Source organism: Lichenostomus cassidix, chromosome 10, assembly GCF_008360975.1.
Source record: "Lichenostomus cassidix isolate B80296 chromosome 10, HeHo_3.0, whole genome shotgun sequence".
Lineage (NCBI taxonomy): Eukaryota > Metazoa > Chordata > Aves > Passeriformes > Meliphagidae > Lichenostomus > Lichenostomus cassidix.
The window spans coordinates 20,059,124-20,196,856 of NC_139491.1; the positions used below are offsets into that span (position 1 = coordinate 20,059,124).

The 137,733-nt window shown below is 50.7% G+C and overlaps 5 protein-coding genes, 1 long non-coding RNA gene and 4 other non-coding genes across 22 annotated transcripts; 4 read left to right on the forward strand and 6 right to left on the reverse strand.

The window, feature by feature from the left end:
- Positions 1 to 9,650: 9,650 nt before the first annotated feature.
- LOC146432955 (mucosa-associated lymphoid tissue lymphoma translocation protein 1-like) lies at positions 9,651 to 40,250 on the reverse strand. 3 transcript variants are annotated; one of them, XM_085071181.1, is made up of 15 exons: positions 36,828 to 40,250; positions 35,686 to 35,780; positions 35,157 to 35,275; positions 34,820 to 34,973; positions 34,170 to 34,348; positions 33,123 to 33,219; positions 31,475 to 31,501; positions 30,468 to 30,671; positions 25,949 to 26,126; positions 22,098 to 22,172; positions 20,560 to 20,687; positions 20,177 to 20,308; positions 19,896 to 20,047; positions 14,188 to 14,313; positions 9,651 to 11,887 (listed from the first exon to the last, which is right to left on the reverse strand). In XM_085071181.1, the coding sequence occupies exons 2-15, from the start codon at positions 35,693 to 35,695 to the stop codon at positions 11,525 to 11,527; spliced, it is 1,944 nt and encodes a 647-aa protein (XP_084927307.1). In that variant the 5' UTR covers positions 35,696 to 35,780; positions 36,828 to 40,250; the 3' UTR covers positions 9,651 to 11,524. The 3 variants fall into 3 exon arrangements, with proteins under 3 accessions (XP_084927307.1, XP_084927305.1, XP_084927306.1); XM_085071179.1 differs by lacking the exon at positions 36,828 to 40,250 and having other exon boundaries at positions 35,686 to 35,946; XM_085071180.1 differs by lacking the exons at positions 30,468 to 30,671; positions 36,828 to 40,250 and having other exon boundaries at positions 35,686 to 35,946.
- Positions 40,251 to 40,615: 365 nt separating this feature from the next.
- On the forward strand, positions 40,616 to 73,914 carry ALPK3 (alpha kinase 3). 5 transcript variants are annotated; one of them, XM_085071175.1, is made up of 14 exons: positions 40,616 to 40,807; positions 50,794 to 50,832; positions 53,981 to 54,102; positions 60,832 to 60,949; positions 62,191 to 63,211; positions 66,293 to 68,114; positions 68,994 to 69,141; positions 70,190 to 70,317; positions 70,600 to 70,635; positions 70,755 to 71,029; positions 71,363 to 71,451; positions 71,692 to 71,909; positions 72,106 to 72,154; positions 72,313 to 73,914. In XM_085071175.1, exons 4-14 carry the CDS (start codon positions 60,876 to 60,878, stop codon positions 72,632 to 72,634), a joined length of 4,182 nt encoding a protein of 1,393 aa, XP_084927301.1. In that variant the 5' UTR covers positions 40,616 to 40,807; positions 50,794 to 50,832; positions 53,981 to 54,102; positions 60,832 to 60,875; the 3' UTR covers positions 72,635 to 73,914. The 5 variants fall into 5 exon arrangements, with proteins under 5 accessions (XP_084927301.1, XP_084927302.1, XP_084927298.1 ...); XM_085071172.1 differs by lacking the exon at positions 40,616 to 40,807 and adding an exon at positions 40,814 to 41,005; XM_085071173.1 differs by lacking the exon at positions 40,616 to 40,807 and adding an exon at positions 41,200 to 49,183.
- Positions 73,915 to 74,177: 263 nt separating this feature from the next.
- Positions 74,178 to 84,670, reverse strand: LOC146432957 (sodium/nucleoside cotransporter 1-like). Of its 5 annotated transcripts, none has more exons than XM_085071183.1 (19): positions 84,542 to 84,670; positions 83,209 to 83,331; positions 82,489 to 82,618; positions 82,315 to 82,409; positions 81,871 to 81,962; positions 81,289 to 81,478; positions 80,789 to 80,930; positions 79,934 to 80,047; positions 79,492 to 79,569; positions 79,079 to 79,159; positions 78,658 to 78,738; positions 78,394 to 78,519; positions 77,076 to 77,206; positions 76,699 to 76,867; positions 76,306 to 76,503; positions 75,751 to 75,832; positions 75,162 to 75,260; positions 74,595 to 74,732; positions 74,178 to 74,501 (listed from the first exon to the last, which is right to left on the reverse strand). In XM_085071183.1, exons 3-19 carry the CDS (start codon positions 82,555 to 82,557, stop codon positions 74,287 to 74,289), a joined length of 2,100 nt encoding a protein of 699 aa, XP_084927309.1. In that variant the 5' UTR covers positions 82,558 to 82,618; positions 83,209 to 83,331; positions 84,542 to 84,670; the 3' UTR covers positions 74,178 to 74,286. The 5 variants fall into 5 exon arrangements, with proteins under 5 accessions (XP_084927309.1, XP_084927308.1, XP_084927313.1 ...); XM_085071182.1 differs by lacking the exon at positions 84,542 to 84,670 and adding an exon at positions 84,182 to 84,381; XM_085071187.1 differs by lacking the exon at positions 84,542 to 84,670 and adding an exon at positions 84,182 to 84,374 and having other exon boundaries at positions 74,595 to 74,706.
- Positions 84,671 to 85,135: 465 nt separating this feature from the next.
- TRNAH-GUG (transfer RNA histidin (anticodon GUG)) lies at positions 85,136 to 85,207 on the forward strand. Its single transcript has one exon. It is a non-coding gene; the product is annotated as a tRNA-His (tRNA).
- A 661-nt stretch (positions 85,208 to 85,868) lies between these two features.
- TRNAH-GUG (transfer RNA histidin (anticodon GUG)) lies at positions 85,869 to 85,940 on the reverse strand. The gene has a single exon. It is a non-coding gene; the product is annotated as a tRNA-His (tRNA).
- A 7,234-nt stretch (positions 85,941 to 93,174) lies between these two features.
- Positions 93,175 to 97,064, reverse strand: LOC146432960 (uncharacterized). The gene is made up of 2 exons (XR_014854380.1): positions 95,009 to 97,064; positions 93,175 to 94,464 (listed from the first exon to the last, which is right to left on the reverse strand). It is a non-coding gene; the product is annotated as an uncharacterized LOC146432960 (long non-coding RNA).
- A 60-nt stretch (positions 97,065 to 97,124) lies between these two features.
- Positions 97,125 to 115,041, forward strand: SHF (Src homology 2 domain containing F). Of its 3 annotated transcripts, XM_085071193.1 has the most exons (7): positions 97,131 to 97,721; positions 104,705 to 104,834; positions 105,788 to 105,997; positions 107,488 to 107,625; positions 110,450 to 110,621; positions 110,907 to 111,026; positions 114,125 to 115,041. In XM_085071193.1, the coding sequence occupies exons 1-7, from the start codon at positions 97,248 to 97,250 to the stop codon at positions 114,309 to 114,311; spliced, it is 1,431 nt and encodes a 476-aa protein (XP_084927319.1). In that variant the 5' UTR covers positions 97,131 to 97,247; the 3' UTR covers positions 114,312 to 115,041. The 3 variants fall into 3 exon arrangements, with proteins under 3 accessions (XP_084927320.1, XP_084927321.1, XP_084927319.1); XM_085071194.1 differs by lacking the exon at positions 110,907 to 111,026 and having other exon boundaries at positions 97,125 to 97,721; XM_085071195.1 differs by lacking the exon at positions 107,488 to 107,625 and having other exon boundaries at positions 97,129 to 97,721.
- Positions 115,042 to 122,105: 7,064 nt separating this feature from the next.
- Positions 122,106 to 132,162, forward strand: LOC146432962 (mitotic-spindle organizing protein 2B-like). The gene is made up of 3 exons (XM_085071196.1): positions 122,106 to 122,299; positions 122,391 to 122,533; positions 131,888 to 132,162. The coding sequence occupies exons 1-3, from the start codon at positions 122,160 to 122,162 to the stop codon at positions 132,046 to 132,048; spliced, it is 444 nt and encodes a 147-aa protein (XP_084927322.1). The 5' UTR covers positions 122,106 to 122,159; the 3' UTR covers positions 132,049 to 132,162.
- Positions 132,163 to 134,672: 2,510 nt separating this feature from the next.
- Positions 134,673 to 134,746, reverse strand: TRNAI-AAU (transfer RNA isoleucine (anticodon AAU)). Its single transcript has one exon. It is a non-coding gene; the product is annotated as a tRNA-Ile (tRNA).
- A 73-nt stretch (positions 134,747 to 134,819) lies between these two features.
- On the reverse strand, positions 134,820 to 134,891 carry TRNAM-CAU (transfer RNA methionine (anticodon CAU)). The gene has a single exon. It is a non-coding gene; the product is annotated as a tRNA-Met (tRNA).
- Positions 134,892 to 137,733: the final 2,842 nt, after the last annotated feature.

Here is a 137,733-nt window from a genome sequence, read left to right on the forward strand (position 1 = left end):
CAGAGCTTGGAGAGGCATTTAGGAGAACATATGAACATGTTTCCAGATGTCAAACAAGTATTAAGGGCAACATAACCCCAAAACAAGGGGCTAATGTACAGAAACCAATTCCAGTACTAGAGTAAGGATAAAAACAGCTCAGAAATGAAGGCTTCTGATGCATAGTCCCCCTGACCCTGCCACTTCCACCCTGGCCCTTACATACCTGAGCACCCTTCTTCATGCTTCTGGTTAATGAAACAACCTCAGGCACTTTCCCAGGTGCTCAGAGGAGCTTTGATCCTCCTCAGGGCATAGTGAAAAGGTCACGGAGGGGCTGTGAGGCATCTGAGCAATTTAATCTGCAGCTGGGTTCGAATGGGGCGGGTCTAGCCCCAGGCATGGTGGCACATGTCCAGGCTTTATCCCACAGCTTGCACTGAGGAGATGGATTTTAAAGTGTTCCCAACCTGGGGCAGAGGTTTTTCTTCATAACTAGGGACAGGAGGATAGCTAGGAACTAATGGATTTTTCTTCTTGCTCTCCAAACCTTCAAGTTCCTAGAAATCCCACAACTGAGGCAAAAAAATCCTCCATGTTTGACCTCCATCCCACCATACTAATGTTATATTAATGTCATACGAATGGCATACTAATGGATTTGCATCAGGAGCTGGGCTCCATCTGCGTGGTGCCCCAATGCGTGTCCCCTGAGCAAATCAGGGTGTGCTCCAGGGCACTCTGCTGCTCTCACTCCCTGGGTAATCCTTCCACCCACATCTCAGTCAAGAGAAAGACCAGCATCCTGGAAAAACTGCTAAATTTTCAATTTGGTTTGGATTTTGTTAGCATAAATGTCTTGCCTTCAACTTTGTGTTTTGTATTATTTCATACATGAGGGCAGAGCCCCCCATATCTACTGCAAGGGGATAAATGTAGACAAGTCGGTGCAGCTTCAGACTCCTACATGTCCTGTACCTCCCGCATCACCTCTGTCTCTACCCATTTCTCCTGCACTTCCTCTCCCTCCTGCATCTCCTCTCCCTCCTGCAACTTCTCTCCCTCCTGTGTTGCCTCTTGTTCCCAACTTGCCTTTGACACTTGTATCACCTTTAGTTCTGCATCCTCTGCCCAATGGGGCAGCCCATACTGGTACCACACAGGACACAGTTCCATGGCCCTGTGAAAGCCTTACTGGAGGAAAAGGCTGGAATTAATCAGCAGGAATTACTCCCCTGGAGAGGTCACAGCCGTCAACCATGTGTTGCAGTGCTGCAGCTCCTGAGAAGCAGCATTAGATGCAGTATCAATTTCCTAAAAGTTAGAAACTCATGGAATGGTTTGGGTTGGAAGGACCTTAAAGCTCATCTTGCTCCACCCCCTGTCATGGGCAAGGACTCCTTCCACTAGACCAGATTGCTCCAAGCCCCATCAGGGCATAGGGTCTCATAAGATGTGCAGGGTGCTGAATACTTTTTGTTCAAACAAGCTTTGAGAGAAAGAGGAAGAAAGGAAACTATAAAGGATGTGATAGATGGGCTTTTCATGGAAAACAAAAGAAAACAATTGTAAGATCTGTTAAGAAGAAAATTCTTTTTGTGCCTTAAAAACATGAGGGACTGTGCTGAGAAAGCAGTGTAATAGCACAGTCAAAAGTCATCTGAAAATGAAGTTTTCCACTGTGGACTTCTTTGACCCCATTACTGTGGACATTAGATCATTTTCATGTCCTTTTTTTATCCTGTTAGACATCCATGGGGCCCTCAATTAAGCTGGGCTGTCACTCACGACACTGAGCAATGGGCTGTGGTGGCTCTGATGTATCAGTGAAAGATGTTTAACTATAGGACAAACAAATGTCTCTGGCCTTCAAGAAACTACTTTCCAAAGGTTGAACTCATGCCAGCACAGCAGAGAAATGTGCTCAGCACTCTCATTGCAGCCTACCGGGAAACAACAGTGTTTCCTGTGAGGGAAAATATTGGAGAGGAGCCAGGAATGAATAAACTGCCTTATTGCATTGTGTATCATAAAACTTCTTCCTGTGAAAGGGCTAAGAAGGGCTTGTTAAAGCATTGATGAAGTCAAAGAATAAAATTATAACCTCCAGGTAGGTAGGAAACAGGTAATAAAGGAATTGACCTGTTTGGGAGGTAGCATGTGTCATCTTCTCCTGGAGCATCTTGCCATGTCATAGAGTGTCCAGCGAAGAAATCTCTCCTAATATCCAACCTGAACCTCCCGTGGTGGAACTTGAGGCCATTTCCTCTGCTTCTACTGGTGTATGTGCATCACACAAGGACTTCAGGAAGAGCTTCTATTCTTCTGCCCATGACAAAGGGATGGTGTGTCTCTGGGACAGTCTTTTTGATCCAGCCATTGAAGTGGCCTGAAGGAAGCCACTGGAGTTTGCTGATGTGCTGGGGGTTTGTGACATGTTTCTGAATGCCCTACGAGAGGAGTTGCAATGGGCTGACTGGGCTGATGCCAAGTGATGGCAATGGATGAGCATTAAATAGAGACTTCATCTCATGGAGTGAAAGGCATACATGAGCCAAGGAACTCCAGAGGCTGACAGACACAGCATGGAGACCACTTAGAAGGATTGCTCTTATGCTTTCAATAAATCTTCTGCCCAAAATCCTTCCATTTTTCCTCCCAGACTGGTTGTAATTTTCAGCATGTTTTTTGGTGTTTGCCACTGCATCCTTGGCAGGACTGTCCCAAATTAGTGCAAAGACTGAACCCTCCAGGTGAGATCTCACTTTTGATGCAAAGTGATTAACTTTGACATTACCATTTCACAAGCAGCAGATGCTTCATTCAAGTGCTTCAGCCATAAAGAGCTGAAGAAATGTGTATCCAAAATTAAGGCCCTGGCACAGGTTGCCCCATCCCTGGAAGCATCCAAGGCCAGGTTGGACAGGGCTTGGAGCAACCTGGTCTAGTGGAAAGTGCCCCTGTCCATGGCAGGGGGTGGAATAAGATGAGCTTTAAGGTCCCTTCCAACTCAAACCAATTGTAATTCACCAAAATTCAAGCCCAGGCTGGGGCTTCTCTCTGCCCACAGTGGACCTGGAGCTAGGTCCATGGCTACAGCTGTGGGTCATTTTGCTGCTTCTTGAGAGTTTGTCTATGACAGTGGGGCCACGGTGACTCCATGGCTTGCAGGAGAGGAAGACTGGGGTCAGGTAGTGTCGGGAGGAGCTCAGCAGTGATGCCAATGTGATGTTTTGTGCAGGTGGGCACCCATGAGGCTGCAGAAGCTCTCAGCAGGCCCAGGAGGGACTCCGGGGGCTCTGTTATGCCAGCAGTGCACTGAGTAAGACTATCCCCAAACTGGAAATGGTGTGTTAGTGATTAAATTGCAGGTTTTCCCTAATTAATACAGATGTCAGAGAGACTTTTTTAAAAGGATGTGAGAAACTCAACAGCAGTGGGACTTCAGAGAACAGCACAGAGAGTGAAGGTATGGGTTTAGCAGTGCCAGTGGTGTGAGGATGTAACTGGGAAGGGCTGCAGAGAGAGTGATTAAATCCCATTAGATTAGCTGAAACTTGTGGGAGGAAAGACAAGGTCCCCTGCTGAATCTCCACTGCTTGTCCCAGACCACCTTTGACTGTGAGCTCTCCAGAGAAAAAGTATTACTCAAATGGCACTTGTATATGAAAAGCAAATATCCTCTGAAGTCTTTTCACTCTGTGCCCTTCACATGTTCCCAAAGTGACCAGCCAAACCAACGTGGCAGAGAGCATGCCAAGCTCAGCCACATACACAAATCCTTTCCTGCAGACATGGCCAGGATCACTGCCCATCCTGGTATGACCAATGTATGCTGTGTGCACTTAACACAGTGAAATCCCCCAGTCTGGGAGGATTCAAATGATCTCACTGAAACTGAGTGAGAAATCCAAACCTGCTTATGAATTTGCATAGGCAACTTGCATGAAAAAGCCCAATCAGCAAGAGAACAGTCCTCCCAGAGCAGCTGCTCTGCACTGTCTCTGACCTCTCAGGCATGACCCTCCAGAGACGCCTGCAAAATAACCTCAAAAAAAGAGAATTATAACTTTCAGTAATGGGATGGGTCATTTGTATCTCCACCAAACACAAGGGATACACCACCTTCTCTGCCCCTGCTCTTGGCTAAATACTTTTTTATTCCACAGGCAGTGACAACCACCTTCTCTTTCCCCAGTAGCTGTGAAAGATGTAATCCTGCTGTCCCAGCTAATCTGACCTCTGCTCTTCAGGAACCATTTCTTCTTCATCTCCAATAACTCAATCTATTAACACAATCAAACTATGCTTAGAAGGATTTTTCCTTGTGAGAGTGATGAGACCCTGATTCAGATTGCCCAGAGAAGCTGTGCCTGCCCCATCCCTGGAAGTGTTCAAGGCCCAGTGAGATGAGATGTAGGTGGAGTTCCCTGTTGAGAACCAATTCTTTGCTGATGTTTCTGGTGTTAGAAATGATGACAGGCTGCCTTGGTATTATGTTGGTGCTCTGCTTTGCTCTGGAAAGCAGGGAGGTTATCAGGCTGCCAAAAGCTCCCTGACATTTGAGCTGTTTGGAACAAAAGGTTTAGCAAAAATCAAAACCTGGAGAAAAGACCAGTAACAACAAAAAACTTGGAGGAAATAATGGGTTTTGGAGCTCCTTCCCAGAGGACACAGTGAGTGGAACATTACTTCTGTAGCCTTCTCTGTGTCATGAACAGTGTTTCTTACGCAGCTCGTCACTCCTGCACAGTGCAGCAAAGGTCCTTCTGTACCGAAGGCTGCAAATGGGGGCTGTGCCACACACTGAGCTCCTCCCATGTGCAGCCAAGCACAGGCTCACAGGCAGGGACCTCAAGGGAAGGACATCAGCAGTGCCCCAGGGGTGCACTGCTGCACAGACACAGCACAGGACCTATGGGTACGACTCCTGACCCTCACACTGCAAAATACTCAAGGGCATCAAAATATGCACATCAAACCCTTGCCAGACTCCCAGACCACTCCACCACCCCAGCTCACCTCCAGACCTCTAAAACCACAGGCACATCTACATCCCCAAGGAAGTCCCAAAAAAGCAGTCCAAGGACTCCCCAGAGGATCACCTGAAAAGATGCAGAGGCCTAAAATATCTGAAGGTAAAAGCAGTCATTAAAAAGACATAAACAAAGGGCATCATGATTGTTTTACCACATCCCCAGACTTGAGAGGAGGCTGAAATAACCTTTACATAATACCATTAGCATTTTCCAGCGAAAACAATGGCATTTTAGGAGGCTGAATAATGTCTTTTCTTATCATCCAGAAAGGTTAGAGGTATTTATCTGATTTAATATTTTATAATTGATATGAAGTGACACAGAAGAATAAGGCAGGCAGGAGGTGGCTGCAGTGACACAGCAGAAGCCACCCTCTGCTTGTCCAGCAATGCCCAGCAGCCTGGGCATGAACCAGGTCTGGGAGCAACATTCCTTGACCATCAGCTCTACAGATAAGAGGACTTTGCATTGTGGCCTGCTGTGGTGAGGACCCCAAATGTTAAGGCCAGCTCCCCCACACTTGGAACGCTGCCACCTGACCCTATTTCAGTGTCCCATTTGCAGGAGCTGGTGCTCTATCATTGCATTCCCAGGGGATAAAACATCTTACAGAATCATAGGATCATGGAATTATTAAGTTTGGAGAAGCCCTCTATGATCATTGAGTCCAACTACCAGGACCACCACTAACCCATGCCCTCAAGTGCCACGTCCACATGTTTTTTTGTACACTTCCAGGGATGGTGACTCTACCACTGCCCTGGGCAACCTGTGCCAATGCCTGACCACCCCTTCTGTGAAGAATTTTTCTCCAATATCCAATCTAAACTTCCCCTGGTACAACTTGAGGCAGTTTCCTCTCATTTTGTCCCTGGCCCTGGTTGGGAACACAGTCCTGGCCAAACTGCTGCATCCTTCATACAGGGAAGGGGTGAGACATCCCTTCTGTGGAAAAGGGAGGGAGGGAGGGAGGGAGACGGAGAGAAGAGGGAGGATATAGGGTTTGAATCTGAGAAATAGGCCCCAATTCCCAGTAGGACCCAAGGCAGTCGGCACTCACGTCATCAGGCATAAATGCTCTCCACAACGGTGACTGTGAACCTGGAGAAGCAGCAGGTCAAGACCAGCACCCCTCTCTGGGACCCCAAACTGCCCCATCTCATGTGCCCTGCAGGCAGGTGGGGACCAGGGACCTGTGGGTATCCCATTGCTTCAACCATGCAGTCCTTGGGTAAGTATTGCCTAGTTTTCATCTCTGGTAAGGAATGGAAATGAGGTTATTCTTTGCTGAAACATTCTGGAAAGTCATAGCTGAAATCTCTCACTTGTCTCTTCCATCTGTTTATTTTACTACTTAATAACACATCTTGTCTCGTCAACTATTCCTGACACTGTGGCAAGAAAATCCAACTCTGTGAAGACAGATTTATCAAAGAGACATTAGCTTTTCCTTACTGGGTGACACCACATCCGTTCTTCTCCTGTGTGTGAAGTCTGGTCTGTAATTTCAAAGCACGTCTTCTATCTCTTTGAGGGGGTGATATGACCAATATATTTGAAATTGTTGCTTGTTATGCAAAAGGTTATCCAAACTGTGAAGATAAGAAGCAACTTCAAGCGTTTCAAGAAGCTCATTTGTTTGATGATGTTTTTCTCTTCACTGCCACATGATGTCACAGACCTAATTTCAAGTGATTAGTAGCAATGGCAAAACAGTAATTGAAATAATCTGTGATAGAGGAGAGAACTCTGGGACAACATGAAAAGTCTGTGCTATCAATAATTTCTCACCATTAATAACTAAGTCCTGGTCTGCAAGACTTCACCATGACACCAGACCTGCTCCTGCTTCTGCTTTCCAAAGAGGTACCCCAGGTCTCTGCAGAGGTGTCCAAATGCAGGTCAGCAGTGTGAATCACCTTTTGAGTCATCTTGAGTTTATTATGTTGGCAGTGGATGGCTTCACTCACCCCTTTTGTTTCAAACTATGTTCCTGGTTTCATTCCTGAGCCATCCACCTGATGTGAAAGTCTGGAAGAACTGAGTCTGAACCACATGACATTTTCAAATGAACTGTTTTACCATTTTTTCCTTATTTTCTAGCCCTGCCATAAGTTTTTTTGTTTCGTAAGTTTTGGAACCAGCCAAGCTGAACCAATGTCCTTGTTTGCTTTTTGGACAGGGAGCAGGGATATCTCACTGGAGCAGACTCTTGAAACTCCCAGTTTGGTGTTCAGAATCACTCAGAACACGTTCACTCTTCTGGTAGTGAACCAGAATATTCTGCTACAATATTCTGGTAGCACAACCACAGCCTTGGCTGGGAGGAACAAAATCCCACCTCCTGTTGGAAGCAGGACTGTCACCAGCACTGACTGAGAGCAGAGCAGGGCCACAGGTGTCTCCATGTGTGAAACATGATGGATAAAGGCTGCCTGTGACACACTGGCTATGAGAGCAGCACCTGGATTTAATGGTTCCCCCTCACTAGTACTGAGCCTGTGTCTCCCATTACTGTCTTGTGCATGGTCCTGTTGTGCTCAGAGGAAGCTGACTTCCAGTACCTGGTGCTCCAGAAGTGATCCTCAGGTAATGAAAGCAACCCTCAGCATTTCACAAAAAAAGGTGATTCCTGTATCATAACAGTTCAAGAGATCATCCTCTTCACTCCTTGTCCAAATGAAAGGCATTAACTTCCATAGAACATGATAAACCTGCCCTTTGAGGAGCTCCTCCTCTCCATGTGAAGTAACAGCTGCTGAATGCCTTTGGGATCTCTCCTGCCTTTATGAGAAGCTACTTCCAAAAACTAGGAGAAGAGGACCAAAACTATATTGTTGAATCTTGGAGTTTCCCTGTGTGTTCCTCCATATGTTTTATTACACTGCAAGCATATCCCATCGATGGCACCATGCACTCTGCCCTGTAATGTGGAGTAGGAAATGATCTGGCAGGTTCTGTATATCACAGAAAACCTCTTAACAAGTGGAAACTAAGGAGAAACTACCAGCTTCTAACGAATAGATTAAGATTTACTCCTGTGAGGGAAAAGGATTTGTTTCAAAAAGATGGAAAGAGTTAAGTGAGCTGTAAAGTGAAACGACTCAACATTGCCCCATACTGGTTTTTTTCCCCCCCAGAAATGACTCCAGCAATGAAGAGCTGCTGCTTTGTGTTTCTTTCCCTCTTTGGTTGAGGCTGGAGAGTGGCTGATGTGAGACAAATACACCTTTCCCTTCCTTTGATCACAAAAAGCCAACTGAGAACAAACCTTCAGGAACCTGCTGCCAACAGAAGGGTGCCAGGCTGGGGTGGATCTGCCAGTGCACACATAAAACATCTCTTGACTGTGCCCAGGCCCAGGATTTTCCAGTAACAGACTGAAATGGCATCTTCCAGATTCCCTGATTTCTCTGATTTTCACTGCCTTGTTTTCTCAGTCCTTTTGGGTACACTTGCCTTGTTTTGTCAGGAACTGACAAACGTCAGCAAATGAGCTGAGAACTACATCCCAAATAAATTCTGTAGTAAAAGAACATATCCTTTCAACAGGCTGTTGTCCAAGGTCCTTCCCTTCAACACATCTGCCCTAGCAGAGAGGAAATGAAGGGCATCTATCTAAAAATAAAATTATTGAATATTTAGGTGCTGCTATTTTCATCATGTATTAATTTAAAGCTTCAGCTCACTTGGTGTTTTTTAAAGAAAGTAAGACTTGGGTGAAGGAAAGCACCTGTATTACCTACAAAAGTGGTTTTAAGTGCTGTTTGTAGCCTCTGGGCACAGACTGGCCCAGAAACAGAGGAAGTGGAGCGTAATGGCTGTGGAAAGTAAGGGGGCAGAGAGGGAATGTAAACTGAAGCTAACATCTTGGTCTTGCTTTGCCTGCTGCTGCCTGGGTGCTCCTCCCTTCCCACCCTTCCAGCTGGTACAGGGGGTTGTGGAGCCCAGGGTCTATGGCTGCAGATTGGAAAGGATGTGGCCAAGAGACACATGGTAATCTTGGGATGCCTTGTTTGTCCCAGATGCTAGGAGATGGAAATGTAGATTTCCAGGAAAATTTACTGCCACTGAACAGTTTAACCATCATGAGGGAGTTTGGACTTCACATGTAAAGGGGATGAAGGATCCACAGTTCCACCCCCTCTTACAATGACTCCAGTTGGGGCCCGGGACACAAAGTCCACCTTTGCAATTCAGCAAGTTCCCAGACATGACAAACAATCAATCTCAGGGAATGAACCACCATGGGAATGTGGTAGTTCTCTGGCACTTGGCTGCAGGGTCTCCTTGGAGGAGCAGGAGAGCTGATGACAGGGACAAATGCTGTGGTTGGCACCAGGACAGAAGACCCCTTAAGCCACCCCAGAGGCACACTTACAAAGCAGATGGACAAATCACAAGGAATACTTTTTTTCATCTACACATTTCACCTGGCATAATTTCATCCTATCTAGTAATTTGAACCACTTTCTAAATCCAAACTTCAGTATTTTTAGTTACCAAAAAAATATAAAACAATGCTCACACAGAAGAACCTAGAAGCTCAAGTTGGGAGCGTGAAACCCCAGTAGATCAGTATTAAGTTACAGCCTGGCAATTAGAGGGAAATAAACACAGTTAACTCAGAACCATGTTCTGTGCATTTTTGTGCATTAAAAACACCAGTAGTGTTTTATTCAGAAAAAATAAACAGCCTCGCTTTGAGTGAGTTAAACATTCACATTAGATGACATTTGGCATGATAATGTCAGCTAGGAACAAGCCTTGCCCCAACAGTCCAGGAGGGTGTGAATAATCCTGATGGAGGCAATGAGACCCCCCCAGCTCCTCCCAAATGCCTGCAGAGCCATTCCCACTGATGTGTCCCCAGTGGCTGCTGGTGATAAGTTGATCTTTGGTTCTCCCTGAAATTAGTTTATTATTTTCTGGTTTAGCTTCTCCAACAGCCCATCTTATTTAAACCACATCCTCTGAATTATTCTTTTTTTTTGACTTTACATTTTTTTCTAGGGGACTTCCTAGTCTGCAGCCAGATGGGGCCCATCTTCTTTCTCGTGGCTCTACTCACTGTGAGAAGAATAAAAGCCTCCTCTGTTCTCTTCGGACAGGTTTCCAGCACTTGTAGAATGGCTTATCTGGAAGTAACATTTCGTATTTTTCTGTGCTGCAACTGACACCACAGCCAGGGATGTGTCTTCACTGCTGAAGGAGAGCAAAACAGAAAATTCTGCCTCCAACCTTGTTTTGCTCAGGCATTCTCCCCCCCTGCTACCTTTGACCTCCGAAGAAGTTTTGCCCGCCAAGCTTTCTTTCACAGGACCGCAGCAGCCAGAAGAGATCTTCAGTGGTCTCTGGTCCAGCCCTTGGCCAGCTTGGATCAGGTCATCGGCACCTTCCACAGTCCAGAGTGAACTGTCCTCTAAGGATGGAGACCCCACACTTCACTGGGATCACAGGCCCTTGCGGAACCATTGGATCACCCTCTCAGGCCCTTACTGAGCAATCACTTATATCAAACATGTATTAGGGAAGCAGTCAAGGAGGGGCCTGTACCCACCCAGGCTGTACTTTGAGCCCTGCTCACCTGTGGCTCTCCCTGGATGGCTCCCTGGAGTGCTTGAGGTTGCCCACAGCATAAACAGGTACACAGAAAAAATAATTTGCACTAATAATAACTGTTTTTGAGGTTATCCTTTCTCAATCCCAGTACTTTCCATCTCTCCAGTAAGACATTCTGCACCTGAGAGGAACTCAGAACTGCAGAGGGCTGAACACCCTTTAATGCCCCTGTACCACACTGGAAGGGGCAGGTGTCAGTGCACCTGCCTGGAGGCTACTCCTGTAAGAACACCAGCGTCTGCTGTAAACACACACCGGACAGAACATCTGACCTTCCTTTTCCTGGCAAGTGACTGTCTCGCCCCAGTTATAAATACATTCTTCAGAAATACATAACTGCATAACTTAACACCTGCTTTGACAGAGGCATGGAAAGGAAACCATGCTGGGACCCCAGGGAAAGCCTACACTGTTTCACCTGGTCCCCTTGGTCCAGCCCTATGTCCCTTGCACAGGTTGGTGAGATCCAGCAGCCATGGCTGGGATTTGAGCCAGAGGAGTCTGTAGTGTTTGTGGGCTTCTCTTCACATTTAATGCAGCAACATTTGTTTTCAAACAGGCAGAAAACATCACCTGGTGCCCTTGCCTTGCAGCAACGCTGGTTTTGCCTAGCAATGTTATGACTGGTGGGTGGCCCTGTCCTCTGCCAGACACCACGACGACTCCCCGCTGATCCCGACGCTCCCACGGGACAGGGAATATTCCCAGCAGGAATTGAGGCCCTGCACACCCCAGGGTGCAGATAGGAGAAACCTTTCCAAAAAAGAAGCCTTGGCCTCATTCAGACGGGGTGACACTGAGGCTGGGAAGCAGCTGGTGGATTCTGACAGATTTAGCACTCAAACCGAGACCTCAATTAAAAAAGCAGTTCCCAAGGCTGAGGTTCAGGGCCCATCCTGTCCTGGGTCAGCCCGAAGCAGCGCCAAGCAGAGCTCGCTTAGGTCACTCTCATCGTTCTCCTCAGGCTCGCTGCCAAAGTTGGAGGGGCTGCTGCTGGGCAAGCTGTGGCCAGAGCCTGTGCTCAGGGACCCCTGGCCTTTCGGGTCCAAGCTCAGTGCCGACGCATCCTGCAGGCACAGGCTGCCTGTGAGGGCAGGACCTCGCTGGGAGTCTGGCTGGGAGTCGTTCCTCTGGCTGAAAAACTGCCCCAGCAGGGATTTCTGAAGGGTCATTTGCAGGCTTTCGCAAGTCCTCTGTTTTGTGCTCAGCTGGGTATAATACAAATCCAACTGCAGGATCACATCTTTCTGGAAGGGGAGAGCAAACAATGCAAAGTGAATGGGAGAGTAAGATAGGAAGCAGAGCTTTTCTGCTGCTGCTGACAGAAATGAGCCTTGGCTGGCTGTTGTGCAGGCTCACAGCCCCATGCTGTGGCGTGATGAAGCAATGCTACTGCCAGGGAAAATGAGCTGTACATACTCATACAGCTCACGACACTTGCAGGCCTCAGCCATGGATTTTTGGATTTCAGGACTTCTGAAATCAGGACACCTCTCCTGGGATCTCATCAGCTCCATCAGGGCACTATAACTGTGAGCATCACCCCTGGGATGTGGGCACAGGGGAGCAGGAGGGGCTGCACCATAGCCAAGACCAATGCACATGGGAGAGGAAAGCATGAACCACTTCCAATCCTGGAAGTGTTCAGGGCCAGATTGGATGGAGCTTGGAGCAACCTGGTCTAGTGAGAGGTGTCCCTGTCCATGGCAGGGGGTGGAATGAGATGAGCTTTGAGGTTCCTTCCAGCCCAAGCTATTCTGGGATTCTATGAACTAAAACACACCTAACACTGTAAAAGCCAACAGCTTTAAGGAGCAGTGCTCCACAGGGATCTGTTCACAGCTCAGCACTATTTTAGAATTTTATAAGAGATGGAGAAATAACAGAATAACCACATTCATGGCAGTCAAAGCCCTGAAAGCAAACCTCCAGCACAGCACTATGCCTGAAACGCCTGTACAGAGAAGGAAGATGTATAATGGAACAAGAAGATTTTGGCAGGCAATACCTGGTCCAGGTCTCCTGTCTGCATTTAAAACTAACGCTGAACAACTGCAAAAGGTTCAGAAAACAGCTTCAGAAACAACCAAAAACTGAAAACATTGCCATATGCTGAAGCACATCACATACTCAGCAAGCAGAACTTGCTGTAGGCAGATCCAGGCAGCAGCTTGAGAACAGCACTCAGTGTAAGACCCACTGGCTGTGCATTAGGTGAGGAAAAAATCCAAATAGAGACAAGGTGTACTGTGGCTAGCACAGCTCTTTCCCATGAGAATTCTTTTTGTATTTTATAAATAAAGATAAAGTTTGGATGTTATTAAAAACAGTGTCCCAAGATCTGGACGGTGCAGGCCTGGCCAATCAGGCCTAGGGGGAGGTTTCTGACTGACCAATCTGGGTGACCTTTGAAAACTCTATATATATGATGAAATCAAAACAATAAAGGTCTTTCCTTCTTGCCACTGAGAACTGAGTTCTTTACTCTGCTAGCTGCTCAACAGCGACAGTGCACACTGCTGTTTGAGGAGAGACAAACCATAGGACCAGCAATTCTACCTCTCTCATGGTCTTTAAATAGTTTGAGCGTGTTTTGAAGTGTGCCAAAGAGGCACAGCTTGGATCAGGCTTGGCAGTGTTACTCTGACAACAGGAGATCCTAGCCAGCCTATGAGCTCATCTCAGGCAAGCGCACAGCTTGGTGAGACATCCTCCACCTCAGGTAAGTGGGCAGGTCTGGCCTCCCCGTGACTGATGGGGCAAAGAGCATCTTCCATGGCCAGGTAGCACAGAAAAACAGAACAATCCATGACCAGTGATGCCTCTCTCTGCTCCCAGCACAGGCTGCTATGGGTCAGCTTTAAAATGAAGGCCAGGCAGGGGAGACAACACAAAAGCAAAGAGCATCCACACACAGGCTCTTCAGCCTGACTGTAAATCAGATTTTGCAGAGGTGGAAAAGGTGAGGTCAAAGGACAGTGCTCTCCTATTGAGCCAGGCTGGGAGAGCTGGGGGTGTCCAGCCTGAAGAAGAGAAGGATCCAAGGTGACCTTAGAGCCCTTTCCAGTGCCTAAAGGGGCTCCAAGAGAGCTGGAGAGGGACTTGGGACAAGGGGCTGGAGGGACAGGACAAGGGGGAATGGCTTCCCATTGCCAGAGGGCAGGGTTAGAAGAGACACGGGGAAGGAATTCTTCCCTGTGGGGATGCTGAGGCCCTGGCAGAAGTTGCCCAGAGCCGCTGTGGCTGCCCCATCCCTGAAGTGTCCAAAACCAGGATGGATGGGTCTTGGAGCAACCTGGGATAGAGGAAGGTGTCCCTGCCCATGTCAGGGGGTGGAACAAGATGAGCTTTGACATCCCTCCAAATCCAAACCAGTCTGTGATTCTGTAAAAGAGGGCAGCTTTTATGCCTCTAACATCGATCTGGATGTGACACAGACATGGACATGTCGTCAGAGGGGCATATCCAGCTCCAGCCATGGGAATGGGACACCAGTTCCATCAGAGTGCAGGAGAACTGTGGAAATTTTCACCTGGCTACTCCCTACCTGAATTTTCTGCAGTGCACAGAGCTGGAAGACACAGTCCAGCTCCTCCCGCTTATACATGGAGGCAAGCAGAGTCTCCACATGGTCCAGACAGCTCTCCCTCTGGATGGCCATGTCATCCGTCTCCTGCAGGGGTCAGGAAAACAAGAGGAAATGCAAGGAAATTTCAGTATCAGCATGAAGCAGTGAGGCACAACTGCCCATCAAACGTGCTCAGGGCTTTGATTGTTATGTTGCCTGGTGGAAATGCTGTGTATCCTAATGGAAGTACTAGAGAGAGCAAGCAACAGGAATGCAGAGATTTTACACACTTGCCTTGTGCATATCAATGAGAAGACCCTGAGAACATCTTACTGTGAAAAACGGGGTACAGTGGAATTTTCTGCAGTGCAGGAAGCAGCAACAGCTGGTATCACAACTACTGGTAGTGCCAGCAGTGTGTCATGGAGGGAGCAAGTTTTCCAAGGGCACAGCTGGAGGAAGCTCTGAGTTGTGCTGAGCGCTGAATTAGCCCCCCACCATCTACAGAACTGCCAGTTCTTGACAAGGTTCTCAAATTTAGCCTAAACAGCCCCATGTCTATGAGATCCTCTTCAGTACCAATCGTATCTTGGAACCACTAATTGCCCGGAAAGAGATAAGGGAATAAAGGCCTTATGAAATCATAGATCATAGAATATCCTGAGTTGGAAGGGACCCACAAGGGTCATTCAGTTCAACTCCTGGCCCTGTACAGACACCCCAACAACCCTACCCTGTGCCTGAGAGCATTGTCCAAATGCTCCTGAAGCTCAGGCAGCCTTGGGAAATTGACCATGTCCTTGTCACTTTGGATTTGAGCCCTCCAGGATGGGTGACAGACCAGAGTCCACCAGCTCCTTCCAGAAAGTACTTCCCTCTGCTAGCTCGCTCTGTCAACTGTCCCAGTGCAATCCTTAGCAGAACTTGCACTGGGCATGCCGATGAAGGATGCTGTTAGGATATTTGGGGAGGTAGAAGTTGGAGAAGCCCTGGGAGCTCTTCCTGAACTTCTCTGAACTGGCCTTTGCCTGCAAGCAGCAAAGTGATTTGGTTTTGGCCAGGAGAGTATCGGAACGTTGGATCCCAAATGCTGTCTGGGATCTGCAAGCATCAGGATCACCCATGCACACAAGGCTGGTGGAACAGGAGTAGCACCATCGCTGATCCAGTAGGTCACTGGAGGCTGTGAAAACATAATTTCTCTCTGTGCAGAAGAAGGCCAAATTCATGTCCACACTTGGCAGCTCATTACTGGAAAGACAAACTGGAGGGAGCTTGGGGAAGTTCAGGCCAATGAATGGAGACTAAACCTGGAGATCAAAGAGGCACAGAGCAGAAAGGAGGGTGTAGCCCTACTGTGTTCAGCCAACTCCATCCTCCGGCACATGGTCCGACCTAAAGAGTCACCTCCAGCCGTGGGGTCCAACGGCAGAAGGACATGGAGCTGCTGGAGTGAGTCCAGAGGAGGCCACAGAGGTGCTCTGGAGCCAGGCTGGGAGAGCTGGGGGTGTTCACCTGGAGCAGAGAAGGCTACAGGGATACATCAGACCTCCTTCCAGTGCCTAATGGGGTTCCAAAAGCTGGAGAGGGACTTTGGAAAAGAGCTTGGACTGATAGGACAAGAGGGGAACAGCTACTCACTGCCAGAGGGCAGGGTTAGGTTAGAGTTAGGGAGAATATAATCTCCACTCTGGATTTTCCTTCTTGCAATTCAAATCATGATTTACTTCCATGTTGGAAACAACTTTTTATAGATTTGAAGGCCCCATAAAATCAAAATTTTTGCTTTTCTTGCTGAAATGACAATTGCCTTGCTCCTTCCTTTCATTACTTTGTCTCTGCTTTAGTTGGCACACTTTTTTTCCATGAAGCACAGACCCAAAACTGGACCCAGTGTTCCAGCAATAGCCAAGAGAACCAGACAGGATCTCACACAAATCTCAGAGCTCTTGTTTGCAACCTTGCCATGGTTTTGTACCCTGTTTTTGTTGCCCCTGCTGTTTTGGGCTCTGACCAGAACTAGCTCCCCACTCATGGCCCATCCCATGCTTACACTAGTTTTTATTCTTGCTCACGGGCAGGAACTTGCATCAGCTGAATAACATCCTTAGCCTAAAATTGGACCTTCAGTTTATACAAATCCTTCTAAAATCTAACCCTGCCTTGTAGCACCTTACAGAGACACTTGGTGTTATGGGATCTGTGTATTTAATAAGCACATCAGTGAAAATCTAAACCAATCCCACAGCCCTGATTTTCAAAAAAACCCAAACATATTCAATCACCCTCTGAGAAGGAACGTTTTCTCTTTTAAATGGAATTTCCTGTGTATCACTGTGTGCCCATGCCCTCCAGTCCTGGCACTGGGCACCACTGGGAAGAACCTGGCTCTGTCCTCTTTGCACCCTCCCTGCACATATTTGTAGACATTGATGAGTTCTTCCCGAGTGTGCTCTTCCACAGGATGAACAGCCCCAGCTCTCTCAGCTTTTCATCACAGGAGAGGTGCTTCAACCACTTTATCATCTCCATGGCCCTTTGCCAGACTCTCTCCAGTATGTCCATATCTCTCTGTGCTGAGAAGCCCAGAACCAGACATGGAAGGAGGATAAACAATATCCACTGCCCATGCCTTGTCCTCTGAGCTCGTCACTTTGATGCAGAAGGCATCAGGTTATCAGGCATGGAGGCCCTTTGCAATCTATCGTAACTGCTCCCAGTAACCTCCTTGTCCTTGTTGTGTTTGGGGGTTATTGGCTGTGTGTGGCAAGCACAGACTCTTTCCCATGGGAATTTTCTGTTCTTCTTCCTATGTTCTATAAACAAAGATAAAGTTTAGATGTAATTGAAACGGTCTCTGGAAACACAGGCGGTTCAAGCCAGGCCAATAGGCCTAGGGGGAGGTTTTGAACTGACCCAATCCGGATGATCTGTGAAAGTCTATATAAGTTGGAATTAATTAATAAAATTAGAATTTTGCCACATTTGAGAGCCTGATTCCTTCACTCTGCTAGCGGTTCAACAGCGACAGCTCTGTCACTTTCTCAGATATCACAGTGAGGTTGACCCTCCTGGAAACCCCCAAATCTTCATTCTTGCCCTCCTGGAAGGCAGGAGTGACACTGGCTTTTTTCCAGGCCTCAGGAAGACCATGATGAGATGGAGAGTGTCCTCACAGTCTCACCTCCAGCTCCCTCAGCACTTGTGGGTGCACCCATCAGATCCCAGAGGTTTGTGACTGTCCAGTTGGTTTGGCACTCTCTGACCTGGTCCTGCTCCTCCTCCACCTGTCTCCCTCGCTCCAGACCTTCTCCTTAGTTTCAGGGTTCTGGGAGTCCTGAGATACTTGTAGGAGCGCCTCTTCTTGTCCCCAGATCCAGCTCCATGTGGGCTTTGGCCTTCTGAGCACTGTTCCAATGTGTCTGAACCACACCTCTATAGTCCTCCTACATTACCTGCCCCTGCTTCCACCTCTCACGTATCTTTTCATGCATGAGCTCAGTTAGGAGTCCCCTACATCCATGCAGGCCTCCTTTGCTTGATTCCCTGTTCATCAGGATCTTTGAAAATCCACCAGGGCTGGGTTCCACAGGAACACAGTTCTCCAGCCCAGTGACCTTCAAGACATTCACTTGGGCAAGGAGCAACCTGGTGTGTCTGCTTTAGCAGGAGGGTTGGACTGGATGATCTCCAGAGATCCCGTCCAACCCCAAACATTCCATGACTCCATGACATCGAGGCATCAATCAGAGCCCTAACACATGAGATTCAAAGCCCGTCAGCTGACAGCAACTCATTATCTGCAAGTATCTGCAGTCTGATAAATTCCCAGCCTCCAAAGCCTCCTGTTCCACAAACTAATTCCCTTCCACACTCTCCTTTTATCATTTCTGGCCGTATAGGAGAAAATGGAGAAAAGTATTTTCTAAATTGATTTTTTTAGACAATTCATAATTATTTATAAACCTTTCGCCACGGTGGGATGTGTTTTTTAATGAAGATGGTGCCCAGGAATTGGCAAGGCCAGGTTTTAGCTGGCCCAGAAATATGGATATTCTAAATAAATTGGGGGAAGGTTGACTAGCAAGACCCTTATGTCAAACAGCTCCAGATCAAGTGTCTGGAAAACAAGGAGATCCAACATAAATATTTTAAAAGTAAGGATATAAACAGTATAGAGAAAAAAAAATGGAAATGCCTTGGCTGTCAGCATCATTCCTTTCTATGTTTCAGCATCATTTCCTTCCATGTGCTAGAGCAGCTTCTCCCTCTAAAGACAGTGCTTGTCAGGTAAAAATGCAAGCCAGGCAAAACACAGGATGGGAGGGAATAGAGGACAACTAAAGGAAATGGATCAGTGCTAGGAAATTCCATCATAATTATTCCTAGCAAGCTTATTTAAGTCCCTTTGATAACCAGAATATGGCAAATGGTGGGAAAACTCCCATTTCCTCAACTCCCCATTTCTGAAGTGAAACGGCTCTCTGGGATCATTCTCCAGGGCTTACAATCTCACATTCAGCCTGGTGTTGTAGGCCTTCAGCCTCCAGCTCCTGCAGCTCAGCCATGCACACGGGGCTCAGAAGGCTGCCAGCCGCCCTCAGCATCCCCCAGAAGTGCTGGCAGGATCCTGGAGGGAGGCTGATGCCCCCCTGGGCACCTCAGGGGTCCCACGGGGGTGTGGTGGCCATTGTGATGTCTGAGGTGGGGCAGGTGACAGTTATGGGAGGATGTGCTGCTGCCTCCACAGAGAGCACTGGAGCTCAGCGTGATCCTGCTCCACCATGCAGTGGGACAGTAACAGGGATCTGGCTGTACTGGGGTCCCATTTTGTCTCTCTGATGCCTCTTGAGACGGCTCCAGAGGCAGGAGCAGGCAGCTGGATCCCCTGTTCTTCCCAGTCACTCATGCGGGGGGAAGCACACAAATACACCCTCACACACACAGACACGATTTTCATGCATGATTAGGGAGCTCACAAGAGGAAACAAAGCTGCAGCTTAGGAAAGGGCAGGATCAGGCTCCAGACCTCCTGGATATACCACACTGCATCAGTGACCCTAATATGCTGAGGACCAGTGTCCCTCCATGAGCAACAAGGGCCAAAAAATCCACCGCAAATCAGCTACGCTTTGGGAGAAGGACTACAGAAAACAAGGGAGATGGTTACAGAAAGGAGCAGCAAATTAAAACCATAGGGGTGTCATAGAGACCACCTGGAAAGTCCACACTGGGCACATGGCATGTGAGAAAAGGTGTGAGAAAGCGTGCAAGGAAGCTGGAACATCTCAACTGGGAAGGAATATATTGTTGCATTAAGATATATTAGCACAGCAGGCTAAGAAGGTATGAGTCAAAAAGCCACCTGCTTTCAAACACAGAAAACAGAATAGCTCTTGACCTCAATCAGATTAAATGCAATAATTTAATCAGGCAGGCCAGAAATCAATCTGAGGGATAACTGATTAAAGGTACCAAACTGCTGCCAAATCTTTTTTGTGATGCATGAGGAGCAAGGCAGGGAATCCCCTGAGAAGTGGAAGGAGCCTCAAAGAGGCGTATGCAGAGGAGGGGATCCTTTTTCACCTGAGATCAGCCTTTCCCAGCCCTCAGGACTCAGCCCAACCACTCTCCCACCTCTGCCCTGGGGAAAGCAGCCCAGGAAGGGGACTGGCCAGACGACTCACGACGGGCTGGCGGAGCAGGAGCTGGGGCTCAGTGACATGGATCGGGGGGGGCTGAGGCTTGGCACACACAAACATCAGGTTGGAGAAGAGGCGGAGGAAGCGGAGCTCCACTCGTGCCCCGCATGGGAAGGTCACTGTTCTGCTTGGTGGCTCTGGAAGGGAAATTCAAGCAGGATCAGCTCCTTGGAGGGTCCCAGCAGAACCTCCCTGCACAGCAGTGTCCCTGAGGGGCACGGGGATCCCCAGTTTCTTCCTCCCCACACCCTGCACGGATGGCTCACCTTTGCCATGTCCCCAGCACTCAGCAGCTGCTCCCAAGGGACAGATGGGGTCAGTCAGGGACCGGGCTTCTTTTAGAGTGTGCTTGATCTCCATCACCTGCTTCCCAAAGACTAGGGGATCCCGGCCAATGTCTGCAGGAAAGAGGTGAAAGTACAAAGATCACTCCAGGTTCCTTTATTGATCTCCCTTCCTTTCAGGCCCTACATAAATGTCTCCATGCTGTTGCCAGGATAACGAAAGCTCCCATGGGGCATGGCCTGTAATTTGGATTTTAGGGAGGAACAGTCGGCTGGCTGGGATGGGGTGATGTAGAGCCACTCGGTCTCTGCTCTCTTTTCTCACCCCCGGCAATGAAGTAAGTGGTTTCTAGCTCATCTCTCACCTTCTAACACATCCTCCAGCATGTGTGTAACCTTTTTCTCTTGCAGAATGTGTTTCTTCAGGTATTTCATGAAGATCCCAGAGCTGAACTCCCCATCCTGCAGTTCAAAGGCTTCTGCATCTTCGCTCCTGCAAGAGTAAAGACATTTCTTCAGAGTCCTCGCAGCTCTGCATTGGGCATGAAGTCCAAGGTGAGTCTGGGGTGGCCAACTCCATCCAGACTCTATTGGCTGGGTGTCAGAGACTGAAATAGTTCATGCCTCAAACACTGATATAAAGTTTTGCTCATTATAACAAAAAGTGTATAAAGAAGCTACAATCAAAGAAGCCTCCCGGAAGATACCTGACTGGGACTTTGGACTAAGTCAAACTGCTGAGATTAGATAAAGGGAAACGCTATTGTTCAATCATCTCAAGCTGAGGGAAAGGAATGCATCCACAAAGGCCAAAGCCACCAGCTGCACTGAGAATCATCCCTGGCTGAGTTTGGGGTGGGGGCAGAGCACAGCTCACAGAAGCCAGGTTTACACAAACTGGCCCAGCTGTGGAATCCCCAACCCCACAAGCCACATCCACAGGACTTTCTCGTGAGGGGCAGCTGAGGGGGAGTCACATTCTATCAAAGACCCCCCCAGAGTGCTAGGCCTTGCACCACAGGAGTGCAGGTGATAAGCAGAGTCTGCTGCAAGAGACTGCTCCTCCCCTGGGGGGACATGCCTGGACATTGCCCCTGGCCTGAGTGTATATTAACCCATGGCATCCTGTGCTTCGGGGGGGGGACCATCACCACCAAGAAGACCAGCTGGAGAGGATCAATGCAACATTGTTGGGATCCACAGATGGTAATATTTTCTCTTTCCCTCTTTCTGTCCCCCCACCTCTTTTCCTACTTCTCTTTTTCTCTCTTTTCTTCCCTCTCTCTCTCATATTTTCTATCAAATAAAACCCATACTATTGACTGGCATATGGTCTCATTTGTACCTTAATTCGGGCAGAGGTATTTCCAAAAAACCTTAATAATTAGATCATAACATTTGGTCTGAGTGAACTTCTCAAGGAATAACACAAAATGCTTGGCTTTGGCCCTGGAGAGAGTGAGCAGGCCAAGGGATGGGAAAAAGCAGTGAAACGGAATGGGATAGGACAGCACAGTCTCCTTTGTCAGTCCAGGCAGGTGACAAAGGTGAAAAGCCAGTGGAACTGTCACTGGACCAGTAAATAACACCCAGAATCTTCAGGAGGCTTTGGGTGGGTTGCTCATGGGACATGCACCTGAGGAATGAAGCTGAAGAACAGGTGACAGGAGCTGATGTCACCTTCACACACAACTTGTAACTGAAGCACAGGCTGATGGCAGCAGGAAGGACAGAAGTGCTTGAACAGCAAACCCAGCAGATGGAGGGTGAGAGCCAGAGAGAACATGAGAGAAGCCCTCTCCAGCCTCCAGAGCCACCATGCATGAAAGAAAGAATGAGAGGAGACAGGGCTGTGCCAGCGTCTGGTCCTGTGTGAGGGTGTGAGAATGTTGAAGTCACTTACGTGGCATAGCCATAGACAGTGTTTCCCCAGGGCTCCAGTGGCTGCACCTGGGACAAGGCACGCCCTGGATTATACCTGGAGAGGAGGCAAAGGCACAAGTCAGTGTCAAGGACATCTGTGAGCTGGAGGGGACAAAGCCCACACTCCTCATGTCCATCTCTAAGGGATGGCAGTAGGATCAACACTCACATCGGATACAATCAGAGAGACTAAAGGTGGGAGTCCCACCAAGAACCCAAACCACAGGAAGAGGAGTAGGTATGTCCAACTGTGACTTATCTGCACTGGTGAGCTGCTCCCTACATTGAGCTTGGAGCTGTGGTACAACCTGGAGCTGTGGGTGCACGTTGCCTCCTCCCTCCAGAGGCTGGATTTTAACAACTCCAGGCAGCACCACAGTGCAGAGAATACACAGGTTCACTGTGACCCAATGAATGACTGTTCCTCAAGAAGTCAGAGATGCACACCATGGTTACGGCTCTATTGCCTTTGCTGGGGGTCTGGGACACCCTATAGGGCCCTTCCAGACCACTTTTGCCTCAGGGAACCAAAGCAGGCTAGGGCTGATACACCCTCAGATCTCCCCAGGAGATGGGCTCAGGACACATACACGAGTCTCAAAGCCCAAAACTCGTCCTGGCACCTCAGTCTAGCACAGACACTGTTATTTCCAAAATCAGGTAGACCAATGGTGCCAGGATCTGATTTCCAACAAAAAAGTTATCTTGGTTGCATTGAATGGTCAAGCTTTGCCCATCTGACTGCAGCCAGACTGACAGCATGGGGACAGGCTGCCTCCAGTTCACACCAGTGACTCGGAGCTGTTGCCAGTCGCACGGGGACAAGAGCCAGGCACAGAGGCAGCATTAGTCCATGTAATTCAATTCCAGCACAGTTTCCTGGTGCTGGAGCTGGCATGGTAAGGAGAGCAGAAGGGACACAGGGATTGTCAGCAGCCAGCACATCCCCTACCACTGGTGGCACAGTCTGGAGACATTTAATGGCAGAATTCAACTGGCTTGTGTAAGTTGTCTTAAATATGTTCAGAGGAGGAAAGGTGAAAAAGGAGACATGTTTCTAAATCTGCATATTGAAATTTATCTGCTCCTCAGCTGCTCCTAATTTATTGCAGAAATCTTTGGTTCCAGGTCCAAGGATAAATCAGGGAATTCCTGGAAAAGGCAATCACATCCGCCCAAAATGAGCATATAAATGTATGAGGCTACACACAGGTTCTGTGTTCTGGTTCCTCGCCTACTAAAGCTGAGCATCTGCTCCCACTTGGCAAAGGGAGGATGTGTTTCTTGCCACCCTGGCATTTCTGATGCCAACACATGGGGTGAGGAGAAACTCTGGGTGAGCTCCCTCTAAGCAGACACAGCTTCATGCATGAGCTGCTGACAGACATGCAGCATCAGTGTGACCAGGAGGGTGTTGGGAAAGGAGGCCCTGGAAGCCTTGTGTTACATAGCAGTAAACACACAAAGGTGTGAAATCCAGATGCTTTCCTGAGCTGAAATGGTGACTTGAGAAAAAATGAGCTCAGGAGAAAGCTCCTACTCCTACAAGATCAGGGACAGCACCCACTGCATGAAGTGCTGTGCTTGCTGTGGGAAAGGGGAGGTGTAAACTTTGGGGAAGGAGGGAGAAAACCAGCTGCACAACTCTGCCTAGATATCACGGCAGGTCTTACACTGCATCCTCTTCCCAGAGCACCACTGAGACTCCATTGAGCAAAGGAACCACTGCCAACACCAAAGAAGGAGACAGCAGCTCAAAGGGAGACAGATACCAGCTCAAAAGTTTATAGGTTGTTAACATTTGCATTGGTGGTCCCTGTGCAGCCCTCACACTGCCTCCCCATCACATGCTGCCCTCAGATGGCACACAAGCAGCTCAGAACTGCACTAGTCCGGCTCCAGCAGAGTATCCATGAGAGCCAGGTGTTCCTGTTTGGCTGCAGGCCATCCCCTGCCTGTTATCATACTGGGGAGGGCAGCCAGCTGCTGCCAGGTGTGCCAGGGAAACAACACACTCTGCTCTCAGTGGCCAGCAAGAAGAGAGAAAGATGATGCTCCACTCTGGGGAGTTCAGGGCAGCATAATTTTGTTATTGTTTTACATTATGCTGTTGTTTTAAAATTTTTCTGTTGTTTAAAAATTTGCTGTAAGGGTTTTTAAGAAAAGCCTTTCCCTCTTTAATTTAGTAAAAAATGGGGAAATGTGATAATAGCTTCAGATCCCCCACACCCATTTTGTAATGAGTGTACCTGTCACCTATAGTCCTGCCTTCCCCACCCCAGGGTCCTGGCCACGCCCTCCAGTTTCCCTATTGGTTCCTGTACCCTAACTCCGCCCATGTACTGCCCCTGTGCCCAGAGGTCACTGGGCCAATGTGCTGTCTCCGCTCCTCTCTGTTTCCCTATAAAACCCCTGACCCTCCGCCATCTTGTTGTCTATGCACCATGTAGTCTATGCAGCACATGTCTATGCATGTGGCTGTCTATGCACCACATGTGTCTGCGCATGTGAGGCCTTCACCCTCGAGGCATCTCTGCCTCTGGGAGGTCGTCGGTCTCTGCTGCACCATGCGAATAAACACCTTCCATGGACACAACGCATAGACCCTCCTTGCCTCCTTTATCACTGCCGGTTGTGGAAGCAGACGAAACCAGGCTAGCCGTATAGCTCCCCAGCCGGTGCGAGCGCAGTGTCCAGCCCTGGGACAGAGGGTTTGGTGCACTGAAGCACTGAACTGGGCCAGGCAGAGATGCTTTTGGTAAGGTCTGCTTTAACATCCCTTAAACCGCAACAAAGGGACATCAAGCTCCTGCTCCAGAGTTGCAGGACAAGTCCCAAGACAGCCAGTTTTAAGCTGTTCAAAGCAAGCAGCCCCACCAGTGCAGCTAAAAGACACCAAAAATTTTCCAGGGGCTGGCAACTTTCTCAGCGTATCAAAAGCCCTGTTGTCTTTCCAGTTCTTAGCACAGGAACCACAGCACAAAGAGAGAGACATTCTTTCATTTGCTCTCCAGGTATTTTCTGACCTGTAAATCTGCCTCAGGAGCCTGAAATAAATGAACTAATAACAGCTTCTACTGCAACAGTCCACCCACCTCTGCTGAAATTGGACAAGTAGTAATTTTCTGCAGCAGGATAGAGGTCTTCAGGCCAAGGGAGGATGATGGGTTTTCCACAGAAAGTGGGAAAATGCTGATCTCTGACCTCAGCAGCAGCTGCTTCACAACACGACCACTTCAGAAGGATTTAAGGCCAGTAAAAAACAAATAGCAGGGCTGAAAATATTTTCCCTGACATGCTGCACTCTTCTCACTGAGATGTTAACAAGAACACAGCCAGGAGAAGAGAGGTGAGCTGAACACTCCCAGCCTGAGCATGTGGGAAACATGGACCAGGAAAGCACACAATCAGCAAGGCCAGCTCAGGTGGGTCAGGCTTGAAACACAAAAGACAGACCCTGTACTGAGTTTCAGCCAACAATTTACACCAGGCAGAGCCATCCCTCCACATGCTTGAGGCAATCTGCCTGTACTTGACAGGCTTCTTCACCTCAAAAACGCAAGGGAGGGTCTCCAGCCCCTTCTCTCCAGCAGATCTCAGACAAGGTCTGATGCTCTCTGCACTAATATGTTACTTACCCACCCCCCAGGACACCCTGCAAGACCTGACAGTGTGGCTGATTTCATTGCATAGATCAGTAACTTCTGACAGAGGCTCAGCAGCACCATGTGGCAATCACAGGGGCTGTCAAAACCCACAGGTGAAGATGGCCTCCCTCTGCCAGCCCTTAGAATGCCAAGCTCATGTGAGGAAGGGGGAAGAGCACCCTACCACTTTCTGCAGGTGTCCAGCAGGATGATGTTCAGGGCTGTCTGCTGCTGCTGCATCTTCTGGAGGATCCTTTGCACACTGATGCAGTTCTCAGGGGCATAAGGTTGTGGAGCATCAACAGGGACCATGTAGTTCCTCCCCAGATGTTCATATCCGTGCCCAGCATAGTAGAATATAGCTGGGAACAGGGAGAGGAGAGGATAAATCAGGATGCCAACCTGTAGGTCTGTAACAAGCTCCCCACAGCCAGGTCCCACCTCCTGTCCTGAAGAGATACTGGTGAAGGGCAGACCTAGACCAGTAGCACCAATGGAACTGGAGCTACTTTGAGCTCAACTTTTTCCCAATTTATTCCCTTCATTAGAGTTGAAAGCAGCCCCAAGAGGCTCTCCTGTACTTGTGGATTCCTGCACTGCTTGTCTCCTTAAGTCCCTGGCTTTACATGCTTCCGAACCTTCTGTGCTACAACACCCAGGCTCGGTACCTGCCATACTGAATTCTACCTTTGTACAATGTTTTGGTTAATCTTCAACTCTTTGAAGGATTAAGGCAACAGAAAAGGATTTTACCATGATGGAAAATATGTTAACAGCCATTTAAATGAGAAGCTCCTCAGCTTCCTAGTTTTGGAGAAGAGACTAACAATGGATTAGGTAATGGGAAATATGGTCAATTTCAAAGGTCGGCCTATATTCACACAAGTATAAGCTGGTGAAAAAATAGACATAGACAGAGAGAGGTGAGTTCTTCAGACATCCAGAACACAAGGATCACGTGCTTCAAAAACCTCAGACCAGGCACCAGCCCTGTTAGGCAGGGGAGGAGTCACACTCATGCAGATGCTGGTGGTAAGCCCAAGACCCAACAAGAACTTTGGGTTTTACTCTTAAGCACATGAAACTTAGTGATGGTTTCTGCCTTCCCAAGAGATGGCAACACAGGGCCATACAGTGGGAAGCCAGCACTGGGGAGCTTGGCATGGCCTAAGCTGGGGCTCCTCTCCAAGCCCTGTGTTCGGTGCAGGGCCAGCACAGGGATACCCACGCAGGCTGGAGCTTCCCAAAAGGAAGTTGCACAGTGGCTAGCTACCCCTCCCCAGCACCAATGACACTGTTTGGGGGATGCTGGTTGGTGAAAGCCAACTTGGGGAACTGAAATGGGTTAAAAATAGCTCTGTGAGGTGATGCAGAGAGTTGTGTTACCGCAACCAAGGGACAGTGAAGAGTGAGAGGTAAGAAATGGGAAAAAGTAGCTGAGCGGCAACAGCAGGAGAAATTCTTCACTCAGGTCACCGCCAAAGCCTACGCTTCAGTGAGTAACCTCTCCTCTATTTTCCCTCCACTGTTCCTGCCCCTGGACTTGGCAGGATATTCACTCTGGTCTGATTCTGCAGTATGGATGCAGTAACACAGGCAGGAGTCAAAGAGCTGAAAGCATGATCTCATCGTGTGGAGGATGGAAAACATGATCTCATAGTCAAAAGGCCTTGAGTCACCTTTGGTTTCTGTTCCCCAGGAACAAATGGAAAGTTTCTCAAATGGCCATTTTCACAGGTGCCCGAGATTTGGGTTCCTCTTCTTATGGATTGCCAGCCAGAGATGGCAGGCTCTGATTTGCAGAAGCTTTAAACTTTCGTAACTTGTGAATCAAAGCCACAAAACCCTCCCCTGAGACTAGAAAAGAGCATAAAACAGGAACTCTTCTAGAAAAATTAGATGCAAGTTGGGCCCCTTGAGCGACTGAGCATTGGTGACTTTCGTCCCTACCTGCCTGTACATGCAAGGCAAGTGATGACATCTGTTACCAGGCAGCATCACTGAAGCTTGGAAAAAACCAAAATACTACAGGAAAGACCACAAAGAATTATTTAATCCTTAAGTCTTCTAACTTTCGAGGTCTTGTTGAGTACCTGAATGTACCACCAAGTGCTCCCCATGCTATAGAAACCACAAAGACTCATGTTCAAATCAAAAAAGGTGAGTTTCATATCACCTCAGCAACTTCTCCAACCTCTCCCAGACTTAATCTCTCCTCCTGAACAGGAATGTCAACTATTTGCCCAGAGAAGGTAAGGGCTGTTTTAATCTGAGTTCTTCCCACATCATATGAGTCGGAACTGCTCATCACAGACAAACTTCCGAGTACCAAATTAAAAAGGGGAAGCTCCAGGCACTGCTTATAATGCAGGAAATGTCAGCATGAAGCTTAATCAAGGCATGACTCCATATTCCTAGTACTCCACTTCATAACTGCTCTTGTTGCATTTCCCATGTAATTTTTTTTACTTGGGACTTTTTGGGATGCTCAAAATAACATCCATAGGGATTCCTCATTTGCCTGAGGGTGGAATAATTAGATCTCTTAGGGGATGTTTGGGGCCTTCGAAAATCCTCTGCAGCTTTTCTAAGATGAGATCTGAAGGAAAAGCAGCCTGATAACGCACCACCTCCACACAGTGAATTGGAAAAGCCTTTGGATCATAGAATTATTAGGGTTGGAAAAGACCTCCAAGTTCATCAAGTCCAACCTTGGACTGAATCCCACCATGACCACTAAAGCATACCATGCAGTGCCACATCCACTAGTTTTTCGAACACTTCAGGATCAAGGCCTGGGAGGAGAGGGAGAAGGACCTGTGCTGGGATGGTCTGGAGATGTGGAAGAAAATTTCAAAAAAGCCTACAGTTCCTGAAGGGACAGTCACAGAGACCACAAAGCCCAACTGCCCTCATTGGCACAGAGCATACAACAAGGGGCAACGAGCAGCAGCCCATGGAGGTTGATATTCACCAGTCAGCCTTCTCCCTCTGTATGTCTACACAAGCCTGTATGTCCACACAGAGCTGATTTCAGCTCTGGTGGTTGCTACACAGGAAGTGGCACCTCCAGGTAGGTTCCTCAAGCAAGAACACTGGGATGCCACAGAAGCATGTCCAACACACGCACGGATGTACAGGACTGGCTGTCACAGGCTCCTCTGGGGTTTTTAACAGGCTGCCTGTGTTACTCAGGGAGCTGCACCACAACTGGGGCACTCAGCAGACAGTCTTACCCAATGTCCCACCATTAAATTAGGATTCCAGCAAATGTAGCAAGAATCCTGAACTCAATCACTGCTGGGCCCAGCCCACACTGGAGTTCACTGCCTCCAAAGAATAGCACACCACTCAGCCTTGAGAGCTGTAAAGAAAACGTCAACCCAAGCAGGCACTGCCTCACAAACACTCAACATTTACTAAGGTTCAGTAACTTAGCCATTAGTGTTTTTCCTGACAGCACACAAAATCAATTTTGCCAGAAGGACCAGAGGCCACGAATGCAGAAAAGCTCTGGAAGTTTAAATAAGGCATGACAATATCACAGGTTTGCTTTCATGTTTCCAAAAATGCTTCCAAGCATTTTTTCTCTCCAATGCTTGGGAAGGGCCATGGATAAAATAACATTTGGTCCTCATGTGTCATGGATAGAGGGCAAGAATGGCAGCTGGGATGACTCTGGCCTGGGAGAGGAGGTAAAGACTGGGATACAAGAGGATTTCAGAGAGCAACAACAAAAGGAAGCTGCAAGTGAAGTCATGGGAATACGCTGTCATAGGTGATGCGATCAGCCGGAGAACCAGGATGGCGCACGACCCTTCCTACCACCTCAGCCTCTCGCAGTGCGTCAGTGCTTCCCGGAACTGGGTGGTTGTGCAGCTTTTCTCTCATGGCCAGGTCCCCATTCACTGCTCAACCTCCAAACCTCACGCTGAGTGCCAGCCTGGAATCAGCCCACACTGACTTTCACTCTCTAGGTGCCACACAGTTGGCACATAAGCCTCACACTGAGGTTTGGAAGCAAAAAAAAAACACCTGCAAGGTGATTTCAGGGTATCCGTCATGGCTGAGAGAATCTCAGGGACCCCAAAGATGTTACCTTCACCACCAGACCTGGACACCTGCTTTAAGACCCACAAGATCTGCTGGTTGGGTTTGTGTTTGAGGAACGCTTCCCACTAAGCACAGCGTGCAATAAGCTCAAAGCCCAACTCCAAAGCCACCTGCAGCTGGGAATGCCCTTCTACAAAAGGGTTGTCAGGGGCACAAATTAGACCTTCAGGAAAGAGAAACAAGGAAATCATGACCAGATGCAGCAGTCAGGGCTCAAAAGGAGCTCCCCTCCTCACACATGAGTGTAGGGGGGCAATCAGTCAGTCTCCTCAGTTCTTTCATCCACGGAAAAATCAAAACTCCCTTTCCCATTCACTAGCAGAAGCACAGGGTCCCCAAAAATGCAGTGTGAGCCCATGCTGTTGGGGTTAGAGGTGAGCCATGTGTTGGAGAAACATCGACTTTGCCTGACTGTAACCTGGCCAAAACTGAACCACACTTATCCAGGGGCTCCTGCCAAGCCTGGTACTAATGCAGGTCCCCCTTGAGAAAGCAAAGTTCAATTTCTTCTCTTTTAATTCAAGGGTTTTTCAGAAAATTGCCTAATCCCTACTCAGCATGGGCAGGTGGTGGAGCTGGCTTGGCCTTACCATAGACTCCCTTCCCCAGGAGCTGCAGGAACCGACTGACCGCTGTTGCCATCTCAGCCTTGTTCAGATCCAAGAGGGAGACAACCTGGAAGCCCAGATGCTCCAGAAGGCGACTCAGCTCAAACACATCCCTGACAGGAGCCATGAGGTTGGGGTGATGCTGGTAGTGGTTGTTGCCCACTAAAAGTGCTATTTTGCCTGTAGCTAAAACAAACACCAAGTGAAAAAGCTGTAAAATGCTCAGTGGAAGGCAAGATTTCACTTCCTCCTGCTGGAGTGAGCATATGGGCTATCTAATGAAAGAGTTAGGCAGAAAGGATAGACCCTAGGCTGCTGCAAGCCTGAAGAACCCTCCAGAAAGCCCCTGACTTTCTGAACACTTCAACAAAATACACATACGATCATTCTGACAGAAAGGCTTGAAAAGTTTTCACTTGACAACCAAAATCCCAGGAGTGCAGAGGTTTAACTCTCCCTGCCCTACTGTGACCACAGGTTTTGAGTGTCAGTGGTGCATGGGAGGGGGATGCACTGAGCCAGGCTAAGGGGTCCTTTCCCTCATGGGGCTGAAGGAGAGAAACCCTGGGCTCCTGCTTTGATTTTATTCCCACCTCCCACTGTAAAAAACCAGGATTTATGTCACTCAGCAGTGGTGGGAGCGAAGGAACTTTGCCCTGCTCTGAGGAGGTATTTCAAGAAGGGGTAAGTCGTCATGTGAACAATACTTTTAAAATCATTTGGCAGGCACAGAACTTATGACTCAATTACTCATTAGGAATAATCTTGCTCCACTTGCTGAGAACGATCAGGGCTTGGCAGGGAATGGGACTCATCTTGTGCTGCACAGCTCTAATCTGAAAGTGTAGAGCCTGTGGCACTGTGGGCATACAGGTTTACAGCAATCTCTGCAGAAAAAGCACTCCCATCCCCTGTCCACCCATCCACGCTGGAGCCTGGCTTTTAATTAAGGGCATAATTGCTCAGGAAGAAAAGATGACAGTACTCACCAAAAAATTTTCCAGAGCCACACGTACCTGGGAAAGAAAGAGGGAAATGATAAGCCTGGGCCCAGCACCCATTACTAGGTCTGAATCCCGCTCCAATATCCCCAGCAATGCACAGCTGGATCAAACACACAGAGGATCTGCACAAGCAACACTCCTCAGGCAACTCCTTCATAGCCTGACTGCTAATCTTAAAGACACTGGTCTGACGTTAGGAGGATTTATGAAATCCAGCCTGTTTTATGACATCCTGAGCAGCTGGAGAAGCAGCAGACCAGGGAAGGAGAGTCAGCATGGAGAAGCTCGTACCTGATGTGACTCACCTGCTCCCTCGCTGCAGCAAAAGCAAAGGAAACATGACTCAAGGTAAATAAAAGCTCCAAACCAGAGCATTTCTCCCCATAAATGTGCAGTGCAGAGAATGTTGCCCTGCTTGCTTTTGATTGCAATAATAATCCCAGAGTTCTTCCATCTCCCTGCTCTGCCTTTCCCTGATTTTTTAGCAGTTTTGGCTCAGAGAAGCCACCCCAAATATTACTCACTTTGGTCCACCAGCTCTCCAGCCTGAGCACTTCCAACCTCTTAAAATCATCACTACCCTAACAGCTCCAGCTTTTCCTATTTAAATTAGAAATAAATTTAAAAATCCAGCCCAGGAGAAAATTCTAGAACCCTACATGCTCTAAAACAAGAAATTAAGGATAAACTGCATAAATCTCATAAGTCTGGAAGACCTCTGGCCCCTGAACCAGTGCTGCTGATGCGCCAGAAATGCCTGAAAAGCTTCAGAACAAAACCCCTCATCCTTTTCTACCTCTGACAGATGCATCTGTTGCATGTTAAAGCTCCCCAGCAGTAACACATTGAACCCAACCCAATCTGGCGTCCTTTTCTCACTATCTGTCCCCCCAGGATGCTGTTTTGCTAGCTGTGAGGAGGTAGGCAGAGAGCTCTCTGGCTACATGGGATCAATTTGCACTTTGGAGAAATTTTAAAGCCAGGCTAAAAGGCAGTATAAGAACATTATGGCATAGAAAAATCTCTAGATGGAGTAAAGAGCCAGCAAAGCCAGCCCGTGCTATCCCTGCCTCACACAGGGCAAAGGCAGAGGGCCAAAGCAGCCAGAGATGGAGCATGCCCAAGGCTCTGGGGACATATCCTCTCCCTGGGATGCATCACTCACACAGCATCAGCCCTGAGCTGCCAGCCCGAGGGGCCTGAACCTTCCCAAATAAACACCATCCTCTCCAGCTCTGTGGAGAGCACATCCCTTCATCTCAGCAAGACTGGAAATCAGTCTGGGCACAGTAGTCTGCTGCGATTTGGCCTGGAACTGTGAAAGTTGCACCTTGGCATGGCAAGAAAACAGCAGAGAGCAGCTGAGAGCACTGAGCCTGCCCTTACATGGCAGGGGGCTGACACCATGCAGGGCCCAGCAGCACCCTGCTGGACAGCGCATCACCACAATTGGGGGGTTTTCCAGCCGCTGCTCCCTTTGCTCCCTCAGAGCCCCAATATCAAGGAATCCTATTTATCACGGTCCTTGTTCACCAGCTCAGTGCCGCCAGAGAGCACCAAATTCCTCTGTCCCCTCTAATTACATCTCACACGAGGTGATGTGCAGCAAAGTGACGTGGGCTGCTCTGCTCACCAATGTGAATGTCCACAGCGTTGGTCCAATGCTCTCCGTGACTGTTGAAGGCACAGCAGAGGTATGTGCCAGAGTCACTGACTTTGGCGTGGGTGATCTAGGCAGATCAAAAGTTAAATCACATTATTTATGGTGAAAGTATGAAGCTCCTTGATGCAATCTGCTGAAGGCCCTAGTGTTCATGGAATACAAAGTATTTTTCCTGCTGTTCACAGATACTTTGCCACGCTAAGAATCAGGACAGGGACAAGAACTAGAGCAGTACTAGTTTGCAAGGACTCTAGTTCTCCAGCCCAGGATCCTGCTCAGAAAGGGACTAAAGCCACCACTGAGTCAGGATGGCCATAGCTCTGTCTATTCAAGCCCTGAACACCTCCAAGGACAGAGACCTTGATGCCTTTCTGGCTCCAGCACAGCACCATCCACCTCCAGAAACAACTTCTTCTTAGTGCCCAGACTGAGCTTTCCCATCAGAAGTGCAATCTAAGGCCACCATATAATACCATCTAAGGCCACCTGTAATACCAACGACCACTACTGAGAAGAGACTGAATGTCTTGTCTTTGTGCCCTCCACATGATGCCCTGGAAGGAAATCTTTCTTGATTCAAGAAGACAGCACTGGTTTACACTCAGCCAGTGACACAAAATAAAGGCAGCCCTTCTACTGCCTCCCTGACTCTTTTCTGCCAGGATCAACCACTTTTTCTTCTAGGTCTCCACCAGGCAGACAGCATTCCCATAGCTCCATCAATCTGCAGTCCCCTGCACACATACACAATAACTGTTCTCATGTCTCTGCTGTAAAAGGGCACAAGAGATGTGCTGAGAGCCCTTGACACAACTAGGAATTGGTTACCTCTTACAAGAATATCCACAACTTTGAAAGAAGCCCATAAAACATATTCCCCCTTCACGCAGAGTCATCCAGACAGCTATTAAAGTAGTGGGGTGATACATGGAGGGCTTTCTCACAACCCTGCAATCAGCTTCTCCTATAACCCACCTCAGCAGCCAAAGCTTCTGAACTATCCCCAGGAAACCTTACCCAGAGTTTTTTTCTCTTCTGCTGCTCCAGTAGGTTCCCATTGCGGTACCACTGGTAGCTGGGGGCTGGGACCCCCATGGCAGCACACTGCAGCTGCAGCGGCTGCCCCACCTCCACCCACTGCTCACTGGGGTTGAGGACAATGACTGGTTCTCCTTGCCACAGGCGAGGGGGCAGACCTGCAAGGCAGCAACACAAGGCATCACTCCACAAGTACAGCAAACAATGACCATTTTTCACCATCACCACTGCACTTTTCTCTTTGGGGAGCAGGGAACCCTTGGGAGCAACACCTGTGATAGTAAATGCCACACCAAAGCCCTGCCTCTGGTGTCCTAAACCTGACTCTCGCTCTTTCCTGCCAAGGGTGCAGTCAATATTCTAAGATCAACCACACCCCAAGTTACTTTTGGTCAGTTTTGAAGTAGCCAGATGGGTTCTTCCAGTCTCAATACCCAGAGTAACTCTGGGAAACCCATGGGAAGCACGAAGTGCAGGTGCAGGTGGATGGGGCTTGGAGCAACCTGGTCTAGTGAAAGGTGTCCCTGCCCGTGGCAGGGGATAGAACGAGATGAGCTTGAAGGTCCCTTCCAACCCAAACCATTCCGTGATTCCATAATACATCAAGAAGGTAAAAGACACAGTTGTACCTCTGGCAACACACTGATGGACCTCCACCTTCACCCAGTCAGAGAAGACGGCATTTCTGTGGAGGTCATTGATTCTGCAGGTATAGAGCTGGGTTTGCTCTGCAATGATGGGCAAGTCTTGGTTGGTCGCTCCAGGTATCAGGTGGCAGTCAGACTAAAGGGAAAACATAGGCATTGGGCAGCAATTCCCTCCTCACTGCTGGCAGTAGAAGGCACTAGGAAGCCCCTTGTAAGAGTAGCAAAAGTGAAAAATCGATGGTTTCCTCCCCTCCTTCAGCTCCCCCACAGTGTGCAGGGACCCAGCCTGTTGCCATACCCAGGGCCACCCTATCCTCACCTGGTACTGACAAAACCACTGGTACTGCAGTGAGGTGCATCCCTGGGCTCGGCACCGCAGTGTGAAGGAGTAGCCCACCGGGACAGAGACAGAGACCGGCTGCTCGGTTATGGCAATGGCTGTGGAGAAACGGCATGTGGAGGTGTGAACACTGCAGTCACAGCCCAGCGTCTTACTCTCACCCAATGGTCAGGCATGGTGGGTTTCAAGAGAGACACCCATCCCAGCAGGCAAGGAAGACTGGAAGAACAGGGATGCTCCTGTGCGGAAGGGAAGGGAAGGGAAGGGAAGGGAAGGGAAGGGAAGGGAAGGGAAGGGAAGGGAAGGGAAGGGAAGGGAAGAAGGGAGGGAGGGCGGGTGGGAGGAAGGAAAGGGAAGGAAGAGAGGAAGGGAGGAAGGGAGGAAGGGAGGGAGGGAGGAAGGGAGGGAGGGAGGGAGGGAGGGTGGATGACATAGGGCTCCTGTGGGTACTCTCGCAAGTGCCCGGGGTTGGCATGGTCACTCTGCCCAGTGCCCCGTGGCCACTCACCTTCCTGCATCGCTTCTCCGGTGGCTCCTCCCCGGCCCGGACTGCCGCCGGACGGCACCACGGCGGCTCCTCTCCCCGGGACGCGGCGGCGGCACCTGCGGTGAGTGACGGCAGCACTGGGGCGGGTCGAGGGCCCGAGGAGCCGTTCACCCTGCGCGGCGGCCCATGGCGCGCTGGGGGCTGCGGCGCCGGGCCGGAGCCCGCACTCGGCTGCCGCCGGCCCCACACTTCCGCGCTCCCGGCCCGCCCCGCGCCTGCCGGCACCTGGGGCGGCGCCGCCACGCGCCGGGGTTGCGGCGGCTCCGCACGGACCGGAACGACACGGAGCGGACCGGACCAGACCGAACCGGCTCCGCGTGTCTGGCCCGCTCCGACGGGGACGCTGCAGCACGCAACCCTCGCCCGGATGCCAAGGCTGCCCGCACCTCCCTGCCCAAGAGTCACCCTCCCCCTCCTCAGGGGTGTCCTCACGCCCAACCCCACTGGCGACCTCGCCCCCCGTTCCAATGGGTGTCCGCTCCTCCTTCCCGTGGTGCCCTCCTCCCACACTCCTTACAGGTGACCTCCCCACCGCCAGTGCTGACCTCATCCTCATTCACAGGGGTGTCCTTCCCTACTCACTACAGTGTCCCCCGCCCCATCCTGTTACAGGGGTACTTGTCCATATCCCAAAAGTGTTCTCGCCCCCCTCCTCACAGGTGTTTTCATCCCCAACGCCACTGGTGACCTCAACCAATCCCCACAATAGCCCTTGCCCCTTTGCCACAGGTGTCCTTGTGCCCATTCTGACTGGTGACTTCAACTACTTAGCATGAGTGTGCTCCCCTGCTCCCCACACTGCCCTCCACCTATGGGTGCACTTGCCCGTATTCCCCCCAGGTGTCCTCACCTCCCTCCCCATCAGCGTCCTCGGCCCTTTTCCCCACAAGGTGACCTCACTCCCATCCACACAGCCGTCTTCACCCACACCCCTGCTGGTGTCCTCACCCTGTCCCCACCGGTGTCCTGGACTCATCCCTATGGGTGTCCGTGCCCCTGTCCCCATGATCACCCTTGCTCTCATTCCCACAGTGACTCTTCCCCCCCTGCCCACACCCCCCATGCTCACCACCCTCACCCCCAGGCTCCATGGTTGCACTCACCTCTCTCCTCGGGCCACGGCCCAAAAGGTTCATGGTGGAGCCAGCACTCCCACGGGCAGGCACATAGAACCCACTTCCTCCAAGAAGTCCCTGCCAGCTGGGCCGGGCATCACGAGGGCCCTGGGGAAAGTGGTGCTGGGCCAGCCCTCTGGAGGTTGCACAAGCCAGGATGGAGGACTCCACGGTGCTGAGCCATACTTGCACTTACAGGGTTAGGGCAAGGTCAGTCTCATTAACCCAAAACTCAGCACTTTTCCAGAAGCAGCAGGACTACAAGGAAATTAGCTGGAAATGGTGAATGGAGAGGACAGAGGGTGGCCAGGGAGTGACTGATTGTCACTCTCAAAGAATTTTGAAGTAACTGGGCAGGGAGTATGACACAAAGCCTGTAAAAATGAAGCTGCTCTCGGCTCAGGATGTGGGGTGACAAGGTTCCTATTCCCAAGGCAGACAAATTTGCATCCAGCTGGCTTCTCCCCATATTAATAGGAAGCAGGTTCTCATGCTGCCAGAAGTAATGGGGACCAGGACTTCAGCATGAGGGGGACCATGGAAAAGTTAGAGAGGAGGCTGTGAGAGACTGACTCTGTTGCTGAAATTTCTCTATCCTGTAGCAGTGACTATGGGCTGACCAAGGAAAAGCAAGGCCATCAGGGCTGTCTCTTCAAAGTGGCAGCATGGAATGGCATAAACAGGGGCACGTCACGATGATGGAGAGAAGCAATTGTGGCCAAGTGCTCATGGATCCATGCCCTATGGAACCCAGGGCTGGGGTGAGCTGTGCCACAGGGTTGGAGGGAATAAGCAAGACTGAGAGATGCACCTCTACCTGCTGCTTTTCTTTCACAACAGATGGAGAAGAGGGTAGTAGGAAAAAGCCAAATCCAACATAACTGGTGGATCGAGTAAGGATTTTCTCACTCCATGTCCTTTCCTTTGTGCAGAATGGGATAGTTACACTGCAAAACCAGGAAAACCTGCTACACCCTGTCTATTCAATGCGACCCAGAGCAATTCCTGCTCCAACAAGGACTGCTCCTCTCCTTTCATGGATACAGGAAAGGTGATGCTTAGCATAGGACCTTTGTGTTAATCTCCCCAGCTGTCTGAGATCACACAGACCCTCCTTTTTCCTATTTTCTTGAGGGTCCAGCCAGGCATTTGGAAATACACCCTTTCAGGTTTAAAACGCATGAATGATTGTAAATGAAGGTTCTGGCTGAGGATGTGCCACCAGCTCCATGTCACGTTTATGCTGCAGTCATTATCCATGCAGCACAGGTAGCTAAGAAAAATGATTATTAAATTATCCCAAACACTTTCCCAGAACTAAAGATGACACTTCTGGTTAATGCAGCATCTATTCAAACAGCTGGAGGTTGCTGCATTCCCTGTAGACTGTTTCTCCAGGTCTAAGAGAGAGAATCCTCCTCCAAATACCTCCTCAGAAAATGCATTGTGCTTGTCCTCTGTCACAGCCCTGCCCTGGCACCGTCTGTGAATATTCGGGGAAGAACCAGAGGTGAGAGCTTGTTGTCAGAGTGTAGGAAGAAGCCTGTCATTTTAGAATGAGAGGAACTTAAGGGTGCAGGGTGAGAAAGGGAAGGATAAATTGCGTGAGAGGAGTGAGAAAGCATCTGCAACTGTGTGAGTCGGTGCTGGATTTGCAGGCAGAGGAAGAAAGCTTTGCTAATGAGGACAGAAGCCTAGTGCCTCGCTGGCTCAGGCTCCAGCAGCTGAATGCATTTCCTCCACAGCCGGGAGCAGAGGGCACTGTCACTCTCTGAGCAGACTGATGGGAAAGCAGATGCTGTGAGAGGAAGCTGTCTCAGCAGGCAACAGGCACAAGAACCACTCAGAGCTTGAAAGGGCAGAAAAAGAATACAACCCCTCTGCGTCTGGTGGGAGGATCAAACACCACAGAGGGATCTTTCTTGTCACATTTGAGCTAAACCTGCGCTCACTATCCAGGCTTCTCTCCACTGATGGGGTGAGGCGGCGAACCATGGTATGACCAGGGTGGGAAGGGATGGGAGCAGGAAAATGCCACTTTGGGTCCTCCCAGCCCAGCACATCCTGCCTCCCACATTTGCACAGCAGCCAGAGCAGAACAAAGGCTTTGAGATCAGGGCATGCACACACTGAATATTCTTATGTAGCTCAAACATTTCTTGAACTGAAGGCAATATCTTCATCCTGTATGAACTGCAGGAGATTTTCTTTCCACAGATTCTATCTTGTGGATTTTACTTACCCCAATTGACATTGAACAGCCACATCCATATGTGGGAGTAGCTTAAAGCCAAGGGGAGGGAGGAAACATCTCCCTTTCACTTATTTTACCTCCTGCTAATTCGACTTGATGCTCCAGTCTTGTTCTCCTTGTCCTTCTCAGCTGTATATACCTCAGTCATGGGCACCTCAGGCTGAAGAGTCACAGTCCATGTAGTTACCTTTCCTGCAGCAGCCAGTTTGGACCTTGACTCATTCCCGCTGCCCTTCTCTGAGTTCTGCGTTAGGGGGGTTTTGGGTCTGCTATATTCTTTTTAAGATGTATTATTTCTAAGTGACATTAGCTCACACAGAGCCCACTGCTGCCTATCGAAAATTAGTATTGTGGTTTCCCCCATGGATCATGCTACATTTGTTTTACGCAATTTCATCTGCTATTTCACTGCCTGGTGAAGGTGAGGTCTTCAGTAAGCCCTCTGGGACCACCCTTCCCCATATTTCCTAGAACCACATCCAAATGTCTTAGGAGGTCCATCTCCTTCGCATTTGCCAAGATCAAGTATCCCCTCTGGTATCACAAATCCTGCAATTTTATATGCCTGATAATGTGATCACCTGCCACTGTTGTGTCACTTGTATAGGTGATGCACCCACTCCGTGTGTCTGTGCACACCCTGGTGCCAGTGCCTATCCAAAGTCAACTTCCAAATCAGTGTTTGATGGGGAAAAGAAATCAGTTTGTGATCCATCACCTGCCCTGCTGCTTGCTGCCACATCTGCTGCCTCTCCTGCCCAGGGAGGATCAGCTCTAATCCTGTTGAATTTCCCAGAATGGAGCAATTTGCCGTAATTTTCCTGCTCCTGCAGCAATCACTGCTGTGCAGCCATGGGCAGCTGACCCACAGTGAATCTGCTCCATCCATCATTCCAGTGCTGGAGGGATGCGGTGCCACCAGTGACATGCTTGCAGCACATGATACAGCAGCCTGACATGCAAGAAGAAAGTAGAACAAGAAAAAAGTCCCGTTTTATTACTCATTACATTTTCCTTTGGTATAAAATCACTGCTAGTAATTGTTTGTGACATGTGACCTTTTGTATCTCTCTTTTGTGCTGTCTTTTCTACGGAGACTAAATAAATACCATCACAAACCTTCTCTTGGGCATTCTGGGATAAAAAACAGGCTGCCAAGTCATGAGACCCAAATGGGAGGATGTGACTGCCATGACCACACTGAGTGGTGCAACCATCCAAGCCAGGGTGGGAGCCTTGTGCCTGCACGGAATTAGGGGATATTGTAGCTAATCCTTAGAGATCACGAATCATGAAATATCCTAAACTGCATGAGACCCACAAGGACCATCGAGTCCAATTTCTGGCCCTGCACAGGACAGCCCAACAATCTAACTGCGTGCTTGAAAGTGTTGTCCAAAAGCTCCTGGAGCGCTGGCAGCCTGGAGAGCCTGTTCAGTGCCAAACCACCCTCTGGGGGAAGAGCCTGTTCCTGATATCCAACCTAAACCTGACACAGCTTAATGCTGCACTGTCGGGTTCTGTCACTAGTCATCAGAGAGCTTCGAGGTGTGAGAAATAACCCGCGGTCGGGAGGTTATTATAAGAAAAAGTTTACTTCCTCAAAAGCTGGACTCAAGCTGGCAGCGATAGCAGGAGGAGGAGAAGGAGGAGGAGGCCGGGCGCTGCGTCAGGATTGACAGCAGCATGTGCGGGGCGCCTATAAACGGCGGCGGTGAGTGACAGGGCGGGCAGCGACGGCCGCAGGGCAGGGCAGTCGCACTCCGGCCATGGGCTCGACCCGCCGGGCCCTCGCGGGCCTCTACGGGCGGGAGACAAGCCACATCGACGGGGCGGAGGAGGCCGAAAGCGCGGCCTGGGCCTCGAGGCCGGACCGGCGGAGTTACCTGCTGGGCATCCGGCCCCAGAACAGGTGAGCGCCGGCCCGAGGGAAGGCGCTGCTGTTGGTGCTGTCCCCGAGCTGGCCGCTGCCGTGGGTGTGGGTGACAGCGGGCGCGGGCCTTGCGGGAGACACGCCGGGGACAGGCGGGGGACGGAGGCGCGGGGGAGGCGGGCCGGGCCGGGTCGGGCCGGCCGCGGGTGCAGCGAGGAAGGCGGGCTAGCCTTCACCCAAGCCGAGAAGCTACACCGGCCTCAGAGGGAGCGCAGGGCCGGCTGGCTGGAAGTGGTGTAGTCAAGGGGCCTGGCCATCCCCGGGGAGCTGATGCAGATGGGGAAACCAAGAGATGGCTCGGGCTCTCCAGAGGAGCTGGTGTGCTATAGACCAGTCCCTTACCAGAGAGAGCTGGGGGTGTCGCAGCTATTGCCAGGCAGGGCCTATTGGCATCACACTTTGCGTATGGCTGGGCGGGTGTGTGAAGTGGTGGAATCATGGAATAGACTCATGGAATACCCTCTTCACAAGGATCATCAAGTCCGATTCCTGGCCCTCCACAGGACACCCCAACAATCCCACACTGTGCCTGAGTGCATTGTCCAAACTCTCCTAGAGCTCTGGCTGCCTTGGGGCTGTGACCACTGCCCTGGGGAGCCTATTCTGGTGACCCACCATCTTCTGAGTGAAGAACCCTTTCTTAATATCTGATAATCTTATCTATCTGAAACCCTCCTGTACAGCCTCATGGTGCTCCCTCAGGTCCTACTGCTGGTCATCAGAGACCAGATATTGATCGGTGCTGCCTCTCCTCTTCCCCTCATGAAAAAGCTGCAGACCCCAGTGAAGTCTCAGTCCAAGCCATCATTTTGAAATCCTGACAAACGCAAGTGTCTCCAGTTAAACTGAGGGAGCAGCACTGACCTTCTCGTCTTCATTGTAGTGAAGCTGCTCACCAGACAGAATGAGGGGCCTGCTGGGCTCTATGCGCGGGTGCCTTATCTTATTGCCAAAAAGGCATTTCTACAATGTAGATAGGGGCCGAGCTGTAATGAGAACAGCATTCCTGGGTCAGAAATGGCCTCCGACTGAGGGTCTGGGGTAGGAATAGGGCTTTGTTCGCAGGGGAGAAGGTATGATAAACATGCTGTCAGCTGACCCTGACTGAGGTTAGCAAACACAAAATTACAGGGTGACGTGCCAGCAGCGCCCAAGGTGTCGATGATTGTGTGAGGCATTCAAAAAAGCCTCGAAATTGCTTTGAATTCACTGGTAATGCTCTTCAGTCTATGAGATCTCCAAACAAGTGTGCCTCTTGCCTGCTGATGGTTTATAAATAATCCATTTCCAGCGTGTCAAACATTGATGCCTCATAAAAATAAACACAGGACCGAAAGAGATAAAAAAGTGCTGCTTGGGAGTCAGATGTTAAAACTGGGGTAATGCCAAAGTGAAATTGCCTAAATTCCGTACCTTTGTGCCGGTACTGTTCTGGGGTGTGAGTTAATTGCAGACTGGCTGAATACCATGACATCTTCAGCACCATCAAATGCCCATGCAGGGTCTACAGCCTGTGGCCCCAAATTGTGGCACGGACAGGAAATCTCTTAACTGAGCCCAGTGATTCCATTCTGTGGATTACAAGCAGAGAGAAGCTTTAATAAAGAAGATGTCGAGGTGTTTCGGTTGCCTATAGCTTAACTTTCATTTCTCCTGACTATGCTCAAATTGCAGCTTTAATCAGTTTAACCATAAAGGAGGGTTCATCCATCCTGCAACCAATACCTTCAGTGCTCCCAGCTGGATTCCTGAAGTTTCCTCTGCTGACAAAGGCATGGAGTGATGTAGCACCCATGCAGGCAGTGCACCTGGTGTCTTCTGGCTGTACCACCACTTGAAGCTGTGGCTCAGGCATGGTAAATCCAGCCCAGGGCTGCAGAGCTCTGAGCCCTGAACCTCTTGAGCTTATCAGTCTAATGCTGCCATGTCTGCACCCCAGTTTCCATCTGTGGGAGCCCAGTGCTGGCAGAGGGGCACTGTGCTGCCCACTTAAATCAGCAGCACATTCTGTTTCCACAAATTGTCAAATCATTTTTCCAACCCACTTATGTACGTGATCATCAAAGCCTGTGGCAAGGCAATTTCATTTTGTCTCTTAATTCCACTGTCTGCCCCTTCTGTTGTAAGAAGCAGTGACTAAATAATCGCTAAATGGCAAAACTGACCTTTCCCTGAGTTCATGGCAACTTCCAGGTTCCCTAGTGAGTTATCGAGGAGGCATATAAAAGTCTGGTTCCTTGCAGAGCCCTACCAGTGCTGAGGGCTTGAGCCAGAATTTTTGGAAACTGCTGTCTAAAATGCAGGACAAGGGCTTGAATGAAGTGGGGCTTTTTGTGTTGTAATTAAATAATGTATCATAACAATTCTGGAGACCGAGTGGAATGGTGTAGCAAGGAGACTTTCAGAAAGCAATTACGAGTTTAATTAAATCCAGGAACATCTGGAGAGCTTGCCTGGGAGAACTTGAAAAGCAAGATGAGCAGCATGCCGAACAGCAGATAATACTGAGCAGCTCTCTTTCACACAGAATGGATTTGGATTTGCTGTGTTTGAAGCTAACAAAGGCAATGGGACAAGTGATACAGACACAGGATTGCTGTGGGAGGCTGCTGTGTTGGTTAGAAAACAAAAATGGATATTCTGATCCAAAAAAAAAGAGGGTTTTTTCAGCTTTCTCTGTTTCTGTCTCTATAAGTATATATCAAGTGTGTTTAACCAAAATATTTGCCTGTTCTCTTCACCACTTCTCAAAGCAGTAGAGAGTCTAGTAATATGGTAGAGGTACATGCAGACTTGGAAGGATCTTCAGGAGAAGAAACTGAGGTTGGAAATCCGTCTGGGGTGACTTGGGAACACATTCTGCTCTGTGCTTCCCAGCACAGGAAAGACATGGAGCTGTTGGAATGAGTCCAGGGATGGAGCACCTCTGCCATGAGGAAAGGCTGGAATTGTTCATCCTGGAGAAGAGAACCTTTGGGGAAACCTAATTGTGGCCTTCCAGTACCTGAAGGCAGCCTAAAAGAAGCATGGAGAGAGGCTCTTTACAAGGGACTGGAGTGACAGAACAAGGGTGAATGGCTTCAAACTGCCAGAGGGCAGAGTTAGTTGGGCTATTAGGATGAATTTTTTTCCCTGTGAGGGTGGGGAGGCCCTGGCACAGGTTGCCCAGAGAAGCTGTGGTTGCCCCATCCCTGGAAGTGTTCCAGGCCAGGTTCAACAGGGTTTGGAGCAACATGGGATAGTGGAAGGTGTCCCTGCCCATGGCAGGGGATAGAACGAGATGAGCTTTAAGGTGCCTTCCAACCCAAACCATTCTGTGATTCTATGTTGAGGGCAGTTTGGATGGTCTTATTTGGTCTCCCTAATCCTAGGAGAAAAGGATTGTCATGTAAATGGAAGGATATGAATTTGGTAAACAGAACATGATTTTTCAGGGTTTTAACTTGTAGAATTTTCCAGAGGTGGTGCTATAGGGCCCAAAAGAACAGAGGTGTTGAAAATGACCATAGAGAGAACATCATCCCTTTATTAAACAGCATATTCAGGGTATTTACTCTTAGTGCCCTCGGGAACTAGTGTTTTGGAAGGATTTTCCTTGTGAGCAAACAGCTCAGTGTCTTTCCTTTGCTGGTCTTTTAACATACCCAATATTGGACAGTGTGAAGGGCAGCTTATGGCAACAGTGACTTGCCTTCTGCTCTGGCTGCTGACAGGATTTTTTTTATTTTGGGATAGCTATTTGGTTGGTTTTTTTTTAAACAAACCTCTTATGTCTCAAAGCACTTCACTATAATTATTTCATGAAGTGAGAGCAGGAGCTGTGAGTCCTGTCCAGGGTCTGCCTTAGCTGCATTCATGGGCCACAACTCTCAAGAAGTCTTTTTAGGTGTCCTTTTTGTAAGAACTAGTGAGTCTGGAGAGTGTATTGTGCAGAGAGATGCAATTGTATATAAAACCTTCATCTGAGTGTTAGGCAGACCTCTCTGCACCTCTTACCTCATGCAAGTGTCTGCTCCTCAGTCTCATTAGAGCATTGCCTCCTTGCTTAAATATCTTTCTACTGTCATAGCTGCATCGTATGCAGATATTTATAGAGTGTATTGACATTGCGTCTGGTCTTTTCTTGGACGACTCTGCTTGAGGTGGCAGTTGAGCTGTGGAGAGAGCCTTGCCACCTGGCTGTTCTGGCTGGAAACCATTCCCAATCTTGTCCCTCTTGCTTTGCACATAATATCAAATGAAGGAGAAAGATCTGTTGCTATAATAAAGCATGCTGGAAACTCAGGAGCACTTGGTTCCTGAAAAGCAGGTTTAGTTTGGAGGAGTTCCCTCTTTTAGCAGCTGGGCACCTGTAATGCCCGACTGGACTTTGCTTTTGGCAAGGAGTGGTGTAACCCCCTTGTTACACCACATGTTGCTTTTGGCAAGGAGTGGTGTAATCCCCTGGTCAGATGCTGTGTAACCCCTTGGTCAGATACCAGCTGAGGCACCTGAGAGCACTCAGTCAGTTTGATTTGTGGAATGGAAATATCCCAAACTCTGGAAGGAGGGACAGCCAGTACCCACTAGAAAGGCGAAACTAAAGGCGTCAATGACTCATCTCCAGACCCTGTGACCTGTAGGACAAAGGCATCTGTTTCTCATTGCTGTAACTACCTGCACAGTAGTGTCTTGTTTGAGTGGGGCTCCTTGGCAGTTGTGCACTCTGAATACCATCTCCAATGTTTCTAAGGGGAGATTTTTCAGCTCCCTTTCTATAGCCTCCTGTCCATATGTCCATATCCCCTAGAAAGCCAAGCGGAGCTGAGTGTGTAGGCTGATGAGCAGATGCCCTTCAGGGCCACTGTTAATATACAGAGTATATCACATGTGAGAACTGTGCTCTTCTCTGGAAACCTTATAAAAGGAGATGCTTCCCAGGCCAGGGATACCATCTGATTGCATGGAAGGGAGAGTGTGGTCATCTCCAAATGAGGCACCTCTCATGGCACAGCAGAGGCAGTTCCCAGGGAATGGAATTAAAACCTGCTCTACTCTTGCTCTCTTTCAGTGAGGGGAGGAAGGTCTTTAGTGAATGAGGTTGTTATCTTACACTGACTCAGTCTCACACTTCGCAGCATCACCTGGTCCAAGAAGAGGAAGATGGAAGGGCTGTTACAGGCAATTTTATTTTCTTTTTTTTCTTTTCTATGCATAGTGAGTGGCCAGAAGGATGTCACCTTTCCTGGGCATCTCATTGTCCAATATTTACTTTGCTTTGCTTTGTCATTTCTCATTCCTTGGTGTCTTTCTGAGTTTAATTTGGGCCATAGAGACAACAATAATTCAGAGTTAAAATACACAAATCTGAACCATCTTCAGAGCATTACAGGGGCTGATACAGGAATTTGTAACTTAATTTATTGTTTTCCACCTTCTCTGTTACTGAAATCTAGCCCTGAATTGTTACACGCAAGTCCGTGTTCATCTCAGCAAAAAGTAAATTACTTGCAGAAAAAAATTGCCATATTTCTGCATCTCTGACATCGATTTGGTCTGTGACCTTGACAAGCAAAGACTCGGTACATCTGTTTTCAAGTCTATGTAATAGCAATGTGTCTTGTACAGCAACACAGCACTCAGAGCTGCTTTATCACAGGCCTGCTGATAGCTCCTGCCATGGTATATGAACACCAGCATACTCGCTCTGTGTGTACAGGGAGTGCACAGCCATGAGCACAGCCATGCGTATGTGAAAGCCTCAGTATTGGCTTTTAGAAGTTGAAAACGGTTCGCTGCTGACAGCTGAGGCAGGATTCGGAGTGGTTTGTATTTGTCTCAAGTAGTATTAACCTTGGAGGCAGACAAGTTCATAGGAAGCCTTATACTTGGAAGTCTGCGTGTGCAAAACATGCCCAGTAATGTCACAGATGAGAGAGCCAGCAAAGGGGAGTGTCTGTAGGGAATTGCTAGTCCCTCTGTCCAGCTCCCAGGATGGACAGGCTGCCCTACTCTCCATGGGCTTCCCGAGGAGCTTTTGTGCAATGCTGATTCCCTCAAAATACAACTTGGAAGTCTCAGCTTTGCTGTCAGGGACATGTTTTTCTGTTTTGGTCTTTCACTGGACAGCTTGTGTGGGTCAATTTTCATGGTTTGGAAGAGCACCGAAAAATAGTGATCACTGCTGCAGCTTGGGCAGCTTGAGTCCAGGTGCTTGTCCATATGAGGATGGAGCCACTGTCAAGCCTATTTCAGGGTCTCCTGAGTTCTTGTTCACTTCCATGTGAGGAATGAACTGGAAGGAGAAAGATTTCTTTATCTCAGGGATAAGAAATACCGAAAGAGAGTAATTTCATTGAGTGATTGCATGAGAGGGATAGAAAAGGTGCCAGACTGAAAATCTATGTTTTTCAAGCGGCTAACTTTTCAGTGCCGGTGGGGTAATGTACCAGCCTAGACCATCAACTTGAGAGGTTGAAAAGAGTGAATGGTGTTGACAGTTCTGCCTCCTGCCCTTGAAAGACTGAAATTTGGCAAGTGCAAGAAAAATAGGGAAGGCTGTCTTCACTTCCAAAGAAAATTATGAATAGCTGAAGGGCTTAAACCTGTAAGAGGATGACAAATGGCCAAAGGAGTTTGAAATCATATGATAAAATGAAATTTAACAAAGAACTGAGACTGGTAGAAGGGACGTGGTAGTGAGGTGTAATGCTATGGTCCAGCAGTTAAGAGCAAAACTGTGTTTTCAGAACTAGCTTATAAACTAGCTTATAAACTTGTAAACTAGCTTCTCTTCGTCAGTGGGAGGTGCCTGAGGAGGTTTCATCCCATCAGTGCTGGGCATGCCTGGAGCAGACCTTTTTGAAGTCTGCTTCTCCAAAAGAAGGAAAAGTTGTACTTGAGGCCTTGATTCACTACTTTAGATGTGTTCCTCAGGATAACATAAGCATTTGCCTTTATCCAATAACTGTAATGGCCCCGAGCTTGCTCGAGGGAGATCCGTACACTGCTGATGCCGCATTTCATTAGCAGGGCCCTGTGCTGTGTGTTCTAGTAAGTCCCTGAGGTGCCTGGGGCACAGACAGCCCAGTCCCAGAGAGAATCTGACCAGGCATGCTGGAGCATCTAGTGCCCTGCTCAGGAGCCCCATGTTTCCAGCAGGGTAGATTGGGTTCTGATGTAGTTGTGCTGTCGCAATTCTACATGGATTTGCTGGAATGTAATTGAAGTGAAGTGCCAGCTGCCTGCAGGCAGGGCTGTGCTGGCTGCAGCATCCAGAATTTGAACATGCTCTCTGGGGCTTAAATCTCTAGTCTGAAAAGCAAATTTAGCATATTGAGGTTAAATTTTAATTAATACATGATGGTCTTTTTTTTCTGATAGTATCAAGGCTCCTCAAGAGACCCTCAGTCCAGTGTTCAGCACTGTCTCAGGATGTGCAGTGAATAAAGCCCATGTTGTCTTAATACTGGGGATTAAAAAAAGAAAGCGCTGTCAGTGCTTACTGTTTGATTACATCCATGAGCACAAGGGGTTCATGGCACAGCCAGCCTTTGTTTTGACTCTTGCTATTTTCTTTATGTCCAAGCCAAGACAAATCCCTATTTGTCTTAGGCAAGAAATCATCATTACCAACCACACTACTGCCTACACTAATATTCTAGCTAGCAAGGATTTTGGGAACTTTCTTCAAGGTGTTTAGTATTCCTGGAGGGTAAAAAGATGTTTTTCCCTTGCAGTGGTAAGCAAAATGTTTTGGGGTTTGTTTACAGTTGAAAAGTTGGTGGTTGAGACAAGTTAAAGCCATGAGTTGTGTTTCCAGATAGACAGAGCTGCCTGGGGGCAGCCCAGAGCATACGGATGTAGCTGCCCCGGGATCACTTGAGGTGGCTGTGCTTGGAAGGAGTGTGGGGAGGAGGAACCTGGATCCTCAGGAGGTCAGGATAGGGTGAGAGCAGCACAAGGTGCAATTTGAGCTCTGGAAGTTCTGAGGGTGTCTGTGAGTGTTGAGGACAAGTTGAGGTGTTGGTCAGTAAGGCAAGTAATGGAAAGCTGCACCTGGCAGTGCCACAAAGGGCAAGGAGCTCACAGGGATGTTGCAAGAGGTGGGGCTCAGCTTGAAGGACACAGCTCCTGGCTTCTCCCGTGGACCAGGACAGCTCATGAAAGATGGATCAGGTGAGTGAGTGATCCTCAGCCTATAACTGTGAGCATTTGATTTTCCCAGTTGGATCACACCCAAGCTGCACATCCTTTTGCTGCATGACCAGCAGTTGGTGCTGAGAACAGACCAGGATCGTGTGGCTGGGGGTGGAGAGGGTGAAGCTGCTGCCAAAAGGCCAAGTGCCACTCATGTTTGTTGGGTTAAAGCTGCTCCTGAGCAACTGTCCAAAACATCTGCTGTTCTTGCTCTCCCAAAAGAAAGGAGTCAGTGAGCCCTACAGATTTTCATCTCAATGGAAATGTGCGCTTATTAGTGTAAAGTGTCAGGACTTTTTTCTTATTGTTCACGTGGAGGTTCTGCCTTCACAGGTGGAATGTACAGTTGACAGGAGCAGTTTTCAGAGTATCTCTGTGGTCATTTTTAGGGCAAGACTTGGAGTCCTGCTAGGGACTCACACTGGGACTCACACATTTGGGTAGGAGACGTAAAGAGGTGAACCTTCAGGTGGACCTCTGTGGGGTTCTTTCTGCTGTCTTCTGTAGCACCATCCTAGAGCACTGAAGTTTGGTAGTTCACTGGTCTTCAGAACAGAGGCTGAGAAGGTTTGATCTGTCTGCATGTAGGGATGTGGCAGTCTGGCTTGGTACATCCCAGAGGGGATGCCTGCACTGCAGCCTCTTTGGAGCCTATATGGTGAGATTGTTGCATAGGCATAACATGTACCTCAGTGCAATTAAATCACTGAGCTTACATGCTGCTGTCTAGCTTGTCCCTGTTAGTTTTAGACTTTTGATTGCCATATGGGTCAGCTCAAAGCTTGAGGAACTGTTCCTGACTGCTGCAGGTCAATGCACAGAGGTTGTTTCCTACAGCCTGCAAGGGACTGCTGCCATGGTCCAGCAATGTGGCCTTTTGGCTAGGGCAGGAGTCCCTGAAGACACTACTTTGGGAGAGCTGGTGACCACTGGTAAGTAGCTCATCCAGATGTCTTGTGCAGGACCTACGTGTATGATTTGGTTCCCTGAATTGGTTAATGCTACTACATGTTCCTGCAGAGAAAGCAAAACCTGTAGATTCTTGTAAAGTCTACTTCTGTTATTTTATTTTAATGTTTTACCAGACTTTAGTGATTTGGTTGGCAAGCTGGAAAGCAATGTGTAGTGATCAGAGAGTTTTCAGCTTCTCCCAGGAGCTGTCCTTGGAAGCACAGAGGGCACCAGCTCAGGCCATCTGCTTGCCAGCAGAGAATTGGGCTGGTCACATCCGTACTTCCACCTGCATTTAACTGGACGTCTCCTGTGGTGGAGTTGCCTGCTTTGAGCACAATGCTGCGGATGGTGCATGGAAGGCTCAAGGTGCTGCTTCTTGGAAACCTTCTTGTGGAAACGTCCTGACACTGATTCTGTGTGGTTAACGACCATTTCATTTTTACAGCCTTTGATTTCAATTGACAATATGGCTTGCTTGTCCTGGCAGGCAGCCTAAGGCAGCTGTACTTTCTTTTAATAGGAACTCTGACCTCTGCAAAACGACTCATCATTAATATGTCTCTGTAATGGTTTGTTTATTTCAGCTCCTTTCCATGCTTCTCTCTCTAATGGTTTTTATGCTGTTTTTTGCTTAGCTTATCAAGCAGCAGATTCTCTCCCTCCAGCTTAGGAAGGTAAAACTACATTGCATTAAACTGCTCTGACCAAACACTTTTCTGAATCTGTCTGCACACAATTAACCTGTAATGTTTTGGTACTAATTAATTAATCAGTCGAGAGCCCTGAAGTGATCTAACAGCTTTATTCTGCATGATTTGATCCCTAACACTTGCTTGAACTGCGGAAAGAAAAGTAAATGTTCGTCATAATTCCTGTATTAAGGTTCAAGAAATATTCGTCTTTCTTAGCCAAAGGATGGGTGTTCAGTTACTTCTTTATATTAAAGTGAGACTTCCATACAGAGACATTAAAAATTGGATGTGACTGCCCTGAGATATCCAGAGAAAAAAATTTCTTCCCCCAGCCGTTTTTGTGAGGATCCTCATTCACTTGGACTCTGCCCCAAAATACAGTTTTACAGCTGTACTTTGCCTTTGGCAAAAGAACACATTTGGAAATCAGTTGGCATTTCTGTTTGCTGCGCCGGCAGGTAGAGGAATGACCGTGGAGGGAAAGGCCTCTCCAGAACACCTCTATAGTTTTGGGATTTCTAATCAAAAAGTCATAAAAAGAAAATTATGACAAGAGGAATACTCTTCTCAAATCTCCTTTCCCAGCAGGCTTTTGTATGGAAATCCCTCTTTAATTGAGAAGGCTACTGAATTGCCAGGGGCCTTTTCCAGGGCTTTCTCTACCCCAAAGATGCAGCTCCAGGAAGGCCCAGAGGAAAAGTGGCTAGTGCTTTGTGTCCAATTCCTCGAATTACTGGTTTAGAAAGCAATTTGAATTGGACAAGCCTCCTTGCAGCTGGAGTGAGTCAGCTGAGAGCCCCACAGTGCCAGAGCCTTCAAATCCTGCTGTGACCAACACAGTCAATTCTTGGAAAGACTCAATAGACCTTTCAGGCTTCCTGCCAAGTATCATTGGTCAAGTCTCTGATTCATCTGCTGAGCCTATGGAGCCCCCAGCTTCCAACCACAGCTGCTTTCCAAAGCCATTCCGTAGCCCTTGCTGTATGTATTTCACCTGGTTGTGGGGTTTGCACTGAGTGGACCGGACTTATTCCTGGTGCTGCCTGCTGGTGTGGTGCTGGGATTAAACTGGGTCCCGAGTGTCACTATGTGTGTTTGCATCACGTGATTGTAAGATGCTGATCCAGTTGCCCTCGTGCTGGGGTATGAAATGTTGGTTGATGCTTGGGAAATTCCTTTATGTGGATCTGAAAGGCATTTACTGGTATGGGGTGGGGGTCTGTATTGAAAGGATCATCAAAACCCTACCAGTAACTGCCTTGTACTGGATTGTCTGCCTTGCTCTGTGGAAATGGGCATTTTTTTCCCTGGGATTGGAGTTTGGAAAGGTTGCTCTGGTTTGAAACACCTTTTGACTCCCACAGCCCTTTCCTGGCCCTATAGTTGAGTGAAGAGTTGCTTGCCAGGGCCAGTGTCCTAGTAACCATTGATTTCCACAGAAGAGTCTGAGATGTGTAATCTGGTTTTTTTTTACCCCATCCCACACATGTGTTTGGATACAGACCATGCTTATAACCCTCATTCAGTAGATGAGTCAGGTTTGCAGCATCCTGAGCTTCCCCTGTCCTGACCCTCATCCAACACAGGGTGCCTGGGAGCTGGGTGAGGTTCCTGCTGCATCCCAGTGGGTTTTTACTCCAGGATTCATCCCCCTGTATAGCTTACAAACCCATTTCAGCAGGAAGTCAGAGGGAAAACAATGACACTGCAGCCTCCAGGTAAGTTTTCAGGGTGGATGGAGCAGGCAGTTGCTGTGGCTGGAGCTCTCCGGACACCTTTAGCCATGTGTGTTTAGTCCCTCTCAGTGCACCTGCCCTTGCTGGGTCAATGCTGAATGTGGGGTTTTTCGTTTGCCCTGAACCAGTTTGCTTCCTTAGCAGATAGAGCATGACTGGCAGCAGCACCAGCATCCTGCCTGCAAGCCAGGGCTGCTTGTGAGGCTGGGGTCTCCCTCCTGGAACCCCCGCCACATACTCTGAGCCCTTGTGCTTGTGGTGGAGCTGTGTCAGGAGTGGTTTGGGCATTTATTCCACCCCTTGCATGTTTCCAGAAGCTGATCCCTTGTTTAAGGAATGTCTTTCACTGCTGAAAATTATATAAATAGAGCTGCCAGCTACTGGTTCACTTGCAATATTTGTGTTTCTTCCAATATCCTTGCACTTGAGACCTTGGGGTCCCCTCTCCTATTGTAAATGTGTAGTGTTTTAATTGCAGAGGGAAAAATTAAGGAAGAAGCTCTTCCCTTCCAAGAGCCTCAGCATTATCTGAATGAAAACCCAATTTGGAATTAAATAATTACCCTTTATTTAAGAAAGCCCGCTGCTGCAGCAGTGATGCTGCAGCAGGTTTGGCAGCGCTGGGTGAATATAGTGATTTATTGCACTCATTGAACAGTGTTGAAATGCCTGGAGAATCCATGGTCCACTTTTGAGTATCACAGATTGCACTGTTTGGATAGTTCTAGCTATTTGGGTGTCCCAGCATGAACTTGGAAGTCAGAGCATGAGCTGGAGTAAGGATTGTGAGTGCCTACCTGCAGCAGTGAGGGGTTAAACAGGGGATTTTCGGCTAATTCCTGAGCTCAGAAAGCTGCTAGCCAGACTCAGGTCTTCCTCTATCAACTGTCCCACAGCTGGCAGCTTTTCTTCATTCTAAGAGGGCTGCTGTGTTCCAGAGACATGTTCAATTCACATTTGGCCTGAAATGACACAAATTCTTCAGAAGTAAAGAAAAATCCCATTGAACAGAATAACTGTTGAAACATTTATGGTTCAGAACTGAGAACTGACTTTGTTAGGTGAGGCTCTAAGCCTGCTGGCTGGCCAAAGAGATATTTTAGTGCAATCAAGAGCTAAAGTGGGTCTTCATTCATGCAATGGGTCAGCATTCATTGCCCTGATAGCCGTAAAGGCTAAGACAAAGGGAATGGCTCCTGAATGACACCTTCAATTGACAGTCATCTTAGGAGGGAGAAATCGGTCAAATGCCCTGACACTGTGAGCAAGTGTGGGGACGATGGGAGGGAAGAGGGCACGGACAACAGGAACACAGGCTGTTGAGGTGAGACAAGGTGGACCCTTTGATTTTTCAGGTGCTTTTATCTCTAAGAAATGCTTCTTGAATCTTCCAGGAGCACCTTCTGCGCAATCATTTCTCAGCTGACGGAGGAAACACAGCCACTATTTGAAACCACTATCAAATCCCATGCTGTGTCCGAGGACTCTGATGCTAAATTCACGTGCATAGTGACAGGTAACAGTGCCTTCAGTGAATAACCTGGTCCTGCCTCACCTGCTGGACTTGTGCCAGTTAAACTCTGCAGCAAGTGATAACAAGGATAACAAGCCCACTGTTGTCAGAATGTCAAGTAGAGGATCAGAAATTGCATGATGACTAGCTTTAATATAAGGGCGGGGGGAAACACCTGAGAGTGTAAAGAGGCAAAGGCATAAGTTAACGTCTCAAACCAGGCAAATGAAAGATGAGAAGATGGCATGTGCTGGTTGCTGTTTGGACCAGCTACATTTTATTGTTCTAATCTCTGCTTCTCTAATCCTGGACTCCATAACGCAGGAATGCGCAGTTTTGAAGACTAAGGCTGTCCTACTGGAGCCAACTCTGTCTGTCTTTGCTGGCTGTAGATGGTTAGAGCACAGCTGCATTTGTAGCAGTGAAAAATTTCTGTGTCTGTCAACATCTGAAATAAAAGCTGGTCACTGCCCAGTGAGCTAAAATCTCCTCTTGGGCAGGAAGGGGTTAAGGGAGGAGGAGGAGGAGGAGGAGGAGGAGGAGGAGGAGGAGGAGGAGGAGGAGGAGGAGGAGGAGCCAAAGCCAAAGCCAAAGCCAAAGCCAAAAAAAGAGGGCTGGTGCTAAGGTATTGTGGTGATGGGGCATGGCAGCACATTGATGTAGAGGCAAGTAGCTCCTTTGCTGATGAGATTTTGTTCTTTAAATATGGAGACTCTAAACACCTCTTCTCTCAATGTACTTGTTGACAACTCCATGATTGTTCCTGACCTCCTCACTCATATTAGTTACTCCAACAGGTTACTCAGTGAGAGACATGAAACAAGTCTGTAATTTTTGGAAGGAGGAGAGTATATCCAGTGAGCCCCTTAGGCACAAGGTCCAAAGCTTTCCTAAGGAAATATAGTTTGCTATTAGAAACAGACTAGAAATAAACTGTGCACTAGGAAGCACAGCCTCAGTCCTTCTGAGAGCTTCCAGCTATGAACTGTTGGCATTTCTCCTATGGATTCCCTTGTTCTGAGGGTTGGTCTTCTGAATTTGCAGGGGTACAACAGATATATTGATTTTATTGAGGCTTAACTTCAGCAGACCCCTTCTTGCTGCTTCTAGGGCAAAAGGGGACTGCTGGGAGATGCCTCCAAACCACTCTGTTTGGGAGGTCATTAGAAGGGCTCTTCCCATTTTAAGTTTTCTGAAAGCAAAAGCTTGACATATTGTGCAGTACCATGGAATGCAGCATTCTGCAAATGTCAGAGGTGAGAAAATGTTTAGGTATGTTGGGAAATCCAGAGTAACACTCCTGGCTTCTCTCACTTAAATCTTCACCAGCTGCAGCTTGTTGTTGATGGTTCTTCTGAAGAAATTCCGTCTCTTCCTGATGTGTTGTACCAGACCGAAAACTTGACCTGATACTAGCCTAATTTTCTACTCAAGTGAAGGAAATTGTCAATGAGTCTCTTTCAGCATGTGTCACAATATTTTTGTGCTTGGTAAACTAGGTTTGGGGGATGTCTCTATGCACTTAAATTGATAAACCTACAGAACTAGAAATTTTCATGGAAATGCTTTTAAAATCAGCCTTGGACCACCTTTGCCAGATGGGCATCTCCTGCATGTGGTCCTGTGGCCTGCTTTAGGAACTTGGAATCTCTTTGGGAGAGAGGGGCAGGAGGTGGAAAGCATACTCTTGACTGCAGAGTCTGGTTGGTAGTTCAGGTATCTCACCCTGCTATGATGTTTGTGTTCAACTGGGAGGTGTTGCTGGGAACAAGAAAATAGCAATGGCATCCCAAGCCAGTGACCAGAGTGGCACTGTGGCTGGAGTCCAGGGACACTTTGGTGGAGACAAGGGCAGACAGTCACCTGCTCCTGTTTTGACGGTCAAGCCACAAATATGGATATGTGACCTACTATGGCATCTTAGTTGTTTTTTGGGTTTTTTTGCTGCTTTTGACCAGTAATGAGAGTTACAGGCTAGTTCCACATCGGGGAATACTTGGACTAGGACTTGCTGGGCCTGTAGTAGGAACAGAGAAAAATGCAAGTGTTTGAAGAGCTAGTCTCCAGAATGTGCTGAGTCGTGCAGGAAGGGAAGAAGTGGGTCAGGTAGAGGCAGATTCTTGTGTGTGGAGGTACAAACCTTCCTTTCCTACTGATACCTAGTTCAGCGTGCTGCTGGTGTCCCTGCTATGTCTGATTTATTTTTTTGGGTTGAATCCTGCATCAGTTACGAGATATTTTCTTTTTTCCAGATAAAATTAGTTCATCCTTTGTTCTCTGAGAGATGTGAAAAAGGGAACAAGAACATTTCCATTTACTGTGCAGCTTCACCCCATGTCTCTGCACCAAGTGCTTTCCTTGGTGGCTCTGTCTGTACTTCAGGATCTCAAGGGTCATCACAGCTCGTTCCCACTTAGTGGATACTGGGCTTCTCTCTTCAAAGTGGCCCTTAGTGGAAGTGCTGCCACAAGGATTTTCCAGGTTTTCAGTCACTTTGGAATAGTATTTTTATAGGCTGGGGATAAGATATGTCAGCTGATGAAATGTGGGGTCTTGGATGAAGGGGCCTGGGTCTCTTGCTGCTTGTTACGGAGTGAGTTCAGCCAAGAGCATTGTACATCAGCACCAGCCCACTGTTGTACAGCTGTCTCTTCAGTGCTGTTTCAGCCCTCCTTAGCCAGGTCTAACCCCTCTGATCTGACTTCCCAAATCATCAGCTCAGGAGCTTGATCCCATCACTGCCTCCATGGTTTATTGCAGAGTACAGAGGAGAAAGGGCTCTGCCCATGGCTTGGGGAAGAGAGTTAGGGTAGTGTGAGGAGACGGTCACTTGCTTAGTGGATGAGAATTTTAATAAGGATAAAGTAGTTCAACTTCCTGCATTTGTGGTGACCCTCTGAGGGAAATGTTCAAAGGATGAGAGTGAAGTGTTTGAATGAAGAATGTCTGGAGACATGCAGGGACTGTGAGAGGGGGTTGGGGTAGTGACTACAAGAGCAGAGAGTAGGCTGCTGGGAGATGAGGGGGTTTGGCTTTGGGGCCAAGGACAAGGGAAGGATGGTGAATGACCACTGCTCACAGTGGCATGGGGAGCTACTGCTCTTAGTATCTGTCCTTCCTTGTCCTTGTGGCCTGGAGGGGTTTAAATCCATGAAGCCAGGAAGGATAAGATCTTACCATGAATTGTATTCCCAAGACTGTTGAAGCCCCTACTCCCTGTAGTTTGTGTAGAGTAGAAACTGTTGAGATTGTGTAGTGGTTCTAAACTCTTACCACCTTCCCAAGTTTCAAAAGACCAACTCCCCCTCCTGCCCTGCCCCCAAAAAATGAAAAAAAAAAAGAAGAAAGTTACTTGAAACAGAGTTTCTCTGGGTGATTTTGAATAGATATAGTGAGAACTGTTTTGGAGAGATATTTTAAGAACTTCTTTGGATACACGGTCACCAAGCTTTCAAGACTTCTCGGATTTTAACAGCTTTCAGAAAAAGAATGTTTGATCTAAACCTGGCAACCTCTGTGAAAAAAAATGCTTGCTCTGAAAAGATCCTGCAGTGGCTGGCCATCACACTGGAGCAATGCTGCTGGAAGACACACTTCCCAAAAAGCTTTTGCTGGGCCCAAAGATGTGGAGTGGATGCCTGCCCTCGTCCCAGGAATGCCCAGCACCACTCTATCTGCAGCTGTGGGGCTCTTGCTGGGGGCTGCAGGGGCCCAACTGCCAGCAAATCCCTCTCGGCACCAGCTGCACGGGGGGGGCTGGGGCAGTGACAGGTTTCGGAAGGACGAGTGCAGATCTATGAGTGGCTGCTCAGGGTGTCTTATGCCAAGGGGGGGCAACTGGTGTCTGCAGCATGGCAGTGCCCACGGATGGAGCCCTTGGCTCTACCTCGTCCCACTGGACAAGCTGCGGATGCTGTGCCTGCAGGGTATGTGCCGGCAGTGATGCCTGACCCTTCTTTCCCCCCTTCCCCCTGGACCAGAGGAATTTATTCACTCAGCAGCCCAAAGATGCATGTCAGCAGTCTCAGCAGCAGCTCCCCTCCCCGTGCCAGGGAGACTCATCCCTGCAACAGGCATCTTTCCATCCCCTGCTTGGCTCTGATTGCGGCTCCTGGGGAGGGGTGGATAGCATTTGGATAGGCAGCTGGGGCCACTGTCCCTGCGTGGGAGGTCGGAAGGCTTTCAGCATCCGCCTGCCTGCAGACTTCAAGCCAGCTCTTGCCTGCAGCTCCCTTTGGCTGCAGGCTGGAGCCTGTAGTGGGAGTTGGTCCTGGCACTGGGCTGGAACAGCAGTAGCTCCTCAGAGGGAGCAGGCAGCCTCAAGGACAAAAGTGCTACAGGTCACAGGGAGTTTAAGCTTAGAAGGAGGAAAAGCCTTTCCTCGAGGCGCTGCACAGCTATGAAAATTGCAGCTCTTTCCGGCAGATGTCAGCAGGGAATGGAAATCAGCTGTGGAGGCCACAAGGGGACATCACAGGGCTTCTCGGAAACTATCCACTGTCAGTTCCCAGAATGAAGGGCTGTGATTGCTGTTTCCTACAGTGTCAGGAAAATCTACCTGCCAGCTTCCTGCAGGATGGACTGTGGGGGCCTCCTGAAGGTCTTGCTTGCAGAACAGCCCTTGGGAAGGGTTGGATTGCTCTGGGCACAGTGTGAGCTGTGTATGGAAATTGTTTTGTCAATCATCCCTGGAGAAGAAAGAATTCACCACAGGCTCATTCAGCCCAGGGTCCTGCTGCCAAGTACAGCCAGTGGTTAATATTTAATGAAAAATATGAGCAGCAGCGTCAATCCCTGATGATCCCATCGCCGGGATGCTCTCATGGCTTTCCCCAGTTCCCAGTTTAGGGCTCATTTTCCTCAGCCACAAGTACCTGAAGGCTTTGCATGTCTCTAGAAATTGGTTTGGGGGATCAGAGCACCAGCAGGAACCAGAGTGGGGCAGAGGGGGAGGACATAGAGTCTTGTGGGAAGGGTGTTGGGAGAAAGTTAATGGCTTGGCTTTCTGCAGAAGAGGAGGAATGAGAGGTTTCTGTTGCCCAACAGAAAGCCAGAGCAGCAGTGGGAGGGAATTGAGGCAGCAAATCGTCGGAGATGTACGGACAGTGAGGATGGAGAGGCGGGATGCTGGGGCAGTGCAGAGTAAGAGACCTCAGAGAAGGAGGAAGCTAATAGAATAAAATCCAGTCTATGAGGTGTCTGAGCTATGGGGATGGGATGCTGCTCACAGAGGAAAACAGGAAAGAAAAAGCTGCTGAGACTTACTTTCCTGGCCCTGTCTGGTCTCAGTGGACTAAATCCCTCGAAGAGCCAGAGGACACTGAGTAGCCACCACAAGCAAGGGGTGGGGACAGAGAAGCCAAAGCAGTACAGGAGGAGATTTGGCATATGCTGCTTTTCTGGGCAAAGGCATACTGGATTGGTCAAAACCTGGGTGAATTCCTGCTGCTCTGGAATCCGCTCCTGGGCCTCTGCTCCTGGGCTCTCAGCCCTGCTGTAGGACCTTTATGAGAGCAGGAGTAAGCTGGGCTCAGGCATTGCTATGGACTGACAACATCTTTGGCTGGTGCTAGGAGGAGGTCTGAGGTCCTGGTTAGCCTTGAAACCTGTGGCTTGGTAGCTGGGAAGTATCCAGAGAGTACCTTGTCCCAACCTTCTCATTACTGCAGAGCCATTGGGTTGGGACACTTTGGATATTTCTGGAAAGCCCTCATCAGCCCCGTGCCAGGAATGTCCATGTGAGCTGACCCCTGCCACATTCTGGGATGCTGTGGGGGATCCTTGGGGTCTGGTGGAGTTGAGGAGCATGCAGGACTCCCTCCTTGGGCCACACAGAAAGCCTGCAGGGACATTTGCAGCAGATGAGCTTTGGATGTCTGCCTTGGGGCTTCAAACAGCTCCTGAGCATATCAATTATAGCTGAGGCATGATGTGGTCATTGGAATTTCCATCCAATGTCCTGGGGGTCGGCTTGGCTGGGCAGAGAGCTCTGAGTAAAGTGCAGGAATCCCTGCTGGCTGCTGGCTTGAGCAGTTTTTGCATGAAAACTGCTCTTAATCCAAGCTAGAGCTGCTGCCAGTGAGCAGTGAAGGCTGTGGGTAGCGCTGGTCCATGTGGGACTCACATGCTGATCCAATACCTCTGCCAGTGGTGGGGAACGTGGCTGCATGCCCAGTCTGCAAGCCAGCCAGTCACACACATCATGATGTCATTCTACTGAAAAGGCAGGTGACATCTGTTGTCAAGTGACAATCTGTAGGACACTGAGCTGACTGTGATGCAATCAAGGTTGTTTCTGTTAAATGGAAAGTTTTGGGTCAGCTTACAGGCTGTGACACTGTGCAAAATGCTGAGAGCTCCATAGAGGGGTGAGTGCCTGTTCTCCAGCAATATCCTTGGCCTCATCAAAACATCCATCTTCACATAAAAGTAACGGCATGCTCACCTTCTCCCAGCCAGTGTTACAGGAGACGAGTGTGTGATCCACTCCCCTCTGTTCAGGAATGAAGGGCTTGGATTTTTTTCTCAAAAATAGCCCTATTCCTAGGCGTGATAAAAGTCTGAGATAAGCCCATTAAGTTTCCACTGTTTCTGCTGTGCAATTTAGGAATGTGGTGAGCCCAGAATAGCATCTATCCTGGTGTACTGGAGTGTTTTGCTGCTGATACCATGCTGGCTGTGCTTCTGTGTGGAATGTTTCACCCTCTGATGTACCCTCCATGTCCTCCCCAGGGTACCCACAGCCAGAGGTGACGTGGTACAAGGATGATGAGGAGATGGATCGCTACTGTGGCTTGCCCAAGTATGAGATACTCCGTCATGGAAACCGCCATACACTGCAGCTCTACAAGTGAGTAAAGGAGCTGGAGAGTAGCTGGGTTTGGTGATGGGAGCTCTGAGTGTGTTCTCAGTGGCTGAGTAAGCTGTCAACAGTGATGTCCCCGCAGCAGTCCCCCCCCTTCTGCTTCGCACTGCTGGCTCTTCCCCTCCATGTGGCTCCCCAGTCACACCAGTATGAGATCCATCACTGCATCCAGGGATAGCTGCCATGCGGGAAGCAAGAGGAAGGGAAGGAGAAACCCCTCTCTCTGGAGCCTTCCAGTGCTTAGCATTAGGGATGACAAATGTGAGCAAAGGGAAAGCACTATCTGCCTCCAAGATGATGGTCCAGGGAATCAGATAGAAACAGTAAGAGTGTCCCAAGCAAGGAAAGGGCTGCAGCCGTGACCCAGACAGGCCTTTCTTAGCTGTCACCATGTAAATGGCTGCTTTGGCCCTGGCTAATGATTCTAAGGGCCTCCTTTACCCAGCCTCTAAGGGTCTCCTTTATCCAGCTGGTAGCCTGACTACCAGCTTTTTTTAACTTTAAACAAGGACTGTGTTTCTGGAGAGCCAGGCACACCTTATCCCCAGCAGGCAGAGACTTGTCGCCCCTTGAGTCCTGGATTTGGGGCATCAGACAGGTGTGGTACTGACTGAAAATGCAGACTATCGTGTTGCTGATAGTTCCATCATCCTTGTGCTTCTAGCCTGAGCTTTTCTGCTGCCCCCGCTGTGCTCCAGGTGTCCATCAGAGGCTGGCTCAGCTCTTGCAGGAGCAGGGATGTCTGTTGGATGAGGCTTGGGTGTCTTCAAGGGGTGACAGCAGGGATGCAGGCAGGTTCTTGTGCTGGTGCCTGTGACATGTAGTGGAAGATTTTAGTAATGCAGTAGGGTAGAGGAAGAACAGGAATGTCAAGTGGGCTGTGGGGCTGTGTAGAGCTGGGAGGAAAAGATCTTGCAGAGGACTGTGACCAAGAACAGCTGAGAAGCCTGGTGCTGCCTGTTCCTCCATCAGCCCTCATACCAGAGTTGCAGCCCAAGGTGGAGCTAGGACAAATTTAACGTCAGACTTGCTTGTCTGTTAGTGCTGAGAGCAGGCAGAGCCAGGGAGGGAGGCCAGCCCAAGGCTTCCAGATGTCATGTGGGCACCTCATGGGCCACATCTTCTGGACTCTATGGAGCAAGAAGTGGGAGAGCATGCATGCCTGTGGGTCCAGAAGGCATTCTGGGGAGGATGGGTAGATCTCACACTCAGCTTTTGATTTTCAGGTGCCGAGAGGAGGATGCAGGCATTTACCAGGCCTCAGCTAGAAATAATAAAGGCATTGTGTCCTGCTCCGGTGTGTTGGAAGTGGGAACCATGACGGAGTTCAAAATCCATCAGAAGTGGTTTGACAAAATCAAGAGAAAAGCTGAAGAAAAGCTGCAAGAGATAGAACAGGGCAAGAAACGAGGAAAAGAAAATGTGGAAGTGGAGAAGTTGCAGGGAATGAGCCCTGAACGGCTCCAGAGGAAGCGGAGGCTGGCTAGAGATCAGAATCTCCGGTCAGGAGACTCTTCATGGGAGAAGGAAGATGCAGCAAAAGTGCACGTTGCAGATTCACAGTCCAGGTTACACAAGGACATCGCTGAGACAAATGAGCAGCCACGCAACGCAGCGCCAGGCTTCCCAAACAAACTGGTGGCACCTCTGAAAGCAGAGGTGACCACCAACGGAGATGCTACTTTGGAAAGTGGGGAGGACAATGGGAACAACTTTCTCACATATATCTATGAGACGGTGGAGGACCTGGCGACCAAGCCAGGGGCAAAAGACTCTGCAGCTAAAAAGAAAAAGAAGGTGGAGGCTCCTTCAGCAGCAACGCAGGAAGTTTCTAAACCAGAAGAAAGTGGGAGAGACAAGGCCAATCCAGCTTCAAATCCCAGGTTTGCTCCTCCTGTCCCCTTACGCAGGAATGCACATTTGAGAGCAGCAAGTGATCAAGAAGTGGAAGCCAGTCCAAAACTCAAAGAGCATGGGGAAGCTGTGAAACAGGACAGTAAAACCAATGATGATGTGTACTTTTCTTTAAAGGACATGTATTTTGATAAGCAAGTGAAGCCAGCAGCAAGGAAGGAGGAGGTGGGAGCCAAGGATGAAGCCGGGAGCGAGGCTGCCCTGCGGCCTGTGGCATTCAGCAGACAGACAGAGGATGCTCCATTGTCCTCTGAGGTGTTGGAGGCAGGACCTGTGCTGTCTGAAGGACAGAGAGGCCAGCAGCAAGAACAGAAGTTGGAGGGAAACAAAGAGGTAACTAGGAGAGACAACAGCCGCTGCAGGGGTGGCAACAAGAAAATATCTTTGCTGCACAATTGTATTGTGGCACTGGGCCTGGGAGGCTGCCTGTACCCCATGGGATCTGCTGCCAAGGCTCTGCAGGTCTCCACTGGTGAAAGCACCCAGGATAAGGGCTTTCTGGATTTTGTAAGCCCAGACAGCAGAGCTTCTACCCCATTTCCAAACAAATGTCAGCTGAGGTGGTGAGAGATGTAAGTCGGGGCCATTCGAGCAGCTGGTCTTGGTGACCTGGGGCCCTCTGGTTTAATTGGCGGACTGACCTCATGCGAAATGTTTTCAGATCAGGTCAGCAGGGAACACTGAATGGATATTTATAGCTGGGGATGGGTGCCTTGTGATGGCATCTGGTCTGTTTGACTGGACAGAGGAGCTTCAGTTAACAGGCCCCCCATGCAGATGAGCACGGGGTGCCGGGTGCCAGGTACCATGTGAGCTGCACCCTCAGGGCCTCGAGTTTTGTTTACAGTGCAACATGTATACAGTAGGTCTGGACTATTATTTTGGCTCATCCCTGTTGGTAAAACTCTGTTGAGAGACTCATTGTGGTGGTGAAGAAGTGCCAGGGCACAGCACCTGCTCCTGACCCTCAGAGCATCTTTTAGTCAACTGCTATTTTAGTCACCTAACCTGAAGTATTTCCCATGAAAATACTAGACTGGAAGCTACCAGAATATTTGCTCCTCATTTTTCTTTAATGATCCCTTTTGTCATAAAAAGTTCTCTGAGTCCAGTTTGCAGGTGCTGTCAGGATTTGGAGTTTGGGCTGTGGTAGGGGCACGCTTTCAGTACAGACAAGGCTCCAGGTGCAGCACCTCTCACTCGGCAGGTAATGCGTGTATTTCAGAGTGTGGAAAAATCCACAATGCATAAGGGACTGATGGGTGCTCCAGTGGAAAAAAAAAATCCATTTTTCCTCTTTTAAATGTCTTTAGCCATAGGTGGGAACAGCTTTGCTGGTAAGAACCTGCTGGTTTATTCAGCGTGCAGCTGGGTTCTGGCCTTGCTGCTGCACTCCTCTTCAATCTGACCTGCCAGCATACTGCTGCAGAAATTATTGCTGTGCAGGCCAACCCATGGCAAAGCCATTTGTTTCTCCCCTCTCTGCTCATTTTAACACCCCTCGCTTTCAAAAAATGGTGGAAAAATGCTGGTGTGCAGCAGCCAGGCTTGGGTTGTCATCCCTGAGCCTTTGACATGCATCAAGGTTTTTTTCTCTTTAAAAACCCCACTCACAGAGGGAAACCGGTGACTTGTCAGCTGGTGTGTCTTTGATGAGACAAAAAAGAATGCTTTTGATTTGAATTTGAATGCTTCAGCTTGTTGGTGCTGCTGGGGAAAGTCCTCAAGATTTTGTGAGAGCAAATAAGCTGGTTTAAAGCCATTTAAAGCTGATTCCCGGCATGTTTCAGGGTATTTTCAACTCCCAGGACAGGGGTTACTTGTCTTTTTCTTTTTTATTCTTTCTCTTAAACAAGAAAGGTCATAGCATGAGTGTTTTCCTAGCCTTGGGTGTAGCTGGGCCTCATGCTCTGGACTTCTCTTCTGAGCTGGATTTATCTGTAGCAAAAAGCCAGACTAGCCAGGCTCTCAACATCCTCCTCTACAAGAGCAGAGAAAAAGTTGGATCTGCATGGTGATCACTCTTAAATTTTAAACTGATAATTTTATTCTATTTCTTGAATTTTGTGGGAAGGAATGGCCTCCAATGGTGCTTCCCGCACCCCAGCCCTTCAATACTCATGTTGCCCTAACAATTGGAGAGGGACTTTGGAGAAGGGCCTGGAGTAACACAGGGGGAATGGCTTTCCACTGTCAGAGGGCAGGGTCAGATGGGATATTGGGATGAAATTCTTGGCTGAGAGGGTGGTGAGGCCCTTGCACAGGTTGTCTGGAGAAGATGTAGCTGTCCCATCCCTGGAAGTGTTCAAGGCCGGGCTGGACAGGGTTTGGAGCAACCTGGTCTAGTGGAAGGTGTCCGTGCCCATGGCAGGGATTGGAATGAGGTGGGCTTTAAGATCCCATCCAACCCAAACCATTCTATGATTCCCTTATTTGCTTGGGGATCAGCTTGCTGGGAGATTGATGTTGCCTCTCCTCTTTTCCCCAAGCTACCAAATGAAGCTAAAGCAGCACAAAAGAGAGGTCCAAGTGCCACAGCCCTCCTTTCCTGTGGCCTTCATTTTGGGGGCTCAAAGCTTAAGTCAGGGGCCTCAGGAGAAAATCCTTAGCAGCAGATTGTCCGGGGTGTAAGAGGGACGCTTGGTGTGCATGCCCTGTCCCTGTGCCAGTGTTCTGGTGATAATCGCAGAGCATCAGCCAGGCAGAGCATGTACCACGGTATTGCTGCCTCTCCTACAAAAATAGATCGTGCCCCTTGGCTGGAGGATTTCAGCAGCCCTCCTCGGGATAAAGCTTGGCCATCACAGCAGGCAGCTTGCTGACATGTCTACTGGGTGCAGCTGCGGTCGGAAACATTTGAGCTTCCCGAACGTCAGAGAAACAGGGTGGTTGAATAGTGCTGATAACGTCAGCGTGTACAGTTTCGCTACAAATCATTTGTGCAGCTTCATCCTGATAGTGTGTGACATGCCGATTGCCCCATCTTGCAGTGGAGATATGGGAGCACTGAGTCTTTAGAAACAGCAAGGGAATTATACAAGGTCTCAGCAATGGCTGGTGAAAATGGGAAAGTTTTGCTCTTTTGGAAGGCGCTGAGTCAGAGGAGATTGGATTAAAAGCCATGGAATTATTTAGAAAGGTAGATCTCTTGCCTTTGTACATAGCAAGGGTGTTGAAAGGCAGAAGGCTGGCACTGATTAAAAGAAGAAACATTTTGTGCAGCCTGATGGGTGGGACCCATTCCTGTGGGATGGTGGTGAATCCAGAAGACCTGGGATGACAGAGTAACACTTGTATCAGGGTTATTCTCATGATTCAAGAAGTTGGGCTTATGGTACAGGTAGACCACAAGTACGACTTCACAGACCCAGGCAGTAACACAATGCTAATTTTCTTCTTTTTTTTTTTAACCAGGTTGCAACAAGAGTGGGACAGTCTTCTGATGACCTAAAGCATCCAGTGTCCAGTCCAACCACAGAGACCAGTCAGCAAGCCAGTAAGCTAGAGAAGGTCAGGAAAGAGGTGCCTGTGTTGCAGGAGACCAGGGGGGCTGTGAAAAGGACAAATCCTCGGTTTAGGCCTCAGGAGCTGCCAAAGCCACCATCACCTTCTCCAGAACATGTACAGTCTGGCAAGGAGCACCCACCCCCCAGGAAACAGGCAGAAAGACATTCCTGTGCTCTTGAGGGCAGAGACACTCAGCAAGGACTGTTAAATCAAGAGGATAAAAGCCAAAGTGGAGAAGAGTCCTTGTTAAAAAAAAATTTGAGTCCTCCAGAACCTAGAGAAAACACTCCTCTTGAACAAATCCCATGTCAGACAGTCAAGGATGGGAAAAGCAAAGAGGCAGGAGCCGAGCTGTCTGGGGACCGTCCTGGTGTGAGGACAGGAGAGAGTGATGTGGCAGAGCCATGTCCCAGCTCTGTGCACAGGGAGGCAGGAGGGATACCTTTGGGACATCAGAACACTGAAATGGCAGCTCCTGCTTCAGTTCCTGTTGCCAAGGAAGAGCTGCTTCCTGCTCCTGTGGTGAGGCCATCGGTGGCTCGGAAGGCACTGCTGACAGCTCATGGCACCTCAGGGAGGGAGGCCACTGCAGGAGAGTTCCCGTCTGGAGCCCAGCTGCTGCCTCCTGCAAGTGGAAAAATGGAAATCACAACGACAGATGGATCTTCCCCGCAAGAGATGTTTTCGGCCAGCACGTTAGAGGAGGAGAATGTGAAACCAGTGCCCATGAGAACTCAGGGGAAGGAGGGAAGGCTCCTGACAGCTACAGCTCCATGCCAGGAACCAGCAGCATCTTCAGGGACTTTGGAAAGAGTCTCTGAGGTTCAGCCACAGGTACCACTGTTCCTGTCTGGCTCTGAGAGAACTCAGGAGATGTCTTTGGAAGAGAAAATGCAGCACAAAAACCTGGTTTCCTCCTTAAAGAGCTACCTGCTGCTACTTCTAAAAATGTCAGATAGCAGTAAGGATGCCACAAAAGGAGACACTGACTCTGGGGACAAGGAACAACCAAATGCAGGGGAAGACATGATCCCAGAGACAGGCATTGCTGGCCTTAGCCCTCGCACCTCAAGGAGAGTTTTGGAAAAAGTACAGAACAACCAGCTCTTCCAGACAGCAGAGAACTTGCCTCTGACCCCCAGGACATCCAGACGGCTCACTTGCATGATTAACGAGGAATTTGTTACCAGCAAGGAGATGCTGGCTTGCAGGCCTGTGCCACCAAAGAGACGTACCTGGGAGGCTCCTGAGGCCGAGGGGCCACCCCCACTATCAGTGCCCTCTATCGTGGTGGGCAGCATGCCCACAGCAGGAACGACTCCTCATCTTTCTGATTTGCCTCTGGTGAGCTCTGAAGAGAGCCCTGCTGACCCTCCAGCAGTGTTACCTTGTGCCACACCAGAAGAGCTTGCTTTGGGTGCCCGGCGCAAAATATACCTGCCAAAACCCAAACAGGTGGGGGAGGAAGAGGAGGCAACCCTGGAGAGCCTGGGGCATGCAAGAAGTCCGACTGTTTCACCACAGCAATCCAGGAAGAATGCATCCCTGTTGCATTCTCCTGCCCCGGCTCCATCCTCTCCCTCAGCCTCTCCAACCCTCATGAGGAAGATGGCCACATTGGAGGTTCCTAAGCTGTACAAGGAGCCTGCAGGTGACCAAGAGGTCCCTGGAGATGCTAAGCCAGAAGCACAGCCAGCAGAGTCCCAGCAAACAAATAACCCATTTAAAGGTGAGGGAAAAGATAATCCCCATGAAGCACATTCCCTTGTTGCGTACGCAGGGAGCCCGTGATAATCAGCTGGGGCCACATGAATTTTCAGCATTTGCAGGGTTTTCAGCATCAGCCTTTGGCACTGTGAAAGCCAGAAGTCTCCCCCAAGATTTCTGCCCCTGTGCAAGAAGGGCCAAGGAACACAAGAGGCAGGAACTCTGACACTGTCTCCACAGCTTGGGCTTCCCTGGCACAAGGGATCATAGAATCCTTAGTTTTGGTCTCTGTGTTCTGGTCCTCATCAAGCCTGATGCTGGTTGGGGATCCTGAGCTACCTGGTCGAGTGGAAAGAGTCCCTGCTCATAGCAAGAGGGTTGGAGGGTCTGTAAAGTCCCTTTGACCCCAAACCATGATTCCATGATTCAGTGGGCATCACAGGGTGCCCACGCCTCTTCCACGTCTGTGGTCAATGCTAATTTGATCCCTTGTGGCATTGAATTAAAAAAAGCATAATCCTGGGGTTGAAGGAACTAGGTTGATACTCTCACAGCAATCAGCACTCTTGCAAAGTAAGGCTAGCCTTGATAAATCCCTACTTCAGGAGATGACTGTTTCCTCCAATATTCCATAGTGTTTTTCTACATTTCCTCTGGCCAAGCCCCACTGGGTATTGCAGTGATGCACTGTTGAATGAATTTGTACCACTTGTATCCCACCCTATTTATCCCAGGGGAGCTCTGAGACCTTCCCTGGGAAGGCAGTGTTACACCAGGCTGTACTGGCATACACGTGCTACCCAAAGCCCTGAGCAGCAGCGTGGGAGTAGGCTGGCCTGTCCCCAGAGCTGAGGCAAGCACTCTGTGTCTCACCACCTATCTCTTTGCACCCTGTCCTTAGCTCCACAGGTGGTCCGTAAGATCAGGGCAGAACAATTTTCCGATGCATCAGGAAACCTGAAACTTTGGTGCCAGTTCTTCAATATATTGAGTGATTCTAAGCTGACGTGGTACAAGGATGAGATCCCTGTAGCTGAAGCCCAAAGGAGGTAACCTGTTGGCTCTGCGGCGGCACAGTCCTTGTCACCTGTCACATCCTGCTCCTTGCCTTGACTGGGATGAAAGTGCCTCTCTTGCTAAGGCAGCATGGAAAGCTCAGCGCGTGGCACAGTACGCTGTGAAATTCATCATCTCAGTGCCCACAGGAGGAAGGATCGCCCAGATGGGGAATTGCTGCTAAATTTATCCTATTAATGCTCCATCTGAAGTGTCTGCTTTGAGTACTGAAATCTTGGGGAGGGCAGAGAACGTGTTATGTGCATCACAAAAATTAGGAGCTGGATGTGAACTGCAAAAGTGGGACCCCAAAGGATCCATGTGAGGGTGGCAGCCATGCTGGGAGGGTCTTCCATGCAACCACCACTGGAAAAAGGCATCTCTGGCTGTGCCCTCTCTATCCCTTGGGCACTACCCTTGCACAGGGAGAGCATATTCAGACAGCTGGGTGACTGGTTGTATCCTTTGGGTCTACTATGGAGAGCAACTTGTTCTCAAGCCCAGAGGATTTCTGTAGGAACATCACCCACATTAGTTAGGATTTGCCCGATGTCTTTGGTGTCCCCTGAGCTCCCTTTAGGTGATTCTGGGGCAGAAATTGTCTCCTGGGCTGAATATTTGAGCTGGGGCAAATGGGCCAGGAGTGGCCATTGTCTTCCAATGGACCAGAGCAGAGCCTGCTTAGACAGTGGGTCTCAGGATGAGGGTACCACCTCTTCCCTCGGTCAAGCCCTGACCCAGCCTTACTCAGGGGCAAGTACCTTTATCAGTCTGTAGCCCAACCCCAGCCAGATTTTGCAGGGCTTTCCTGGAGGATGAGCATCTCTGTTAGTACAAACCGCAGGACAGCACTCCTGGTGCCGTGACGTGCTGGGGGAGCAGCTGGGCTGCCCTTGGCTTCCTTTGTAGCCTTCTTCCATCCCTGCAAGCGCAGCACAGTGCCCACCTGCAGTGCCTGTCACAGGGCTCCTATGTGGTCCCCCCCCACCCCCTCCATCCACCACCACATGGGAATGAGGCCATGCTCCATTTTTTTTCCAGTGCTGGTGATGAGGGCCAGGCAGCTTTGGCTGTTGTGCAGGCATCCCAGAAGGATTGCGGGGTCTATCGGTGCGTGATCAGCAACGAGTATGGCACCGACTCCACAGATTTCTTGCTCAGCCCAGAAGGTGAGGAGCCCTCAGCAGCCTCTCACAGCTGCTTGGGTGTTCCATGGGGTGGTGTGGCCAACTGCAGAGAGGGCTTGGTGCTGGGCCGCAGCGCGGGAGCCTTGGCTTGTTCCATAACACCACCTCTGTGAGGTACATCTGCTTCCATGTGCCAATTTGTGAGCGATTCCCACCATCCTACCTGCCATCCCTAGTTGTCCAAGTGCATGGGGCAAGGTGGGATCCTAGCAGGATGGGATCCTGGCAGGACCTTGACACCTCTTTGCTTTCTGTCTCCTCTAGTGTTGTCAGGATTTATCTTGAGGGAAGAGATTGAAGGTAAGGGCTACGTGTGATGAGCTGCAACTCTGCTCCTTGCTGAGTGGGGCAGGCAGCTTTGGGGCAGAAGCAGGATGTGCCCGTGTTGCCCCCCCCTCACCAGCTCTTCCCCCCACCAGTTGGAGAGGAGATCGAGATGACACCCATGGTGTTTGCCAAGGGTTTGGCTGACGCAGGCTACTGGGGGGATAAGCTCTTTGGGCGTGTGGTGAGCGAGGACATGGAAGTGGGTGCTGGTTTCCTGCGCAAAGCCTGCCGTGCCAGAGCCATCTACGGCCTGGAGCCTGTCTTTGAGTCTGGCCACACCTGTGTCATCAAAGTGCACAATTTCATCATCTTTGGGACCAAGAATGAGAACAGCCTTATCGAGAAGAACTATGATATCACCATCCAGGTGGGCATCTTTGGGCACTATCCACCTTTGTCCCCCCCACCCTCCCCATCTGTGTGTGAGTTGGTCCCCAGACAGTCCCCAGTTCTGTGCCTACTTTTGCTATTTCCTTGCACTTTTGGAATGCTCAGGAGAGGTCTAGCTGTGTTCCAGGATGCTGGACATACCCTTGCCATTCTTGGCTTCAGCTCTTCCCTGTGAGCAACATGGAGCTGCTCAGGACTTTCCCATCAATTATCCTTTAACCACCAGAACAGGGAAGCAATGGGCAGTGGTCCCAGGGAGGCATTGGTGCAAGATGGAATACGTTCTTGATTCTTCTCTTTGCACTTCCAGGAATGTAAAGTCCAAAACTCCAGCCGTGAGTACTGCAAGATCTTTGCTGCTGAGGCACGAGCTGTCCCTGATTTTGGAGCGGTGCCTGAGTAAGTGATGTGCTGCAGCTCAACTGGCTTGATGCTCTTTCAGAGCACTGCAGGGCATGGTGGGAAGATACCCCATGGGTGATGGGGCATCCCAAAGGGCAGTGCACTCTACTCCCTCCCACAAATGGAAGGGATATCAGGAGGAAGGCAAAAGCCAGGGTTGCAGATCGTGGTGTGAATCTCCACTTGCAAAGGAAGGAGAGCTCACCATGCTGATACTGTCTCTGCACTCCCTTGCAGGATAATTCCTCTGTACCTGATTTATCGACCGGCCAACAACATCCCTTATGCCACAATGGAGGAGGACCTGGGCAGGCCCTGTGAGCAGTACTGTGTCACTGAGAGAGATGGCAGCTTGGTGGCACGAGGCACCTCAGAGATAGTGCTCAAATGCTGCACCTTCCAGCATTGGGTCTACCAGTGGACAAATGGAAATATCCTTGTGACTGACATGGAAGGTAAAGGGATCTCCTGTGTGATTCCCATGGCCTGTCACCACCCTTCAGCCTTGGAAAGGAAGAAAAGCCCCAGGCTTGCCCTCCTGCCTCTCTCTCCCCCTATGCCAGGGAGCCTTGCACCCAGAGCAGTGAGCTGCCCTTGGTGCTGATGCCTGTCCTTCTCTGGACAGAGACTGATTGTTCTCTTAAATTGCAGGAGTGGGCTGGAAGTTGACCAACGTCCGGATTGCTACCAATCTGAAAGGGTGAGTGACCTTGAGCTGCTGGAGCAGGGTGGTCCTGCTCTGCTGCTAACCTGGTGAGGGCCATGGTGGTAACCACGGTCAGGCTCCATCCTCGCTTTCCTGCTCTGGTGGGACATCTCTTGGTGCAAAGCAGGAGCTGAGGATGGCTGTGTTGGCAGGTACCAAGGGCTGAAGGAGAGCTGCTTCCCCTCCCTGCTGGAGCAATTCCCAGCCGCTCACAGGTGCAATCATTACTGCAGCATCCTGGGCCTGAAGACTCTGGAGCCAGCCAAGCCCAAGGGCTCCAAGAGTCCCTGTCTGGGCAGGAAATCTGCCCAGTCCAGCCCCCAGCTCCAGAAGAAGGTGCTGACAAGTCCTCAGGGCACCCGCAAGGCTGCTGTGAGCCCCAAGAGCTCCCGGAGAGCTGCAGAAACAGGGGATGCCCCAACAGCCTCCAAACCCAGGTCCGGAGAGAGCAACAGAGCTGGCTGCCTGCAATAGCCAGAGCTGCTGCAGCTGGGACCCCTGCTCTGGCCCTCAGCCTGGGCCCAGCACGTGACCAGTGTGGAAAGGGGAGGCCCTGGCAGTGGCCTTCTCCATGGGGCTCCTGCCTGGCCCACAGTGCTCACATTGTGTGGTGTGTGCTAATTGTGAGTGGCTGGACCAGGGCTGCAATGGCTGTGAGCCATGGGCCACCTCCCCAATACCTCTCTACAGGAGCTGCTGCTGGAGCCTGTGGGGCTGTGTGCCTCTCCACGCTCAGACTTGCTTTCCTCTCTCAACCTTCTGTAAGCCTTCCTTAAAGCAGGGGCAGAATTGCTCCCTCGGGCTTTGCAGGCACCATGTCCCTGCCTGGCTACACAGGAAACTGGGAGTTCTGAACACCTGGCTCCCAGCACCTCGTGTTCCTCTCTTTGTCCCCTATAAAGCGACCAGGCCAAGACTTGCCAGCGCTCTCAAGGATGAGAACCCTACCAGTGCCCAGGCAGTCCCTGGTGCCCTGGCACACCCTTTTCCTGCAGAGGGTTCCAGCAGTTGCTACAGGGCTCGTCTGCTGTGGTATGGGGTGTTGGCTGGTCCCAGGGTGGGGTGCTCGCACTGGTAGTAGCAGCTGCAAAGGGATAGTATTTTGCACCCCTGCCCTCCCCTGCATCCCAGGGAAGTCTTCCACCCTGTTGCTGGGTGGCTGCTGAGGGCAGCCATGCTGCTCTGGGTAGTGGCCAGTGCTATGGTAAGCATGCTCTACCTCACATGGAATACCTGGGAGCAGGGCAAAGGGGCAGCTTCCCCTCCATGCCAGGCTCTGCTTTGGCATATGGGGGTGTCTAGCCCACAGCACTCACTCCTCCTTGTCCCCCTACCATACATAGAGAGTGTATACCCCAGCCCTGCAACATGATCTGGTGCTTAGCATCACCCCTGCTTGGCACATGCTGGACTCCAGCAGCAGATGGTGGTACCCACTCCAAATCCTGCTACCCCTGGCTCGAGATAGCCATGGACAGGCACAGGAGCTGTCTGCACCATCACCCCGCAGAGCATCCCCTTCTTCAAGACATTGCAGGAGGGTGCTGGGTGCCAGTGAAACAACCCTGCCGGTTGGGGTCCCAAGCAGTGGCTTTGTGCAGCCTGACAGAGGGAGGGGGCCAGGCTGGGAGCATGACATGCTCTGGGCTCCTGGTCATTTGTCGTTAGGTGACTAAAATACCGATGTACATAATGTGGCTGCATTGGTAACTGAGTGCTCTCGAGTGCAATAAAGCGAGAAGGACTGGCCTGTTCCCTGGCGCTGTGGTCCCTCTGGGAAAGGTGCACCCAAGTACAGTGAGACGGGCTGGCTTTGTGTTTGGGGGAAGGAGACATCTTCAAGCACTGGCTTTACCCCATCTGTGCCCCATGGCAGAGAAGAGGGTGGCTGGGGCCAGAGCCTAAGGCTAGCAGCAGGCAGGGGCTTATCTTGTGAGGTCTGCAGTGGGTACAGGGTGCAGCCCCAGCAAAGGACCTTGTGCTGTGTGGGACAGCCACAGTCAGGGGCCAGAAGGGATCTGAGGGCAAGCACACAAGGGTTGCCATAATTTATTTGGCAGCAGCTCCCTTGTGTTCATGGGGCCAGCACCTAAGGGTGCAGGTTGCAAGGTGCATGCAGCTGTCCATCAGCACTGGAGTGGAGAAGACCAAATGCTCAGGTTTCTGTTGGGGTTTTTTCTACCTTTGAGGATAGGCCTTGCAGGTGTTCCCCCTGTTTTAGGTTGTCCCTGCACAGGATGTGTGGTTGTAGTGCCCGCAGCACTCTGTGAGCCACAGCATGCTCTCTGCCTGCTCAGCCCAGGATCCCATGAAGGAGAGTGTCCCGTTCTGGAGCACTGAGCTGGAAGGAGAGACACAGGGTCAGGACAAGCTGTTACCCGGCCACCTGGGTCCTTGGGCAGGACCATATGACTCTGGGGCCCTTCACACCCACCTGGCAAAGAGCTGCTTACAGCAGGTGTACATGGTGTAGCTGGTCGAGCTGAAGTTGGTGGTGCTGAAGAACGTTGTGCAGTCGCCCACCTCTGTTGGCACATGGAGGAGACCTGGGGGACAAGGTCTTCTACTGGGACTTGAGAGGGACCATGGATCCAAATCTTATATCCCAAGCAAGCAATGAGTCCTGTACCCCATGCCTGTTCACAAACCCCACACCCTGACTATACTTGCTAGCATATCCTTTAAGGGGGACTGTGCCGGTCACATGAGCCATCCCACCTCACCCCGCAAGACTTCAGGGAGCTCCTTGCAGTACTCCAAATGTTGCCCTTGAAATGTTCTAGCCCAGAGGAGGATGAGGTGCCCCAGGAGAGCTGTTGGGCTTGGGCAGCCCTTGGCAGAGCCAGAAGGGAAGAGCAGGGTTTGGTGGCACTGGCAGAGCCATGGCGGGGAGACAGGCTGGCCACCTCCATCCCTGAACCCTGCATTTATGTGGTCTTCAGCCCTGTGCCTGTCCCTCCCTGGATCTCTCTGGTCCCGCTGGCAGTGGGCAGAGACGTACCTGCCAGGCAGGCATTGAGCATGGAGACGCAGATGCCAGTAAGCAGGGCCCGCAGCACCACGGAGGCAAAGTCACCCTTGCGCTGGGGCACCATGGAGGCTGTGGGGGCAAAACAGACTCTGGGGTGAGTCAGATCCTTGCTCCAGCTCTGCACTGGGCTGGGGACAGATGGGAACATGTTCTCAGTTCCCAGCTGGCTCTGCCACCCCAACTCCTGCTGTCTGGAGGATGTGGTGATCCCAGCCAGCACCCAGCACTCTGTCTGCCTGTCCTGAGAGAGTGCTATACCACCCTGCACCCTGCACCCATGGGTGATCCACCAGAGCTCTGAACACTCCGAGCACTGGAGTCTCTGCCCTTTGCCCTGTGGCTGGGTGACACTCAGGCTTTGAGGGACATGTACATGCTCTTGCCCATGGGTGCAGTGCAAAATCATCCCAGTCACCTCATGCAAATCCTGTTTCTTACCTGACAGACCAAACACAAATTTGAGAGCGGCAAATTCTTCCTGCCTCAGCTGAGCTCTTGCTCCCTGGCCCAGGATCCCCCTCCCTCATGCCCAGGCACCCAAGACATGGGTCACACTCACCTAGGCCTCCCAGAGTGATGCCAATGGAGCTGAGGTTGGCGAATCCACAGAGGGCAAAAGTGGTGATGCTCTCGGCTCGCTCCTGGAGAGCACAGCAGCAGGGGATGGTCACCTCTGCCCAGGAGCAGCCCCAGAGCTCAGCACCACATTGAAGCTCCCAGACAGATATGACAGAGGGAAATCCCCCACCCCAGCCCCTTCTCCTTCAGCTATTTTTGGGAGCAAGGATGAAGGCTCTCCCTGGGAGAGGCTGGACTGGGGGCACAAGGGGCCCTGTAGCAGCAAGATCTGCCCCATCAAGGAGCAGGATAAATGGGAAAGAGCTTCACTCCTTCTTCCCACACCCAGCAGACATCCAAGTCTAGCTGGCCATAGATGTCCTCCCATTTCCAGTACCATCCTCCTGATTAAATGATCTTAAAAGGACTTTTCCAACCTAAATGGTTCTATGATCCTCTGCCTGCCCACCACCCATCTGCCTGACCAGGGCCCATGCCCCATTCCAGCTGGTTCCATCCCTGCCCTGTGCCTGGCAGGGTGGCAGGTGCTCCTCACAGATATCCACTGCTTCCGGTTTCCATCCCACTCCTCCAGGCCCATCAGACGGTTTTTCTTGTACACGGCCAGTTGCTGGTATGCCACAAACTCGTTCAGGAAGATCTTGATCCCCAGAAGCTCAGCCACCAGCGGTGAGTCTGTCCAGTCTGCCCCCATGAGAAAGGCCACAGGCATGAGGACATAGGAGCAGATCACCTGGGAAAAGCATCCCGGAAGGGAGCAACTCAGAGCTGACCTTCTGCACAGCCCCCAGATTGGACATCTGCTGTCATCATTTGCCAAAAACCCAGCAAGGGTCTCAGCAGCCCACTGAGGCAGTGGGCAAAGGTGGGGATGGGTAGGGAATGCAGGATCTGGCAGCCCAGACCATGGGTCTGCTCTTGGGGATACCTGGAAGGTAAGATCCTCGATGTCTACCATTTCCCCAAACCAGCGGAGGGCAGCATTGATGAACTCCAACACGGCCAAGAAGGCGATGAGATTTGCTGCAATATTGGCCACAAGCCCCACGGAAGTGGCAGCCCCGTTGCTAGCAGCTTCCAGGATGTTCTGCTCTTCCCTGCATGGAAAAAGGTCCCAATGCACTCACCTGGTTGGGCATCTTCCCTGCCAGGTCAGTGCTCACTCCAGGGATGTGTGCACACTACAGGCTCTACCAGCCTTGGGCCACCTGCAGTGTCCAGTTGTGCCCCAAAGTGCCCCCATGGCTTCCTGGCAGTGGAAGAACACATGCAGCCCCACTCCACTGCCGCTCTCCTCACACTCACCCACTGGAGAGGCGGATGCTTGCTTTGCCCTTGAACTTGGACTCCTCCACTTCAGGGTAGACGAGTTTGGCCATGGCGAGGGCGCAGGGTGCAGCCATCACAGAAGCTGCGATCAATGACGCCGCATCGATCTGCAATGTGCAGACCAGGGGCATAGGCACCTCTGCACAAGGCTGCGCCCTGTGACCTGGTACTGCAGGGCATCCCAGCATGTGGCTGGCATCAGCCAGTGACACTCAGAACAGTTCAGGGCTGTCCACTTGCTGGGGGTGGAAAAATTGGCTGGTTTTCCCATATAAGCAGCCATGCCCATGGGGCAGCTCGCCTGGATGGAGGCATTGCTGGAGCTGCAGGGATTGTAGCCTTGGTGATGTTAATCTCTCTTGCTGTTTGACTTAATCATAATGGCTCTTGTCCCTTCCTTGTCCCTTTTTACCAGTATCAGAGCAATAGGTTGTGTAACACTGCAAACTTCTACCTGCTGACAAAGGGCCAAGCTCCCAGCCTCACCCCTCCCCTGGCAACATTTCATTTTTCTGACCTTCCACCCTTGGTTCCCCATTTAAGGAGACTAATTAATGTTTAAATAGCAGGAGCTCGGGCAGCAGGTTAAGGGGAAGGTTTATTCAGAGCACTGATGAACTGGAGAGAGCATCCCTGGGGGGTTGGGGCCAGGAGTGCCCAGACAATGCTGGAGGAGCAGAGATTGTTCAGTTGGGAGAAAAGAGGAAAGAGAGTGGGTATTGCTGTTTCTATTTAAAAGGGGGTTTGAGGGAAGACACTGCATAGTGGTACCCACTGAAAGGGTGAGAATCACAGGGATAGTTTCAGTAGGATATAAGGAAAAATTGCTTCTTGTGACTGAGGCACCTGTGGGGGAAACCATAGCAATTTGGGGAGATCTCCATCCATGGGGATGTTCACCACCAACAAGGCCCTGGACAAGGCCCTGGGCATCCCCTGGGGCTTTGCCATAAACTCAGTTGGCAGGAGGGTGAATCACAGACCCTCCCAGAGGGTCTTTCCAGCCTATATTATCCCATGATTCCGTGGGATTTTTCCCGCTCGCTGTGCAGGGACACACGATAAGGGTCCCTTAGCACTGCCTTCTACCTGGCAGGACTTGGGTTCTGACCAGGTGAAGCTCGTTGGGGTGAGGTGGTCCAAAGGTGAGGCTGGACACCCTGCTCTCATCCTGCTTATGGAAGGGGACCATGGGGCACCTCCTGGGGGTCTTCTATCCTCAAGTCCAGGGCAATTCTTGCATGTCAGCACCCCGTAGCAAGAAGCATGTGGATCCAACTGCTCATGCACTCACCCCAAAGGATACGTAGGCACCCATCACACTGCCTGCAATGGTGGAAAAGCCACCAGTCATCACAGCATGGATTTCTGACAGGGTCATGTCTGTGAGGTATGGGCGGATGAGCAGCGGGGCTTCTGTCTGCGGAAGAGAAAACACTGCAGTCTTGGGATGGGTCCACACAGGGCCACAGGTCTCCTAGGGAGGGAGAAGACCCTTTCTCCAGGATAGGCTGAGGTGCAAGCACTGAGGAGCTGGATCTGCTGCCCAGGACCTTACCTGTCCCACGAAAATGTTCCCTGCCACACTGAGAGTCTCAGTGGGAGTGGTGCCCATTGAGACTTGAAGCAGCCAGGAGATCTGGGGAAAGACAAGGCCACTGTGTTGACAGAGGCTCCTGGCACCCTGCTACCATACTTATGAAGCTGGGCACTGTTTGGCCCCTGCATGGAGGTGATCCTGGGAAGCAACCCCAGACTGGATGGAAACATCAGCTCTAGGGTTTGGTTTTTTCACCTTTCTAAGAAGGACATGCTAGAAAGAGGGCATTTGTGTCTATTCTTTTAAACAGGACAAATCACCCCAAATTAGTACCATGACAATTTTCCTGGGACATCCCTCAGCTGACCAAAGTAGACAGAGAGCTCACCAGGTTCTTTTTCTTTCCACTGCCATCCCAGATCCAGAAGTGAGGCCCTACCTTGAGAATAAGCCACTGCATGACACCGAGGTAGTAGAGGATGGACATCACACAACTGAAGAAAACAATGATGGGCAGGGTCTGCAGGCAAAGGTTAGGGTTAAAGGAGAGCTGAGCCATACACCCCAGCACCCATGGGCACCAGGCTGGGCATGGTGTGGTACTGCACAGGCAGCCCATACTACTGGGGTGCCACAACACTTGGCCAGGCTGGCAGGAGGGATAGGGACCAGTGCAAATCCTCCATGGCACTGAGGAGGTCCACAGGTGGATACACAACTGAGGGATATCAATCTCTAGGATAGTTGAGCTCTGTTGCAGCAGATCTGGCTGTATTTAGCTCTGTGCTTTCCAGAACCCAGAAAAGAGCCAGACCAGAAGAAAACTACCCCATGCCCCATTCCCTGGCTGACCTGGAAGGCAAAGACTTCTTCAATGAGTGTGTTTCCAAAGACAAAGCTGGAGCCAGCTGTGGTGTAGCCCAGGAAGTACTGCAAGGGAATGAGTTACACAGTAGGACAGAGATCTCCATCAGGTCCTTTCCTGATGTTATTCTGCCTAGTGAGGGGCTGTGCCCCAGTTCCACAGCTCACTTCACTTAACACCAGAAAATGACCCTTTGAGACCTAAGGTGGGGACACTGGTGGGCTGTCCCAAAGCCACAGGGCTCTGCAAGAGAGAGCACACCGAGGGCTCTTTGCTGCAGAAAACCAGGGAAGAGTTGGCTTCCCTCCAGTCCCAAACAAAAGTGTTTGTGAGCATGCAATCCCTGCCATGTCCCCTCCCCATGCCACACTCTGCTTTTCCTGTTAATCCCAGGGTGCAAGCACAGGATGGGATGAGTAGATGCAGTACCTGGATTTGGTCTCCCAGCCACTGGAAAGCTTGGGTGCCGGGAGTCGTTCGGAGGACAAAGAGTCCGAGTAAGAACTCCAAACCAAGACCCCAGAAAACGGCTCTCCAGGACACCTGGGGACACAAAGCAGAACAGGAGCTGAAATGTTGTCAAGGCCTACAGGCTTCCCCCTCTGGTTTCCAGCTGCTGCAACAGGAGCACATGGAAAACACCACATACTGCCCTGGGTGAAGGTCATGGGGAGACGGCTAAAGTGTCACAGAAATTGACAAATGTGAGTCGCTGACAGAGCCAGAAGTGAGTTGATGGGCATCTGGAACTGGCTGGAACACAACCTGCCAGGCTGACCCAGGAGATAAGCACAAGGACCTTATGATGATTGGTAGAACAGACCTGCTAGACTGAAACTGCTGAAAGGGTTCAGCAACCCTTTGGAGGAGCAGGATGGAGGGACTGCCCAAAGCATTGCAGCACGTTAGGCTGGAAGACCAAGGCCCCCAAGGTATCTGAAACTCGGGCCCACCCTCCATCCACAGCACTGAAGCTCAGGTGTGGGTCTGGTGCTGGGTTTCTGGGTCTGAGCCACTATCAGGGACATGAGAGAAAACAGGACAGAGGCTATTTAGGGGAGCCCTGGGTTGGGAAGCGGGATGGAGAACAATGGGAAGAAGGGCACTGAGGTGTCTTTGGGGTCTGTCAGCTCCCCAGGCTGTGCCCAGCTCTGCCCAGCTCTGCTGGGCTTCTGCTCCCTCCAGGGAAGGGGATGCCAGGGGGAAGGAAACACTTGTTCTCCAGTGCTAGGTGGCCACCTCCTGCGAGGGGACCGATGGCCAAATCACACCTGAAACACGTACCGCACTGTGGTGCTTGGAGCAGGCAAACAGGAAAAGCACCAAAAAGCAGAAGCCACCTAATGAGATGAGCTGCTCTGGCTTTCTGCCAGCGTCCAAAGCCAGCCACACAATCAGGCCTGCCAGGAGGGCCACCCACAGGAGCCTGCAGAGGAAATCCCAGACTGTCAGTGAGATGATGTCCCCATAGAGAGAGCAGCTCATGAAGGGCAGGAGCAAATTGTGGTGGAATTGCCACTGTAACATCCATGTACCTGAAGAAACCTGGGGTTCAGGCACAAGTGAGGGGTGTGAACAGCCATCACGCTACCAAGGCAGAGCAGCAAGATATTTGTGCCATGGCTTTTAAGTGGTTCCCAGGCTGGGCCATGCTCACCATTTATGAGGTACCAGCATGGCACTAGAGAGCATGCCCAATGCCGTTGGCTGTGGTTGTGTTGGCAGAGCCATGGGAAAGGACCCAGGTGCTGGGAGGGATCTGGCCCTGCCTTCTCCTGACTCACCATTTCAGCCATGGCCAGGACTTTTGGAAGCAATCCCCAACAGGCTGGAGGAGCAGCAGAACCTTTGCCCCACAGTGCTTATTGAAAATGTTCCAGCAGATGAAGAAGGCAATCGTGACAGTCATGACCACCAAGGCAAGGGCTCGCTGGAAGTTGAGGTAACAGGCCACAATGAAGTAGCACAGGTAGGCTGGAGAAGGCAAATTGGGGGTCAGAAACATCAGGGCTGTAGGATCACGGGTTCATAACTAACTCAGGCCAACCATGAGGTTCATTTCCTCCAAATGTCCTTCCCTGGCCACCCTTGAGGATCCCTTCTTTGTGTGAGGAGACCTTAGGGAGCACCACCCCAGCAGGGAGCAGAATGGGCACAAGTAGACCCTTTGGGCAAGTAGAGAAAGGACAGGGGGACAGTGAGGTGAAGATAGAACTGGACAGGAGTGGTAGGGTGAGCAGGGGGCAGTGAGGCTGCTGGGAGCGGATACAACCTCCGCACACATAACTGTGTGCAATATGTGGAGTCCGGAGGTGCAGCCAGCCAAAGGGGTGAGGACATGGAGTCTCAGTGCCAGAAGTCCTCACCTACTCCAAGGAGCCCCAGGACAACTCTTCTCAACACCTTGGCATGAGCCTTGCAGAAATGCTTCACCTTGAATGCTGGCTGCAGGGACTTCCTGGGTAGAGCCACATGCCAGAGACATGAGAGATGCAGAAGATGGATGTGGAAGATCAGCCCAAGCCAAGTCAAACCACCCCAACTGCAGCCGACCCACTGGAACCAGGCCATGACCATGGTTCCCACCGCGCACTTCCAGCAGCAGGAGGTGGTACAGGTGTGCCATGATGACACACCCCAATGCCCCCACCATCACCTGTTGTGGGGACAGAGACCCGCCACTGCCACCCTACAAGGCCACATGGAGCCACCAGACATTTGTCCGCCCCGTGTGCTCAATACCACCCTACTCTGCTCCCAAATCAGGTTTACCTCTGGCAGAGTTCACGCATCTGTGCAGATTATCCCACCTGCAGTAGGAGGAGAATCTCCCTTTCCCTTCTCTTCTCTCCTCTTGGCTCTCACTACAGGGACCACCACATTCCTCATAGTGTCTCTTCTCTCCCTGGAAAACATCATTATCTGGGGCACCCTGTACTCGGAAGGGAAGGGAAGGGAAGGGAAGGGAAGGGAAGGGAACTTACCTCAAAACTGAAAGCTGGGTTATCTGTGCCCTTCTCAAAGCTGTCCAGGGTTATCTGGTTTCCTTCCATCTCCAGAAGTTCCTTTGCTTCAGTGCATTAGAGAAACAGCACTGGGAGGGCCCAAAGCAGGCTGGGGAGAGAAAGATTGGATCACCTCTGGGAAGCTCAAATTCCCACACTGCTTTTCAGTTTTGGGTCTCTGAGAGAACAACCCTTGCAGTCAGTATTCAGCGCAGGTCCTGCTCTAGCACATCAAGGGACCATCCCATGGTGTCCTCAGGCCATGGTGCTCGTGTGCTGAATTCCTTGTTCTCCCGTAACTTTGGAGAGGTCTTTGCTCCTCTGTACTTCCTAGGAATTATAGGAGAGTACTATAAGCAGAAGGGAGTGCTGGTACTCCTCCTCCAAGTTGGTGACAGTGTCCACCGGCCTCTGTGAGCCCATTTGCAAGAGGGATTTTTCAAAAAGTATCCTTCCTCATTGAACGTGCAACCTTACTTCGTGCAACTAAGTAAGATAAGGAAGAAAGTCCTTTCCTGTTGATAATTCGCACAGTGCAGGAGCGAGGGGTAGGAAGGAGTGGTAGTTTGCATAGGGACTGGTCCTAAAGGAGAATTATACTGGGAGAACTGGTCCAGCAAACCCGGAAGAACCAGTGTTATGCCAGGGCAGGAACCCTTAGAGCAACATCCCATTTGGACACCCTCCCAGTTCCTCTACCTGGAGAAGGATGAGGGAAGAGCAGAGAGTTGCAGGCAAGGCAGTGATTGACTGTAGAAGTGCTTCTGTGGGAGGACAGAGGCTGTAAGAGGTTGTCTTTGCTTTGAGGAGAGTTGTAGAGGTCTGTGAGGAGAAGGAGGAGATTACAGGGTCATTGCCAGTTTCTCACAGTGTCCACTGAAGGAAGAGACTCAGGCCCAAATGAAAAAGGTGAAGGTGGGGAGTGTTGGTGAACATCCCCCTCATCGTGGGACCTCATGGCAGCTCAAGGTGGTGTGGCCAGGGCTCCACAGGCCGGCAGAGCCACCATGGGGAGCCACTGGGGTGTGCTGGCCCCCATGTGTCCCTGGGTTCCTTGCTCCTCAGCAGCAGAGCAGGACCCAGGGCCATGGTGGGAACCCAGGACCTCAACAATCCCTCCAACATCACTGGTGGTCCTACTGTTCAGTGGTCTCCCCAGGACCCTGGCAGAGAGCAGGAGAACCCACCTCCCCAAGTCCACCACCACTTCAAGCACATTCCCCAGGACCCATCTGGTCTCAGTGACCCCTCCAGGATCTCACAGAGTTCCAGGACCACCCCGGGTTCTTGGCTGTGCCCCTGTCCCAGGCTCAGTGCCTCCCAGGATCCCCGGACTGATGCCAGCCCCAAAACCCCCAAAGCCTCATTGACTGCCGTCCCCTCATGGGCGGGACCACGTGGACAAATAATAAGGACAGATAATGAGGGAGGGAGTGCCAGGGTGCCCCCAGTGCTCCCCGTGTACCGGCGCCCCCACGCACTCCTGCCCCCTGTGTCTCCTAAAGCCTCTGGAGCAGTGTGGCTACGGGACACTCTGCCCTGTGTCCCTGCAACCCCCGTCCTCACACCCCCGCTGGCCTCATACCCCGCACCCTCACACCCCCGGTGGCCTCGTGCCCTCCCTCTCCCCACGGCTACCCCACCCTGGCACCCGCTGTCCCCCCGCACTCACCTGCCAGCCCCACTGGCTCTGCAGCTCCCGGTCCCGCGCCCCGGTTACCCATTAACAACTCAGTCCAAAGACCTGGGCTGGGCACTGCGGCCCCGGGGCCGCCCCAGCTCCTCCCGGGGTTCACACCCGGACTCCCCAGAGGGCATGCAGGGGAGCCCAGCGGCGTGGCCGTGCATGGCAATGTGCCACCCAAAGAATGGTCAGCCAGGAGACTTTCTCCCAGGCAAAACGAGCCTTGAGGGGACATACTGAAAGCAGAAATCAAACCTTTACCCCACCCCAAGAAATGCTTCCCAAAAAAATCCAGAGTGGGGCACACGTGGCCTCCAAAGTTTCAGTGGCACGAAGTCACGTCGTCACCTGGTATCTGGGAACGACGGGATGGAAGCCAACAAAAACGTCCCTTGGCACCGTGTGTTGGAAACCACCTTTTCACGCAGGATGGTGGGAATCGCATCGCCAGGTTTATGCACCCCACTGGTACTACCCGTTTCTCGTTTGCGCAGGGAGTGGTGAGGTAATCGACGGTGCCAAACCAGGGCTGGCAGGAATCAGTTCAGACATTGGTGATTAATGACACCACGGGGCACTCAGGGCACCCACGTGCCAGGCGCTGCCCATTAGCAAACGCTCTCAGTGCCAGTTCCTCGCCTCCTCCCTGTGGATTTTGGCCAATCCCGCACTAAAGCTGCCCAGTGTTAGGGAAGGGCGATGGCGCGATCGCGCAGGTCAGTATGTGGGTGACAAAGAGGGAAACTCTGAAAGCTGTGGGTGCGACGCTGGTGTAACTTCCCTCCCCCCGCCTGGGCAAGGTCCCCCAGTCCCGCGACATGCGTGGGAGCGCCCGTGAGACACTCAAAGGGTACCCAGGGTCAGCTCAGCCCCGCCGCACGTCAGCGCCCACAGCACCAAGAGCCGCCGCGCCGCCCCGCCCGCCCAGAGCCCCAGTAGCGCGCCGTGATCGTATAGTGGTTAGTACTCTGCGTTGTGGCCGCAGCAACCTCGGTTCGAATCCGAGTCACGGCATCGCCCGGCGGTACCACGGCACAAGGGCACCAGTTTTTGCCGCGGCTGTTTTCCGCTTTGCTTTGTTTAATAATTTAATTTCGTTATTCTCTTCTATAATTTGGAACATATTTTAATTATTTTAATTTATTTTAGATTTATTTAGTTTATTTATTTTCATTTACTTCTACTTATGTTTTCAATTTAATTATTTTGTTATGTTATTATATTTACTTTTGTTTTACTTAATCGAAATTTATAAATTTTTATTATATTTTATTTTTGCTTAATTTTAAATTCTATTTTTATTTCAATTTTACTCTTACTTTGTACCTCATCCTCTCCTCTCCCCTCCCCTCCCCTCGCCTCGCCTCGCCTCTCATTTTGGTTTATTTTTAAATTTAATTTTATGATTTTATTTATTATTTCTACATTTATGTTACTTTTTTCATCTTACGTTATTTTATTGTTTTCTGTCCCTCCGCTCCTTCTCTCCCCGGTGCCCGCGGACCCCCCGCGCTGGCCGAGCCCGGCGCGGCCCCGCAGACCCGCCGGCAACCGGCAAAAAAAAAAAAAAGATGAAATATCGGCGCGACGTAACATAAAATGGGAGGGTGAAGGACTCCCGTTTCAGGGAAAATTACAAAAACTGGAGCCCTTGTGCCGTGGTACCGCCGGGCGATGCCGTGACTCGGATTCGAACCGAGGTTGCTGCGGCCACAACGCAGAGTACTAACCACTATACGATCACGGCGCGCTACCGGGGCTCTGGGCGGGCGGGGCGGCGCGGCGGCTCTTGCTGCTGTGGGCGCTGACGTGCGGTGGGGCCGGCCCGGCTCTGGGAGCTTCCGCTCCGCCCCTCTTTGGCGTTCCCGCGGGGTAGCGTGCAGGCTGCGTCCCGTGTTCCCCGCGCGGGGCCGGGGCGGCGGTGACGGGCCGCGGCCTGGCGGGCCCCGCCCTGCGATCCCAGCCCGGCCTGTGGCCCCGGTGCTCTCGTGGTCCTCACCTGCTCCCTGGCCCCAGCCTCGACTCTCGCCCCGTGTCTCATCCCAGCTGCAGCGTTCAACCCCTCACCTTCACCCTCTGCCTTTGGCGCAGCTCCCTCGCTCTGATCCTGACCCTTCTCCTTATCCCAGTCCTGTGTATCCCAGGGCAACCCCCTTCTCCAGCTGTAACCTCACCTCTCACCCCCCTGCATGTTTCTCAGGGAGTAAAGTTTCTCCCAACCACAGGATTAATAAACGACTCGGCACAGAAGGATGGGGGAGGAACAGAGGCACTAAGGATATTATGCCCCTGAAACAGCACCAGGGATCAGTCTCCGCCAGTCTCCTTGTTTCCCCTGCTCAAGCACATATCAATAGCTAACGTCTCTGCTCCCACCACTGCTGCTGCTTTCCTGCTCCCAATATTAAAGGTTCTTTCATTTAAACATATGCAAAGAATTCCAAACACCTGGGATCAAAAGGATGTCTTCACATAAGATCTTTTAGAGTGATTGCAGCATGACTCATTCTCTCTGAAGAGCTGGTCCCAGAAACATTGTCTCCTGCGTATGGGATGAGCTCATCACTTGTGATACATACACACCTCCCGTGGGAGGGGGTGCAGGGAGAAGCAGGGGGCTCGTTAAACCGTGCTGGACATGTTCCTGCACCCCATCCATCCTGGTGTACCTGCTGCGGCTGGCAAATCCTAAATCTAAAACAGTCTTCCTGAGGCTTGGGGCAAACCAGAGAAATACCCTGTGCACCTTGATTACTCTGTGAAATAATTACTCCTGCCATCCTGAGCTTATCTTTCTCATAACCAGCCCAAAAGAGCTCAGAGTGGTGGAGAAAGACAATGAATTTTGTGTCCTCTCTTTGTCTATGCCCACCTCATCCTGCCCTCAGCAGTTTGCTGGTGTGCACCAGTGGTCCCTCAGCAATGGTGGGAGCCTTTGCAGTGGGAGATGCTCTCCCACATTAGACTGGCTGACCAGGAGATGGTGAAGGGGGTCTCTTTGATGGTATCGGAATGACCTGGGTGTCTGTGTGCTGGGTGTCCACACTGTCCTGCCCCAGTGCCGCCCTTCTCCTTCTCTCGTCCATGTGCCAAGATCCCAGACCATGCTTCATATAGGGATACTGCTTTTGTTCACTTGTGTCACCATCTGTGTCCTTATGCTGGATCAAAGTGGATGCAGCAACAATGGAAGGAGATACGTGGTTCTCTTCCCATGCCCAAGGAGTTTGACACCATCATCATTCCCTTGACTGCACCAAGGAGACAAATCTGACCACCAGACACACCTGCAGGACAGGTGTAGCTGAGCCATAGAGGTGGGATCACTGCAACCTCTAAATCCCAGGGCATGAGCTTGTGAAGTGAAAAGCTCCTTGTGCTGCCCTGTGCCTGGTCTCTTGTGCTTTCCTCCATGCTGGCACAATGCCATGAGCTAGGCCATGTCACCGGTGAAGAGATAAGCCCAGCTCCGTGTTGGCCTGCACAACTGCTGTGTTGGATCAGTGCAGTGTGGCAGGACCCATGGGAGATGGTGGCACTTACTGTGGCAGGACATGCTATCCATGGCTGATGGGGACAGAGAACCTACAGTGACACACACATTGACCAGGGGATTCCTCCTCGGGGACTCACATGGGCAGGCAGAATGAGACCCCTGAGGCTGGTGTCACCATGGCCTTTATCCCAACTCCTGGCCTGGCAGGATGCAGAGCTCATATTTGGGTGGGTGGGTGGATGCTGTGCACTGCTCACACAGTGCATACAGGTGGCATGGAGGAGGCATGGAGCTCATGCTTTGGATGCTTGGCAGATGTTTCTAGAATGTGGAAGCTGACAGAATTGCAGTCACCTCAACTGCTGGAACAGGCATGGCTGAGATAACACTGTGGCAATACAGAGGAGTCAGCCAAACATGGAAGTAAGCAGGGAAGAATGAGAGGACACAGAGATAAGGTACCGGGTGTGGATGAGAAGGATGAGGCAAGAAGCTGCTGCCACCTATCACTGGCAGTGATGGCCTGTCCCAGTACAGCTTTCTGCCATAGGCTGCCCTCCCCAAAAGAACTGGGATGTGAGCGTGTCCCGGGTTAATGATAAGACTCTCTCCTCCGAGAGCGAAGGGCCCCGACACCCCCTCCCCCACCCACAACAGAACCTCTCAGATGAAAGTGAAGAAAAACTATTTATTTAACAAAACCACGCAGAGTGCCCTACAAGGCACAGGGGAAGGGGAAAAACAAGGTGAAAGGCAGTTATTCAACCTGAATAAAAAGTCCTTTTCTCAGACGCAGTCCCTCTCCTCCTCGCCCCCCACCCGGGGCCGGGTGGAGCTCCCTGGAGAGCTCTGCTGTCTTCTGGCCCTCCTGGGTCTCCGGGTGGCAAAGCAGATCGAAGAGAAGGGGTCCAAACGAGGAAAAAGAAGAAATGGAAAAACGGGAACAAGCTCACTCCACCCCCGTCCAGCACGCAGTCTCTGCCGAGCGACGAATCCTCCCCCGGAGCGAGGCTGGGGAAAATGTTTTCAAAAAAACCCGCGTTTCTCTCTGCGGCTGGGTGCAGTTAAAGAGACAGGACCACACATTTTTTTTTCTTTCTTGGGCATATAAGCCAACGATAGGGGATAAAGGATTATCATATCATCAATCCAAGACAGAGCGCTCCTAAGGAAACTGTGCCAGGTTGTCTGGGCCCCAACAGCCCTTTGCCATGTGCTCTTTTGTCCAGATGGTTTGGACCTGCCAGGATGTGTTTGGACAGCATGGAGGAAAAGAAGAACTTGTGGAAGCATTGAGGGACCCATCTGTCTACTGGATAACCTGATCCCTTCAGGCTGCTCAGCACCCAGGCAGGATGGCTGCTCCAGGCAGGCTCTTCTGCTCTTCCCACCCTGTCCCTTGATGTCTTTTCTCTGAGCCCTCTGATGCCTGTGGGTTGCATTCAGTGGGAATTTAAATGTGCTTGGAATGTCAAAATGCCAGTGCAGCCACGCACAGAGTGGTGCTGCGCCCAGACTTTGCCACTCTGTGGCACAAATATAAACCTTGCAGCTGGCACAGGGACAAGAGCAATTAATCACTACATGGCTGTCTCAGCTGCTCTGTCCCTCTTCAGCTGTTCCCTCACTGGGGCAGACCCTGGCCTCCTTTTCTAGTCTCAAGAATGCAGATGGGAGGCAGAGCTCACCACCCCACCACCTCCTCTTTTTCTTGCAGATTGCTAAAGCAGCCACAGGAGCAGCGCTGGTGCTGAGGAGGCAGGGTGGATGCCAGTGCTGTGAGGAGGTGCTCTGTGTTTTAGTGGTCATGGAAAAGCAGTGGTGCAGGCCAATGCTGTCTTCTCTGGCTATTGAGAGACCATAAATCCAGCTTGGAAATCACTCTCCTGCTGAAATTCCACCTTCCTTCCCAAGGAAATCAGAGCAACTCTACCATCTAGCCCAGCATCCCATATTCCCATACCCACAGGTGCTGCTGGCCCAGAGCTGAATTCTACAGCAAGAGCAGGGAAATGTTCTAGGGCTGGGATAATTTGAAGATGAAGGTCTGGGTGGGTTTTAGGAGTAAAGGACAGAACACATGAATTGGGAGACAATTGCAATCAACCTGACTTCAGACTGTCCCCACCATTCTCTTCTAGGGCCAAAATGATGGTCTGGGGGCTGGAGCCCCTCTGCTCTGAAGGCACGCTGGGAGAAGTGCGGGGCTCAACCTAGAGAAGAGAAGGCTCCAGTGAGACCTTAGAGCTCCTTCCAATGTCTAAATGAGCTCCAAGAGAGCTGGAGTGGGACTTTGGACAAGGACCTGGGGTAACATGACATGGGGGAATGGCTTCCCTCTGCCAGTGGGCAGGGTTATATGAGATATTGGGAAGAAATTCTTGGCTGAGAGGGTGGTGAGGCCCTCGAACAGGTTGTCCAAAGAAGCTGTGGCTGCCCCAACCTTGGAAGTGTTCAAGGCCAGGCTGAACAGGTCTTGGAGCAGCAAGTCTAGTGGAAAGTGTCCCTGCCCATGGCAGGGGTTGGATCGAGGTGACCTTTAAGGTCCCTTCCAACCCAAACCATTCTATGATTGTAGCTCATGAGACGTGCACCAAGGACTGAAGGAGAAGAACTTCAGCATTTCCTGACATGAGTGTTCAGCTGTCATGCTCTCCAGAGGCTTTATCAGCCCACAACAGCACATGAGATGGGTCCTGGTTCCTCCAAAGCCTGAACTTCAAAGTACGTTTTCCAGTCTGCCATTGTTCTCACTGGAAGGGAAGACAAACAGGATATAACAGACTGATTTTCTGCTTGGTTATATTTTGGGATCCCCTCCCCTGGCTCCAACGCTCAGAAATCAAAGAAAATTGTACCCAAAATATATGGAGCAGGGATTTACCAAAGCTATCCTGTCCAAAACCCAGGGAACACAGCCAAGAGCAGCGTCATGAGTCCTTTCCTTATGTGTCCAGCATCCAGCTGAAGGTGGAATGTGAGGAAAGTGTCCCAGCAGGGGAGAACCAGCCATCCTGCAGCCCTAAATAAACACTGTCACATGTCCATGTATGCCCTACCTGATTCCAGTTGCCAACCTCAGCTCTCACTGCCTTTGTCTGTGCACAGCAAGAGCCTCCTCCCATTGCAGTGATTTATGACCTGCACACAGCCACCTCTTAACCCAGCTTTGTGCTGCTGAGTGGGCAGAAAACAGGCCACCATGAGCTGCCAGGCAGCCTTCACCTCTCCACCTCTTGCGCTCATCTCTGAATTCACCTTCATTTTCTGCCTCTCAGCCCTTTCAGAGAAACTGGGCTGGTGGCAATTGCAATTGGTCCCCTCTGTGGGAGGAATGGCCACTGTTTTGCTCTTGTCCATTGAGCCCATCTTCCTGATGGCTGATGACAGCCCTATTACAAGATATAAGGGGATACCAGGGATGGTTCACACCCCACAGGCAATGCAAAGCTAGTGAGCCTGTCTGGAAAAGGACCCAGCTGTGTGAGCATGGCTGTTGCAGCTGGATTAATCAAACCCACCATTAACACCTTCCTGGGCCACTCTGGTCCCCTGCCAGCCCCACAGCATAGGCCCCCACCAGCATGTTGCTCTGATTGAGCTGCAAATGCTGCAGCTTCTTAGTTTGCTCAGCCTCAGATCGATGAGTGCAGGCGGCTCCAATCAATTCCACTTTACCACTTGCTATTGAGTTCAGATCCATGCTCTCCCAGCCGGTCCTGCTTCCTTTGTTTGTTCACAAGCGGGATTCAAGCATTTTATCCCAGCTGGACACTGCTTTGCCCTTGCAGGGTCAAGCCCTTCAGTAGGAGCAAATAAAACCCCATGGAGGACCGGTGATGAAGGGAATGAATTTGTGCTACAGTTGGAGCCCTAAGAGCATCCACCTGGCTGTGGGAAGTGGGCGGCTGGATAAGGCCATGTGATTTGCATGATATAATAGAGCTGTTGCCACCAAGCCAGCATCTGTCATGAGGTTTTCCTGCCATGATCCTGGTTTTGCTGGAGGAAAGCTCCTGTGTCTTGGTTACCCTGTCCCCATGAGAGCTAAGTAGGGAGAATTCAGCTCTCTGGGACTTCAGCCCACACAATTGAATTTGCAGGAAAAAAAAAAAACATCAAGGAGTTTACACAATGGCTGTTTGGTAATTCCCCTCAAACTTGTTATTTGTCAGTGAAAGAAGTGTTTCTCACCCTCTGGGTGTCAGTCCTGCAGTTATTTTTCTCTTGTCTCTTGTCACCCAGCTCTCTCATTGGCCTGTCTCCAAGGTGCTGCGCCTGAACCTATGGAAATGAAGTTCCCCACAGCTCTCCACACCTCGTCAAAGTGTTAATGAAATAACAGATATCACCAGAGAGCAGTTGTGACACTTGGGGTCATAATGTGCCAAGAGCAGAGGCAGGGACCAGGCTCGGCATGGCTGAGGCGATGACCCGTGGATCTGGCTCCAAGCTGGCAGAGGTCTTTCAGCAAGTTGTCATCTCTTCTTTTGGTCAATTAGCGTGGCCTCAATTATACTATACACTGCATAATGATTTTTTTTTTTGACAGAAAGGCTGGGGAGCTGCAAAAAGTGCCTGCAGAAATTCACTCCACTTGGTAAAGACACATGCTTTGGGCATATCCTGCCCAGGCTTTGATAGTCTCCTAGTGCAAATGTGTAGGAACACTTCCCCTAGATATGATCCCTGCCTCTAAAAACTCACAAGGCTCCTTCTACCAGTTCTTGTATTTAATATGTATTTATGGATTTTTTTTCTGTGGATTTGTCAGGTCTTGTTCCTAAACCATGCAGCATCTGCAGCAGCCCCTGGCAGGGAGGGCTGCTGTGTGCTGAGCCTCCTCCTTGTGTTATCCGTGTTATTTCAGCCTCTCCCACCTCACCCAGCTGTGCAGATCCCTGCTCTGTGACCCCAGCTGTCTCTTTGCTGTGCTAAAAAGTCCTGGTCCTTCACAGGCCCCATGTGCAGAAACCTTGCATCATCCTGTTGCCCTTCTCTGCATGTTTTCCAGCTCTGCTGCATCCTTGGGATAGGGGGACCAGGAATACATGTAGTATGGGACTGGCTAGGGAATAGTGGCACCACTGATTTAATCTCTCCTTTTTCCTGACCCTTTCTATCAGCTTGACAGAGAGTCTTTGAGGTTTTGACCTCTGCTGAGTTCTGAGGGGACAGTTTCACAGACTTTCAGAGTCCCCCAGTCTCAGAACCCATCACTTAAGACAAGAGCCCGGGCTTGGTTTCCCCATGTGTGTCACTTCCCTAACACTGGCTTTTGTCTCATTTTATTGCCAAGTTGCTCAGCCTCTCAAAGTCCTCCTGCAATTCTTAACACAATTTCCAGAATAATTCAGTCTTATTGCAGATTTTGCCATTGACCTCAATTTGCAAAAGATCTGAGTGTGGAAATGTAGGGACCTCTGCTGGATCACCCTCAAGGGCCTGCTGGCTTTTTCCAAGAAAGCAACTAGCTTTGGAAAAGAGAAATTCACTGCAAGAGAGCTGTGCCAATTCTTCCCCAATATGTCATATTTATCCATCTGTCCCCTGATGATGCCAGTTTCCTCCTCCGTATGCCAAATTTTGTTCATTTGCAGAGAACAGATGTGTCATTTATCAGTCTGGGACTCCCTGGCTGCCTCTCAGGAAACATTTTTGGCGTCACAGTTGCCACCTTCCAGTTGTCATGTCCCCTCCTGTATGCAGACCTTGGGGGTGGTTGGGCTATCACCTAGCTAATGTGACATCCTCCTGGTCCCTGCTGTGCTGCACAATGGGGTGTAATGTGGGGTGCTCCCACGGAGGAAAGGAATAGGAGTCACCACAGGCATTTCAAAGCTCCTGCAAATTACTTTTATTTGAAGCTGTGGAAAAAGTACCTGGAGAGTCAAGGAGCTGCAGGCTTTCCTGCAAGCCAGGGAGATGCTGCTCTCAGGGGAAATAGCCGACCCAGCACCTGACTCAAGTGACACGTTGGCAAGGGCCAGATTCAGCCCCCACATTACCTGGGGGTGAGTCAGCTGGGAGTGTGCAGGGGCAGAGACCTTCTCCTCTGAGTCATTGGAAGCTGCTGCCTGGGGGATGCTGGGCAGTGTCCGCACCACCCAAGGTTAAGCTGGAGGGGAAGGTTTACCAGGAAAATGTGGCACGGTCCCTCTGCAGCCCAGGGAAGGTCCTATGTCCTGTTCTTGGCCTAGCTGCCAGACAGGGCTCTTGTCCCCAGCTGGGGATGAGCACCAGGAGCACCTAGGATGGCTGAAGCAGCTCCTCAGGCCCCAGAGGATGGATGAGGGCTGAGGATGTACACAGCTCTCCGCTGGACTGGCTGGAGTCTGGAAGACATTGCCTGGCTTTTTCTTCCTGGTGCATGCTCTGACCTGTCTGGATTTACCAAGGCAAGCAGCTCCTTTGGTGAGAGGAAGGGCAATGCTGTGAGCACCAGCCCCGAGATCTCAGCAAAGAGCTCCTGGACCCTTCAGCGGTGGAGAAGAGGGTGGGAGCAGAGATTCCAGAGGACCAGGCCTGCATCCTTGCACAAAACTGCAGAAAGCTCTTCTGCTCCCCCTCCACCCCATTCCCGTGGTCCCTCAGAGTGAGCCACAAATCACTTCTGCACAGCCATGGATTGTTCTCTTCCTGTCTGAGGACTGTGTGCGAACGGCTCCATCGCCAGCCTTCTGTCCTTCCTGGGGGCTCCATGGGCTGCAGGCAGTGCCAGCAGCAGGCAGCCCCCAGGGCTGCACATCACACCTGGGGATGCTTTCCACTGCGGCTGTGTGAGAGAGAAGCTACAATGTTGAATCTGGCATGCAAGCAGTGCAGCGTGTGCTCTCTGATCCTCTCCCATCTGCCAGTCCTGCCCCATGTCCCCTCCCAGTCCCTACATACAGCCAGACACTCCATGACAGCCATCTGTCACTGTGAGCCGCGGTGACTCGCAGGCAGACTGGCATCACAGCTACCCTTGTGTTATCGGGGTCAATCTCTACAGTGCAGGCGTCAAACCTGGATCCCAACAAGCATCAGATATGGAGTGTGTAAACAGTTGGGATTGGAGCAGCACCAGCTGCAGCAGGAGCTGCAAACAGAACCTGGCTTTGGTGGTATGAATGTAGAAATCTGCCACTGCTCCTCCAAACCTAAAATGAACCACTGTGAACAGAGGGATGTCACCAGCATCTCGTCACGACTGCAGAAAAAAATATGAGCAGCTTGTGCCTGTGCCAAGCCAGGCAGGTGGTAAGGAGCTCATTTGATCTCCTGGGGGCACCTTAAAGCTCCCCAAGCATAAAGGGGTCTCCCAAGGGGACTCTCACCTCAGCTGTGTTCTCTTCACCTGCTTCCTGTGTTGCTATCTGGGTGGTTTGGCCAAGGGGAAGCCAATAACCAGGGGAAGCTCAAATCTGAGGGCTCAGGTGCATCCAGGGATTTTGATGCCCCTCCAAGCTCTGCTGAAGCCTGAGGTGAGAAGGTGATGCCTCAGGGGCACAGATCAGAGAACAGGGCTACACTGGGCCAGTCTGGAAGAGGAAAAGGCCCAACAACTGGTGAGGAGGTTCTGAGGACTTACATGGGCATGGATCACAGACAGACCTTTGTCAAATACCAGCATGGCCGCTGCACAGCTCCTCTCCAAGGAGGGAGTGATGTGAGAGATGTGCCAAGACTGGATGGAAAGGAAGAACCTCTGCAATTCTTCTAGTATGGTAGTATTTAAAAAAAACCAAACACTACTACAAGCTAGATCCCTCTTTGGTCCCCTCTCTGGAAACACTGAGCATGTGTTTTCCAGGCCTGAGGATTTAACAAGAGCCATCTTCAACAGATGTTGCTGAACATCCTCCTTGGTTACTGACAGAGGGTGGAAGTGCTTTCAATCTCAAGTGCCATTAGCCCTGCTTCCTTCCAAATACTGGACAGGCAGATCTATTGAGAATCTCTACTTTTTCTGCATTTTAATAACAGTCTCATCATCTCCATCTGCCAGGAGTGAGGTCTGCTGCTATACCCCAAACACAGTTTGGTGATCACTCTGTTCCTCGCAGATGCTTTTTCTCCTGATGCCTTTTGCATCTTGCAATTTCTATGCTTTGAGATTTGCAGTATTGTTTTCTGGGCTCCATGGTTGTCTTCTCCCTAGGGAAGAAGCTCCCTTGGTATCCAGTGGGACTTGGGGGATCTGGTTGGGTTTCTCAAGCAAGAGTGTGCTCAGTGAATCAGCAAATCTGGAATTCAGTGGGCTTCAGCTGGGCATGTACCATGCCAGGCTGGCACAGGAGGCTCAGTTCCTTGGCAGCCCCATCCTCAGTCTCCTCCTGCACAGGGCTGGTAGGAAGGTCACCATGAGAAACTTCTCTCCCCAACCAGGCACTCTGACAGCAACGTTCCACCATGTCCCCACACTGTGGAGGACCATGGCTCATGGTGTGAGGACATGTAGGAACATACTGTGACATCTGTCCCTGCTCAGTGGATGCCTCTGCACAGCTTCACTTCTGTGGGTGTCCCGCTCTTGGAACATCTGGTCTCTGGCCCTTTTCTTTCTTCATGGCCTTCACAGGATTCAGCCTGTGAGCCTGGAAGCAGGTTTGGGTGAAGGTGTGTATTTAGGAAGAGATGGGAAGGATTTGGGGGTATAGGTCTGGAGACAGGGCTGCTGGGGCATTGGAGAGCATGGGAGACACGATCTTGGTGGTGGGTGATCCGAACGGGTGGCAGCTGGTGATGGCTGTGTGTCCAGGGGGAACAGTCAGAATGTGTGTTAGTGTGCTCTTTGCTGCTGCAACGGCCTCGGGCTCCACTGCCATGCTCCAATACACTGCTCCCAGTGCCCCATTCCCACTGCATGCCAGGGTATGTCCTCCAGCCCATGTGCTGGGGATCAGCCCTGCACCCTCGCCCCAATGTCTCTGCACATCCAGCTTGAACTCAGCCTTCTTCCCAAACACTTCCCTGCCTAGTTCCTGCCCACCCCTTCCTGCAGTGTTTTTTTGTGCGGGTCCACAGCACCAGCCTTGTGTTTCAGCGTTTCCCTGGAACGAACTGCTCCGGGGGTTCCACACGGGGCTGCTCTCACCAAACACCTCCCAGGCAGTGGGTCTGCACTCAGGACTTGGACTTGATGACCCTGGTGGGCTCTCTTCCAGCTCAGGACATTCTGTGATCTCACGAGGGACCCTTCATCGCCCCCTGCCTCGCCGGCTGCCTTCCAGGTGGCCCTTCCCCTGGTGCCGGAGGACGCTCCGGGGTGGCTGGGGGCAGCGCCAGTGCCGGATTGGGCCCGAGGCCGCCGGGAGCCGGCAGCCGCCAAAGCGCGCAAGGCGGCCCGGAGCGCACGGGAGGGCCGGGCCGGGCGCGGCGGAAGGCGGTGGGGAAGCGGGGCGGGCCGCGGGAGAGGCGGGCCGGGGAGGCCGGGCCGTGCCGGCGGGAGCGGGCGCGGGGCCGCGGCGCGGGCGGGGCGAGGGAGGTCCCGTACCCGGCGCTCCGGCAGGTGGCACTGGCCGCCTCCCCCGCGCCCCCCCCGGCCCCGCCGCCGCGCTCAGTCCGCCGGCGCCGATGCTGCTGAGCGGAGCTGCCGGCTCGGAGCGCGGCGGCGGCGGCGGCGGCGGGGCGGGGGCCGGCGGGGCCCCGCAGTGCGTGGGCACCATGGCCCGCTGGCTCCGCGAGCACCTGGGCTTTCGCAGCGCCCGGCCCGCGCCGCCCGCGCCGCCAAAGCCCGACTACCGCGCCGGGCCGCCGCCTCAGCCGCCCCCGCCGCCCGGGGGCGCGGCCGAGCCGCTGGCCGCCGCCCAGCCCGACATCGTGGCGGCCTACCGGCTGCAGAAGGAACGCGACTTCGAGGACCCCTATAGCGGGCCGCCGCCTGCCGCCGCCCCCGACGGGCCCCGCTACGTCTCGCCCAAGCACCGGCTCATCAAGGTGGAGGCTGTGGAAAAGGTGCCCGCCAGCCCCCCGCCGCCGCCGCTGGTGCCCGCCCCCCCCAGCTCGCCCCCGGCCGGCCCCGAGCCGTCCGAAGAACTGCCGCAGGAGGTGAGTGACCGGGCACGGGGCCCCGCGTCTCTCCCCGCGGTATCCCGGCATTTGGGATGCCCTGAGTGACCGCGCTGAACCCTCGACCCCTGCCGTGAGGAGCAGGACCAGGACCCCAGGGGCAGGTGGAGCCTGAGCGCCTTGGTCACAGAGATGCCCTCGGTGGTCCCGCCAGACCGTTAGCGTCCACAATTTAGGAGCAGGGTTAGGATTCTCAAGCACCGAGAAGAGGCCACGGCCAGGCTCCATGGGTCTCTCATATCACGTTCCCCCTGTGCCCCGGCAGCACCGACATGCCGGGCACACGTCAGCGGGACCGGGGGCAGCCCCGGCTTCTCCTCCGGCTCCCGTGGGAGACAGGTATGATCCCCAGCGGGAAGCGCGCTCGCAGAGGGGCACAGGACCGTCTGCGGTGCCCTCTGACGCTGGGGCCAGGGATCCTGGGCCTCCCACCGCTCTGTGCCCGGCGGATCTCCTGCCTGCTTGCCCTGGCTGCCCGTGCCAGCGGCGGCGGCCGGACCCCTGCCGGAGATGCCGTGCTGCTTTGTCAGGGAGCCTCAGCGCCTCTTTGTCTGCCATCCCCCCGCCGGCTTCTCCAGGGTGAGAGCAGAGCCTGGCGCTGCCGATGCCGGCAATGAGGCGAGAAACATCCCCGGTGAGAGGTGGGAGCTGGGCAGAAGCTTCCCATGGGGAGACGGGCTCTGAGTAGTACAAAAATCTGGTGGAGGATAAATCCAACGGCGATTGCGGCCGTTGGTGCCGAGCTTCCCTCTTGGCGGAGAGGCTTTTGCGGGGACTGCGCAAATAAAGGCAGGAGGGGTAATTAGTGCCCGCTAGCGCTGCCGCCTGCAAGACGGGGCTTGTCAGGCGAACTCGATGGGATTGCAGATCTGGCTGGCGGAGGGAATCGTGGATAGAGTCAGTGATCCCATCCGCGGTCCTGGCACTCCCGGGTGGCACAATGAAATGAGCACCGGGAGAAATCTGCTCCAGAATGTTTCAAGCAGATAGAAAAACTTGTTGTTGGTGGATCTTGGGGAGTTGTTTGTACTGACTAATTGCTTTTGGGAGATTTCCGAAGTGGCCCAGGAGAGCTCCCCTTTTGAGTTGGGTAAACTGGCTTCTGCAGGCAGCAGAGGAGGATGGGGAGGGGGGCACTGGCAGCAGGGACCAGAGGTGCCACTGTGGTGCTGTGGTTTGCTGAGGCAGTCTGAATGATTTTTCCTCTGGAGCATGCATTGCGGGATCAGAGCAGTAGTGGGAGTATGTGGACTCAGGCTGTAATGTGCAGAGGGCTAAGCCAGAGCTGTGGGAAGCAGGGACTGCTGACAGGTACAGCCAGGCTGTTCAGGGATCCAAAGGCTAGGGAGAATCTGAGAAGTTTAGAGAAAAGTCAGAAGCTGGGGTACATTTGGGGAAGCTGCTAACAGTGCTAGGCTGAAGAAGACCTTTCATTTATCCAAGGTAGGCAGTGATTAGATTACTGCTAGTCTCCTTCGTGCCTCTGTAGGGAGAAGGCTTCTAATTCTTTAGGGCTCTGGTGTACGATGGATGCAGACAGAGCTCCAGAGGCTGGGTGAAACCAGAGTAGAAGTGGCAATATTTGATAGTGCTTGCAGCTGTCTATTAATACAGTTTTCCTGGAGAAGCCAGGGAGCATCCACCATGTGGAGCAACTCTGTGGGGCTTTGCAGCTCTCATCTGCTGGCCTTGGCAGTGGGCTGAGCAGTGGGAGGGTTCTCCAGCTGCTTCAGCATCATGGTGGCTCTTCCTGGAGGTGGTACAGGAGGATGGAAGTGCCTGCTGGGGCATTACTGCTGCTTGTGACCCTGGCTCTTGGTCATGTTAAGCTGTCCTGGAACAGGGAAGGGATGCTGGAGCAGGGCTGAGGCCTCTGCTGAGATGATGGTTGTGCAGGGGGCTAATTGCTCACACACTTAGGAAGAGGCTGTGGGCATTGTTCCCTGCCTGCTGCAGGGATTGGGACTACAGACCCCTTGGGTTGTGGTGATGCTGGAGGTAAAGGAGGAAGTACAATTCTGTGTACAGAAAAAACTGCTGGAGCAGACAGGGTTTTTGTTAATAACTGTTGGGGAAAATCACTCTAATAAAATGTGCAGCTCTTCCAAGTGGGGACGGTGAGGATGGAGAGCAGTGGAAAGAGCAGTCCTTGGTTCCTGATTGTGTTTTGGCTGAGACTGTGTAGTTGTTTGTGGCTGGGAACTGACCTTGTTCCCTGGGAGCCCTGTGCCTGCTGTCGCTGTCCTGCCCATTATGGAGAGCGGAATGGGCAGGAACATCTTGGCACAGGACTCCTTCCTGCCTGGGTCGCACAATGCTTTGCTGTTGCAGCATGAGCCGTCACATCTTTGTGCCTTCTGTGGGATCTGCAGCATCCTTTGGGGATGCAGAGTGAGAGTGAGTTCTGCAGTGGCTTGCGTTGCTTTTCAAACTCTGCTGGAAATGGTGTGGACAGGTTCTTCTCAGTCTGCTTGGTTTACCAGGCCTTTCCCTACTGCACTGGACAATGAACTTGCCCTCTGCGGTCCACCTGAGCTAGGTGGATGTCCTGGAGATGTCTTCCCTGCCGTGTTTGGATTAGGCACAAGGAGCAACGCCACTGGGATGCAGTGAGAAGAGATGCGATGAGGGACCTTCTGTTGCCTGCATGCAGGGCATGCTTGAGGATGGGCTTGGGGATCTGCCTGAGGACGTCTTTGTCCTGTGCCCACTGGGACCAGTTCCTGCTGTTCTTGCTGGCAGCGCAGGGTCAGTGCTGCAGGGTGTGGGAACAGCTGGTCAGGAAGCTCTTGGGTGTGTGTCTTTCCTGCGAGAGCCTCCTCAAACTGAGTCATGTTAGGCGATACCGATGCCGTGCTGTCTGCCCCATGCGCCCTCCTCCTGTGCCACGGGTGCAGCCTTAGGCTCGCTGCATGGCCTAGCCATGGCCCATGGGCTGTGGATCAGACCCTTCTTGGAAGGCCAGCGCTGTGTTTGCTTTTGGGGTTGGCTTCAGTGTCTGCCAAAAGCCAAGCTGCCAAATGTGTAAAACTGGAGGGTTTTGCACCTGACAGAATGAAATGAGTTTGCTCAGTTTAAGCAATCTCCTGAGGAGACCCCAAATGCGCTTTATCTCCAGGGCGGGAAACTTGTTTTTAAGGTGGAGGATCTCCCCAGAAATCCTCTTCAAACCTTTGTTTAGAGTGGAACATCTTGTGGCATATCGTGGTGGCAGGTAGAATGTTTCTGGGAAAGATAGGGCAAAGAACCTGAGCTCTGCCCTGGGATCTTGGTATCTGAACCATGAATGCTCTTGAAGAGCTGTGATCTGTACTTCCACTGGTGGGCAGCGTAAAAGCTGTTTGACTGTGAGAACCCCGTGATGATCGGGTTCTTTGCATTAATTTTGTTTTTATTTTCATTTTTCCCCTTATTGTTGACATGTATAATAGAGCAAGACCAGTCTCAGTGCTGCAGCAGGGATCTGGGTGTGCATTGCTGTGCCAGATAAACACTTGAAAAGCACTCATGCTCAAGCAGGGTATGTGTCCATGTGCCAGTGGCGCTTGGCTGCTCCCTGAAGGACCGGTCTGTACCAAGAGCTTCCCTGGGATGGTGGTTTTGCATGTCAGGCTCTTGCTTTGCACTCAGATTATTTCAAATCTAGTAAAGATTTTGCTGGGTGTGAGCAGGTGATGCTTCCATAGCCATGTGGTGGGATTGGCAGGCAGTGGGCAGCTCCCCCATGAGTTCTCATGGAACATGAGAAAAAGCATGGAAATGTCTGGCCTTTGACCAAAGTGGTGGGGCTTAGGGCACCCCGGGAACTACCCTGCCAGTGGCTGTGGCCCCCTCCTGCTCTGCAGAGCAGCCATTTGCTCTGTGGCTGCTGCTGAGAGCCCTGTGCAGCTCTTAAAGTCCAGTACTCAGATTAGGAAATGTCAGAGATGCAGTTTCCTGGCCAACCATAACATGGCCCCATGTGTGAGGGTATTAGGATGTGCCCGGTAATTGCATGATCCCTGCTGTTTGCCCCATTCCTGGCACTGGCTGGAGCCTCCAGCCCCTCAGTCTTGGGGCTTGAGGTACCATTCTCATGTGCTTGCTTGTGCATCACAAGGTTATGATGCTCCTGGAGGCAGGAATTGCCTCCCCACCTTTTCTGTGGCTCTCTGCTGTAATATCTAACCATGTGAAAAACAAATGGGTTTATGTTCTCATCACCCTGCAGTTGGGAGACCTTGCTCCTATGAAGTGGCATCCTTGAGGCAGTGGAGAAGCAAACCTGTGTGGCAAATTCCCCCCAAATCCAAGGAGCTCTAATCCGAGCCATTTGCTCTGGGTCCAAGCTGAGCCCAGCAAACCACATCCTCTAATCTCTGCTGAGTGCCTCTGCACCCTTCTGCAAGCAAAATACCCAGTTTTAGGGGTCTTGACCTGTTAGGATTCTCCATCATCCTCTGCTTTCTAGACCTGGAAGCATCTGAGTGGGGGTCACGGTGGGAGCCTGCTGGAGCTTGTGTGTTCCTCCCTGGAAAGCCAGACCTAAACACAAGGACATACACTTGGAAATAAGGTTGGGCTTGATGATCTTGAAGGTCTTTTCCAACCTTAATGATTCTATGACAGTGACCACTACATGCAGGGAAGCCTCTCGGCCCTGTCTGAAGCTGCTATGTATATATGGGGCAGCGGGAGGGTCCAGGGCTAGCACCAGCAGCAAGATAGGTCTGTGCCTGTCTAGGAAATGTGGTTTGTGGCAGGTTTGAATGGGGTCAGGTTGGATGTGGGGCTGGAGGAACAGACAGCTAACCCCAGGAGGGTCAGCAAACTGCATTTCACAGCCCCCCCAGTATGCTTGGAGCCATGAGAGCTCTGTCAAGGGTGAGCATTGGACATGGTGCTGCTCATCCACCTACCTTGCCTGTTGAGCTGGTGCATTTGTGTGTGTAGCGACGGTGCTGGCATGCCCATGCCTCCACTGGCACAAGCATGCATGTGAAGATGCTCTTGCTGTTACAGGGCTGTGCTCTGCAGGTGTTCAGGTGCAGCAAGAGCCTCTGTGAAGCTTTCAAGGCATGGGGGAGGCCATGGGATCTCCTGGCTGTTTAGAGTGGCTTAACTGAGATCTTGCAGGCAGCAGGTGGGAAGCAGGTTCTGGTGACCAAGCAGCTGCAAAAGGAACCAGCGACTTGCATTTCCCCTGGGGAATTTTACCCTGGTGGTGGCAAACAGAGGGCTGCAGACCCCTGGGCTCAGCACCCCCTTTGTGTCCCCAGTGCCTGACAGGGCCTGAGCGATGCCACGTCACCCCTCAGATGACAGAGGTGGGAGCAGATTGCCTGTCTCCCTGCAAAGCCAGGGGCTGGTTGCTCCTGGAGTCCTATCCTGGCTTGCTGGTACTGGGCCCTGCCTGGGATGGAGCCAGTACTCTCACACTATCTGTCATCTGCCACTTTGCCAAGGAGTTGGGAGCATCTGCAGCTCCCATGTTTGAACCCTGTTCTGCTCCCCTGGGGCAGCTGGAAGCCCTGGGGCTGATGGGATGTGGTCTGGAGATCATCAGCTGCTCGTTCGTGCCCTGGCATGGAGGGACCAGGCTTGGAGAGGGTCACCGGTTCCCCATGCATTGGCTGCCCATGGAGCTGGGACACTTAGGGAGGAGGTGGTGAGCCAGGTGCAGAGAGCCTCCTGTAGCTCATAGGGATGCCAAGTCTGGGGACTGCATGGAGGTGTTTACAGTTCCAGTTCCTGTTCTCTTTTCCTGCTGGGTTTTGCTGTTACAGGCTATTGTTAGGCATTTTGCACAGGAAGGAGGGAGAAGTGTTTTGTTTTAAGCTGATTATTTGAGCTGCAGAGGAATGTGTGAGCAGCCGTGGCCTCTGTGGCTGGCCAGGAGCAGTGGCAGTGAGGATGGAGCCTGGCACTGGGTGGGATAAGGCAGCTGCCAGACTGTGCCTGGGACATTTGATCCTTGCTGTGGGACATCTGCATAGCCCATCTTGTGGTAGCAAACCCACCCAAGCTGGGGGTTTGCATCCTGGTAGGTGAGCAGACCCTGATAAGGTGCTTGGGTACACTTGGTTTCTACTGGAAATACTGCCTGGCCCCCCTTTGAGAGCAGGCTTTGAAGGTGGTATGTACAGCTCCAGGCTTCTTGGGGACTGCAGTGTCGTGTGATGGGGTGCTCTGCTGAGATGCTAGAGCAGGCATGTGGCTCCAGTGCTGGAGGGGATTGGGGTCTGGGATATGCCCCATATCCTACTGCAGGATCCTCTCCTTTTCACTAGTTAGCACAAATCTCAGTAATTTTATGCTGACCCTGTGACAGTGAACTTGAGAAGCTCCTGGCTCTGCTTCCTGGAGGAAGGCTCTGTCTTGTCTTACTCAACTTAGTATGTGTATTTGGATGCTGTGGAGGCCTGGGAAGGAGTGAAGAGGAAACCATAGGCTGTTCTTAGCTCTTTTGTTAGAAAATACCTTCAAACAAGTGTACAGGAGCCCTGGAAAACAACCAGTGAGTTCCTAGTCGTGCCAGTGCCAGCTGGCACCCCTGCTTTGGGATCTGTGTCCCTTTTGCATCTTGGGAAATGTGGCTGTGTGCAGGAGAGCATCTATGTGCCATGGAGGGTATGGCACTGCCGGCAGTTCTGCACCACAGTGGGGACCTGGCAAGGGCATGTACGTGGGTGCTGGCAGTGCTGAGCCTGATGGTGAGGGAGGGACAGGGCTGCCTTCTGCTCTGCTTGGCTCCATCCTAGCTTTTGGAACAAAGGCTGGAGCATTTCCACAGCCGAGTGCTGGTGCCTGGAAAGCTGTCAGCTGCCAGCACCTGCTCTACGGGGCTGCTATAATGCAGGTTTGAGCTCCTGGTGGCTGCTCTGGCTGCTGCTGGAAGAGCTTATGGTGAGCTCCCTGCCTTCCATCCCCCCAAAAAAGGCAGAGAGTGCCCTAACCCTTTTCCTACTCTTCCCGTCTTCCAGCTGGCTGTCCTGGAGGACTACGCAGATCCCTTTGATGCGGCACAGGTGGCAGGTAGCCAGGCAGGGCTGGAGAAGGTGATGGAGAATGATGGATATATGGAGCCGTATGAAGCTCAGAAGATGATGGCTGGTAAGGTGGAAGGCTTCATGCAAAGGCCACTCTACACCTCTGCTCCCTGGGTTTGGTGGCCGCTGTACTCTGTTCCTTTTGCAGCCTGTGACAGCATCGGCTCCCCCAGATAAGGCAAACCTTGGTGGGGGACAGCCACTTTGCAGGCAAATTTTTCCAGCTATATCCTTGTGCACTGGGTTTGCCAGAGCACTCAAAGACTTTCTGTGCACTACACGCATATCTCACCCTGCAATGCTGTTCCCCAGGGCCCCAGTTGCCAGGCTCAGTCCGGAGAGACCTGACATTTCATTCTTAAAACTGAGATGGTTGTGCAAGCTATTTAATTCGGTTAGGATCGGGCCAGAAATTGCTGTGTCTGGCCCGAATTGCAGCAGTGGGGTCCCCAGTGGGCCTGACTAGGCCTGGAAAGCAGGCGAGCTCAAAGCATGTGCTCCTGAAGGCAGTGCTCAGGATCATCGCAGCTTTGTGCTCCAGGCTCTGGCTCTTCTTTGCAGCTCTGTGGTTTTCTTGGAGCAAGTGTCTTCTGGAAAGCTCGTGTGGCTTTTTGAAGTAGACCATTGGAAAAACCAGGAAGCAGTGGAGAGGCTGCTTGTGCCCATAGGAGAGACTTTGTTTTGCTTGAGGGAAGTGCATTTTGTTAAACCAGTCACTCTGGGTGTCCAGGGAAGAAACCCAGCCTCACTGCTTGCAGGAAAGCAGGCTCAGGGGTACTCTGTCCCCATGGACCCTGTTTTGCTGCCCAGGAGTGGGGGTGTGGTACTGTGGGGATCTTGGTGCTGCTGAGCAGCTCTCCTGCTTCTGGCAGCTGTTCTCTGTTTCCTCCTCCGCTGATGCTCCCCTGCCCCATTTTACCCACGGGTGACACTGACCCCTATCATCTAGCACAGTTTTGAGGACCCTGGGCTGCATTGGTCAGAAGGCTCATGGTCTTTACCCTCTTCTGCTGCTAGAGATCCGCCAGAAGGGCTTATGGGAAGCTCCTGCCCGGCCGCTGCATCTCTACGACACTCCTTATGAGCCTGTGCTGGACATGGACAGTGACTGCCCAGCCTGCCCCAGGTCCAGAGAGTCCCGACTGCCTGAGGATGACGAGCGGCCGCCGGAAGAATATGACCAGCCCTGGGAGTGGAAGAAGGAGCGGATCTCCAAAGCCTTTGCAGGTGAGTGTTGGGTGCAGCCATAAAGCAAACAACACTTTTTGTGAAGTTGGATCCTTGGGGTTCCTTCTTCTTCGGGGGGGTCAGTAATGTTGGCCTCTGCATTTCCATAGCTTAGGGAGTGCTTGTGCTCTTGCAGAAGCTTTTTTTCTGAGTAGGGAGCCAGGCTGGACAGAGTGATGGATAGAGCTGTCGTGGTAACCTATCCAACACCTGTCTCCCATTGCCTCTGACTGATCACAGCCTCTGGTGCAAGTTAACTCCCCCAAGCTTGGTTGCAGGGGTAAGCTCATCTCTGGGCTCAAGCAGATCCCTCTTTCCTCAGGGCTGGAGGATACCCAAGGAGCCTTCATCCAGCCTCCATGACCTATTTATCCGTGCTGCAGGATTGATTGTGTTTGTGTTTGGTAATGAGGAAATTCATGCTGTGCATTAGTGCTGGCTCCTCGCCGGTGCTGGCTAATTACCACACTCTTATCTAGGATGCATTTTAATGCGGTGTTGTGTGTCTGTGCTGCAGTGCTGAGGGTGCTCAGGCTGGTGCCACTGTGTGGAGATGATGGCAGAGAGAAATGTGGAAATTTGTGGTTGGGGAGTGGTTCACCTTTTGGGTTTGGGCACTGCGAGCTGGAGATGTGTGTGTTGGGCTCAGCACCACAGTGCCTACTTGTGCTTGGGGCCAAGGATTCAATGTGTTGGGCTCCATCATGGAACACCATGCTCTGCTGGGCTGGGTTTGGGCTGAGGTGTCTGTGCTCTGGATGGGCCACCTTCCTTGATATCCCTGGGTGGAGGTAGTGTGTTCAAAGGTTTGGCTCACATGTGGATGCATGTGGGTGCTGCCCAGGGCACTTCAGGCTTGCTCCGAGCCCCAAGGGAGTCAGGTTTCTTTTCTCTGGGCCACGCTGGGACCTGCTGCCTTTTTTTTTTCTGAAGCCAGAGCAGGTCTTGCTGTGCCTTGTGGGATGTTTTTTCTCTCCAGTGATGCCAAAGTATCTCTGCTGGCCCATTCCCCCTTTGGGGGATTCAAGGGACCCCTGCTGATGGGCAGCTGGTACTGGCACAAGGCTGCAGCCCACTGGTGCTTGGCAGGGGAATGTGGACCCTGTAGGTGGCTAGGAGGCACCTAGGGCAAGACAGATGCACAGGCAGGGCAGATGGCAATGGGATGCTTGGCCAAGACCCCCAGACAGACAATTATGTAGAATGGGGTGATTGCAGGCTCCCCCACATCCCAGAGAGGGCTGGCTGGAAAAACTGGTGGAGGAGCACCAGTTCTCCATTGGGAATGTGCCCCACCTCAAGCTTCATGGTGTGGAGGGGATGAGATGGCCAAGCTAGTGTAGGGCTGCTGGGAATTTAGTCCTCAGGTCTTTCCCCCCACAACTGCTCTCCTTCTCCCTGGGCCTATGGTGTTGCTGATGCTTTTTCCTAAGCCCTTTCTTTCTCTCTCTTTGTCTCTCTTTCCCACACCCTCCCCACCCCCTATCCAGTTGAAATCAAGGTCATTAAAGACCTGCCATGGCCCCCGCCGGTGGGACAGCTCGACAGCGGTGAAAGCCCCCGGGATGGGGAGACCAGTGCCCCCGTCCCTCCACAGCATGGCCAGCACAGCTACGAAGACGCCAATGGTGGGTCTTGCATGACAGAGGCGTGTCCGGGGAGGCTGCGTCTGGTGCTTGCTGTGACCCTGGCCTGCTGCGACGTGTCAGAGCTTGCCCAGGGCACTGCCAGACACAACCCTCCTCCTCTGCCCTCCCCCAGCTCCTCCTGGCACCTTCAGTTGTCATGTGCTGGACACTGGGTATTTGTCCTGCTGCACCTTCTGTAGCTCTTTGGTGCCTCTTTGCTCGCAGCAGCAGAGCTGCTCCAGGAGATTATTCTGTGGCAGAGTCGTTACTGTCTGTTTTTTTCTCTCCTCTTTGCCTCCAAATTCCCAGCATTTGATGGCTGCTTTTAAGGTCTTCTCAACAACTGCACTGAGTATTTAGCTGATGTTTTCTTTCGACTTTTAATGTCCAGGTCCCTTACAGGTGTGCTAGCAGCTTATTTAGATCCCAGTGCTGAAGTTGGGGCTGTTTTTCCCCTCTTCATCATTCAGCTCTGCTCCATTTCCTCTGCTGTTTTATTATCTTGCTGCTCAGTGTCAGAAGGTCCCTGTGGATTCTCCACTCTTGCTTTTGCTATCCTTAGCAGCCAAATCTTCCAGGTACACTTTGTCATCTCAGGTTTGCCTTGTTGTGAAGCCTTTTTTGTGTGTGCTGAGCACAGAGCCCCTGGGTAAATCCCCTTTGGATGCTGCTGGCAGTCTCGCTTATGAAAGCCAAATACTGCTGCTTCTCTTTTAACCCTTTATTAATATTTTAAGGACCTTGCTCTTACACTGTGGTGAATTAGAATTTTGCCAAAGAGTATTAGGTGGGGGAAGCTTGTGGAAAGCCATGACTGGGTTGTTACCAGTGGGGAGCTGGGATGCGAGTTGTGCCTTTTCCTGTGCAGTGGCATGCCATGCCTGCCCATGTGTCACTAATACTGTCTGGATGGGCACTGCGATGTGCCTGGTGCAGATGTCTGATTTTCTTATCTGCAGTTACCCAGATCCCTGCAGACCTTTGTAAGATAACGCCAGTGTGGCCTTTGCTGCCTCCTGGGTGGGTTAGAGCACAGGTTACAGGTGATGGCTTGTTTTGGTGTTGATAGTGGGGGCACTCCAGAGCAAACTGGCTGCTCTGCCTGGGCTTTATTGGATCTTTCCCAAATCTGTGGGGATGCTGCAGGCTGAGATCAGTCCTCAAGAAGAAGGTCTTGGCAGGTGGGAACTTCACGATCCTCTTCCTGCAGTGAATGCAAGAAAAATTAATCTCTTTGCTATGCAGCCTCTTCTCTTCCCCCATCATTTATTATCCCTGCAGTTACTCTGACATGCATCCCGTTCCTGATGAACACATCAGTTTGTCATTTGTCCTGGTTTTAGCAACAGTCTCTTTTTTCCCTCTGACTTGCCTTGCTTTTTTGTGTTAAGTTTATCTTGCCAGAGTTTTGTCTCATTTTCTACTTCCCATGTCTGGGGGCGACTTGAATGTCTTGAAGGATGTCTGCTTCCTCCTAATGGCTGGTTTTTAATATCCTGTTTTATCATGCACATGCCTCTGCCTCCCTCTGACAGGTGCAATGCATTTCTTCTGAGCCTGTAATGCAATGACTTTGTGCCGCCAGCAAACACTTGGGCTGTTTGATTGTCTGGCTTTTTAACAATTGCCCCAATTTTTTAAGGTGATGAGTTGAAATTGAAGGCTGGTTGTGATGTATAAGGGCAAGCACGGCTGATGAAAAGCCAGAGCGCTGCAGAGGCAGGGCTTGTCAAGCCGTAATGCCGGGCACCTCCTCCCCGAGCTGCTGCTTAGGATGGTTTAATACATGCTAAGCTGCAGAGCATTTTGGCTGGGTTTGCTTTTGGCTGTCTTCCCCTCCTTGCATTGCTGATGGGGCTGGAGTCCTGCTCGCCTACATAGGGCCTGAACAAGGTGTCACTCAAACAGCTGCCTTAATGGATGCTCTGCTAGAGAGGAAAACATCCCTCTGGGTATTTTTTGCCTCCCCCTCCAGCAGCCAGGAAGCGTGGAGAGAAGTTGTCCTGTCTGGGCCATTCCAGTAGTCCTGGGAGCTGTGATTCCTGGGCTTGGCTACCTCTGGGCTAACTGTGCCACCATGGCGTCAGCCCCTGGCTGCCCCATGCTGTGGCAGCTCTGCTCGATTGATAAGTAATTTGTGCAAGGGGGTTGGTGGTACAGGGAGTAATAATGAACTCTTGGAAGGAGGGAGAAACAATATTGTTAATGCTGAAATCATCCTGTGTGGAAATCACAAGTGGTGGGAGGCCAGGTCCCCAAGGCACAGCTTGGTCAATCCCCTGTGCTCGTTGCTGTAGCTGGGCTGGTGACAGGCAGATGGCAGCGCCAGGGAAAAGTACCTGCAGTCAAAATATCCCCTTCCCACCTCAGGGATTGTTTTTTCACCCCATGTTTCTTTGCGCCAGCAGAAATGTGTCCATCGGTCCAAACTGACTGCTTCCTTTAGTTCCATTTATTCCCTCTTCCTTTTTTTTTAAATTTAATTTTTTCCTCTGAGATTGGGGAACCTCTTCTTGCTGCATCTCACTTAACTCTACTGCAGCCACTGAATCTATTTTTGCATTAGCAAAAACTCCTGAACTTTTGAAACCTCCCTGGAAATGTTTTTGATGGGCTCAGCTACTGGTTCCAGGCTAGCATGGTGGGGACACCCAGCCTGGGCACTGCAGTGAGCAGCAGCCCAAGAGCTGCCCTGCCCTTGCTTATAGCAGGGGGATGGGGCAGTGTGAGGGGACCCCAGCATGATGTAAGTGGCTCTGGCTCTTCCTGCTGGGGAAAGTTGGGATCTAGGCTTGTGATCCTGTGATATATGTCTGTCTTGCAGGTCCATCGGAGGGGCTGGGGTATGGCCGCACCTCACCCTGCAGGGAGGAGAAGGTCAGGGCTGCCCTCAGACACGGCTCCAGCAGTCTCAAGAGCACAAAGACGCTGATTGCTGAGCCTGGCCCCCTTGTTGGGGAGAGGATTGACCCTGCCCTGCCCTTGGAGAGCCAGTGGTGAGTCCTGCCTGCCTGACCCCTCCAGCTGCACTAGGGAGCCCTGTGGCCACACCATGAGGAGCCCTGGGGCAGACCTGCTTCTTGCGTTCTTCCTTGGCCCCACATTTCAGCCTGTTTGTCCCTGCCCCTTGTCTCCCAGCCCCAGTGGTGGGCCACCCCCTTCCCTCTCCCTGAATATGGCTGCAGTCCCTGGGGAGGCACTGGGGAGCTGGCATTGCTGCTTCCCCACTTCCCATGCTGTCTGCTCTGCACCCAGCACAGCCAATCCCTCTCCCCCTCCAGCTGGTACCATGGGGCCATCAGCCGGACAGACGCAGAGACGCTGCTGAGGCTGTGCAAGGAGGCCAGTTACCTGGTGCGCAACAGCGAGACCAGCAAAAACGACTTCTCCCTCTCCTTGAAGTGAGTGAGCCTGGTGGGGCTGGGGGTTGTGGACCCACAGCAGAGGTGAGCCGGTGCCATAGGTGGGTGCCCCAGGTGAATTGTGCCCATGCTAACTAGGTAACTGTGAGATAACCATGAGTGGTCAGAAATGGCTGCAGTATGAAGTCCTTACTTTTCTGTGGTGTGGCACAGGTTTCTGTTTGGTGTCTGGCAAAAACATCTCTCAGGAAGGCTTGGAGATCTGGAGGGCCACTGCTCTTCCTTGGCAGTGCTAATAATTCCTCAGATCGATCAAATCAGTCAAATGTGTCTGGTTACAGCTTCCAGCTGTGCCTTCTTGTTCCCCCTTTTTTTGTAGCTTAGTTTCATGGGAAAAGAAAGTTTATGCAATCCCATTGTTGATGGAAATGTGGGTACCCATCCTTGCCTCCCCAGCTCACAGATCCATTGCTCAACTGTAGAGAGGGCTTTACCCTGCTCTGGTTTGCCAGTAGGGAAACCTCATCCCCACAGCACAGCTTGGTTTCTGCTTGGGGTTTGTTTGGGAATCTTTACATCCTCCCCAAGTTTTCCAGATTCCCTGAATGCCAAAATTGCATGAAGTATCTCTGCACATGTCCTGATAGGGGGGAGCTGCCCACAGATCGTCATCCAGCTCTTTCCTGGCTCTTGAGGCAGCATGAATCCAAAAAATCAAAGCTGTTACTGTCTGAAGATGATGATGGATGAGCAAATACATTCTAGCTCTTCTGCTGGACAGCTATATTAGCTCTGTTCCTGCCAGATGGGAAACAAGTATTTATGGTGCACTTCAGCTATCTCTGCCCAGCAACAGGCCCCATAACCCTATGCTTTTCTCAGTATACTTAGAGTTTCCCCATGGTCTCTCTACCTGCATTGCTCCCTTACAGGTTTCAGCCTCTCTGTTTATTCCCCAGTGGCACAATTGAGAATTAGATTGCTCTGTCTCTCTCCATATTTTTTTTCACTCTTTTTGTTGCCTTCAGCACCAAACCAGGGCAGGAGTTCCACTGAAAATACTCTTTCTTCCTTCTGCACTTAGAGCTTTCAGATCAGCCAACAAACCCTTCTGGAAGAACTCCCTTTTCCCTTTTTTCTTTTTCTTGGCAGAATTTTTGCTGATGTTTTAATTTTCTCAGTGTTTTTTCCTTGTCCTGGCTTGTGAGCCATTTTGAAGCAACAGCTTCTTCTGGTTGGTGAGCTGCATTTGAGGCTGTGAGCGGTCTCACCATCACCTTGTGAGTGGCATTAGGCAGCATGTATGTTGGAGAGTTTGGGAGGGGGCATTCCATCACCAAAGGTGGCTTTCCAACACCTGCTTCTTAGTGCTTTTTCCCTTACTTCTTGCCGCCATCCATAGCCTTATGGCAAAATCCTCCACTCAGATGGCATGTGTGGCTAGGTCGTGGTATGCAGCAGTATCCCACCTTCCCCAGCCCATCCAGGAGCTGCTTGGCCATTGCCTGTCCTTGCAGAGTTTGCAGAGAGCCCACAGCCTTGGGGGCAGGATTTTTACTCCACTGCCTTTATCTGTAGAGCCTGTTCAAGGGAAATCCCCTGGGATGCTTTTTATATAGCTGTAAGCTGGCTGTCTGCGGCTCTTATTATTTTTTTTTTTTTTTTTTCTTACTTGAGGGAGTAGGCACAGCCAAGGAGATGGTCTGAAAAGTGTGCTAATGCTGACCTAAAGTTTTTTGGTGTTGCTTTAAAAGAAAATGCACACAAGAGAGAGTAGCCAGGAGCAGGTCAGGTAGCTGGAAGGATTTAACCCTGCCAGTGACAGTCCTGGCTAGTCCAGGCTAGGCAGCCCCACACTGTCTGTCACGGACAGGGTCGTGTCATTGCCTCAGATGCTTGGAGAGTGAGTCCCTCCTGGCTTGTGCCTCCATGAGAGTGGCTGAGGCAATGCTGCAAAGCTTTGGATCCTTCCTTGTGCCTGTAAAGGTGCTCAGCGGGAGCAGCACCCATCCCTTGTCCTGCCTGCTGGTGTTTGCAGCCTGTTCCCTCAGTCATCTCTCCTTGGGTGCGATCTCATCGCATCCCTGAGCTTGTGACAGAGATCTGTGGAGCGATTTGGGCAAAACACAACCAGTATCATCTCTCCATAGTCCCGTGTGGAAGCGCTCCAGCTCCCTGCCGCTGGGACACAGGACATGGCCAAGCTATTACTTTTCCTCAGCCCCTAGTGGGGGGCTGTGGCTGCCTCCTAGGACAGCTGGCTCCTTGCTTCTGTCTCTAAATGGATTGCAAACGCATTCTGCTAATGCAGCCAGGCTGTCCATTACGGCCCATCTCCAGCCGGGGGGATGGGGCCAGTCTGTGCAGCCCTAGAAGCAGTTCAGCATTGCTGATGAGGTCCTGTCTGCTTTTAAGTCATCAATATTTTGCCATAATATGCATTCCAGACGCTGCAGACAGGCTGTGGCTCTCCTTGGAGACACAAATTAATAGCAACAGGGCCATTAGTCCATCACTTGGAATCTGTGTTTGTGGCAGGATCTGCCTGCACAGCTTGGTGTGGCTTGGTGCCCATGCTGTGCTGGGAAATGGCCTCGCTATGCTGAGTGAGTTTTATGGAGCCCGCAGCAGTGGCTTGGGGAGAGGGGGAAGGAGAAAATCCTTCGGCTGTGGGCCACAGAAGAAACACCTCATTTGCCATGGTGAGGCTGGAGATCTGGGATCTAAAGGGCTCCCGTGAAAACTAGAGTGGCTGCAAAAGGGGCTTTGTCACATGTGAGGAGCAAAAAACACTACCTCTCCGTGACCCTACAGTGAGAGAGCCCCCGCTACTTTTGCCCAGGTGATGCCTTCCCTGCCGACACACACCCCAGATAGGCCCTGCACACCCCACTGCATGGCCATGCTCCCCAAGGGGACACAGTGCAGCGTGGTTGGCCATGTCCCCTCCCTTTCTCTGTGGGCTCTGTTGGAGTCATCCAGGAGCAGGATGGCACAGGCAGGGCCATGGCTGCGGGCAGAAGCCAGCAGTGTCCCCCTCAGCTGCAGGGGCAGGCTGTCTGTGTTGGGGGGTCAGGAGCTGAGGGGAGGCTGGGGCCAACTGTACCCCCTAACCCTGCCTTGATCTGTCCTTGCAGGAGCAGCCAGGGCTTCATGCACATGAAACTGTCCCGGACACAGGAGAACAAGTACGTGCTGGGTCAGCACAGCCCGCCCTTTGACAGCGTGCCGGAGATCATCCATCACTACGCCAGCCGCAAGCTGCCCATCAAGGGGGCTGAGCACATGTCCTTGCTCTACCCGGTGGCTATCCGTACCTTATAGTACTCACCCCCACGAGCCAGGCTCAAAGCTGGGTGCACTCAAAACTGGCTCATCTGCAGGGCTGAGTGTCACCATGCCGAGGATGGGCTCCAGACCGTCAACCCACGAGCAGCTCGCTGGGCATGGCCAGTGCTGTTGGGGATTGCTGCAGCCAGGCCCCTTGTCCTGCTCTCCCAGGGGCTCCCATGTACTGGTTTGCCTGCTGGCATGGCACTGGAAGGACCCCCTGTGTGAGGAGCTTGAGAGGGGCTTGCCAGCTGTCCACACTTGCCTCCAGCCAGACCTTGGGATGCCAGGACTGGAGCTGGGACCTTGGAGAGTCCAGGGAGGGGGGCAGTGTATGAGAGTACAGGGATAAATCATCCGGTAGCAGGCCTGAGTTGCCTCCATGAGGGTGCCTAGCTCTGCCCATGAGAGACAAAATGGCTGTGCCTGCAGGTAAAGAGGCTGGGAGTAGTGAGCAGGACCTGCCTGGGGCCAGTGGGGCATGTGGGGGGCCAGGCAGGCTGCCCTCACTTGCACCGGTGCTCAGTACTCACTGCCATCCTTTGCCAAATGTAAATAGTGACTGGCCATGGCCATGTGTGCAGCACCACTGCCTAATAAAGCGGTGCATGGTTGCCCCCTGCTCCATGGGACTGTGTGCCCACATCCCACCACGAGTGGGGAATCAGTGTGGCAAAACAGCAGGAAGGGGAATTTTGTTATATTAAAGCATTAAGTGAATTGATTTTCCCTGCGCCCTTGTGTACACTGAGATTGGCATGCCTGTCCAGCCAGTTCACTCCTCTGAGACACAGAGGACAAGGGATGCTGGTGGTCATGTCCTTGCAATGTCTTGAGACCCGTTGTGGGAAATGATGAGCTGATTTTAGTCTTGCCTGTTACTCCATATAGAAGGGGATGCTCTTTGGTGTCTTTTACCTTCTTGTTTTCCTTCACATCTCATAAATCTTAGGTGAAATCCCTGAATTTCACAGAGCTCCTGATCTCCTCTGGGAATTTACTGACTCTAGTCCTGCTCTTTGTCTTCCTGACACCTTGTCTTTGGTCCAGTTTGCTCCTCTTTTTTTGGCTGAAGCTCTCTCTGGTGCTCTGTGCTGTTTCATGCATACCTTGCGTTTTAACCTTATTCCTGGTGTTGCTCCTGTACCCATGCACGTGCATTTCCTCAGTCTGTGCTTCAGCCTAAGCTCCATCACACTGTTACTCTCCAGTAACTTCACTGCTGGACCAGCAAAATCTTTTCTGTCAGTGGAGCAAAGCCCTTGGGCATCGGTGGGATAAGTTAGCAGTAGCTTGATGAAGGCTTTGAAAAAGCATCATCCTCCCCTCTGTCTGCTGCCAGGAAGAAGCTGTCCCTGCTGGTTGCTGGGGGGAGACTGAGGTGGAACTGTGGGAACCTTGCATGGATGAGTGCTGCAGCCACTGCAGGAACCCTGCTCTGCCATCTGGGGCTCTGGGGTTTTTCAGACTCAGTCTTACCTGAAGGATGGCTGTCCTGGCTTCCCTGCCCAGTTTTGAATTGCTGTGGGGGCCACAGGGCATGGCCAGTGTGGTCTGTGAGTGCACCCCTCCGCCCAGCCTGCAGAACTGTGGTGGCTTGTTCCAGGATGCCTCAGCCTCTGCCGCTCCTTAAAAGGCAGTGGATTGAGCTGGTTGGTGTTTATTTACAGCCCACTTGGCTGCTGGCAGCTCTGGCTGCCTCTCTCTGTCCCAGGGAGGTATTTTGTCCGGTGGGGATGGATGGAGGTGAGTCCAGTGGGAGGGCTTTTCTCCCAGAGCCTGTAGGAAGGGCTGGAGATGGAGATGCAGAAATCTGCAGAGATGCTGCTGGGTGCCCTTTCTGCCCTTAAAAGGTTTCGAGTGCCATTTAGCAGCCCTCCTGTTCCCTGATGGCTCCAGTGAAGAGCTCATCATGGGGGATGCTCTGCCTTGGAGGCTGTGGGTGGGAAAGAAGAGGCTTCTTGTGTCCATGCAGCTCTCCACATAGTGTAGCGTTGTTTTGTTGAGGAGCTCTGGCAGTGCGCAAACTGCCTGGGAGTGAGTGCTTGCTGTGCAGCCTTATGGTGAAATCCTACTGGAGCATCCTGGCTCCATCTCAGGAGCATCCCTGCTGAGCACAGGGATGAGAGGAATGAGACCTGTGTGCATTGCACCAGCTTCCCAGAACTGGTCATGGACAAGCAGGACTACCCTATCGCTGGGCTGTGTGTCCAAGTGCTTCAGCAAAGCAGCTCTTGATGATTGCGGTGGGAATTACATCCCTCCTGAGTACTCTCTTCTCCAGGCTGAAGAAGTGAAACTGCCTTGTTCTGCCCCAACCATCCTCAGCCGGACTCTCTATAGATGTACATGGAAACAGTATCCAGGTGTGGTCTCACCAATGGCAAATAAAGGGAAATAACCCCTCCCTTGACCACTGAAAATATATATTACTCCAGTTCTAGCATTCTTAGTGATGTGAGGTGAACAGCAGCTCCCCAGAAAATATTAATTCAATCCTTCTTGAAAGGGTATTTATTTTAGTGCTGCCTTTGCCATCCTTGTGACTGAAGTGAGCATTGTTTGGGAATGGGCTGGATGACGGCAGGCTAGAGAGGTTACAGGAATCCCCATTCATGAGGATGCTAATCCCCAGGAGGGACAACGGCATGAGCAACCTTATGTGGCTTTGAGGTTAACCCTATTTGGAGCATAAAATTTGACCCAAGACCTTTGTTTGTAGTAATTCCCAATCCACTTGTCCCAGCAATCCACTGTGTCCTCCCAACTGCCTGTGTTCTGTGTCCCTCCTCACAGCAAGTGACAGAGCTCTGTCATTTGTTGCCTGATTGCTAGTCCCTCACTAAGCCCTCTATAATCAGCAGGCTGCTTTAGCATATTGTTGGTCCTGATAAGGAAGGAAAGAAGTTAGTTTTGTAATTGGATTAGCACTACTGGGAACAGCTAGTGCATGGTGTCAGAGCTGAGCTGGTGTGGCCCCGGCCTCCTGCCACACCAGGAGGTTGTGGGTCAGTCTGGGGCTGTGTTACCCTGCACAGGACTTCACTGACCAAACTGATGCTCACAGGGCTGTCTCCCATGAAAACAGGCTGAAGGAGTTCAGGCTGTTCAGCCTGGAGAGAAGAAGACTTCAGGTAGACCTTAAAGCCCCTTTCCAGTGCCTAAAGGGGCTCCAAGAGAGCTGGAGAGGGACTTTGGACAAGAACCTGGAGTGACAGGACAAGGGGGAATGGTTTCAAACTGAAAGAGGGCAGGTTTAGATGAGACAGAAAGAAATTCGTGGCGGAGAGGGTGGTGAAACCCTGGCACAGGTTGTCCAGAGAAGCTGCGGCTGCCCCATCCCTGGAAGTGTTCCAGGCCAGGTTGGATGGGACTTGGAGCAACTTGGTCTAGTGTTGCTAGACTTAGACCTAGACCTAGTGTCCCTGCCCATGGCAGGGGATTTGAACAAGATGAGCTTTAAGGTCCCTTCCAAGCCAAATCATTCTGTGATTCTATGAAAAGATGTAGTTTTGCAGGGCAGAGGCAACCAAGAGGGATAAAAGACCATGGGCAGGATTGGAGCTTGCCCACCTGGGAAGCTGGGGTGCGTTCACTGAATTTTGTCCCTAATGTCTTCCCACTTGCTGGAAATTAAGCACTTCGGTGAGTGCCAAGCCTCATGTCACCCATCCCAGCACAAGTCATCAAGGCTCCTGAGTACTTCAGAGTTTGGAGAGAACCAGGAACTGATCCTTGTGGGACTGGGCTAAATCCTCACATTGTTTAGGGGGTGCTCCATCATCAATGCCCCCTTTGTGCCCCTCTGGCCTGGAGAAGTTCCCTGAAGTCCAAGCCTAGGGATTAGTTTGAAACCCCAGTTCTAGCAGGGATGCTTAAGTTATTTAAGTATCCCAGAGAGCACCACGCCCTGTGTTTTGCCACGGCAATCTGTAGGAGGATCAAAAAACAGCTCAGCTGCCAGAATTAAGAGCAAAGGAGAGAAATTTGTTCCTGATCCTTGCAGGCTGCCAGTGGAATGTGCAGGGTAGCACATACATGGCAAACATGCACTGGCACAGACGTGGCCCAGCTGAATGCCTCCTCTCCTAAAGACCAAATGTTTGACCCTGTTTTAGTTGGCAGTCCCCCACAGCCTTCCACCTCATCTTCCCACACAAATACCATCTTTACAGGATGGAGCAAGGGACAAGTTTCAGCTTCTGACTTGGAGACCACCCTCGCTCAGTCCCTTCAGTACTGTTCCCAGCATTCTTCCAAACCACCGCTCACTTGCTACTGGTGTCCTGTTTGAAAATTGTCCCAAGACATCTGTGCTTGGATGCCTCCACCTAATTTTGAGTCTACACCTGTGAGCAGTTCTCTCCTTTTCCTTGCATAATTTTGGAGGCCTGTCTCCAAAGCAGCATGTTCAGGCACATAGGAGGGGAAATTGTTCTGAGCTAAAGGAACATCGATTTAAATGAGATACAATAAGTATTTTACAGTGTGGATGGTGAAACCCTGTGCCACAGGTTGCTCAGAGAGGTGGTGGAGGTTCCATGTGACCAGGTGTGACGGGGCTTGGAGCAACCTGATTTAATTGAAGATGTCCCTGCTCACAATAGGAGGTTGGATTAGATGATATTTCAAGGTCCTTCTGACCCAAACCTAGGAGTCGATGATCTTCCAGGTGAGAGCATCCCAGTGCCTTACTAGTGATATGGCTGTGTTCCTCCCCAAAACACATCCCAGGCATGATGATTCCACACTCCCAGCCCTGCACTTCTTGCTGTTGAGATTAGTGGGGTCATCCCAAGAGTGGGGTGGGGAACAGTGCTGGAAGCTGCTTAGAGACATCCCTTTAACATAGCCCAGCATTTACTTGGTTAGCTGGTTCCTCCTCTTGCTAAATCCATACCCATGACTTCCAGAACTGGAAACTGGTGTGCAAATTAAACTTCTTCCTTAAATCTAACCAGGCTAAATCAACATAAAAGCATAGAATCATAGGATGGTTTGGGTAGGAAGGCACTTAAAGCTCATCTTCTTCCAGCCCTCTGTCACGGGCAGGGACACCTTCCACTACAATGCTCTGCATCACCTTGTCAAAGTTAAGTGTCAAAGAGAAATCATTACCTTTTTTCTGAGACATTGTATCTGTGATAAATTCTGTTTACATTTGCTTTTCTGTGTGGGACCTGGGTTTCCTTAAAAAAAAAAAACTCAGAAAGATACGAGAGTGTAGATATGTTTGAAACCCTCTTTTCCATTTTCCGGATGTGGAAGGCACATTTGCTGCATTTGTTTGAGATTTGAGCCATATGCAGGTTATCCTAAACCTGGCCCTTGTTTCATAGGGAGGTGACTTTGCTCCTTCCCTCCCTGATGTCATGCAGCCCCTCCCCGCTGATCCTCATCCCATGCATTCAGTGTGTCCTCAGCCAGTGGTTGTGCCTCAGGCATTCTCTGTCCTTCCCATCTCACTCAGCTCGATGACCTGCACAGCTGCAAGTCTTTCTCTTAATTTCCACCATGAACGTATGTGTGCTGAATTTTTCTCTATTAAATGGCAAGCCCTGACCTGTGCGTGTGTGGGACTGGCAGGCTTGCTGCATGTTCACTTTCCCATCCTGTGCCTTGCTGTGCATCGACAATGCACCATGATTTACAGCATCAGTACAGTGTCGCAGCTTCTGCCTTCAGTTTCCACTGCACATTCACAGCACGTCTGGCTTTGGTGTGCTCACTGTGACCAAGCATAGCATGTCCTGGTTGACAGAGAAGGCTCATGCATCTCTTTGCCTCCATGTAGGGTGATGTCTGAGCAACCCCCAGCTCTTTCTGGTGACTCACTGTAAGGATTGCAGGCTCTCTGCTGCACCTAGCTCCCTTTCCCTTCCACACAAGGAGGCTATTGGAGCCTCCCCTGCACCCCTCTGCTCAGCCCCTCTCATAACCATGTCCTGCAAGGGCTGAGATGCAGCCTGGCATCAACATCCTGGCCTATCCTAGCTCGTCCTTCTCTGGAAACCATGGACTGAGTGGTAACTGGGTTTTAAAGTCCTGCCAGAGGTAAGGGAGAGTCTCCGGCAGGCAGCAAGACCCAGGGTCCTGCTGAGTGTCATTCAAGCCAGAGTCCCAGGTGCCACCCAGACTGCAGCTCCAGTAACCAAGGCTTTCTCAGGGGAATTTTGTGAGTTCCCAAGGACTTCCTCTACTGACCTGTTGGAATGGGAGAAGAGAAGGGAGAAACTGAGATATCAGAGCCCCCCAAAATGCTTCAGAAAAAACTTTGAAGTCCAGAGGACAAAAGGATTGTCACTCTCAAGTTGCAGACTAGGCCCATCCAGGCTTATACCAAGAAATGTGGGGAAGGTGTAACACAGCCGTGGCCTATGAAGGAAGCATGGGAGGAATAGGGTCTCCTGTCCCTTGCCCTAGAAAGGTCTCCAGCCCTGTTTGTGATGCTGGTGACCATGGCATGCAGGGAGTGCTGTCAGCGGGAACAGACTGGGGCTGGGAAGGAGGGAGGTACAAGCTGAGACTTCTCCAGTTTGTTGTACAGAAGGCAGTTCCTGGTTTTCTTTTTTTTTCCAGAGAAGGGCTGACCTAAAAAGCATCTTGCTCTCTTCTGCTGTGAGTAGCTGAGCTCTCATATGCCACAGGCTGAGGGAGGTAGTCCATGTGGGACCAGGTCTGGAGACTGTATCACCCACACCATGAGGGCTCTTGCACTTGCACTCGACTTCCAGCCTGTCCCAAAGGAAGCAGCACATCATATACCAGAACAGGCAAGAGAGCAAGCACAGGGATGTTTTTCAGTCCCCTCTGCATTGCAGACCCCGCACTCCCTGCTCAGTTGAGGATCCCTCTGAAAGTCCAGCTTTTAGGATAACCTCAGGCTCTGTGGCTTTGGCATTGGCAGCCCCGCAGTCAGCACAATAATTTGTACTGGCAGCAGCTGGTCCCACTCGAAACACAGCCATAATTGTTCTTGCTGGGCTGGTCCTGCTTGGGGCTGTAAGGAGCAAGATCCTTCTTTTGTTGTCATCCATCTCATTCTTGTCTTGGCAGCTGCAGGAAATATCTGTCAGCAAGGCTATCGGGCCACAAGGTCCGGTCACCTGCGTCAGGGGATAATTTTGACAGACTCACAAGTTATTGGGATGTGGAGTGGGAGCACCTGTCCCCTATGGCTTGGTTTAGGGATGGGATGAGGTCTCTGATGGCGGTGCCAGGACGACACGGCAACTCCTCTGCTCTGCTCTCCATTAGCAGCGCATCTCCAGGGTCTGTGAGTGCTGGGCCAGGGGCAGTGAGGGTGTGGCATCCCTCCCTGATGGCAACAGCTCATTCCCATTTAAATAGAGGAATTTCAATCTCAGTTTGCCAGCTCCTTACCACAGTGTGACTCAAGATCCAAATTTCCAGTTTTCTTCCCAGTGCAACACCAAATGCTCTCTCGGCTCGGGGACTGCAGCGCGTTCGAGGAAGCTGCTGCCCGGCCCAGGGGACAGTTGGGGGCGAGAACACGGGTTCTGTATAGCTCCGCTGGTCCCCACAGCATCTCCGCACGCGAAACTGCCGCACCGTCTGGAGCGCGCCCAGCGGCCCTCCGTGGTCCCCGCGGAGGGCAGCGGGGCGGATACAGGAAGCTGCACACCGGACACTGCATAGCGGACACCGCAGACCAGGCGCCGGACTCGAGCGGCTGGAGCGCGGCTGCCGCCTGCTGGCCGTGCCGGGAGCATCAGGGCCGGGCGGGCGGGGGCGGGTCCGCCAGGAGCCACGGCCTAACGGCGTGGGGGCGTGGCTTGGAATGAGGAGGTGTGACCTGCCCGGGGACGTGACACCGCTGCCATGTCGGAGGCGGCGGGGGGAATGGCGGTGTCGGTGGCGGAGGCACGGCTGCGGCGGAAGCAGCTGCTGAGTGCGGAGGAGGTGGAGCTGTTCGAGCTGGCGCAGGCGGCGGGCAGCGGGCTGGACCCGGAGGTGTTCCGGTGAGCGGCGGGGGCGACCCCCGCGAGAGCGGCCGGTGCCGCTGGAGTCCCTTCTGACAGGTGCTCTCGGTGCTGGGTGTCGCCCCCGCAGGGTGCTGCTGGACCTGCTGCGCATGAACGTGGCGCCGCTTGCCGTGTTCCAGGTGCTGAAGTCGATGTGCGCCGGGCAGCGGCTCCCGCCGGGGCCCGAGGGCGGCCCCGCCCCACCAGCGCCTCTCCCCGCCGACACCCGAGGTACGCGCCGGGCGGGGGCGGAGCAGGGCGGGCGGGGGGCGGTGCCGGGCCCTTCCCTGGTGTGTCCCCGCGCAGAGGCCCTCGAGGCCGGCCGGCCCCCGGTGTCCCCGGGCCCTGCGCTGCGGCCGCCGCGGCCCAGAGCGCGCCTGGCCCTGCCGCGCGCCTGGTCCGCCGTGGGAAGGGGCCCGCGGGCCGCGCGGCCTGCCCCAGGGGCCGGCTCCGCCCGGGGGGCCCGCTCGGCGTGATCCTCTGCCCGGCCCGGCCGCTGCCCGCGCCTCGTTTGTCCTAATGTTTATCGGTTTTAGGGGGCCGGGGGGAGGTTGCTGCAGCACTTGTATTGCGTTTTGTATCCTACTTACTCTGCTTGCCAAGCTCTTAACTGAGAAAGGCTTTAATCCACAATATGCGGTATTGCTTTGTTTGTGTTTAACTCTAAAAATGTTGACGTTTCCGGGCCATGAGGAATCCTCGGAATAGGAGGAGAGCTGTGATGCTTCCTTTAATCTGTCCCCACGTGTGTGGTGGCTTCTAACACTCATCCAGTGGTTTCCATCCTGTAAAGATGGTATTTGTGTGGGAAGATGAAGTGGAAGGCTGTGGGGGACCGTCAACTAAAATAGTTACTGCTTTTGGATGCATTTATCTCTCCTTACTGCTGTAATTATCATGGACAGTAACAACCATAGCCCTGAACTTGTGCCATATATATGTGTGTATATATATATACATATATATATATATATATATATGTGTAATTTTTACTTTATTCCTAACTGGTTCTAATAAAACTTCTGTTTACTCCCTGAAGTGACTTTTGGCTGGTAGCTTGCCAATTCTATGGATTACTTCCAAAAGGTTTAAAAAGAAGCAACTGAAGTAAGTCTGTTGTCACTAAGCCTGAATTCACAGTGAAAAAAGTTCATTTCTCTTGTGCTCAAAAATGTGGCAGAAATGGGCAATGGTCCGAGCAAGGGCGTAGAAGTGGATGAGGTCAGTGTCCTGTTCTCTCTCCCTCTTTCTGTTTCAGGATGAAAACACTGTTGAAGCTGCTGGGTCTGTGTTGACCTATCCTGAATTTTGAGGCAAAAGTTGAAAAAGTAACTGTCAGTAAAGACTGTGCTTGGAACACAGAGAATGGGGCAAGAAAGAAAAGCTTGGTGGGCATAGGAGGGAGGAGAGTGAGGTTTCCCTGTTGTGATAGCATAGTAGCACTTAGTTTGGTTTTACTGCTGAGGCTGCCTTGGTGGTTGGGCATTTATTCTCTTGGCTGTGCTTCAATGTCCTGTAGAAAGTGAAGTTGAGATGGGGATTAATTTGAAAAGCAGTCAGTTTTGGGATAAAGGAATTATGCCACAATCTGGCACCTTCACAACAGCAGAGCTCAAGAGAATCCCCTCCTCGAGCAGCTGAGGGGAACTCAGAAAGTTTGCTGAAGCCCAAATGGAGTGTGTGGGTAAAGTGTCTGGGACTCCTTGGACTCCATGAACAGATTTCCCTTTCTAGGTAGTTGCCCTTGATTAAGAATTCCCTGCAGAGATGGTTGTGGTGAAGAGAACAGCCTCACATGTGACTGAGAAATGATTCTGAATGTGCACAGGGGCAAGGGAAGACACCTGTCTGACTACTTTTTCCTGAGCAAAATGGTAGAGGTGCAGCACTTGGATTTTTTCAAGTGTGAAGAAGTGTGCTATTCTAGTACCACATTAAGTGGAGACATCCCAAAAGAGCAGAGATTTTGAACAAAAGATGCTATTAAATTTTACTTACTCTTCTCAGTTGATGTTCCAGCTGTTACAGGCTGCTCAAACTGTGAAGGAATGTTGCTGAGGTTTTTGTTCTTGTCTGCCTGTAATGTGGAGCAGCTTTTGTTCTCTCATGTATGCTCTTTGAGTTGTACTTTCTGGACAAATGAGGCTTTTTTTCTAGCACTGGGCTACTGCTGTGAGCTAATTTTACTGAGTAGTAGGCTGGCTCAGGTTTGAGACATGCCAATGGCCACTTCTTTGTTAGTCAGCATTAAATTTCTCAAGAGGAAAAGCCAGAAGCCCTAAGGAAAAGTTGGTATGCCCTTAACTGGTGCCTCCTGCCACTCTGCTGTACGCACCTTAGAGAGGCTGAGTTTGCAGGAGTTAGTAGTTGTCTTGGGAGCTTAATTTGGTGCTCATTCTGCATCTTTAGCAGAGCATCTCCTGGTCTGAGTCAGATTTCAGTCCTAGTGTGTCCAGCCAGGCTTTTGTCTTGGTAGTATCCTTTTAAAATTGACATGTTGATATCCTGGAGTGCTCTGGGACAAGCCCTTGGAACCGAAGGCGAAGTGTAGTGAAGTTCAGAGAAAGATGGTGGTGTTTGTGGTAAATATTCCCTGTATTAGTTTGGCTTTCAGTGGCTAGTTTGGCCTATTGCTGCCTTATTTCCCAAGGCTAAAATATGTCCTCAGTGCCAGTTAATGCACTGGAATTGCTGAAACAAGAAGACTGTGTCCATCAAGCCACAGTTTTGCTGCAGATGTGGTCAAACATTAAATGCTGAGCTTGGATTTGCCCTCTTTGCAAGCTGTTGCGCGGTAATGGTGATGAAGAGGCATTTTGGCCTCTTCTTTCTTTTCCCACTCATCCTTGACCAAATTCCAATGGACAGCACCTTGTCAGAAGGGTTGGTCTTCTCAGCTGTGTCTTCTGTAAGCTTGTGTTAAATTAGAGCACTAACTCACTTTGAATGAAAGCTTCTCTTTTTAGTTTCTTCCAGCCCAGGTGACTTTGGTGTTACTCAGCTCCCAGTGACATCGGCCAATTCCTTTGTGAATAAAATTACCATTGAAAAGCTAGCGCTCAAAAAATGCTTTAAGCAGAACTTAAGCTCAATGAGGGCTTATCACAACTTTAGTCCTGTGTTTTCATTTTTGTGAGTACAAGAAGTGCTGGTAAGATTCTGTTAATGTGAAGGACATGTTTTTTCCAGTCCTCCTTGCAAGGATCACTGAATCAGAGAATGATTTGTGTTGGAAGGACCTTAAAGCTCATCTCATTCCACTCCCTGCCATGGGCAGGGATACCTTCCACTATCCAAGATTGCTCCAAGCCCCATCCAACCTGATTTTGGACACCTTGGGGGATGGGGCAGACATGGCTTCTCTGGGCAGTTTGTTCCAGGGCCTCACAAAACCCTCACAGGGAAGAATTTCTTCCCAATATCTGATAAAAACTTACCATCCTTCAACTTGAAAAAGAATCACTTCTCTTTCACTGAGCTTTCTAGTTCTGGGCCAAGCTTTATAGTTCAGTCCAAGTCCATCCTTCAGGAGTTGGGTAAGTGTTAATAAGGAGTCTGAGGGTGTCCTCTGGGTTGGATCTGTTCTGCAAGAGCGTTCGGTTTGCCTTGCCTTGCCTCACCTCCTTTCCCTTTAGCAGCTGCTGTAGAGAAGGGGAACCTAAGTGCTCTCTGCTGTTGGCTCTGCAATCTCTTGTTGGAAGATGCTGCTTCCATTTAAGAAGATGGTGCAGCTTGCATGCAGAACCAGGCATCTGGCGAGGGGAGATGCATTGCTGGGACATGTGTGTGTGGTTACAGCCCGAGCTCTGTGCTTGTACCAAGAACAGTGATTGTCCTGCTCAAGCTTCTGAAGCTGCTTCACGCCTGTCGGCTCAGCCCTTGCACTCCTTCCCTGTCAGAAGGCAGACAAGTGGCTGAAGGAATCCAGGTCTCACCAAAGATCACCCAAACCTGCTCTGCTGCAGTTATATCAGTAATGAGATCCTGGATTAGGCTTCCCAGCACATCATGGTGCAGGGCTTTTTGAAACAGCTAAAATAAGGCTGCTGCAGTAGTACTGATTAGCACTATTGGTGGTGGGGGTTGCCCTGTAGTTATTTCAGCTTTTGTGCTGATGAAACATCAGGGAGTCTGAAATGAGTGACTTTGTGTTTTCCCACAGAACACAGCCGTGGTGTTCTGTGTTGGCTGGTAACTGAATTAATGACAGCTGCCTGCAAATTGCTGTGTGTAGGAATGGGAGCATCCATCTAGCATATTTAGCTGGATAGAACTTAATGTGAGCTATGTTCAAAACGGTCCCTCAACATTAGATTTGGGTAGGAAAGTGCTGGTTTGAAAGAGAAAGCATACCTGGGAATTTCTTTGTGTGTGTGTGAGGATGAGGGTTCTGTTAAGGACAGTGGTGTTGAGTTTGGCCTAGACTAGATGTGTGTAATTAAGTATCCCATTTTCTTTCTATGCTTTCTGTTTCCATCAGCAAGCTCTCAAGTCCCTGCTGGTTCCCCTGTGGTTTTCTACTTCTGATACACATGCATATGTCAATGCCCTGTTCTTTGTTTAGGCTGATTAATAGTATTTGATGCTTCTCTCATTCTTTGCACTCCAACCTCTTTTTTCACATTCCTGGCTGCCCCAGAAAAAGTGTCTTCCCATAAAATTACTTCCCAAAGCTTTGCCCCACCTAATTTCTCTTCTGAATGTGTTGTTAACATCAGCTTGAGCTTTAAAACCTGTCTCCTTTGTGGGAGTGTCGCTTGGTATGTGGATTTTAAGGCTGCAAGGAACTTAGTGACACAGGAGGGAGTTGTGCATAGCAGGGTCAGAATGCTCTCCTGCCCAGGGAAACCGTCAAACTCCAGTGCCTGTTGGAAAAGCCAGTGAGCCCATCACCAGCCATGGGCTCTGTCAGAGATTCACTGGGTGAGTTTTTCTGATCTGTGTGGAAAATTACGCTGTGGAGAATCACAAGTCCTTTTCTGCCCCTGCTGTTTTTAACTACTTTGTTCCTGTGTAAATACTTAGATACAATCAAGGCCTCAGAATTATAAGTGTTGCTGTTCAGTTGTTTCCTAAATATTCCTCTGTGTATTATGCAGCTTGTTGCCAACTTTGTCCTGCCTGTGTGTTCTTGCCATCTTCGTGGTTTTTTATTCTTCCCTGTTCACCCCTTTTTCTCACTTCTTGTTTCTTTCCCCTTGTGCTGTCTGTCTTTAGCTGTGACCAACCTTTTGGAGTGGTGACTGTCAGCACTCTTGGGTGCTGCTGGCTGGCCATGCCAGCTGCTTTGCATTCCTCTTTCACTCAGCCTTGAGTTATCTCAGGGTCCAATTTGATGTGGGATTTGTAGTGTAGTTGTGTATTAAGGAGATAAGGATAATGCTGACAAGGAGAATGCTGCGTAAAGCTCTGATATGGCAGAGAGAATCCCCTTGGAGATGCTAAGGATTTATCTTAAATTTATTTAAGCTGGGGTTTATACATCATACAGTGAATTTTCCTGTGGGTTATACTGGCTATTATGTTTTAATTGTAAATTAAATATCTCCATGGGATCTGAGTGGTGGCAATGTGTGTCTTGCACCTGAAAACATTCCCGGGTACTTCATGGTCTGCATATCTTCTCTGAAAAAAAATCTGTAGAATTACCTATTGGTGACTTATATAGAACTAATCAAACGACAAATAGAATCGTGATCATGGTTTTCTTACTTAGTTGCTCATACTCAGGTTTTTTCCAGTACTCCATCAATACCACTCCAATGAGTGGGTTTCCTGCAGTCACTGAGGACCAGTTAGGTTGCCTTCCAGATCTTATCCTGCAAGTCTCACTCCCTCCAGCTCTTCTACCATAAACAACACAGTTTAAGCCCTTTGAATTACAGGTCTTTGCTCATGTTTTATGAAATGATGGACATGGTAAATACATGGGACAAGTTCTATGCACAGAGCATTCCTGATGCAAAGTTATTGCTGTTCCTTTCCCCGCAGGATCACATTCCAAAATGCAGTTTTGAAAACGATTTTTCTGTATTGTAGGCAACTGACTAGCTTTGATGTATAGACCTCTGTCATCTTCTGGTACAGAAATTATCATTATGTCAGTTATTTTAGAACTGATCAAAAATTTCTCAGCTGTACTGTGCTTTCTGGGATGACTGAAATTCCCTTGGTTAAAAGTTCCTGTACCTTTTCTCTCCCAGGAGGTAATAATAAATTCTGATCCCCTTAAAATATAGGTGATGGGTAGTGAAGTAGTCTTTTCTACTTCAGCAGACAAACAGCTCTTCTTCTTCCTTATCCCAGGAATAATTGGCAAAAAGTATAGCCTGGAATGCTCACAACCTGCTGTAGCTCTAGTCCCAAAAGAATAGGTAGCCATGGAGGTCTCTCCCCTGTCACGCTTTCCCTGTGGGAGGTTTGCTGGGTTACCTGAGACTCTGAGCTTTCCTCTCTGCTGGGCATCGAGCTAAATGCTGCACTGGGATGATTATTTCAGTATGTCTTTTCAGGCTGATTATCAAGCTTTTTTCCCCCTCTTTTTTATGCTCTGTAAGGCAAGACCTGACAGAAAGGAAAGGGATTTAGAGGAATACTGTAAATGCCAGACTTGTCATGTGTGGTTTTGTGGCAAAGTAATGAGATATGAGTTTGAATGATAACTCTGAGTGACAATTCATTCTTTCCCCTAACCCTACCAAAGAAACACTCAAAAAATCTTACAGACTCAATAGGAAAATGAGGGACCTCTTCTCCATCTTCTCTTTCTGTAATCTTACGTGCAAGAGAAAGAGAGAAAATGAGATATCCCTGTGGTGGTGAAACAAGTAAAATGAGGAGCAACCAGGGACACGTGAGAATTTGTAGGGAAAAGGCTGGTGTATTTTATGTTGATCAGTGATGGGAGAGAAGTTTCTGTGGCTCTGCTGAGCAGTCTTGAAGAGAGCTGTTTATCAAAAGACCAGGAGAGATGAATGATTTGGGCTCTTGAGTGATGATTTGGCTCTGGAAAGAGCCCAGGTAATGTATTAACTGCTGAAGATGTGGCAGCAGTTTTGAAGACCTGAGAATTGTGTTGCAGAACAGGCCAGCTTGGGGGGGTTATGTCAATATGCACTGCAGGAGATATCTTGAGACTGTTGCAGCTCTGGTATCCCTGACTGTGCTTCAAGTAAATGTACCAACAGACATATATATTTGTTTACCAGTGAGAGAAAAATCTGTAGTCCTTGTTACTGCTCAGAGGCAGGAAAGGATTCCTTTAGGAAAGTGGTAGGTTGAGCAAAGAGGAGACTGAAAGAGGAGAGCTTTAGATTTCTACTTCTGAAAGCATATTTGGGGTTGCAGTTCCTTTCTTTGCTAAAGCTGATTGATCTTCTCTTGCCTCCTGCTTGACACCAAGGCAGTGTTTCCTTCTCCCTCTGGTACTTAAAACTGCTTGTGTGCACATACCATTCTTCCCAAACAGTACCTGGCTCTCGAGATAAACAGCTCCTGCTTCTCAGGTCATCTCTGGGGAGGCAGGTAATTTGATTAGGCTCTCTCTTACCTTGTCTCTTGCTTTTGCAGCTATTTGGGCTGCAGTTATTCTGTGACAGCCAGACACATTCAAGGTAAGGACCTCTTGTGTCACCAAGGAATATGTCAGTGAAATCCTATTGTTCTTCTGTAGTACTTGAATTACGGATAGTTTATGGTCATTGAGCTGCTTTTGTGCTTTGTGGTAATTGAATCTATTATCTCTGATAGATAACTGAGGAAAGCACAAACCATGCCTGTCCCTGCACACTTCAGGAGCTGTCCATGCATCTCACAGGTGCATGGCTCTGCACAGGCTGCTAACAAAAATATATTGTGTATTTATGCAGTTTGACTGGTTTGTTTTACTGTGATTTCAAGGCTAGGGGAATGGAGGGCCCATGCTTTAAGCTCAGCTTCTCTTCAGTCAAATGACTCTTTCTCCCTGAGTTGTTTCAGCTGGGTCAGAACATCGAGGGCCTGACTCCAGTAGTGCTTAATGGTACCAGCGTGTGTGTGCACATGGCTGGAGTTGTACATGGGTTGAGGACCTGCCCTCTCAGCAGACAGATGCATGTGAGAAGGGGGAGGATATTCACCTGGGGACATGTCCGGGATTGCTAAAAGCATCACAGTGAATAATGCTTTTATCCCTGCCACATTTTCTCTCAAATACTATGAGATCACGTATTGCCTTCGCGCAATGTGTTTGTTTTCATGGACAGCACTTGCTTTAGTGGAGCTGCGTAAAGTGCCTGAGCTACAACACAACTGGCAAGGCTGGTTGGCTGGCTTGGGATGGTGACTGCTGGCATGTCACTGACATGCTTGACAAGAAGAGAGGCTCTCAAGAGCACCTGACTTGGCTGGGATAAGTGAATGGATTTTTGTGCCACCCAAATTTTACCAGATGAGTAGTGGCCACCTGCTCTTACTTGGAAGTTCTCAGATTGTCTTTCTGGTACAGCAAGGTGTTAACTGGTGATGTGAGTCCTGTTCCCAGACAGCTGCTCCAAGGAGACAGAATGGTCTGGTAAGTAACTGTGCACTGTCTATAGCACAGATGATCCAAGATAATGATTTCCAAACCATGTCCATGGAGATTATCTAGAGTGTGGAGCAGCTGCTGGTCTTGTGGAACTTGCTCTGATAATGATTGCCAGAATGTCACTCTTTATTTAATTGCATGCATGTAACTACAGCCCACTGTATTCCTGTATGTTTTCTCCTTGCTATTATTCATTTTTATGATGCTTCATGGAGGTTGCCGTCTTTAGTAAAAACTGTGCATCCCATTCCTTTTATTCTCTTTCCTGAAGTGAGTCCTACTTCTCACCTGAGGGAGTGGCAGGAAAAGTCAGTGTCCCTCATCCCCTCCTGACATTTGTCAGCAGCACTGTCTGTCACTCTCTCCTCTGGCAGGATCCTGTTGCCCCTTGCCTCCCTCAGCTTCTGCCTTTGTACCCACTGCTGTTCCCTGCTCCCACTCTGCCTCTCAGAGCGTGTCAACTGTGCCTCCAGGAGGGGAACTCTCACCTTCTGAACTCAGTAAAAAACATCTGAAAGTCCTGTGTTGGAGTCTGAGCTCCTGAAAACCCCAGAAAATGATAGGAAATCCAAATCTGCTCATTGAGTGACAGAAGTGATATGGAGAGAATTGTTTGTGATCTGATGATGTGGCAGCAGCCTCAGACACTGGTGAACACTGGCACATCCTTTCGTTTATCCCAGCTTGACGTGTTGGAAGCTCTTGGTGTTACAGCAGTGCTGTTTGCTATGCTGCTGTTCTGTGCAGAATGACTGGAACAAAGTGACTAGTTACTTTGTAGATTAAACCTCATTACAATTAAAAATGCTTCTATTGCAACATCTTAGGGTTTTGTGGCACCAATAACTATTGGGCTGAATTGACCGATCTGCTTTCTGCACTGGATACTGAAGACGTTTGTGAGATGTAATGGAGTTTTGCCTCCTGCATGGTTCCTGAGGGAATGTTTGTGGCTAGCTGCTATGTGGTGATGCTTGGGTTGGGATTGTGAAAATTAATGGATGTATTTGTTTATTCAGGGAGAAATAAAACCAGCTCCGCTATCAGTGGGACACAGATTCTGGCTGAAAGAAGTAGCCGGGAAGGATCTGCCCAGAGGATGCCCCGACAGCCGAGTGTGAGCCGGGTGCCAAAGGCAGGAACCTCTGGGAAGAACAGCGGGGGAGGCAGCGGTACCTAAATAAGGCCTTTGAACAGATGGATTTTGATGCTTGACAATGTATATAAATTGTGCTTGTTAAAGCTGCTTGTGTTGTATGTATTAACCTACAAACATGATTTGTAACACAGGGAACAGAGCTGTTGGTTCTTATTTCCAAAACTTCATTTGGCCATGCAGACTGCTAGGAAGTGTTTTTGCATTTGGCTTGCCCTGTTTCTCCACATACCTGTTTACAGCATTCTAGCACCTATATCTGAAATCAGATTTACGCCTTCCAAGACATAATCCCATGCTCAGTCCTCCCAGTGGTGCTGATGTGATTATTCATTTATAAAGCGCTACAGCCCACTTTGCCTCAGGAGCCAGATAAAATGAGGAGATTGTGCCAGATAAGGGAGGCAACAGCTTTACTGCTTAGGGCAAGAGACATACAAGTACCTAAAGCAGGTAACTGGGTAACTCTAAAGCAGGTAACTCTAACTTTAGAGCTAAAGTGTTACCATGCATCATTCCAGAGGGTCTCCAGACAGTGGGGTGCCTCCTAATGGCTCTGGGAGCTCAGGGGCTGTTAATAAATTCCATGTCCCTAATTAGGAGAAAGTGCCTGCATTCTGTGGGAGTTAGAAAGTGATTCCTAAACTCAAGATCTCTCAGAGGCCTGCTTCAACAGGTGCTAAAATGAGATTTGCAAGGTCTGGGTTTCTCTTACTCTGATCAGGGAGCAAAGTGCAGCTACTCCCCTCGGTAAAACTGAGATGGTGGAGTTCAGAGGCCTGAGGGGAGGTAGCCAGGCACAAGTTTTGGTCACAGACACTGAGTGTCAGGAGAGCAGACTTTGGCCTCTGTGAGTATCTGCTTGATACAGTCTCATGGGTTGAAGCCCTGGAGGGAAACGGCACCCGAGGAAGGAGGCTGGTATTCTAGAATATCAATGCTCAAAAACAGTCCTGCCTGACAACTCAGAGCTGCATCCCATGCCTAAGCTCCAGCTACAACCCTGATATCCTTTGGAGCCACGTCCCTGGCCCCTGTCACCTGCCACCCCATGTCCAACCCCACTCATAACTTCAGCCTTGTTCCCTCCAGGCTCTGCAGAGCTGGAGATGCTGCTGGGAGCTGCAGTGAACTGGGGCTTGGCTGGGGTGCAGCACCTTAGGGCAGGGGCTGTCCCCTGTGGCACCTCAGCTCAGTGTCCTTGGAGCTGTAACCCTGAGGTTGTCGAGGACACTGTGGAAGGGACAAGGCAGGATGTGGGATGTTTTTGAGGCATGCTGGGGACAGCCAGGGCTGCAGGGAGCCCTCCTACCCCATGAGACAGCATTATGTTCTGTGATTAAAAGCTCATCTCCTGGAGTGAAGAGGAGCAGGGGGAGGTGGGAATCACAGATCTACTGTGTTTGGGATCCCCTGTCCCGGCTGCTCCCAGGGCTCTTTTTGGGCTTGGAGGTGGCTCCCATCCAGCGGGTGAATGGGATCACTCTGCAGGTCACATCTGGTCCCTTGCTAGGGGCAAAGGTCATGGTATGCAATGCAAGGGAAGAGCATTTTGGGATTGTGGGTTGTTACGGGATGTTCAGGGGGAGGAACCAAAAGTGGAGACAAGGAAGGATCATGGTGGTTTTGGGGAGCCATAAATGTGGGAAAATAGCAGGATAAGGGTATGATGGTCTGCATGGCAGCTAATGCCTGTCTGCCAGTTTGGGATTACAAACACAGTCTGTGCCTCCTGGGGATACACACTCCTTGCTGGCTGAAGAGGGGGACATGGACATTTGTCACTCTTAGGGTGCTTAATCAGGTGCATGGGCCACTGACTGGTCACTGACTTTCTGTACAAAGCTGGTTTCTGACAATTCTTCACTGTTTAAATGGGCAATGTTGCCTGTAGCATTGCCATAGAGGCTTTTAAATCCACAGATAATTTTATGAGATTTGTTTTATAAAGCAGTTAAAGCAGATAAGAAAATCAAACTAATTAAAGCTCTGTCAATATTTGCATAGAGATTTGTGATGTCAAGTGAAACTCATGCTACTTGAGTGACTTCAGAATTCTCAAGATTTTAGAAGGGTAACACAGAATGTGCAAACACTCACCCAATAAATTGAGGGCTCTCAATCTCACAGAGTGACCTTGAGCAGCATCCTGACTCAGGGGGAGACCCCAACAGTCCTTCTCTGAGCACAGCTGACTCCACTGCCCCGGCTGCCCAGCAAGGCTTCATCTGTACCCCAGCTGAGTCTGATTTGTCGTCAGATGGTCACAATAAACCCTGCTGGCCGAGGTCTGACCTTCGGCCACTCCACAGCAGCAGCAGGTGCAGTGGTTAGTGCCACACACCTGAATCCAGCCATCGCATGGCTGAGGTCAGTCCCAGTTGTAGCAGGCTGCTAGAGCTGGTGCACCTGCCTCAAGCACCCAGTGAAATTTATCCTTAAATAGGAATGAACTATTCCTATTAAGGAGGAATAGGAGGAGTAGGGAAAGCAGAGGGAGAGCCTAGAAGCTCTCTCCGTGGACCATCTGCCGGGGCTGAGTAGTGCAGGCAGGATCTCTGTTTTCCTACAGCATATTTTACTGCACCATTATTGCCAAAAAAGGGCCGGACGGGAAAGAAAAGTTTAAAATACAGGAATAGCCGCTGTGGCCCGTACGGGGATCGAACCCGCGACCTTGGCGTTATTAGCACCACGCTCTAACCGACTGAGCTAACCGGCCACTCTGTTAGGGGTGTCGCGCCGCCACCTGCTGGCCTGCCGCCGCCGTCCCGAAAAGAAGCAACAAACTAGCTTAGCAGAGGATGGTTTCGATCCATCGACCTCTGGGTTATGGGCCCAGCACGCTTCCGCTGCGCCACTCTGCTGCTCTCATCACGTGTGGTTGGAATGAATCTCTATTTATGCTTCTGCCCCGCCCCCTGGCACGAGGCAGCGGCGGCACCAACAGCCCGTGAAGAGTGACGGGATCACTCCGCTGCCCCCAAAACAGGGGACAACGAATGAACACACTGTGGTGCGTGGCTGCCCCACTTGGTGTTATAGCTTCGACCTTCTCCCGGGAACCACGAGCTAAGTCTCCATTATGATGCTGAAACCAAACGGAGACAAAGCCCATCTCGTACCTTCTGTTTTTTGGCTTGCCTGGTAGGAGCTGCCATTCACCTGTTGTATACAACTACCTGTCCATCAGATTTTGGGAAAACAGGCAAGTATCCTATGGGGAACATATAAGAAGGCAGGTGGGTAGATTTTTGCGCGAGCTTCTCACAAATTCAGGAGCATGGTTTCCAAAACTGCTGTCAGTGGGAGATACAAATATTTTGGAAAAACCCCTGGATGAGAACATAAAGCCTGGGACTGGAGCTACTCAGCACATCACACATCCTGTGTCTGCCTCAAACAGCTCCACTGTGGTCCCATTTTTTCTGGCAGCAAGCAGGCCTCCCAAAGCAAGCAATTCACTCATATGCTTTCACAGAGCTTCTTTTACTTGCTTGTTTCTCAGACTGTAGATGAGAGGGTTGACCAAGGGAGTGAGAATGGTGTAAAAAGCAGAGAAGACTTTATTTGGCTCAATTTGTATATTGTGATGAGGGAGTACATAGATAACTCATATTGACCAGTAAAAAAGAATCACCACAGTAAGATGTAAGGAGCAAGTGGAAAAGGCCTTTTTCCTTCCAGTGGCAGAAGGAATTCTCATGCGTGTGACAACAATGTAGAGACTGTAGTCACAATCTCCAGGATGAGAAGGTCAACAAGGTTGTAGTGCTTCTCTTTTATTTTTGCCTCATGTGTACTGAATAATATCCTTCACTAGATTCCCTTGCAAGTCTGATTTTCCAAAATTCCTAAGGCTTTGACTTAATTGTTCTGGATCTGTTTAAAAAAAATTTCACTGGTCAAAGCTAGTCCCAAATGGTGGTTTAAGGGTATGCTGGCATAGGAAGACAAGAGAGTGCATGCAAGGACAGGTAACCTGAGAGGAATACAGACAAGCTGTCTGAGCAAATAAGGATCAAGTTAGGAGAGATAAAGCCCTGTTAAAATTAAACCTGGCCAGGGACTCCAAGGGCAATGAGAAAATCTTCTATATATACCTTGGTGATAAAAGAAAGGAAAATGTGGGCCCTCTCGGGGCCTCTATTTCTGGAAAGAAACAAGAGATCTGGTTACTCAGGACTTGGAGAAAGGTGAGGGACTCAACAACTTATTTGCCTTGATCTTCACCAGCAAGTGCTCCAGCAACACTGCCTGAGTCACAGGATCTGAAAACAGAGTGACGACACTGGGGTTGTTCAGATTGTGCGGAAGAGAAGGCTCCACGGCGACCTTAGAGCTTCTTCAGTGCTTAAAGGTCCTAAAGCTCCAAGAGAGCTGGAGAGGGACTTTGGACACAGTAAAAGGGGGAATAACTTCATATTGACAGAGCAGGGTTAGGGTTAGAGATTAGGAAGAAATCCTTCCCTGTGAGGGTGGTGAGGGCCTTGCACAGGTTGCCCAGAGAATCTGTGGCTGCTCAACCCCTGGAAATGTCCAAGGCCAGGTTGGATGGGGCTTGGAGCAACCTGGGATAGTGGAAGTTGTGCCTGCACATGGCAGGGGGTGGAACGGGATGAGCTTTGAGATCCCTTCAAACCCAAATTTTTCTGTGATTCTATGAAAGGAACTGAATGGAAAATCTACTTCTCTTTTTCTTCTGAGTGGAGTCTTGCACTCAGCTCTGTTTTTATCCAGAGATGCATGGATTTGGGAGAGGTATTTGCAATCTATTTGTATTTTTCAAGATGATAAAACTGTCCACATAAATTCCAAGCATGTGCCTTCATTGGAAGGGACAATCTTCAACCCTGCATTCCCTAAACACATTCTCTATTACAAATACAACTTCAGGGTTTTTTATTTTTTCCCAGCCCATTGTCTTCACAGATCTAGCACTCCAATTTAGGAGCATCTATTTGAACTATCTTCACTGGATTTAATATCGCCTCATTCAGAACAGTGGCATCTAAACCCTCGTCTCAGACTCCTCTTGCAGTGTATGGAAAGAAGGAAATGCTTTCGTCTGTCATCCATCCCACAGGTTTTATATATCTGGTTTGTATGAGTGGAATCGTCCAAGGAATTATTTTTATCGTTCCACTGACAGTAACAGAAGTTTAGACATTAGCTCAGGAGTTAGCCTCTGCCATTCAGACCTCACCTCCTTTTTGATGTTGCTCACAACATTTAGGCACTGTAGGGAGGTCACTCTTTGATACAGCAGTGAAGGTCCTATAACAACAGCCTCTCAAGGACTTAAATCTGGACCACGTAGGATAGAATAACTTTGCAAAACATACACATTACTTTCCACAGATCTAATTTTGAATTTTCCCTTAAACACTTATCCACTCAAAATTCTGATTTTTTAGCTACTTGGACAATGTCTGACCACTGCAAATAATTGAAGTGTGGCCTGTTTCTGTGTCAGTCAACAAACCCTTCAACTCTGTTTCTTTCCAGGAACTACAGGAACATTGAAATCCAACTAAAAATCTTTTGACTTCTCAAGGTTTTGTATCCATCTTTATTTTCTTTAGGATCTTGTTTTTCTTAGGAAAAAGTGGAAAAAAAAAGGAAGAGTGAGAGCTCCTTGTTTGGAAAAGATGTGTCGTGTGTTGCCCTCACATAATTTTCATATTTTCCTTTTTTTTTTAAATTTAG

What these genes read in the sequence shown, in the direction of transcription:
- LOC146432962 (XM_085071196.1), top strand. Translation starts at nt 122,160, where the DNA reads ATGTCGGAGGCGGCGGGGGGAATGGCGGTGTCGGTGGCGGAGGCACGG. An exon ending in CTGGACCCGGAGGTGTTCCG is followed by an intron (nt 122,300 to 122,390) that starts GTGAGCGGCGGG and finishes TCGCCCCCGCAG; the next exon opens with GGTGCTGCTGGACCTGCTGC. An exon ending in TCTCCCCGCCGACACCCGAG is followed by an intron (nt 122,534 to 131,887) that starts GTACGCGCCGGG and finishes TTGTTTATTCAG; the next exon opens with GGAGAAATAAAACCAGCTCC.
- LOC146432955 (XM_085071181.1), bottom strand. An exon ending in AGTGGTTTTGTCAGTACCAG is followed by an intron (nt 34,974 to 35,156) that starts GTGAGGATAGGG and finishes TTTTCCCTTTAG; the next exon opens with TCTGACTGCCACCTGATACC. An exon ending in AGAAGAGAAAAAAACTCTGG is followed by an intron (nt 33,220 to 34,169) that starts GTAAGGTTTCCT and finishes TGATCTGCCTAG; the next exon opens with ATCACCCACGCCAAAGTCAG.
- SHF (XM_085071193.1), top strand. Translation starts at nt 97,248, where the DNA reads ATGCTGCTGAGCGGAGCTGCCGGCTCGGAGCGCGGCGGCGGCGGCGGC. An exon ending in CAGCTACGAAGACGCCAATG is followed by an intron (nt 107,626 to 110,449) that starts GTGGGTCTTGCA and finishes TCTGTCTTGCAG; the next exon opens with GTCCATCGGAGGGGCTGGGG. An exon ending in CTGCCCTTGGAGAGCCAGTG is followed by an intron (nt 110,622 to 110,906) that starts GTGAGTCCTGCC and finishes CTCCCCCTCCAG; the next exon opens with CTGGTACCATGGGGCCATCA.
- ALPK3 (XM_085071172.1), top strand. Translation starts at nt 40,863, where the DNA reads ATGGGCTCGACCCGCCGGGCCCTCGCGGGCCTCTACGGGCGGGAGACA. An exon ending in TCTCCCTCCAGCTTAGGAAG is followed by an intron (nt 50,833 to 53,980) that starts GTAAAACTACAT and finishes TGAATCTTCCAG; the next exon opens with GAGCACCTTCTGCGCAATCA. An exon ending in CTTGAGGGAAGAGATTGAAG is followed by an intron (nt 70,636 to 70,754) that starts GTAAGGGCTACG and finishes TCCCCCCACCAG; the next exon opens with TTGGAGAGGAGATCGAGATG.
- LOC146432957 (XM_085071185.1), bottom strand. Translation starts at nt 82,557, where the DNA reads ATGGAAGGAAACCAGATAACCCTGGACAGCTTTGAGAAGGGCACAGAT. An exon ending in TCCTGGCCATGGCTGAAATG is followed by an intron (nt 80,931 to 81,288) that starts GTGAGTCAGGAG and finishes TTTCCTCTGCAG; the next exon opens with GCTCCTGTGGGTGGCCCTCC. An exon ending in ACCGGAAGCAGTGGATATCT is followed by an intron (nt 75,833 to 76,305) that starts GTGAGGAGCACC and finishes TGTGCTCTCCAG; the next exon opens with GAGCGAGCCGAGAGCATCAC.